Raw genomic sequence first — 112,497 nt, 5'->3', positions numbered from 1 at the left:
AACATACCGGAACCACAGATCTGATATATATTTTCTCTTCTTTAATTTAACATGGCTTGAACTCATACAGGTCATCAAGCCAGTATCCAGAAAAAAAATAATCAAAAGAAAAGAGTTCAAATTGTAATCTATGGTTAATTATTAGACAAAGACAACAATAAAAATAAACAAGTACCGAAAGACTCATAGAATTAAGAAATAAAAGAAATACTCATCGAGTTAATAAATAAAAGAAATACTCCTATCAGAAACACGAGATAACGAAAATGTTTTTAGTTTACAACAGTTTTACAACCTCTTTACGAGCTAAAGAATCTGTATGAAAGTAAATAAAATTAATGCCTTTTACATTCACTATTATACACTATATCCTCGTACATTATAAACATATATTCCCATGTATTTTGATCCCTGACGCCGTTTTTTTATCACGTGTTACATTTTACAGATGAAAAAAAAAAGGTTAGATGGGTATTTTTGTTCGTGTTTAGAGTTTAGATACACCGCATAATCCAGAAGAAGACTGGCGTCATGGTAGCCTTTGAATTACTAAAAATTGTCGTAAATTAATATTTCTCTAGGGAAAAAAGGAGTTTTGACAAAAATTATAATAGAAAATGCCATTGCGAGTCTGTTTTTTGGATTGTATGTTACATTTTTGTAGATTTAAAGGCTATGAAGTCATATAAGTAGATGGAGGTAATAAATAAAACAAATAAACTATTTATTTATAACATTTATTTAAAAAAACCTTGGATGGAATAAACGACTTTACAGCTAATGTAAAATTAGGATATGAAAATGTAAAACTCACAAAAATAATTATTATACAATTTTTTTGACCTACTTATATATAATAGAAATTTTACACATTTTAACAAAAATAAAATGTATACATAGGCGTTCAGCATCTCTAAAAATATACATACCTATGAAAATAGTAAAATAAACTATTAAAAATATAGTTTTTTGTGATATATTATACGAAAAAAATATAGATATTTGTTTAAAATCATAACTAAATTTTAAATCTAAGTCAACAAACAAAATAAAGGTAGCCTTTTTTAAAATAGATTTCCTAAAAATAAATTATCTAGATATCTAGAGAGAATAAGGATGGGTTTTAATTATTCTAGGGAAGCAGTCAGTGTTTTTTTTTCCTGTATCATAGTCAAAGAAAAGCCGCGAAAAGTCAAGAGAATACAGAAAAAAATCTGTCATATTTTTTTGAGACCTTCAACGTCAAAGTTTATTTTACTTTTTGTTTTCTCAGATTTTTGTTGGTGTTTTGGTCGACTTCAGGTAAGTCAGATTCTTCACTTTTCTTTGCTGAAAATAAAGATTTTTATATATGAAATGCCCAAACACCTTTAAAAAGGTAAAAAATACTTCTTTTATGTTAAAAAAATGTTAAAATACGTTATTAAAGGATCGACTCTTCTGAAATTATCATTGATCGTAATTTCAAAGGCCACCGTGACGCCGACTATCCTCAAAACTATATTAAAAAAAATTGTTTTAAGCACGTTACATTCTTTTTTCGTAGATAAATACCATTTTTTGAGTCACATTTAAAAAAAAACTTTCTGAAAAAAAAACAGTGTCATAGTAGCACCTTAACAATGAAAATCGATCATATCTGTCCGGTCGTACCATATATTTGATGAAATGTTATGTCAGTTCTGTTTTTAATAACACAAAAAGAGTTAGAGCCCATTTGAAATTATATTCGATAGTCATTTAAAGGCTACCGTGACGCCATTTTTTTCTCGATCGAATGCTACATTTAAAATAAAAGAGATAACCTCTAAAATATGTATAGAAAAAATTCTTTCAAGCATGTTACAGAATCTTTTTCACAGGTACAAACCATTCAAGAAATTGTAAAAAACTGTATTACTGAGAAAAAAAAAACAGCATCATAGTAGCCTTAGAAATTAAAATCGATGGTATCTGTACCCTATATTTCAGAAAATTTTAAGTCAATTTTTAGTAAATAATACATAAAGTGGCTAGCCCATCTGAAATTACCTTCGATCGTCATTTCAAAGGCTACCGTGACGCCGTTTCTTTTATATCGAATGCTATATATGTATTTAAAATTAACGGGATAACCTCTAAAATATATAAAAAGACTGTTTCAGTGTGTTACATTTTTTAATCAAAATTTTAAAAAACTATTACTGAAAAAATAGAAATAAAAAACAGCATCGTAGTAGCCTTAGAAATTATTCGATGACATCTGTACCCTGTATTTGAGAAAATTTTAAGTCAATTTTTTCATAAATAATATATAAAGTGGCCAGCTCATCTGATATTATCTTCGATCGTCATTTTTAAGGCTACCATGACGCCGATTTTTTTTCCTCGATAGTACATATATAAAAAAATGTTTTAAGCGCATTACAGAATTTTTTTTATATAGATAAAAGCCATTTTTTTACTGACCAAAGACATTTTAGACAATATCACTATAAAAAAAAAAGATATCACCTACCTTTCTTTGATTTTTCCTTCTTCTGCGCCCTGGGTTTTGGCACGGTTGTCGCACTAACGCTTTCCTTAGATCTACTGATTTCCTGACTGAACACCTTGAAGATCAGATAGGTCTGGAGCACAATGATTCCAGCCAAAACCGAGAATCTTATGAGCGGTACGTTGAACTGGCCGTTTTGGATGTCCAGGACTTGGTTCTCGCGCAATGAGAGTCCGTACCAGAGCGTCAGCACAGCAATTATGGTACTACCCAGGCAGGCTACAATTTGGACTACTGTGGAGGCCAATCTAGTCACTGAAAAGTAATATTTTTCATTATTTTAATCATTATTTTGAGATATCACTTTTGTTTACCTTTAGTAAACTTTTCTTCTTTGTCTACTGTTTGTAACAATTGAGCACCATGATATACCAACTGAGCTGTGTGATTGAGTACCAATAAAACCACCAATAAACGGTTAAAGCTATATAACAAATAATATATAAAAATTCATGAAATACTAGAACACACTTTCAAAGACTTACTTCAAAACATAGGGAATCAAAACTAAAACAAAACCAGCTAAACTCAAGGTACCCTTCTTAGTCCACTCTTCTTTCTTCACTTTTTGGAAATACAACTCAGGTAACTCATGAAGACTATACGCCAGCTGAACTATGATGTACATTTTGAACAAAAAGAACATCGGAGTTGGATATTCTGACCATATTCTACCAAAATCTGGGATCAGGTGCTCTCTGAGAGCTACAGAAAGTTTAAAAATAAATTAGCATGAAAAATAAAGTGTTTTTGTAAGGTTTTCTTACCAATATCAAGTCCCCAACCAGCTGAAAGAAGGTAGAACGCTGATAACTGTCCACTGGTAGAGAAAATTGCTAGTTTAGACTTGGATAAATGAAGTTTCTTCGATATTTTCTAAATAAATTAAGATTTACCATGAATAAATCGTTCAAATCGATAGAAATTTTAATACTTACATCTAGGACATACTCTTGAAGGATAGCGTGTACGATAATACAAATTAAACTATAAAAGAACACTGCTGCAGTGTCTTTGAAACCTGGTAAGTACAATGGTATATCACCATGGTCTCCGGTAACGTTATGGTGAAGGGTAATAAACACTGAAGCCAATGGTGTTGTCGCCTAAAAAAATTAAGCAAGAGTTAGTTCTAAACATATGTTGACTGAATTTCTGTATAAAATTATAATTTAACAGCATAGAGGAGTGAATAAACTAGTTGTAATAACGTAGGTTTCCTTGTAATATGAAAATAAATAGTTTTAAACGAAGAAAATAGTTTTTTAGAGAAAATATAAACAAATCATGTCGAGGTGTTCTAAAATTATTCTCTGGAGGATAACTAAATAAAAGTATTATTAAATTAAGTTATAGAGAGGAACTAAACAAGAGATATAATCAAAATATACTTACTTGTACCATAAGGCCTACGACAAAAACCATAGCCACACAAGAAACAATATCTGCATGATTTTGTATAACAAATTCATGACTTAAAATTGGAGGATTCTTATTCGATGATTTTCGCACTGGTTTAACCATTTTCTCTGTGTGTATCTACGATAAGAGCTTAGCGAAGATTGCTGCCTTATGTTTGGCCAAATGAAGAAATACACATCTACAAGATTTTTACGATATTTTGACAAGAAAAACCGCAAATCTTGCCACGAAGAGGACACGTCAACTCACAGTACAACGTTGTCAATGTTTAAGAAATTTAAACAATTTAGTTTTGCTGTATTGTTGCTGGAATAATTAGACAAAAAATTTAAAATTTGTTTAAAATACTGAGAGCATATCCTAATAAATAAGATACAGAATTAATAATGAATTTTGAATTAATATTTTTTTTATATTTTAATATGGCAACAATGTATAATATTATACGTCTCCATCTAGTTGAATACTATAAAATTACCTTTTTTTAAATTACAGAAATCTATGGAGAAACTAACATTTTAAGGTTCTAGTTTGTACAAAAAGTATAGATGACACTAGCAGCAAATTTTTTTTTGATTTTTTTAAATTTAAATCATGATTTACTTCAATTTAATGAAAGAGCGATTTAATAATAAAATCTGACTGTTTTTGGGTGTCTATTATTAAGGTTGGACGTAAATATTTATGAGTTGTGACTAAGAACTTTCTATTTCGCACTTATGATTAACTGGTGAATAATTTTCATTCAAAAATTGCAGTGATTCAAGGTGTCTCGAACACGATGCCAAATATTGGAAATAGAAAATTAAGTATTGAAATATTGGACTAAATATAAATTTTGTTTTATGTTTAAATGACTGATAAAAAATAAATAATTCTAGTTTTACTAGAATTATTTATATATTTTTCTAGACTTATTTGTTGGTAATAAAAAAGATTTTTTTAATTCTAGACTATGGCAGTTATAGAAAAAGCTACTCAAGACAAGATCCGCGCTTTATGTGACCAAAGCTTTCAGTCTCCCGCGTCGTTCGTACTAGTAGTACGCGTTTGTAACATTGTCTCCGCTCCTAATCAAGACCAGTACCACCAAAACACGTTTAAATTCACGTTGGAGCACCATATTTTGACTGGAAGTTATAATGAAGAATAACATTAAAAACCAGGTAAATCTCTTTCAGTTGCTGCAAAATTTCGTTGTAATTGAGTTATTTTAAGTAATAAATAGAATTAAAAGAAAATAATATCTTTTTAATTTATTTAAACGTAAATTCAAGCGTATATTTGTATATAAATGTTTAAAATTATTATGTTTTCTATAAATAAACATGAAATAAAAAAGTCTTAATTAAATTTTGCTATACTATAATAAATTTGGCACTTATAGATGTTTACAAAATTTTGTAATTAAAAAATAATTATTTTAGTTAAGCTGTTTTCCTTTGCAATGTCACTCAGGGCAACTAGGCAATGTTTATCTTCAGTATTTATTATTATATTATCTACATTTTAACATTATTAATGGTCTTGCTGATATCTCTGAATAAGGCTATTTCAATAGAGTATACAGGGTGTAAACTGCATGAAAAGATATAGTGAATATTGTTGCAGATAGATTTGTAAAATATAAAAATATCTCATTCAATTAGTTGGAAGGCTTCTTTGTCTTTATTTTTTTTTAACATATATGTAGAACGATGCAAATTAATTCTCGTTCATAACGAAATAAAATAATTATTCAAAACGCTGCAGTTTCTATGTTAATTTTGTTGTATTTTTTATTTTAGTTGGATACTGACGGTTATGTAGTCTTAGAAGACTTTTTGACACCTGCAGAGGTAGAAGCCTTGAAGAAACAGGCAGAAATCCTCACTAATGCAATGCCAGAACAGTCAGAAAGAACAATTTTCAGTACCAAAGACTCAGAAAATCAACAAGTAAGTAATACCAAAATACCAAAGAATATTTTAATACCCTAATAATATTCTTCGGTAATACCATAATACCGTATGATCGAAAAAAAAACGGCGTCGAGATGGCTCGGAAAAGACAATCAATGATAATTTTGGCGAGGTCAATATCTCTATAGGCGTCATTTACTAAAACTGACATAGAACTTAAGAAAAATTAAGATTAATTATAGCAAAATGAACCAAGTCCAATAAATAAATGACGTATAGGGCTTGACATCGTCAAAATTATCATCGATTGTCATTCCCCAGCCATTTGACGCCGTTTTTTTAATTCGTAGGGATTATTTTATATTATTTTTAGAACAAAAACAAATATTTCTTGGACAGTGCGGACAAAATCAGTTATTTTTTCGAAGCAGGAGCACTAGATTCTGATGGCAAACTCACTGTCGACCCTTTAGTGTCCTTGAACAAGATAGGGCATGCCCTTCACGAACTAGACCCCGTATTCAGGGCTGTGAGCCTCAGTGAAAAAGTGAAGGAATGTGCCTTCCAGTTGGGTTTTGAAGACCCAGCCATTCCCCAGAGCATGTATATTTTCAAAAACCCCGGTATAGGCAGCGAAGGTAAAAAAAAATAATGTTTAGTGTCTTATTTATTTATAAATTTCTGTATATTATACAGGATGTCCAAAAAATGCAATGCCAAATTTCAGGGAGCGATTTCTTATCAAAAAGTTTGGAAAAAATTTTCTATAAAAAAATTGTCGTCGATTTTTTATACTTAATTATTTAAATTTTTTAGTCGTACCCCACCAAGATGCATGGTACTTACACACGGATCCAATGACAGTAGTTGGGTTCTGGTTCGCTCTTGAGGATGCAACCATCGAAAATGGGTGCTTGTGGTTCTCTAAAGGGTCACATAAAAGCGGTGTGCATAGAAGATACATCAGAAATCCCGATAAAAACTCTGAAGAATTTTTGATTTATAATGCTCCAGCTCCATTTTACCAGAAAAGTAGTTTTACAGCAGTACCTGTTCGTAAAGGTACGTCGTTATTTAACTAAATATATATAATAACAACTTGTAAGATTTAAAGCTTCCTTTTCGAGATACAGGGTGTAAATTAAGATATTTGAAAAACTATTTAATCGATTTTGATATAACTTGACCCGTTTATAATACTTACTACGGGACTTAATTTGATGTAATTAGATTTAAGTTTAATGGCCAGGGGCGGCTGTGGGGCATCATTGTTAAATTATTTTAAAGGAAAAAATAGGCACGCCACTGGTTTTTTAGAAGTTTAATATTATTTTTGGATTTAGTAATTAAAAATATAATTTTTTTGTCTCCTGGCTTTTTTGTCTATCTTGCTTACTTCTTGCGAAAAAAATTAAATTCTAATTGGTAACTAATATTATAATTGGTATTCTAATGGTAACCTGTATCTCGAAAAGGAAGCTTTAAATCTTACAAGTTGATATGAACTTTTTGTTTTATTTTTGCAAGTTCTATCGTCTATTAAATTTTCCCCTGTATACTATAGAGATACCCTGTATACTATATAATATATACTGTTGCATTACAAAAAAAAACTACTGTGATGCGTAACTTTTACATCAGGTAGTACTACACATACATATATATTCGGTCATCATCTACAACTATATATTATATATACAGGGTGTTTCAAAACAAATGCCAAAAACTTCAGGGGCTGATTCCTTGTTCAAAATAAAGGGTAGTTTGCTTCATAAACGTTGGGTCAAAAGTCAACCATTAGGGAGATATCGCGGTACAAAGATGGCGGAAAAATAATGTTTTTATTTTTTATCTTGAAAACGAAAAGAGATAGACTAATGAAATTTTTTGGAAGCATTACTGTTATGAAAACACACTTTCTGGTAATTTTTTCACTTTTTTAAAATAAGTGGAAGGGGTTGAAATAAACTACCCTTATCATTCTTGTTAACGAAATTTAAATAAAAATCTTATCAAATACATGCAAAAAAAAAATTTGGATAGTTTAGTTTGTTTAGACACTTTTTTATCTCTTGTGTTTTTTTGGTAAAACTCACCGATTTGAAATTAAAAAATAAAATGTAAAGCATTACAATCATGTCAGGACAAAAAACATTTTTGGATAAGGAATCTAGTAGGCTGCTGTCAAACAGTTTTATTTCGTAATAGTATCGTTACATTTTCTTCTGAACGATAACCTCTTGAAAATTATTTACCAAACAATTTTTAATTCTGTTTTTTAATTCATGAAAGTACAAAATAATAAAAAAAGTACATATTAAAAAATAAAAATGTTTTTTGTCCTGACATGGGGTAATGCTTTACATTTTATTTTTTAATTTCAAATCGGTGAGTTTTATCAAAAAAACACAAGAGATAAAAAAGTTTCTAAACAAACTAAACTATCCAAATTATTTTTTTTGCATGTGTTTGATAAGATTTTTCTTTAAATTTCGTTAACAAGTATAATAGGGGTAGTTTATTTCAACCCCTTCCACTCATTTTAAAAAAGTGAGAAAATTACCAGAAAGTGTGTTTTCATAACAGTAATGCTTCCATAAAATTTCATTAGTCTATCTCTTTTCGCTTTCAAGATAAAAAATTAAAAAATTATTTTTCCGCCATCTTTGTACCGCGATATCTCCCTAATGGTTGACTTTTGACCCAACGTTTATGAAGCAAACTACCCGTTATTTTGAACAAGGAATCAGCCCCTGAAGTTTTTCGCATTTGTTTTAAAACATCCTATATATTTTAAAATGGTCCAAATAACCTACATATATATACTCCCAAAATTTCAGTTCAATACAAACTGTCGTTCTCATTTCAAATTCTGCAGCGTATGAGAGGCGCCACCCTGTATAGACTTACATTTTTATAAAAAAAAATAAAGAGTTTGGTTTATTATAAAATCTTTATTTAAAACAATCAAATTTAAACAATAATAAATAAGTTAATATTACACATTCTTTAAATATATTCCTATTCTTACAATTAGACAAATAATTTAGATCAACACACACTACGTACTGTATAATATACATTCCTATATCAACAATCACGGGATATTGAACAAAATCAATATTAGTCTTTGTTAGTATTCCCTTTGCTAATATTAGTATTGTTCGCCTATGGTAAACATATCAATCAATCATACATTTAAGTTATTGTTTTAACCATATTGTCAAACAACACATAATGGATCTATTTAATTTTTTCAAAAGAAAATCATAAATTCTGAGAAAAATTTAATTTTTCTTTCAACTAAGTCATTGTTTCCTGATAAAAATGATTATAATACATTTTTATCTCTATTTTTAGGTACTTTAGTCCTAATCCATGGACAGGTAGTACATCTCAGCGAAATAAATAAATCGAAAAAATCGAGACATGCCTATACATTTCATGTGATTGAACAGAAAAATACAAAATACTCTGAAGAAAATTGGTTACAGTATCCTGAAGGCAAATCATTCTTAAGCTTATATAGAAATTGAAGAAATTATAAAATATATGAAAAAATAATATGATTTTTCTATATTTTTTACTTTGATTTAATTGTATAATTTTTGATTTTTATTTAAAGATTTAATAAAGTATTTTTAAAGACATCCTTAAAATTTATATAGCATTATTAATTAAACAGTAAAGAAATACTGTATTTTGTATAAATAATAACTGACTATAACCCAAAAATCTGCCGCCCATGAATCCGACAACAGTGCCAAAAAATGCGTTCTTCTACCATCGTCATTCAAATCTTCAGAATAAAACCATCTGACTGGGAAATGGTTGTCAGTCATTTCATGACCTATATACAGGATGATCGCGTTCATTCCAGCAAAAAGAAGTGGTTTTCCTGTCCACCACTTCTTTACATCGATCAAAAAATAGAAAATGCTCAATAAAATGAAGGCAAAACAGCTGGTTACGAATACGAAGGATATAGACCTAAAAAAATAATGATTTTTAATAAAATCCCAGAGAATTTCACGATTTTTTAGAGCTCATCTATGTTGACTTATTTCTTTTAGGTATAAATTCACGTACCACAGATTTTTATTCACAGGAATTAATCCGTCTTCTTTAGAAAACCCACAAAGAACTCCTCCAAGAACACCCAGTACAACAGACCATACGACCCATCTCAAAATTCTCTGGTAGTGAGATTTGATCACAAGAAGCGTTACTCCAGCTTGAACGCCAAGCATCACATGAAATATGGTGGTCAGGCAACCAACGATACCCTCGGGATCGAAAGGTTTTGCTTCGTAAACGGTATAGATTGTTGGTTTTTGGTATACGTGGTTGCCTAAAATCAGGCGGTCTATATAGCCTGTTGCTCCACCGATACAGTGTATGAAAGATGCGTTTTTGTGAAGTCCTCCTGGGCCCATATATCCTCTAAATATCAATATTGGTTATGTAATAGTTAGTTTATTTGTTATACATACTTTGGGCAATTTGATTCAGATACAGTGAATATTAGAACAGTATGAACAATCAGGATTACGAGGCATATTAACCAACCTTTCCAGATTTTTAATATGTCAGCCATTTCTCTTTGAATCTATATAAAAATGAAAAAAAATGCATTTTTGTGCAAATGTGATGAAACTGTATTACGGAAACTTCAGCAGCATATATTCTGCAATTGAAAATATGTAAAAAAATTCGTATAAATGTTTGTCCTAAAATGCTTAGTTAGTAAAATGCTTGTTCAAATTCCCTATGTCAATTATTTGTAAAAAATCGAAATAGAAATGAAACTTCTACACCCTGAATCTCCGAAACTATAAGCATTTTAGGACATACATTTATACGAAGTTTTTTACTTATTTTTACCTGCAGAATATGCTGTTGAAGTTTCCGGAATGCAGTTCGGACCACCCTATATAGTTAGAGTATAAAAATTATACCTATACTTACCCATAACTTATGCTCAGTTTTTTCATTCAAATTCCTGTCCATTGTAAGAATACATATAGTCGTTACAATAAAATAACAAAGCCCAAACCTTTGCAAAACTCCAAATATTCTTATGTAGTATACATCACAGCCAGAGTTCAGGAATATACCAATCAAAAACAGTTTAACAGATCTCTAAAAATTGTTTTATCTCAATTTTACTCAACAAATAATAGTAAAAACAAAGTACCTTGGCTACATTTATGATGAGATCTTTATTAGAAATGTTCCTTTTAAAACTGGATACTAAGGATATGGGGATACATGTGCCCATGATCCACATAAACCACGGAAATACCAAGTCTGCTACGTGTAGGCCATTCCAAATAGCGTGGTGAACGAATTGGTAGCCTCCATTACCAAAATTTGCAAAGATCATTATTACAATACTTATTCTACAAGAGATCAAATAAAAATGATCTAGTTTTGAAGTCCCTTTATGGTATTAAATTAACAATATTCTTACCCTCTGAAGGCATCTATAGACATAACCCTTTCTTTTTTAGGTGCTTCTTCGTTTGATCCTCCATCAACTTGAGATTCTTTGTTTCTTTTCCATTTATTGTAAAACAAAAATAAATAATAAACGCTACCAAAAACAAGAATGTGCAACAAAAGTACAGTAATAATAGCTAAAATATTAAAAAATCAATAAAATATTCATCATTTTATGTGTATAAAACTTACGGGAATAAGCATTGACAGGTTCTTTGATAGTCTCGACACTGCAGGAACTTGTATTTTGAATTTTAATGTTATATATTCCAAATTGTTCAAAATTTGGATCTAAATCACATATGACACCTCTGGATATGTCTTTATAGGAATATTCGTTCTGTTCAGTGCTTAATCTAAGTTTTCTTCCGGTTTCCAGGATTTCTGTGGTGGATTTATCCAGAAATGTATAAGGACACTAAAATATTACAGTTAAGGGTTGGAACCTTTGGTGTTACACAGCAAAATAAAAACACTAAATCACCACAATACACCAAAACACTTTTACTTTTACACTGAACGCGCGTTTCGCTAACCATGTTAGCATCATCAGCAGATGATTATAAACTAAAGTACAATCTACAAGTTGAGCGTTTATATACTCGCCCAGTGGGCACCGAGTGGGCGTGGCAAAATCTAGCCAACCGAGTCAGAGCCTACTGAGCGTAACAGTTAGATTACCGCCACTAGAGTAGTAGGAACAACGAACTTGAAGGAATTGAACCGTTGTCTCTGTTTGTACTATCTTTACATTTATTAATTCTGATGCTTTCATATGCATCTAATTGCCTGTAATTTGAGACTTGTTTAATTAATTTTAAATTATTAAGATCAATACAATGTTCTAATTAATTAAACAAGTCTCAAATTACAGGCAATTAGATGCATATGAAAGCATCAGAATTAATAAATGTAAAGATAGTATGAATAGAGACAACGGTCCAATTCCTTCAAGTTCTTTGTTCCTACTACTCTAGTGGCGGAAATCTAACTGTTACGCTCAGTGGGCTCTGACTCGGTTGGCTAGATTTTGTCACGCCCACTCGGTGCCCACTGGGCGAGTATATAAATGCTCAACTTGTAGATTGTACTTTAGTTTATAATCATCTGCTAATGATGCTAACATGGTTAGCGAAACGCGCGTCCAGTGTAAAAGTAAAAGTGTTTTGGTGTATTGTGGTGATTTAGTGTTTTTATTTTGATACTAAAATATACATTATTATACAATTTTTTTAACAAAACGAGTCAAGATAATAAATATAAAATAATGAAGCGTAAAGAATGTTTTTCTTACCTCTACACATTCTGGATTGAGACTGTATATGTAAACTTCATTCAAATCTATTTCACTATTTTCTGTAGTGACCATAAAATAGTGTTGGTCCAGTTTCAAGTTATCCATATCGAAAATTTTGTCCTGAAATTTCACGAACCCATCCCCAGTGTAATCGTCGATGAAATCCCAAGTCATTTTTGAATATTTTTGCCTGAAAACCTATAAAAAAGAAGCTCAAATAATTATTGAGATTTAAAGGTTTTCATATAGAATTACATAGTTTAATGAAAATATACGTTTTATAAAATTCTTTTCTATAAATTTTCTAAAAATTATTATTTTTTACTAACTTATTCAAGATTAAATCATTTTGAGATATATAAAGTACAAATTATTATAGTAAATAAAGACTTACCTATATTAATCAGAAACAATACCCGAGTGAAAGTAAATTACAATAACTTTCCACCACTGAATACACAACAACACTATCAAGTACTATACTAACAAATAATAATATCACAGATATCAGATTTTGTTTTGTTGTATCTATAAAATGCGTTAAAGCAATACACAAATCGCGATTTTTTTTATCTAAACATTGTTATTATAATAATTATTAGTAGAGTATATAAAGACTGATCGTACGGTACTGACATTGGATGCACAGTAATACCGTATGTTACGCTTTAAGTGGCAAAAATAAAAGTGCTTGTTTTGAATAAAGTGGTTTATTACAATGGCAGGGACATTGATACTCGAAGAGCAAGATAAAATTTCGAAACTATATACAGTGTGTCCCAATATTCGGTGGATATAAAACTACTAATTATTTTTGTACTTTGGAAAAAACTGTTCATTAAAATGTTGTATCCTATATGTTATAGGGCTTGTTTCTCTCTACAATTTCCTGTCTCACAATGTACCGTTTGTGTCGGGGAAGGGATTATAGTTTCATAGTTGTCGATTTTTGAAAGAAATCAGTACATGTATATTGTTTCGTAAATTTTTCATTTTATTGATTTTATGGAAAGCACTGTTCATTAAAATGTTGTATCCTATGTTATAGGGCTTGTTTCTCTCTACAATTTCCTGTTGCACAATGTACCGTTTGTGTCCGGGAAGGGTTCATAGTTTCATAGTTGTCGATTTTCGAAAGAAGTCAGTACATGTATATTATTTAGTATATTTTTCATTTTATTGATTTTATGGAAAGAACTGTTCATTAAAATGTTGGATCCTATGTTATAGGGCTTGTTTCTCTCTACAATTTCCTGTCTCACAATGTACCGTTTGTGTCCAGGAAGGGTTCATAGTTTCATAGATGTCGATTTTCGAAAGAAATCAGTACATGTATATTATTTCGTAAATTTTTCATTTTATTGATTTTATGGAAAGCACTGTTCATTAAAATGTTGTATCCTATGTTATATGGCTTGTTTCTCTCTACAATTTCCTGTCTCACAATGTACCGTTTGTGTTCGGGAAGGGTTCATAGTTTCATAGTTGTCGATTTTCGAAAGAAATCAGTACATGTATATTATTTCGTATATTTTTCATTTTATTGATTTTATGGAAAGCACTGTTCATTAAAATGTATCCTATGTTATAGGGCTTGTTTCTCTCTACAATTTCCTGTCTCACAATGTACCGTTTGTGTCCAGGAAGGGTTCATAGTTTCATAGATGTCGATTTTCGAAAGAAATCAGTACATGTATATTATTTCGTATATTTTTCATTTTATTGATTTTATGGAAAGCATTATTCATTAAAATGTTGTATCCTATGTTATAGGATATATTCTCTCTACAATTTCCTGTTGCACAATGTACCGTTTGTGTCCGGGAAGGGTTCATAGTTTCATAGTTGTCGATTTTCGAAAGAAATCAGTACATATATAAATAATTACAAGTTATTACCTCGATACAAATGTTTGTCCGTTACAGGGCATCAAATTTAAGAAAATAAATATATTTTTTAAGATTTGAATAAAATTTAAAGTGCCTATGTTTTGCTAAGCGTTTTAACATGTGATTTTCACAAAAAAAAAACAGAAAGGGCTCCAGAAGGGCGAAAATTACCGCCACCCTTACATAAATTGTAATTAAAAAATGCAACTTCAAGGACAACTGATTTTTTAAATGGTTCTTTTAGTATTTACTACATTTTTGTAGAAAAAAAATGTTTTTCCAAAGCTGACCTACAAAATATATCTTATGTTACATTAAACATTAAAATCTAGTAAAAAAAATATTATGTCAGTGTTACAAAGAATTTTTGACAATAAAAATCAATTGATTTCTTATTTGCCCTCTAATGGGAAACAAGACAAGTACTTTTGTACAGGGATTAACAGTGTTGAGTTAACTTATTTTAATTCCAACAACATTGGGACACCCTGTATAAAAGTGGTTTACTGATGCATTATTCATTGTTTACCTCTATTGTTTTCTGTAGATGACTTAGAATCATTTTTACCTGTGCATGTTTTTTTTTTAATTTTATATCATTGAATACAGGAATGTCAAGTATTTTAAAAATATCTATTAATTTGATTTTTTTCGCTCTTTTACAGGTCTTATTATTTGTTGATATTTAGCCTATAAATTTGCATTATCTTTAACTATACATACAGATTATTATGCTTTGATTATGCTTATATTACATTATTTATTATATTATTTTAATAATTTTACCTATTAGTCAGAATGCCTGAAAAACCCTACTCTTAGCAGTTCAGGTATCTCTTTATAAAACAAAATTACGAAATTTTCTTTTTGATTGAACCATGAGAAATATCTATTAAATAAATGTAAATGAGATGCACAAATACTGGTTAACTTTCTTTATCGAATTCATTACATGGTCATCCAGTTAGTAATCATAATATTCTTAAATCTGGTTATATGTGTCAATAGCTATTATGATGTGTTCCATTTTAGAAAGTCAAGAAGTTTTAGTAAGCCAAAGAGATTTTTTTTTGAAACAAAAAACCAGGTTTTTTTTGAATAATCTTTTTATTTAAAATTTACCATACAACGATTTTTAAAATTTAAAGTATCCAGAAAATTATATACCTAACAAAAAAATAAGTAGAATATTAGTAAAAAAAGGTGTAGTATACTAAATTGAGCTTGTTCAATAATTTTATACATGATTAGAATATTTATAATAATTTTAATCAAAGTAAAACAATCTAAAAATATAAAAAAATAATAAGTTTATGCCTAGTTTACTTTCTCGCCTCCTTGATGCTGTTGTCTTTGTATTGCAGCTTGTTTTTCGATTTGAAAAGGTTGGCAATCGTTTTTCTAAAAATAATAAAGCAGAAAGCAATACTTTTAAACCTTCCATTTATACAGGGTGGGCCACTGAAAACTTACAATAGCTATAATTTTTAAACTAAAAAAGGTATCAAAAAAATAAAAAAAAACCGTTTCTATAACATCGAGGGGGAATACATATGACGTATTTTTTGAACCACCCCGACCTACCCCTAAGGCGGCACCACTACTCACTTGAAAATCTTAAATGGCAACACCCCACTTGTGGCGCCTTTTTGGAAAACTACCCCTTACACGAAAAATTAGGAGGACATTAATGAGAAAAGTGATTTGTTCAGCATAAGTTACAAATTGGGACCCAGCTAAATGAGGTTTTTTTCAAACTACCCCGACCCACCCCTAGGTGCCACCCCCTCACTTTTAACCTCAAGATAGCGATACCCCACTTGTGACACCTCTTTGGAAAGCGTATAAAAAATGCTGAACGACTGTCATAAAAAAGAACCCAAAAAATAGAGCCTAAAAATAAAACAAAAATGTCAAAACGTGTCAAAATCAATAGAATGAATTATTTTTGTATCCATGAACCATTGCGAGAAAAAAAAGCTGGTACAAAGAAATTTATTTGGACTCTTCTTAATGAAGACCTCATACACTTTCAGCAAGATGGAGCCCCTTCGCATTATTCTATTGTCACAAGGCGGTGGTTGGATAAATATTATCCAAGGCAATGGATTGGCAGAAGGGGTCTAATCGAGTGGCCGCCAAGGTCACCTGATCTCACTCCTTTAGACTTTTCCTTGTGGGGTTACACTAAATTCGTTGCAAGAATTGCGGTAGAGGAGAACTGAAGCATGTCGAAATATTCCGAGAGAAACTTTCCAAAAAGTGGGAGAAGAATTTGAAAATCGTTTGTATTTTTGTATGGAACAAAACGGCTGTCATTTTGAGCAATTATTAAAATAAATTATCATTTTAAATTTCTTTCAAATTGTCACACCTACATTTCTTGTCACTAACCAGTAATTAAGTTGAAATCTGTATGACCATCTTTTAGCAATTTCAATTAGCTTTCCAAAGAAGTATCACAAGTGGGGTATCGCTATCTTGAGATTAGAAGTGAGGGGGTGCCAACTAGGGGTGGGTTGGGGTGGTTTGAAAAATACTTCATTTAGCTGGGTCCCAATTTGTAACTTATGCTGAAAAAATCACCTTTTTCATTAATGTCCACCTAATTGTTCGTGTAAGGGTAGTTTTTCAATTTCACCCTAAGAACTTTATGATCATCATTTAGCATGTTTCATGAGCTTTCCAAAAAGATGCCACAAGTGGGGTGTTGCCATTTAAGATTTTCAAGTGAGTAGGGGTGCCTCCTAAGGGGTAGGTCGGGGTGGTTCAAAAAATACGTCATATGTATTCCCCCTCGATATTATAGAAACGGTATTTTTTATTTTTTTGATATTTGATAAATTATAGCCATTGTAAGTTTTCAGTGGCTCACCCTGTATTATATTCTTCATGGAATTAAAAATGATACATATTTAGTTTAAACAAAGAAGGTCATCGTAAAAGAGTTAATTTTTAGCTCTTAATGTACAAAAAAAAAGAAAAAAAAATAATAAAAAACCGAACTTTGAGTCTTGTTTTTTTTCAAGAAAAAGGTATATTAAGTAAATATTCTTACAAATTGTATATGAGCAGAACACAGTCTAGGACTTAGCCCATTGGTTGGGGGTGCCCTTGCTGGTGGCTGAGGGGGATGTGGTGGTATATCAAGGGGTGAAGGTACGTAAGTTACACCTAGAAAAAAAATTGGTAAAAAAATGAAAATTTTTTTTTAAAAAATATATATTTTTTTTAATTATTTTTAAACATTTTTTTAAATTTTTTTTTAATAATATAGCACTGTTCTACCTGAAAGACACTTAGAACACTGTCTTTTCAATGCAGGCCTTTGACGTGAACCCCTACATTTCAATGCAAAACACAATTCACCTCCCATTTCAGAACATATGGATTGATGCGGTGCCGTTGGAGATCTCTGAAAAAAAAAATAAAAATAAAAAAATATCTAAAAAAATGCATATAATTTTATTTTGTTCCACTATTGACAAGCTTATTTTCATTATTTTTTGGGCCAGGATATTCTTTACTAAACAATGTTATTTTTTTTAGTTACTAAACATTAGTTTACGTTAGTTTACTAAACATTATTATTTAATAATTTCTGTTTATATAAAATATCATATAGATAACATCATCGATTATAATTCCCAGCCGTCTTGGACGCCGTTTTTTTTCCATCTTACGGTACCTATACGACACTTATACGGGCTCTTAAATAAATGCAGGTATTCTAACTCGTAACATGTAAATAAAAATAAAAAAAATTGTTTATAAAAATATAAAATGCTGTTTTTATTTACCTTCTCAGCTATAGCAGTTTTCTTGGAGTTATAACAAAACTCCACGATGGCTATGATAACTGCAAACGCCAGACCGCACAGCAAAACAACAAAAACGCCACCTATATTGTCAACGCCCAAACTGTTAGCTTTGGATTCTTTCCCTTTGTCATTCCTGGTGCACGTTTCTCCTGTGTTTTTCCACCACTTGTCGTAGAGCATCTGGATTTCCCCTTTTTCCTGTAATTCCAGAATTGCCAGGGATATTTTGTCCCTCCATGGACTACCCATGGGTGTGGCAATGCCATAACCTTTAGAATCCAATAATCCTCCTACAAAATTAAAAATATCATAAATTCTATTACTTTAACTTAGTAAAAAGTGTCGTAACAAAGATGTAACGATTCTTCATACACTTTTCCTACCCCTATTAAAGGGAAAATCTTAAAGAGATGAATGCCCTCTAACGGGACTAACAAAGCACTTTTGTTTAGAGGTAAATTGTGCCAAATTAAATTTTTTGATTCCAGAAATACGTAGTAGTTCTATGTCTACGGAATATTGGGACACCCTGTATACATTTTTTCATAATTAATAAAAAAGAAAAATCGACATCTATGAAAATATGAACCCTTTCTGGATACAAACGGTACATTGTGAGACAGGAAATTGTAGAGAGAAACAAGCCCTATAACATAGGATACAACATTTTAATGAACAGTGCTTTCCATAAAATCAATAAAATGAAAAATATACGAAATAATATACATGTTCTGATTTCTTTCGAAAATCGACATCTATGAAAATATGAACCCTTCCTGGACACAAACGGTACATTGTGAGACAGGAAATTGTAGCGAGAAAAAAGCCCTATAACATAGGATACAACATTTTAATGAACAGTGCTTTCCATAAAATCAATAAAATGAAAAATATACGAAATAAAATAAATGTATCGATTTCTTTCGAAAATCGACATCTATGAAAATATGAACCCTTCCTGGACACAAACGGTACATTGTAAGACAGGAAATTGTAGAGAGAAACAAGCCCTATAATATAGGATACAACATTTTAATGAACAGTGCTTTCCATAAAATCAATAAAATGAAAAATGTACGAATGTCGATTTCTTTCGAAAATCGACATCTATGAAAATATGAACCCTTCCTGGACACAAACGGTACATTGTGAGACAGGAAATTGTAGAGCGAAACAAGCCCTATAACATAGGATACAACATTTTAATGAACAGTGCTTTCCATAAAATCAATAAAATGAAAACTATACGAAATAAAATAAATGTACCGATTTCTTTCGAAAATCGACATTATGAAAATATGAACCCTTCCTAGACACAAACGGTACATTGTGAGACAGGAAATTGTAGAGAGAAACAAGCCCTATAACATAGGATACAACATTTTAATGAATAGTGCTTTCCATAAAATCAATAAAATGAAAAATATACGAAATAAAATAAATGTACCGATTTCTTTCGAAAATCGATATCTATGAAAATATGAACCCTTCCTGGACACAAACGGTACATTGTAAGACAGGAAATTGTAGAGAGACACAAGCCCTATAACATAGGATACAACATTTTAATGAACAGTGCTTTCCATAAAATCAATAAAATGAAAAATATACGAAATAAAATAAATGTACCGATTTCTTTCGAAAATCGACATCGATTTATCAAGTTATAGTTCTATTATTCCTTAATTTGGTTAAGTATTATAAGTTCTTAAAAATAAGAAAATTAATCACTGATGGAAGATTATTTATCAATTATTTTTTATCTTTTTATAAAAACGTGATTAAAATATCAAATATTCGGATGTCGCTTACTAATATAGGATAATTTTAACTTTCAAGTCATGCGATAAGATGATTATTATATACAAGGTGTCTCCAAAGGACGCAAATTTAAATTAGTTCTCTAATAAAAATAATAAAACTCATCAATACAAAAAGCGTAACAAAAGTAAAGCAAAGTATTTGAGTAAATTAATAAAAATTAATAAAAAATTAACGTATATTTTTTCAGATAATATATTTTTTTTCCCTAGCATCTGTTAAAATTGCCTTATATCTATCAAAAATAGTAGATAAAATAGTACTTTAACCGCAGGGGTAGATTAAATGATACTTTGACAGCGAGGATAGGTTAAAAACTTTATTTTTTCTCGCACGTTTTTTAATTGGTTCCATTTTTGAAAATGTTTGTATTCCTTTTCATAAGTTATTCGGGATTTAAATGGAAGTAGTTTGGATATGGCGTTTGTCGCCTCAGCCTAAATATCTGTTGGTAATTTAATTATTTCGTTTTGAGCCATTTCTGGTTCCAATTCAATCAGCAATCGACACGAAAGAGAATTAAAAAATATTGACTCAAAACTGACAACTAAAGAGACAGCATAAGACAGTTTTATTTATTTGTCAAATTACATAGAAACCAACACCAACCCAGCACAATATTTTTTCTACTCGTAATAAATTCCTTGAAATAATAATTTCTGAATATTTTTTAAACCGTAACTCGTTATGGAAAAAAATATTGTTATATATACGATGATTTCATCGTTTGTGAATTAATCTTTTCTGGCTGTAAAATACCATTTTATCGTCTTCTATAAAAAATAACTATGAACTACTCATTACTCTGACACAAACCTATTTGAGTTAAATTACAATCCCTTTGAACAATATAATCCAACATGGTTGATTCCATAAGAAAGGCGTAGTTTCCTTCTAGAACTTTCTTAATTCCTTCTTCGTAAGTAGGCACAAAAACCGAGGGTTTTCTGTTTTCCATGAACCTCCACATTTTCTTATACGTCTCTATCATTGAATCCTAAAAAAAATCTTTATTACTAATTTTATAATAATGCATAATGGCATAATTCTAACCAAAATCTATCTAATATCTTGGCCACATATACAAGAAAACTCAAACTTAAACACAATTAAAATACACACACCGGAAAAATCTAGGGATATCATTTTATTAAAGTTAAAAATAAATGTTTTGAATAAACAACCACATATTTGTAGGCCGATTCTTTCTACTTCGATTGAAACGAAGTAGTCACACTAGTTATTTCTAAATTTGGGATATTTGCAGAAGTGTTTGTGCATTTTTTGTTAAATGTATAAACAGCACCTAGCATCAATTGTTCGAATTTAACCTGTACTGGCTATGTTTTTATGATAACTGGCCAGAATTCATTCAAATAACTCTGTTTAGTATTAAACGACATTATGGAGCGTAGACATCTTAACAGAGATGAAATGCTAAGGACCATGGGTATGCTCGAAGCTGGAATGCGCCAAATCGACGTAGCTAGAGCATTAAATACAACGCGAAGTGTAATATCGCGATTAAGTGCAAGCCACCGTGAAAATGGTGATGTTGCTGCAAGGCACACAGGGCAACATCGCATTACTACCCCTCAGCAAGATCATTTTTTACAATTAAATGCTCGACGCCGACCGACTTTTACAGCACCAGAGCTTAGTTTAATTCTCCAGGAAACACATAATGTAACCGTTAGTCCTGACACTGTACGCAATAAGAGAGAGGTCAACTTAAGAAGCAGACGCCCTGGAGAGCTCAATCCTTAACGAGAGGAAAGCGAGAGGTACGATATTTATGGGCTCAAGATCATGTTCAGAGGTCGAATGAACAATGGGCCAATGTTCTCTTCACGGATGAGTCACGCTTTGGAATTCATCCGGATTCGAGAAGGCTTAGGGTATGGAGAGAACCAGGAAATCTTATTCGGTTGGATCATGTTCAGGAAGTGCATCTTTATCAAGGTGAAGTCTGGGGAAGAGTCCAGTTCGGCCGAAAAACCGATCTCGTTTTTCTTGAAAGGTTTCTAACAGGAATCACATATCGTGATTTAATTCTTGAGCCTGTCGTGTTACCATATGCCAATGATTTTGGTAGAAACTTCATTCTCATGCATGACAATGCACGGCCTCATACAGCCAGAGTGGTAAGTAAGTTTATCAATGCTAATCAATTAAACATCTTACCCTGGCCGGCCCAATCTCCTGACCTCAACCCCATCGCGCACGTATGGGACGCGGTCCAAAGAAGAATTTTGAGAATGGGTATGCCTCGTGAAACTCGTAGGGATCTGGTTCGGGCCGTGAATGCAGTGTGGCAGGCTGTACCTCAAGAAGAGATCGACAACCTGATCAGGAGCATGGAGAGACGATGTAGGGCTGTAATGAACAGTAGAGGAGGCCATACCCTTTATTAAGTAAAATTGGTTTTATCTTTTTTTTTTAATTCACAGTTTAGAATAAAAAAAATGTGTGTATTTTTTTGAGTTCAATATAAATCAAGGTAAGTTTGAAAAATTCGGTAAATTTTGCATTTTTATTTCCAATACGTCCTGTAAACTATTTGTTTATTATAATTATATTATATCAGAAATGCAAATAATAAAAATTACTGACGATGGCTGGATAAAATTGTAATATCCGTAGACTTTTCCGGTGTGTGTATATATAATCACATTATAACGAATTACCCTAAAAAATGTCATGGTAGATCCACTTTCCAGTGTTCCATATGGTATTTCGGTTTGGCTGGCTAAATCTTCTGCATTCTCTATAGGAGTTATCATTCGTTCCACTGTCAGAAATGCAGCCAAGTTGGCTGTGTACGAAGAAATGATGATCAGAGTGAAGAACCACCATATTCCACCCACAATTCTTGTAGATGTAGCCTAATAAATCGTAAGAAAATATTAGTACGACTGGAATCTGTTAAACTTTTATCATATCACTATTTTAATTGACATCTTTTTTTTTTGAAATTAAGCGAAATTAAGAAATCTAAACCTTATCTAAAATAATAATAACCCAACACTGACAAAAATAATAGATTCATTCATCCTTCAAGTATTTGGTTTCAATATAGCACCTATATTTTCTTATATACAGTGTGATTTAAAAATAAATTTACTCAAAAAAAATATTCTATGAACATCGTATGTTAAAGAAAATGAATCAATATTTAAATTAAGAATATAAAGAAGAAGAAAAAGAAAAGTATAAGATTCAGAGGCTAATGAGTGTTTTTTTCACTAATGCAACTACTTTTTATGTAATTTTTTATCAAGATTTTAATTATTTTTTAACAATTATCATATATTAAATAAAAAGGTTTATTTTTAAACTCAAATTTCTTGACATTCAATAAATAAAAAAAATCTTTACTGAATATTTGTACTATTTATTCAGATTATTTTTAAGTGATAGATTTTAAAATAGACTCAATAAAATTAAACAAATTAAGGTCTTTATACTGTTTTATAGAATTTTTTATACCATATTCAAGATTCAACGTAATGCTGCGAGGAAAAAGATATAGAATAAAGTATAGGTGCTTATAGAATTATTTTTAAATCTAGATGGTCAGTGTTGGGTTATGAGAAAGGGGGGGGGGAATAATGATAGAAGAAAGAGATAAATATAAAAAATATAGGTGCTAATAATATTTTAACATAACAAGTTTTTGGCATTAATCAGAAAATACTGTAGAGATAAGTTTTCAAATTGTTGATAAAAAAATAATCCCACGTATATGGTATACTTGTATTATTTTTATGAAATCTTCGGTTATTTTTAGGTTATAAAATATACAGGGTATTAATTTGAAAAGTAACAATTGAGACTATTTTATAGGCAGCAAGATGTCTAATACATATTTTCTGTATATTTTCTCTAGATAGCGCTGATAGGTTTAGTTCCGATTATACACAAAAACTTGCTTTATTTATTTTTTTAAACCAAATACCTTCGGATTAAGATCTGAACCCTGTTGCATCAAAGTGCCGATAGTGAACCAGAACGAGTTAGCTAATGAGAACTGGTTCTTCAATTTCTCGTTCTCCACGTCACAGGGATGGGGGTTGTGCCATTCGTACGGCGAAAATCTGGCAACCACGAACATGGTGATGGACACCAAGACGTAGGCGCTGAAAACGTACATCCAGATGTCAGTGGCCAGGGGGTTCATGAAGGAGAAGAGTCTCGTTTGTGGACTGGACGGTACCTTGAAGGCAAGAGAATAGTTTAGAGTATAAGGAGAGAACAGAATTTCATAGCTCCGTATCTCTTGTAGTATAATCCAAAGAATTAGATCAGAGTTTAAGATTTTCAGGTCTATTTTGGTCCTCTTCTTGTCTCCAGTTTTACCGTTTTCACATACTCCATTATCTTGAAGCGTTTTTCATAGAGCACTATACCAATGCCCTGTTTGTAGATCCACTACACTAGTTTTGACAGTTTTCTATGATGTCTGCCTGTGTTCTGGTGAATGCTTTCCCAGTTCTAGACTCTGGACCGTTATAAATGATTCATTAACTTAAAGAATAGTATTAGTTGGCTTGTAATATTGTCAACGAGCTTGTATATTATGTTAAAATTTGAGAAATGCCAAAATTTATTTGTATTTTCTGACTTTCTATAAGTGAGATCGAAGAAGAGTTCATATAAGAGAAATTTATTTATTCCTCTGATCACTATTAAGGTAAATCGGTTCAGAACTTTATAATAAATTAATTACACGCTTAAGTTTGATTGAATCTGGATATTTGATTTATTTGAATACATATTTTTACAATGTTGGGTTACTATTCGTTCAAAAAAGACAAACTAAAGGTTCTTTTATTTTTGATTAGTATTTTTTTAGGATAATCATTTTTAGAGCTTCTGATATTTTTTTGACAACCTTAATTTTATAATTACTGTAGAACTGCTGATCAATTTGGCAATTATTCTGTCGGTATGTCAATTGATTGACACAGTCAATTAGTTTCGGTCATTTCCTGTTTCACCGAAAATTACTATAACTTTTGGTTTTTACTTATTAAAAGGTTCATTATTGGTAAATCAAACTCATGAGTATAAAGTATAATTGAAACTACTAATTTTCAGATTCTAAATGAGGCTTAAGTATTAGCATTGCCAGGCATTAATAATTAGGATTACCAGACAATGGTTCAAACGAAAAAAAGAGTTCTAAGATATTTATAATACATATACAATACAATTCTTTATTAGTTTGTCATTTTTCTTTTTAAATCAATTTTTTTAAACTCCTATTAGGTACCTGAGGAGATACGCCTGTACCCTGTCTCAGAAATGTACCCGCAACAAACCAGAAACTGTTCGACATGTTCATGTGGTTCACCAGCTTCACCTCTGCATCCCTCTTCCATGGTCGGGGGTTCACCCACTCGTACGGCGTGAACCTGGCCAGGGCGTATATGGTGAACCCGGCCATAAACGAAGCTCCCAAAGTGGACAGCCAAATTTTAAAGCCCAGCGGGTTCAGGAAGGTGAAAAAGGCGGATTCTTTATCTGTCGGCACCTGTCATTATCCATTTTTTTTTTATATTTAAGGATTTTTTTATATTGGGCGAAAGAAAATTACAAAATATTATATTAATTAGTATTACATATAAAAGTCTTTTGACCTAACCTTAATGAATTACTCTATAGATATAGATGACATATTATTAAAAAAAAACTTACCTTAAAAAGTATACTTATTCCTAGATTCATAAAGGGTTTGGTAAAATCAATAACACTCTCTCTTGCATAGTTGATGGTCATTGATCCGACAGCCAAATCTGCCTTCTGTAAATTAAACCACAAGCAAAATCTTAGTCGGTAATATTAATTATACAGGGTGAGTGTTAAATAAGTGCCACATAAGTGCAAGTAGTGTAGATCTTGTCAAAAAATGTTTACAATTTGTAGACAAAGGTAAAGTAAACATAAAAAGAGAATACAAAACAAGTAAACAAATTACATTGTCAGTCTTATTGTTTAAAATAAACATTTATAAATGTTTACAATGTCAAAGAAAAAAAAAATAAAAATAATATTCAAAAATATTTAGTAAGTTTATAGTAAATGTAGTAGTAGAAGGGTAATAGCAAATATTAGACCAGTGTTTACAAGATCAAATTCGATTATCAAAATATAAGTCATTTACGGCGTAGAAAGCCGTGTCTAGTAAATAAGATTTCAATGCTTTGCGAAATAAAGAAAATGATGTTATGGATTTGATTTCAAATGGCAGGTGATTGTGCATTTTTTTCGAGTTGTATAATATTGAACTTTTAACTAACTCTGAGCGTGGGGTAGGTAGATAAAGATCTTGCTCCGCGTTCCTGAGTGGATAAGTGTGAGATGGCCTTTCTTGAGAAGCTGATACATGCTTACGTATTAGGCAAACGCATTCAAATATAAATAAGGAAGGAAGAGTTAATATTTATAATTTATTGCAAAAGTTTAATTTTGAGATCCACTGAATCTTTTCTGGGTTTTCTTAGTTCCAATTGATAAGGATGAAATTTATATGTTTTTATATTACTCCTATATTTTTTACGCGTACCTTATCCATAAGTTGTCTTACTATGCCGTTCCACTCGCCAGTATCCAGATCTATGGCACCGTACTTTCCGTCAGGTACCAACTCAATTCGGTACTCAAAACCGATCATTTTGGCCAGTTCTTTGAGCAAGTCTATGCAGAAGCCTTCGTAGCGATTGTTACCGGACAAGTTCGAGCCAGATTTTAGCATTACATAGGGTTGTTCCTGGAAAAAAGGGTGTGGGATGTCTAGCGATATAGTGGGCAAGGCTAGTGAAGGGTTACAAAGATAGTTATGTTTAAAAGATATACTAAAATTATATGCAGGGTGTTTCAAAACAAATGCGACAAACTTCAGGGGGTGATTCCTTGTTCAAAATAAAGGGTAGCTTGCTTTATAAACGTTGGGTCAAAAGTAAACCATTTAGGGAGATATCGCGGTACAAAGATGGCGGAAAAATAATGTTTTAATTTTTTATCTTGAAAACGAAAAGAGATAGACTAATGAAATTTTATGGAAGCATTACTGTTGTGAAAACACACTTTTTGGTAATTTTTTCATTTTTTTAAAATGAGTGGAAGGGGTTGAAATAAACTACCCCTATCATTCTTGTTAATGAAATTTAAAGAACAATCTTATCAAACACATGCAAAAAAATTAATTTGGATAGTTTAGTTTGTTTAGAAACTTTTTTATCTCTTGTGTTTTTTTGATAAAGCTCACCGATTTGAAATTAAAAAATAAAATGTAAAGCATTACATGTCAGGACAAAAAACATTTTTAGATAAAGAATCTAGTGGGCAGCTGTAATTTTTTTAGGAAAAATCTAGTCGGCCGCTGTCACTTTTCATGTGTTTGATAAGATTTTTCTTTAAATTTCGTTAACAAGAATGATAGGGGTAGTTTATTTCAACCCCTTCCACTCATTTTAAAAAAGTGAAAAAATTACCAGAAAGTGTGTTTTCATAACAGTAATGCTTCCATAAAATTTCATTAGTCTATCTGTTTTCGTTTTCAAGATAAAAAATTAAAACATTATTTTTCCGCCATCTTTGTACCGCGATATCTCCCTAAATGGTTTACTTTTGACCCAACGTTTATAAAGCAAACTACCCTTTATTTTGAACAAGGAATCACCCCCTGAAGTTTTTCGCATTTGTTTTGAAACACCCTGTATATTGATTTGTTTTGAGCCAACATGTTGAGTTGGGGGTTGGAATCTTTGATGATACAACAGCAAAATAAAACACCAATTCAAACATATATAGCAAAATGTAAACAAGCTGTTCGTTTATCTATATTAGTTTGATTTGACAATTTATTTAATATTATCTTTTTCACAATTTATCTGCTGGTGCTTCTGAACGCTACTGTCTAAAATACTAATTTATGGAGTGTTATGTTTCTACTTTTACTGCATTTTTTTTTATCTATACATAAGTAATAATTAAATTCTAGTAAAATAATGAACAACTATTTGCATAAAAGCTAGACCGTTTAACATGAACATTACTACAGATTATACTCACCTAAAAAACTCTGACGGTGTTGACTTCACTATTAACTAACTTCTTCTTAGAGACCTATTTACAATGGCTGGATTGAGCCAATATGAATTTTTGTTGCCAACTTTTAACATTTTCGAATATAGTTTATTTGAAATTGTAACGACAATTTGACTCGAAATACCAAGTATATGGTACCAAATTATTCTCAAAAATTGCTTTTTCCAAATATACTAGTGAAAAAAATGTGATATGATTAAAAATACGATTTGGGCATCTTTTAACCGGCCAGGAAAAGACACTAAAAGCATTAGACGATCAAATCTATTTTTTCAAGGTTCTTTGAGTAAAAATTAGTGTTTTTAACACAGCCATGGCACTCTAGATTGAAATCCAAAATACAATTTTGTTTTATGCGAGAATGTCAGAAGTTGACATATGATATGTCAATCGATTCACAATGTCATTTTCTATCGAATGAAGTAAAAAAATACCGAGGGTGCCATTTAAAAATTAAAAATTGTAGTCATTTCCGGTGAAACAGGAAGTGGCCGAAAACAAACGAATACGTCAATCAATCCTAATTTGTGTCATTGAGATTGTCATAATTTGAAATTATTTTTATATTAGGTATAATTTTATATATTTTATTGAGAACAATTTAGTTTTTTAATTATCTTAAATTATCCATGAAAAAATGCAGCAATTATACGGTCTTTGCAAGGGTCCAGATTTAATTTCGTCTGAAATAATTCCAGCCATTAGTACCCTTCTGTTCGATTAAATGAGACAATTTAACTTGAAACGCCTTCTTTTACAGGGAATCTTACAATTGGTGGCAGCATTATGTTAACTTTGTCTAAAATCTAATAATATACTCAGATTCAAAAAAACGCAACAGAGAAATTTTTAGTCAAATTTAAAGTGTTATATTTTTGTTATTTTTCGCCACAATGTCATTTTGATGATTTTTTAGCAAGCTGTATATAATTATATTAGCGTGTACCAGCGACTCGTTCGCGTCGAATTAATCATTTGTAATGGTGATGATAAAGCAAATAACATGGTAATATTGGAGGGGTAGTTTTATCTCGTTGGAATTTGACTTTCGAAAAATCCGTTTGCCAAATATAAGCTTTTTACGTCAAGCAGTTTAAGCAGAATCGTGGTTAAGAAATTACCGAACTTTTTGGAACACCCTGTATGATTTTTTAAAAAATTTCAAAATATGTAAAAAAATCAAATAAATTATGCGTGTCCAAGCGTTTTCCCGAAAGACTAACCGTTTTTTAAATAACAAATATTGTAATATTTGAGGGGCGTTTTCGCCCCCTTGGAATTTGAGATTCGAGAAACCCCTCCTTATCGAACCTCTACACCCCACAGTCAATCCGTTTGCCAAAATCAGCTTTAAACGTCAAGCAGTTTAAACAGAATCGTGATTACTCAATGGTCATATTTTATGAAACACCCTGTATAAATTTATAAAAAATCTTAAAATATGTAAAACAACAAAATAAAATATACGCGTTTAAGAGTTTTTCCGGAAACTTGGCCGTTTTTTAAATAAAAAAGAGAGATAGTTTCACCCCCTTAGAACCTCTACACCCTAAAGTCAATCTGTTTTCCAAAAATCAGCTTTTTACGTCAAGCGATTTAAGCAGGATCGTGATTAATCAATGACCAGATTTTTAGAAACACCCTGTATACATTTTTAAAAAATCTTAAAATATGTAAAAAAACAAAATAAAATATACGTGTTTAAACGTTTTTCGGAAACTTGACCGTTTTTAAATAAAAATATTGTAATATTTGAGGGGTGGTTTCACCCTCTTGGAACTGGAATTTCGAAAAATCCCTTCGTATCGAACCTCTACACCTTAGAATCAACCTGTATGCCAAAATTGAGCTTCTTACGTTGAGTGGTTTGAGCAGGATCGTGATTAATCAGTATGTCAGTCACTTAAGGATTTTATATTAGTATAGATCAACTTTAATTCGTAAACTCAGTTTTTTTTGAGGGGTTGTTTTTTACCTTAACTTTAAAACACCCTGTGCAATAATTTCGTTTGTAAATTTTCCTATAATATAATTTTAGAGTCAGGATAGTAAATTAAATAAAGGCTCTTTGACTTACTAGCTTACATGTTTGATTCCCTCATGGACAAAATGTATTACCTACCTGTTAAAATACTTATTTGTATAATACTCTGTATAATGGTTTGGTTTTTGCTTTGAATAAGAAGACTAAGGAAGGAGCATATCAAAAATCTTAGGTACACCGCGATGGGCCTCAAATATGGCCGACTTAAATTCCGGTTTATCAGTGTCGTTCTAATTTTATTTAAAAAATGTAAAACTATGATGTAGGGTAGATGTGGGGTAGACTCAATAATTTGTTGTTTTATTTTACGTTGTGAATAAATGTTGGTAGTTATTAAAATTGTTATAAAAATACATAATTCTAATAAAAATAGATGTTATAATAAGTATTTATTAACACAAACATCCGATACGCTACTGAAGCAAGTCAAATTAACGTATCTAAATTCTTTGACATCTAATCTTTGACAAGTAATAAATAAAAGCTAAAATGCAACAAAAATATATAATTTAGTTAATTTAAGTGAATTTCATAAATGATCGGTTTACTACACGTATCTATATTATATAGACACTTACTAGCGAAAAGTTGTTCCATTATTTCACTCAATTTTTGCCGAGATCTACCGCACGCTACACAACCAACTATTTTAGAGTCTTTTCGATAAATCGCGATAGTGTCACTGTTAATTTAAGTTCTGCCACAATTTCCATCTAGATTTACTACCTTTATACAGCTATCAGTAGTAGAATAAATAATAAATAACATAAAATCAGCTCCGTAAAGACTGACAAATCCACAAAATTTCAAATCAAATTCAAATGTGTCAAATGAATCGTCAAACAGAACTGTCAAGGATCCCCACCCTAGAGAGCTTTTATGGTGCCTTTTCCGCCCACCATGCATGAATACTTGGACAGCATTATGCTCCTTCCTTAGTCTTCTTATTCAAAGGGTTTTTGTCTAGTATAAAGTAGAAAAAAAAACAAGCAAAAAAAAATCATGTACATACATGCATCATAAGCTCCCTAACCATGCCATTCCACAAGCCAGTCTCTGGATCAAAGGCTCCGTATTTTCCGTCAGGAACCAGATCCAGAAGATAGTCAAATCCGACTTTTTCTCCGATTTTTTCCAGGATGTCTACGCAGAAGCCGTAAAATCTACCGTTTCCCGTATAGTTTTTCCAAGCATGCATCATGACGTATGGCGTTTCCTAATTGCATGCAAACAACAAGTAAAAAACAGAAAAAATATCACTACAAACTTTAATACGTAGGTTGCCTTATAAGTATTTACAAAAAGTGAAACAGAAATTGAATTTTTAATTCAGTTTTTGTTTCAAATCACATTTCCTGAATATATAAATAATTATTTTTCCATAGCAACTATTAAAATTGCTTTATATCTATCAAAAATAGTAGATAAATTAGTACTTTAACCACAAGGGTAGTTTAAATGATACTTTAACAGCGAGGACAGGTTAAAAACGTTATTTCTTTTCGCACGTTTTTTAATTACTTCCATTTTTGAAAAATTTTGTATTCCTTTACATAAGTTATTCTGGATTTCAATGGAAGTAGTTTGGATATGGCGTTTGTCGCCTCAGCCTGAATATCTGTTGGTAATTTACTTATTTCGTTTTGAGCCATTTCTGGCTCCAATTCAATCAGCAATCGACTCAAAACTGACAACCATCTGACAACTAAAGAGACAGCTTTATTTATTTGTCAAATTACATAGAAACCAACGTCAACCCAGCATAATATTTTTTCTACTCGTAATAAATTTCGTGAAATAATAATTTCTGAATATTTTTTAAAACGCAACTCGCTATGGAAAAATATATTGTTTTATACACGACGATAAAATTGCATTATCGTCTTGTATAAAAAATAAATATTAAACGCTTCATATGAGTGGAAATAAAACTCTTAAACGACTGTAGATAAAATAGACTTACCAAGATTGTGGTGACCACAAGTGTGACGTTCATGTTACCGTGATCGAAGAAGGCATTCCTGTCGGTGATATTCACTCCAGTACCTGGATGCCATTCACCAACTTTCACCAAAGCGTGCTGCTTTAATTTCAGTAGGTCCAGCTTGAACCTTATACGTTTTCCCTCCTTGAATTCTATAGGGCCTGTTAGGCCCTTGAATTCAACCTGAAAGACATTAGTAAGCTCAATTAAAAAGGTAAGAATCTTGTAACCATTGCATTGCTTGAAAAGACTAAAGAAGGACTTTAATACTATTTTTTTACGACTAGCTAAGAAAATGCAGTTTGACACACGGAAAACTCGATCTGAAATTGGCATTTTGTAAACTGTTGTGTGCTAGGGATTTATCGCACGACATGTGTCATTTTGTACACGACATGTGTCAGTTTTAACATATTTAACCTCCAATGTTTAGCTGAAACGCCAAACGCAACGCAACCGTCAGAAAAGTGTCATCATTACATCGCAAATTATTTCACAAAACTGGCAAAAACTGACTAGCAGAATCTGCTGCGAATTTGTAGTCGTAGAAAAAATAGCGTAAAAACTCGTTCGAAATGGTATATGGTAACACGACAGGCTCAAGAATTAAATCACGGTATGTGATTCCTGTTAGAAACCTTTCAAGAAAAACGAGATCGGGTTTTCGGCCTAACTGGACTCCTCCCCAGACCATAACTGTTCCACCTTGATAAGGGTGCACTTCCTGAACATGATCCAACCGAATAAGATTTCCTGGTTCTCTCCATACCCTAAGCCTTCTTGAATCCGGATGAATTCCAAAGCGTGACTTATCCGTGAAGAGAACATTGGCTCATTGTTCATTCGACCACTGAACATGATCTTGTGCTCACAAATATCGTACCTCTCGATTTCCTCTCGTTAAGGGTTGAGCTCTCCAGGGGCGTCTGCTTCTTAAATTGACCTCTCTTAATCTATTGCGGACAGTATCAGGACTAACGGTTACATTATGTGTTTCCTGGAGAATTAAACTAAGCTCTGGTGCTGTAAGAGTCGGTCGGCGTCGAGCATTTAATTGTAAAAAATGATCTTGCTGAGGGGTAGTAATGTAACGATGTCGCCCTGTGTGCCTTTCAGCAACACCACCACTTTCACGGTAGCGTGCACTTAATCAAGATATTACACTTTGCGTTGTATTGAATGCTCTAGCTACGTCGATTTGGCGCATTGCAGCTTCGAGCATACCCATGGCCCTTAGCATTTCGTCTCTGTTAAGATGTCTACGCTCCATAACGTTGTTTAATACTAAACAAAATTATTTGAATGAATTCTGGCCAGTTATCATAAAAACATAGCCAGTACAGGTTAAATTCGAACAATTGATGCTATGTGCTTTCTATACATTTGACAAAAAATGCACAAACACTTCTGCAAATATCCCATATTTAGGAATAATAGGTGTGACTACTTCGTTTCAATCAAAGTAGAAAGAATCGGCCTACAAATATGTGGTTGTTTATTCAAAACATTTATTTTTAACTTTAATAAAATGATATCCCTAGATTTTTCCGGTGTGTGTATTTTAATTTGATTTGATTTTTTGCATGTTTCTTTTGTGTTACTTTGTTAATTTTAATGTTATTTCTAGATTATTTGCATGGAAAGTTTAGGTATAGTAACATAAAACATCATTTAAAAGCAAGTTTATTTGTCCTTTGGTTTTTTAAATAACATACAGGGTGTCCCAGAAATAAGTGCAAGTATTTTAAGGGATGATAGATCTCGATAAAATAAACATAGGTATTTTCTCGTTATCGTTTTTCAAAAAGTCCAAAATAACGGAGTTATTTTACTTTGAAAATTTCCAAAAAAATGTCTTTTTGCTAAAATTTTGAGAACCACTGGATCTTTTCTGGATTTTCTTTCTCGTAAATTTAATCTAATACCTATGTTCTATCTATCTATTTTGAAATTTTTTTTTCGCGATTTTCTGGGGTTGAATAAGTAGAGTTATAATAAGTTATTAAGTTAATTAGGAGTAGAATTACTTAGTTATTTGATATGAACTATAAATTGATCAAACCCCCTAGTCAATGTGAATTAAATAAAAATATAAATACCATAATTTCCAGGGAAATAAATAAAATTGGTAATATTTTAGAAATTAGCCAAGTAAACTTATTTTAGTGAATAAACTAAAAAAAGACCTTGTAGGGTATTTCTAATTTATCCTGGCATTATTTAAACAATTTGTTTATCCATTTTAAAGCTAAATACATTGACAAACTGCGGACAAACGAGTTTAATCGGTTTATTCAACCATCACTTCGGTCATAATGGCCGGCGATGTCAACAAATCGTTTATCAAAGAGGTCGACGCGTCGCATATCGTTAAAGATTTACTCACTATGCGCTAAAATTAATGGAAAATCAACACTCGATAGATCACTTTAACATAATTTATCATACGTACATCGTACAATCGTAATAGAGATAGTTTACAAGCTATTTTCTATGTAAAAATTAGGTATATAGCTAGCTTTTTACAGCTTTTATTACTTTTAATTCTATTGCGTCCCATTTCTTGAGATATAACTCATCATACATTCTCAGGGTTTTGAGAAAAACCAGCATCTGAGACGGTTTGCTACAGGGTGGTCCGAACTGTATTCCGGAAACTGCGGCAGCATATTCTGCAGATAAAAATAAGTAAAAACGCTCTTATAATATAGTTTCGGAGATACAGGGTGTAGAAGTATCATTTTTATTTCGATTTTTTCCAAATAATGTCAATATTTGTATATTTTTTTATTCAGTAGTGTTATACAGTTACGGACAAAAAGTTATTACTCTTCAAACCAGTTAAAAAATATGTAGGTGGCGCCCTCTACAAGTAGGAGTCATATTGACATCAAAATAAAATTTCTCATGTCAAAAAACTCCCAGACACCAATTTTCATCCAAATATTGACGTTACTTCATAAATTACATGGAAAAAATCGAAATAAAATGAAACTTCTTCGCCCTGTATCTCCGAAACTAAGCATTTTAGGACATACATTTATACGAACTTTTTTACTTATTTTTCTCTGAAGAATATGCTACCGAAGTATCCAGAATACAGTTCGGACCACCATGTATAGCATAAAAAGTATATCTTAACCTAAAATAATTTAATAAAATTCAGCTGTAATTTAATATAAGTTATCAAATTACAAACGTTTTTACAGACTCTGATAGGATTTCTTTTACTTCCGCTTAACTTATAATTAGTTTGAACAAATTTAACCCCCTATAACATCCCTCAAATTCAACATGAAAACCGTCAATTTAGCCCGCTGTTTTATTTTCGAAAAACTGGGTGAAACTTTTAATTAATTTATAGGAAAAGAAGAGTATAAAGAGGAAAACAAAGCATTATTAAAATCATTATTATTAACTTAAGCTTGGAAAGCGGAGAAAAAAGATAATTATACCGTTAGAGATAAGGTTACTTGCCTTGATTTTAGGGTGGGGGTAAAAGTAATTAGGAAAGGTACGGATCGTAATAGAGTACTAAATATTAAGCTTCCTGATAGAGACGTTTATATGTTTTTAAAAAATATGGTACTTAAGTATTTTTAGATTTTTAATTTTCTTTAAGGAAAAAATATCACGATGAAGTTCAAAAATGTGATCAAACCAAACAAAATTGTTTATTTCTGGCTGCTTTTGATTCAAATTACATTAAAAAACCTTTTTCAAGTTTTTAAGTATTTTGGCCACCTTGAGACTTACAAATAATATCAAAATTGCCAATTTAAAAGTAAAAACTCAAAGTTATAAGAACTTTTTTTCCATTAATTTTGATCCATTGTGATGGAATAAGCATTAGGCTTTTGTAATATAAAAGTTTATATTTTAGAGTTTTTGTAAATAAATTTACAAAATTTAATAAAAATCTAATAAAATATTTGTAAAGGTGAAAAAATCAATAAGTGTTCATCATATATTTTTAAGTTATGAAAAAACGTCCACAAATACACAATCTACTGTTAGCCATAGACAGAAAGTGGAGGCAAATAAATTTTAAAAAGCCTATTTTTTTCCATTTAAATTAAGCATTTTTTACTATTACTGGATAAAAACAAAAACTCTATAGAAATCCTTGGATTGGTTTACTCCAAATTCTTAGTAGAATGAACTAAAGTACAAAAAATCTGAACGAACGGAGGCCTAAGCAAGAAAAGGCAGATAAAAATTGTCACGAAGTCTCCGAAAAAGTCTTAATGATGTTTCCGAAATACGGACATCAGTCGAATTTTATATTAACGACTAATCTGATAACTTCGTCCTGCCAAATTACATTAATTTCGTTGACAGTTCTTTAGTTTTTCCTCCTGCTACCTCTCTATTTCTTTTATTTGTTGTTAATTTCGTCTATTTAATTATGTAGGTAATTAAGTGAAAGTGTGTAAAAAATAAACCCCAAAAAATCTAATTAATTACTTTATTTTTATTTTTCTTTAACTTTTTTATTAGTTCTTTTAATTATTGTCCGGCTATTGTATTATTTTCATTTGATTATCGAGAGTACAATTTAGTCCGACCTGAGTTTATATCAATTTGGGAAAATTATCTAAAATATAAAAAATTATACACTTGAAAATTTTATTTTTTATATTAATCATAAAATTTTCCACTTTTTCTTTGGTACAAAAATATACAGGGTGGTCCAAACTGTATTCCGGAAACTTATCGGCAGCATATTCTGCAGATAAAAATAAGTAAGAAAGTTCGTATAAATGTATGTTCTAAAATGCTTAGTTTCGGAGATACAGGGTTTAAAAGTTTCATTTTTATTTCGATTTTTTCCAAATAAATTCTGAAGTAACGTCAATATTTGGATGAAAGCTAGCGTCTGGGAGTTTTTGGATATGAGAAATTTAATTTTGATGTCAATTTGCAGGGGGCTCCACCTACATACATTTGTTTTAACTGTTTTGAAAAGTAATAACTTTATTAACATTTCGTCCATACCTGTGTGTGTGTAAAACTACGCGAGTACACGTAATTTTTTACGTAAAAATCTCTTGGTAAAAATCGCTACTAGTAACCGTTCTTAAACTTCTACACCCTATATCTCCGAAATGAAGCATTTTAAGACATACGTTTATAAAAACTTTTTTACTTATTTTTTTAACGAATAAAATTCTGACCACCCTGTGTAATTGTCTCTAATCATAATTAATAAATTCCGCTCTGTACATTTCAACTACTTACAGTATTTATGTAGTTGATGAGGCTAAGACCACCATCCCATGGTTGTTCTTTGTCGCAGGACACGTTGGATAGTTTTAAAGAATGTGATTGTTCTAGTGTTTGTAGACCTATAGCAAACACGTACACTGAATCGTACATTAGTGCTGCATCTGCCTAGAACATAAAAACAACAATCATATTAGTTTTGTTTGATATAATTTGTTTTATAAGGCTGGCATATTTTTCTTTCTGTATAATTTTAGATTTTCTTAAAAAATAAGCAAGTGGTCATCATATCTTACTTTGTTATGAAAAATCATTCAAAAATGTACATGTTTTTTTCATTTTTGATTTCAGAAAAATTCTGTGAAACAAATTTTCTCAAAACTGTCAATTCAATTTATCAAAAATCCAAAAAGAGGGAATATAAGCATCTCAGGCAGATTTATCTTTTCTTAGTTCACGAACTTTTTGAAAATCCTCAGGGTTTTCCACTAGTCTAAGACTTTTTTAAGTCGTATGTTCTAGTCTGTATTAGTTTACGTTAGGTTCTGGCAAATGTTAACATGATTGGAAGGGTAATCTCGATAAGATTTATCCCGATCGTCTGACATCAGGGTCCCTAAGGGGAGGAAAAAGTTTCGATCCCCTAGAAACTCCACGGTCAATAAATAATAAATACTGCAGAGGTCTGGAAAAAACTTGAAAATATAGTTGATATTACTAATAAACGAACCAATATATTATGCGGAGGAATAAATACTTTGATCGAAGGTTTTTTCTGTTGGTGTAGTTTTTTAAAAATAAATAATATTTCGTGAATCAAATTAATATTAATTACGCATTTTTCTTTGATGATTTTCTTTGTAGTACAGGAGTCAGGGGGAAAATTATGGTACTGCAAAAGAATACAAGCCCAAAAATAATAAGTATTAGAATTAACTACCTGTCATGCATTAAATTGTTTTCCACGATTCAAAATTATTTATCATGGTATCATGAAAATTGCTTTTTTTTTCAAATAATAGATCAAATTTTTCAAAAATAATCATAATTTTGTCAAAAAAGTTGAAAAATTTAGGAATTTACCAAGTGGATAAATTTAACCGTGAATAACTTTTGAAAGAGTAGGTTTATCGAAAAATTGTCAGAGACCTTTTTTGTAGAGCGTTCAGTTCTTTACAAGAATATGTGATTGTTATTGCTGCGCGAGAACAATATCAAGAGAAAAAAAAAAATATTTGCAAAAAGTGGCAAATTCCCATGTAATTTAAATGAGAAATGAATCGTCTTTGGTGGAAGGTATGAGGACAGTTTCTATATTATTATTTCTCTTTTATTAAAGTTCAGGACAGTATAGTTAGATTCTCTGGAATAGGGATCATGGTTTTCTCTGCCGTGCTCTTTTACATGTGAATTCCAGGCAGAGTACGGCACTCCATTCATTTCATTCAATAAAATAAATAGGGCTATTTACAAATTCAGCGTTTTATTTACATAACCTATTTTCCTTAAATTTCCCAAAATATTGCTTCTGTCGAGGCGCATCCGAGGTAATCACAATAAAAAAATTTTTAACACAACGTATGTTCCTTTCTTTCTTTTAAATTTCTTGTTATACAGTTGGCCAAAATATTACCTCTTCAACTTTGTTGACGAATTTGGGTTATTACACTACAGTAGTAACTTTATTTTCACTATATAACCGGTAAACGAATTTTCCGGAACATCTCAAATCGCAACCGGATTTCTCCAAATCCCTAAAAATTCCCAGTTTTACAGGTCCTCGTTTTGTCCGAAACTTTCTGAATCGTGATAGTCCAAAACAAATACGTGCCCGGTTGATTTAGATGCCACCCAGTTAAAAACTACCGGCCCTGAGTTGTTAGTTGGGTCCGAAAGGGAGCCGGGAGAAATAATTGGAATGGATCCAAATTAGATCAGGCAAAGTCTTATCGATGGGGCGGGAAGTAGACTTGGCACTGTGTCGTTGAGTTTCCCGCTTCGGGCAGATCGATGCCTTGTTTGTTACTCCAGTGACTAATTTTCCTTATTTTTAATAAAGATTCTTTTTTTAAACTACACTCAAAAATATGGCTAGTGACAATTTTTTCTAATTATGGTTTTGCTTTAAACTACATTAAAATAGCAAAAACTATGTCTTTGCTTTTTGGTCCCAATCAACACACCTCTGAAATAGTGTTTATTGACCAGAAAACAAGCTTGAACACAACTTTACTTATAGCACAGAATATCTAGCTACGCAACAGAAAAATACTCGAAATGAAAGAGCTAAAATTACACAAATAAAATACTAGATGGCGCGACAACATCATAAACAGAATATAATTGGAAATTTTCAATTTTCGGTTTTAGATCGACGGTTGTCGACGGCACGTCAACGGCCTTAAAGCTCGGCTAAATATGCACAGTTGCCAGATTCAAAATTATATATTATTTATTCGTTTGGCTTTTAAAATAGTTTTAAGTTTAAGTATATTATTAGAAAACATATGCTCACAAAATACATTTTTAATATATGTAATACACTACTTTATTATGTTAACTAAGAAAATAACTTTAATTATCTTTATAATTAATAATATACAGGGCGATTGATAGTGATATATATTAATGCTGAAACGTTAGTAATGAAATATACGTTTAATAATAATGGAAATAATTTATTAAAATGCAGTATAAAAAATGTTAATTGACTAAAAAAATACTATAATAATAAATTTCTTCTGTTGCCACGTTATTTATATAGACCTAGGTAGATTTTAAAAGTGACACAGGTACAATTAATAATATATTAGTTCGGCATAAAAGTTGCTGTCACGACATCGTACAATAAATTAAAATTCGTAAAATAAATTAAAATGATTAATTAAACAAATCTTTATAAAGAAACGCAAGTACATATCCCAAATTTTGGCCCAATCGAACTCCAGAAAATGATATCCTAATATTGTACTATATTATGGTACCATTCGATATGCTTCATAATATTGCAATGTCACCGAACATCCGTAGTATACCAAGTTTAAGGACAGTCGAACGTCAGGAAATGGTATCGTAATATGGTACTATAGGTAGGTACCACTTTATATGCATCATATTACATACATTTACCATCATATTACAATGTCATCAAAGATACGTAATATACCAAGTTTAAGCCCAATCGAACGCCAGGAAATGGTATCGTAATATGGTACCTCTTGATATGCTTCATGGTACCATAATATTGCAATGTCATCAAAAATACGCAAGTAAAATCAAATATGAGCCCAATCGAAAGTCAGGAAGTGGTATCATAATATGGTACTATAGAAGGTACCACTTTATATGCATTATAGTACCATCATATTACAGTGTCACCGAACATACGTATCATACAAAGTTTAAGCCCAATCGAACGCCAGGAAATGGTATCGTATAATATGGTACTACATTATGGTACCCCTTGATATGCTTCATGGTACCATAATATTGCAATGTCATAAAAAACACGCAGGTATAATCAAATATGAGCCCAATCGAACGTCAGGAAGTGGTATCATAATATGGCACTATAGAAGGTACCAGTTTATATGCATCAAAGTACCATCATATCTTATTACAATGTCACCGAACACACGTAGTATACAAAGTATAAGACCAATCGAACGCCAGGAAATGGTATAGTAATATGGTACTACTATATTATGGTACCTCTTGATGTACTTCATGGTACCATAATATTGCAATGTCGTCAAAAATACGCAAGTATAATCAAATATGAGCCCAATCGAACGTCAGAAAGTGGTATCCTAATATGGTACTATATTAAGGTACCACTTTATATGCATCATAGTACCATCATATGACAATATCACCGAAGATACTTACTATACCAAGTATATATAAGTCCAATCGAACGCCAGGAAATTCAATTACAATCAAACGTCACAAAGTGATATAATTCAGCTCGTAAGATTTAACTCCAACTAACATGGCAAGTTAAATACCTAAACGTTTGAAAAAAGAGCTCTAATCTATTTTAATATGTTTAAATGATGTAGCAAATTTGAAGGTAGGCTTGAATGGCAACGCTGCATAAAATTCTTTTAAATTTCGTTTGTAGAAAACTGTTTTCTTTTAAATTTATCGCCCTCTATTATGTAGTAGCAAAACTACTGCATCAAAATATCTGATTTGGAGACAAGCCTGTCTCCTTTTGATACCTACGATTTTATACGTGTAACGAGGCTTCTGTTGCGTAGCTAGATATTCTGTGCTTATAGGTTTGGTGCATTCTCCGCCGGTGCTGCCACCATTGGAGAATATCGTAAACAATCGGTATATACAAACACACGGGTTTAAATAGCCAGTATAACGAAAAAAAAAATTATATAATTATTCGAAGTTATATTAAGTGTTAGGAAGTATAAGTTGTGAAAATTCAAAAATAAAAAAAATAAAAAATATTTTGATATCTTCAGAAGGTCTAACTTGTATTATGATTTATTATTGAAGTTAATACTTTTTAGAAGAGTTCAACTACGGTAGCGAGCATAGTTTCACGCACAGGTTTTGCTAGTGGGGACATAACTTTTTCGGCTATAACAAAATTTTTTAAAGATATATAACTTTAATTTTAGAAGATATTTATAAAAAAATTAAGTTAAGCACTAGTTGATTAAAATAAGAGTATACCATTAATATTGCAAATTATATTTTATCCTCTCATAGTATAGGTCTATTTATTGTATAGGTCTATTTATTATACATTTTTTGATCAAATCGGTGTGTGAAGCTGCGAAGTTATAAAATGTTGATTCGGGAGAGTTGAATATCCGAGATAGTTGAGTTATTGAATGTTATTGCACCCAACAACCACATAATTACGCTCTTCTTTACGCGTTAACATATTTTTTCGGTAAGTTTATTAATATTAGAGATTGTCAAAACACAACGCCCAGTTCGAGTTCTTTTTCACTTAATTTTTACTAGCCGAAACAGCGTTATATCACGCAAACCTCGTACCTAAACGTTTTATAGTTTCAAAAACTGCATTAGCAAAAAACTAAAATACTTAAATATTATGACAAGGCCACGATTTTCTTCCACGATATTATTTCTATACGATCAACATGAACTGTAACAGGGATGGCGTAAAATACATAGCGAAAATTTCTGATTTCTGCCGTATACAGCGTGGGGACGGAATTTTTTGAAATCAACTGAAATGCACCAAGGCTATAGCAACTCACTTGACCCAGCGTATAGTGCATAAATCTTCTCTATAAACAAGAGGTTTCAGAATGATGAACAGATCGTTTTAATATGCAAAACTTCTACTTCGTCTCATTATTTCTATAGTCGTCTAATGTCATGTGCGCACACATTATCCCTGATAGATGGATCTGTTTACTCCCGTTTTCGTTGCTTGTTCCTGCTCTTTCCTCTGTTTCGCCGTTTTGGCTACGGACTCTATCGCATAGAGAAAGATAATATAACTATTTCGAATAAGGTATAAATAGTAGGAATATATAGTGGAGGGACCACTATATTTTTCTGGTGGAGTTGGAGAAAATACATCGAAAGAGATTTATTATGACGATAAAAACGGATCAGGAGACTTGATTTATGTGTTTGCGTTGGTTAAAATATTTTTTGTTTTGATTTACTGTGTTTAACAGAAAATTTAGTGCTTCTTGAACGCCGAAATTCGTAATGTTACATCAAGCATAGTATTAATTAACTATTTAACATAATTCTACTATACAAAAAATTGTGGAAACTATATACCAATTAAAATCGTCAGGAAATTCAAAGTTTCTTGTTTTTCAAATTAATATTTTTTTTTAGAAAATATGCGATAATTGTTTTGAGTAGTTTATTTTAATTAAAAGAAAATATGTAAAAGTGGGCAACGCTGTGCCGGTCAATCTTAATGACGTGATTAAAAGTTTAATTGGTATGAACATATAAGGGTTGTTTCATTAATGTCGGAATATAGTACACGTATCACCGATACTCAAAGTTCTTTAATTTTGACAGTGACTCACTCACCCATCATAAAAAAGCCCAAGTTACTTTTAGTGAGTCTCACAAACAGATAGATATAAGAGAATAATCCATTATATCGATTACAAAGTAAGTATAAACCTTTTAATAAGAAGACCAAGAAAGGAGCATATCAAAAATCTTAGGTCCACCGCGATGGGACTCAAATATGGCCGACTTAAATTCCGGTTTATCAGTGCCGTTCTAATTTTATTTAAAAAATGTAAAACTATGATGTAGGGTAGACGTGGGGTAGACTCATTAATTTTTTTTATTTTACGTTGTGAATAAATGTTGGTAGTTATTAAATTGTTATAAAAACATATTATTATAATAAAAATAGATAATATATATAAATATTTATTAACACAAACATCTGATACGCTACTGAAGCAGGTAAGTCAAATTGACGTATCTAAATTCTTTGACCTAATCTTTGACAAGTAGTAAATAAAAGCAAAAATGCAAGAAAAAATATATAGTTAGTTAATTTACGTGAATTTCATAAATGATCGGTTTACTACACGTATGTATATTATATAGTCACTTACTAGCGAAAAGTTGTTCCATTATTTCACTCGATTTTTGCCGAGATCTACCGCACGCTACACAACCAACTATTTTAGAGTCTTTTTCGATAAATCGCGATAGTGTCACTGTTAATTTAAGTTCTGCCACAATTTCCATCTAGATTTACTACCTTTATACAACTATCAGTAGTAGAATAAATAATAAATAACATAAAATAAGTTCCGTAAAGACTGACAAATCCACAAAATTTCAAATCAAATTCAAATGTGTCAAATGAATCGTCAAACAGAACTGTCAAGGATCCCCACCCTAGAGTGCTTTTTCCGCCCACCATGCATGAATACATGGATACCATTATGCTCTTTCCTTAGTCTTCTTATTCAAAGGTCTAAACAGTGCACATAAAAATACAATATTTTAATTAGATTGTGTGATATATTGCTGATCAATTTTAAAAAATAAGTTAATAATAAATAAAAAATGGTAAGACTTACTTTAATGAAACTGGTATTGATCATACTGATCTCCTGATTGGCCTGGAACTTTCCCATGTCCCTCAGAACCTCCCTGACAGCCATCTGATCGATGTCAACTATTCTAAACGCTGTCATGTTGACGAAATTGTACTTGAAGTCCTCCAAGTCGAAAGTTTCTATATCGAAGGAAGTGAATACGTAGTGGTATTTGTAATCGTTCATTTGCAATTGCAATATCTGGAAAAATGTGTCGAAAAGATCTTGAATTAATGACATTTAATATATCTTTATAAATATTGAAGTTTATAATTTTGTTATTTAATGAAGAAAAAGTTATTTTTATACCAGACGATAAAATGGTATTAATTGGTAAACAATATTTTTTCCATAGCGAGTTACGTTTTAAAAAATATTCAGAAATTATTATTTGAAGGAATTTATTAAGAGTAGAAAAAATATTGTGCTGGATTGGTGTTGGTTTCTATGTAATTTGACAAATAAATAAAGCTGTCTCTTTAGTTGTCAGTTTTGAGTCAATATTTTTTAATTCTCTCTCGTGTCGATTGCTGGTTGAACTGGAGCCAGAAATGGCTCAAAACGAAATAAGTAAATTACCAACAGATATTCAGGTTGAGGCGACAAACGCCATATCCAAACTAATTCCATTTAAATCCCGAACAACTTATGAAAAGGAATACAAAAAAACGTGCGAGAAGAAATAAAGTTTTTAACCTATCCTCGCTGTTAAAGTATCATTTAATCTACTTTTGCGGTTAAAATACTATTTTATCTACTATTTTTGATAGATATAAGGCCATTTTTACAGTTGCTATGGAAAAAATACACATATTTTTGAGAAACTAATGTTTTTGAGCGATTAGTCATGGATGATTACTTCCACGAAACACCTCCCATCACAGCATGTGTAGAATAAAAAGATTATAAGCTGAGAAAAATGGCTGTGAGACAACGGTTGCATATAAAATACACTCACCGACACGAACAACGGGCATACATAACATATATTTTGTTCCAGTGGGCCGATTTTGATGATTTTTCAAGCAATATGTAGCTAAATGATTTGACTTTTTAGTATCTCTTTCTAAATTAAAAATTAAAGTTTCTACCAATGTCAATTATACGAGGGAAAACAAAATGTTGATATTTTGGTGTAAGTTTGAAACATCCTGTGAAGTACCTATGTTAAGACAGCAAGGAATTTAAGGGGAATTTAAGGAGTTTAGCGTTATTTTTTTTTTCTGTTTTATAGATATGGGTACTTTTAAAATTATTCCATCTACGTAGTTTTCGAGATCCCAATGAAGTGATAAGAATTTAAGACACTCTGTACAGGGTGGCTCGAATTCGACGCTTATCTTTGGGATTTCGGAAACCGTAAGAGATACCGGATCGGTTAAATGGAGGCAAAGTTGCTCAATTTGATGCTCAATAAAATGCCGTATTGCATTTTGAAAAATTCCGAATATATTCGAAAAAAAACGGAATTTTCAATTTTGTTTTATATTGTTTCCTGGCTTTATTTGTATATATATATATATATATATATTATATAGTATATTATTTATAACTTAAAATAAAAAACACATTTTCATGGCTACTTTTTCTGTTCTATAACTTCTTCTTCTTCCTTTTTCATACTAGGCGAATCGCCTGTTTGGTTTCGTCGTCTCTACCGGTTAGACTGACAAGTTGTCGCTCCATCGTTTTCGTGGACGTCCTAAGCTTCTGCGACCTAGCGGTGATTTGTCGCGTGCCAACCAAACCAAACCAAACTCTTACTATCCTTCTGTTGTCCATTCTGCTGATATGCTCGTTCCATTCTTCCTTTCTGCTGAGTACCCACTCATTTACATTTTCCACCTTGCACGCTCTTCTTATGCTTTCATTTCTCTCCCTGTCCAGAAGCGTCTTTCCAGCTATTCTGCGTAGTACTTTCATTTCGGTTGTTTCTAATAGTTGTTTAGTTTTCGCTGTATCAGGTCGAGTTTCTGCAGTGTATGTCATTATTAGTCGTACCGTTGCCTTGTAAATTCTCGCTTTAGTCTCCAACTCAATGTTTTTATTTCGCCATATTGTATCATTCAGGCATCCTGCTATTCTGGTTGCCTTCGTTGTCCGTTCTCGCACCTCCGCTTCTACATCACCATATCCTGAGATTTCTATGCCTAGATACTTAAACTTCATCTCTTGCTGAATAACATTGCCCTCGACTTCCAGTTTGCATCTTAGTGGTACTTTTAATGTCGTCATGCATTTAGTTTTCTGAGTCGATATTATCATAATAAGTGATTTGGCAGTGCAATTAAATCGATGTAATAAGCGCTGTAGATCGTTCTCATTTTCAGCTACCAATACGGCGTCGTCGGCATAGTATAGAATAGTAAATTCCTGGTCGCCCATACTGTATCCCTTCAGTAAACGTACATTTCCTACTACTTCGTCCATAATGATATTGAAAAGAAGAGGGCTCAGGGAGTCACCTTGTCGGATACCACAGCCTGCATTTATTGGTTTGGTCAGGACCCCGTTAATTTTAGCTTGAATTTGGTTCGCTTCATATATGTTTTGTATGGTTTTAACGAGGTTGTGTGGGATTTGCCTATTGTAAAGAAGATGTACAACGTCTCTTAGCTGCACACGGTCGAACGCTTTTTCTAAATCAATAAAACACATATACGCTGGTTTGTTATATTCGATTGATTTTTCTGTTATCTGTCTTATGACAAAAACCGCGTCTGTGCATGATCTGCCCGATCTGAAACCTTGCTGTTCATCTGCTAAGCATGTTAAGTCGTTTATTTTGGTTGTTATCACTTTTGTCGTAAGTTTTAGTGTGGTGCTTAGAAGATTTATGCCTCTATAGTTTGAGGGCAGCTTCTTATCTCCTCTTTTAAACATCAAGATAGTGGTGCTGGTTCGCCATTCATCGGGTATCCTGTGTTGGTAAAGAATTTTTTGAATCAGGGATGTTAGCTGCTGTATGAGACTTTGGCCGCCATATTTAAGTAATTCGTTTGGGATATCATCGTGCCCTGGGCTCTTCCTATTCTTTAGCTTTCGAAGGGATGTAATTATATCTCTATAACTCTGTGTGATTAAATATTGACTTTGACGTTTTGGCTTCTGGCGACCATCATCAACTTAATTTTTTTAAATACGGACCTGATTTTTTTTCAATTTAATTAAATCCTTTCATCACTCTTAAAACGCTATATATAGTCACTTTGATATTTGCCGACATTTCGTACAGAAAATTCCATTACCAGAATATTTTATGCAAAAAACAAATTTTATGCAAAAAACAAAAAAAAACAACAAAAAATGCAATACGGCATTTTATTGAGCATCAAATTGCGCAACTTTGCCTCCATTTAACCGATCATGTATCTCTTACGGTTTCCGTAATTTCAATGATGAGCGTCGAATTTGAGCCACCCTGTACACGAACTTTCTTGCCCTTGGTTACAATATACGGCTAAGACTTGCTAAGACACTCTTTTTAAGTCTTTTTCCGATGTTCCGATAACCAAATGCCACTTTCTATGGCTTTTCACTGTGCTATCGAGTGTTCCTTTGTAAATTTGAGCCTTTTCAGCCTTTAAGTATCGGTTTTATGGCTCTAAACTTCCTCTAAATCGGTTGTAGTACGTGTTTAGTAATAAAGTCACTGCCTTTTTATTTTTCTTTGAAAAAAGATCTAATGAACCTATTTTTATTGTTATTGTGTAGATTTTGTTGGATATATGTAAATAGACATAAAAAAAAAGAAAGCAAAAATAGAAATAAAAAGAAAATATTAAAATGATTGTGAAAACATAAAATTGACTAGTATAATACTAATGGTTGGTTGGTTGAACTGGCGACTGCGACTTTGTGGAACTTTAATCAAAATTCCCATTTTGATATCACTCACTATGAAACCCCTGATTATATCATCACTATCAACCAACTATAATATGAATATTCGAAAAAAAAATTCCAAAACTTTAAAAAAATTGATAATATACAACGATTTTGAATAATTATCACTTTTTAAGTAACACATTTTGAGCCATACAAAATTACCGAACTTTGAACAAAAAATGTGATACAAAATTCAACGCGACTGTGAATTTTTTTTTCTGAAACGACCAGACCTTTAAATGTTCGAATTAAAGAACATAAAGATTATTAAAAAAGAGATTTTTGCAAAAAAAATGTCAGCATTCATGGAACACAGACTATAAAGTAGACTTGAACCAGTGCAACATCTTAATGAAAGAATCGATAGCCTCTAAACCTAAAATATAAATAAATGTTGTGCTGAAGCATCTGTAAATATTAGAAAAGTATGTCTATCACTTCTTGGATAACTTTTTCAACACCAAATAACATTCATATATCGACATTTTAAGCTTACTGGTCACTTCATTAAACAACTGTCATCAGACACTGCAATTTTGGACTTACCCCTTTAAGAAACAACTGCATATTAGACGGTCTGGTGTCTATAACAATGTTGTGAATCTCCTTGCTCTTGATTTCTTTCAAGACCACCCTGTACGTATCCGGGTCCGCCTGTCGCAGATGAATTTCCAGATCTTTGTTGTGTGGCGACCTTACCAGTTCTCTCAGCTTGATCAGTCCTGTAAAAACAATTCAGCAACGATAATAATCAGAGTTGGTTTCTTTAGGTTATTTCCTGTTAAAGTTTGGTTACCCTGTATAAATAAATACCAACCGTAGTCTTCCTCGTATATAATGGCCACTTTAGTCCAATTCAAGAAGCTCATAACGTCTTCAAAGGCGGAATTGAGTAGGTTTTGAGCAGGATACAAGTTGATAGAGAACTCTTTGACGTCTGTTTCAAGGTCGATTCTGGTTTCAAGATGAGGGATGTCCAGGGCATCGCAGATCGAGTGGATGTGTGAGCCCAGCAGGGGGTCTGAGGGGCCGAAAACTGCGTAGACTCCGTTTTGGACTTGTCGACAAGCTGTAAAAAGAAACACTAAACTCTAAAAACATGCTTAGGAGTCTATTACGCTGTACTTTAGGATCGCTCAGGGGTCGGGTAAAACGGGTGTGTGGCCGAAGGAAATATCCCAAGCAGCATTTGGACGTCGGGACAACGTTGTGTCACGCGACCAACTGCACTAGTTTGGAGAAGAATAATTTTTGGGTCGAAACGACTTTGGATACCGACGTTGGCTAGCAGCCTAATTTAGTACAAACTGCAACGTTGTTTAAAATCCTAATTCACAGAAATACAAAACTATAATAATATGGCGTCTAAGTCTAAATTGGGATAATTATAGTAAAAATATTATTTTTATGATTTGGTTAGAGACATATGCCAGATGGCAGTAAAGGAAAACAAAACAAAAGATATTGAAATTAATAACTCTATCAAATCTATCCTTGATTAAGCTAAAATGTTTTACAAGACTTCCCTGTATTACCCTAATTACCTTTAAATTACCCTAGCTTTATTAACCTTCATCGACATCAAAAACACCCGAGTAAAAAGTGACACGAGGCAAACGATATAGGATTAAAAAACGGGTTGATTAAGCGGTCCCTGATTTATCGCTACTATTTTCACATTAGCCCTGCTGATTCCTGTCGGATGAAAGTCCGAAAAAAACATGGGCAAAGGAGGTTATCAGCTAAATATGGCAAGTTATCTTTTTTAAATCGACGGAGGTTAATAAATGGATCTGGGGAATGATGTATGAATGGAGAATGACCTATTTTGATATTATTTAATGGAAAATAAAATAATAAACATAAATATGTATGTAATATTGACATTACTGACTTTTAAAAAAATTGAAAAATTAAATTATCTACATTTCATCCCTCTTCCATTTCACTTAGTTCCCTCACTCGGTTTTTCTTATTTCTCGCCTCATTTAATTAAGCAAAATATTCTTGTACTATCTTTATTAAATACTTGTCTAACATCAACAAAAATAAATAAGAAGATTAACAATAGTAATTAAAGATTTTAATACGAGTACATTCATTTTTGTCTGGTAAAAATGCTAGACTTCTTTGGCTTAAAACCTACATTCTAGCGTTTTAAAAAAGCGACGAGTTTGTGATATTTTGATATGTCAGTCTTTTCCCTTAATTCTAGCATTGTCCGTATCATGCTGTACGTAGCCCAAAGAGTAGATGGCTGTTTCTGCCTTGCCATGTCGCTAAAATATGTCATCAAGACTGTCTCCGAAGCAATATTCTTAGTATTTCTTTCGGCACACCCAGAGAGAACATTAATAACTAAAGTGCTAGAGACCGATCAACGTTAATTTTTGAAGACTAAGTTAGTGGCGCGGCCTTTGGCGTCTAACCCGAACTATGAGCGCATTATCGATATAGTAGGTTGCATTCATACCTATATACTGGCGCCAAAAATTTAAAATTTGTGTATTAGGAACCGAATCATAATCTTTCAAGTTTATAATAAGAAATCTTCGTAGATTTTTTAGATTATTTTGTTGTCAACGAAAATTTATTATTATACTTTAAAGCATTAAAACCTATAAATAAAATACTGTGTAGGAACATAATAATTTATTTAACTTAGTTTGGTTTCCAGTTTTTGCAGAATTCATTTACCAGGTGAGCATCCGCAAAAAATATTTTTTAAAATTACTCCTTTACTCAGTGTTTCTTTACCTTTTTTGCTTGCGTGAAAACTGTCATCTGCTGGCACATATTGGATGTCGTACACTAACGAAGTGCGTGGTAATAGAGTCTTGTCTCTGTTTATTTTGTACACTGCGTATCTAAAAGCTACCTCAGCTGCACTACCTTTCTGGTTTTCAGTGAAGATTGCACCTGAAAAATAGAAATGAAGACTATTTGATTTTTTTAGATTTTTATTTCATAGGATATAATAACCACAACCTATTTCCGAAATCAATTATGAAAAAGAGTGTTTTTTTACGATACTAGTATAAAATACACTTTTTATTTAGGTAGCTCTTCTGAAAAAAATGTCCAGTTGTTACATTTATTTATTTATTTCCTGACATTGTCATTCGTTTTGATACTTTAGTTGTGTATTATGGGTTTTTCGTTAAAATGAATTGTGTTGTCATACTTTAAGCTTAAATATTTTTACTAGCAGACTTTGCAGTCAAACATTGTTCTTTTTAGAACCTCTTTTAAAGTGTACAGGGTGGGTCAAATTCGACGCTTTTCAATGGAAACAACCTTTTCTGTAGGAGATGGACGAAAACTAATATCGGTGTCTGGAGCTCAATTTTTATCAAAAACATGATGGTGAAAACCGCACATCAATATCTGTTACCGTTTCGAAGTTACGGGGTGTTTTTCAAAAATGTGCATTTTAACAAATCGCTGTAACTTTTTTGCTATGGAAAATTTTGTATTTGTATGAAAACATTTCCAAAGCACGTTTTTACGTAGAATTTAATGGTTTAAGTATAATTTTTTTAAAATTAATAATTTAAGAGAAAATTTGATTTTTTATATGTGACACCCTCTATTTTTTTAATTAACTGAAAAGAATTTAAAATTACCTTTCCAAAAATATAGCACATTTGATATTTTGTTATAATCCCCTTCGAAATACAGAATTTTTAAAAGTTTGCCACTTTTAACTAGTAGGCTTTGGACCCCTTATTGATGATATGCCCTTAATGGAACTCGAAAACATATTTTTCCAGCAAGACGACGCACCGCCTCTGAACGCTGAAGTTATCAGCAAATTTTTGCAGCCAATTTCAAGAATAATTGAATAGCTAACCAAGATCCCAGCGGTTGGCCGTCGAGGCCGCCTGACTTAGTGCCCATGGATCTAATCCTATGGATATTTTGCGGAAGCATAAAGGTTCCTTATTCTTGCGTATAATCTAGACAAGAATTAGAAATACTTAGCAGTTATGTGAGGGTATCTTTCACCCCTACTGAGTTAATGAATTCCGCGAGAAATGTTCAAAAACTGCCCCGTCTGTCCATAACAGAAGACGGTCGATATGTCGAACACCTGTAGCAAAATCTCATATCTTGGTTTGCTATTTATTTTTATTGTTATTAGATATAGTTTAAATGTGTTGATGTTGGTTAAAAATATTTTAAATTGTTATAAAATTCTGCATCTCTCATAGCAAATATTATTTTCGTTTTAATTGATGCTCACAGCTAGATTTTTTATGCATTACAGCCGGTGCCGTTCAAAGCCTACTTATTTAAAGCGGGCGAATTTTTATATACTCTATATCTCGAAGAGGAATCGAGGAAAATATCAAGTGTGTTATATTTTTGGAAAGGTAATTTTAAATTCTTTTCAATAGATTAAAAATATACAGGGTGTCCCATATAAAAAATCAAATTTTCTGTTGATAATTCTTAAATTATTAATTTTAAAAAAATTATACTTTACTTTATTATACTTAAAAAAAAATTAAATTCTACGTAAAAAGGTGCTTTGGAAATGTTTTCATAAAAATACAAAATTTTCTATAGCAAAAAAGTTACAGCGATTTGTTAAAAATGCATATTTGTGAAAAACACCCCGTAACTCCGAAACGGTAACAGATATCGATATGCGGTTTTCACCATCATGTTTTTGACAAAAATTGAGCTCCAGACACCGATATTAGTTTTTGTCTATCTCCTATAGAAAAGGATGTTTCCATTTAAAAGCGTCGAATTTGACCCACCCTGTACAAGATAGCTTAATAGCCGTAAAAAACTCATCGCAACTTTATTAGAATATTTTGAACGGCAAAGCGGTAGTAATGGCCCTTAATGTCCCTTAAGTGTTGTTAAAAAGGTTTTTTTTTGATTATTATTATTTATTTTTGTTATTATTTATTTTTGTATCCTAAAATATTTTGATTAAAAGAAAATATGTAAAATAACTATATATATATATATATATGTAAAATATATCGGCATTAAATTGAGAAATAAAGTGGCTACACCCTCCTTTATAAATATGTAGAACAAGGTAGCGAAAACTTGAGGTAAACGCGCAACAGGTAGCACTAGAATAATATCAGTTTCCGACAGTTTAGGCCCTTTTAAATTATTAATTTTATGCAAATACAAATGGCTGATGCCTCCAGTGAGCGTCTCTCATAAATATTCATCACTTGAGGCGGAGATCTTTGTTTAGTTCCTAACAGCCTTGGAAATGCCATGGAAAGATTATTAAAAACCCCGAAAGGGGAGCCATGTAGGTTTACCTTCCTCCTATACAGGCCGAATGTTAAATGAGTACAAATATTTTTTATCTATGTAGGTATTTCTTGCGATTTTTTTAAAGTATTTCGAATTTTTTGAATAAACTCCGGAAATTTTTTAAATTTGAAAAAACTTTATTCAAATAAGTGGCAACCTCGCATTTTTTTACATCTCGTTTGTATATCTCAGGTACTTGTTGTCATATCTTAAAAAAACGACAAAGATTACTTATTAAACGCTGGCAAAATCTAGTTTACAAAATTAGCAGCATCGTCAAAATTTTGTCTTGCAAAGTGCCTCGAACTTTAATCGACGCCCAAGCAAGTTTTATCAAGTTTTAATCAAGTTTTAATCAGGTTGCCCGTGAGATTACGGAGTCTTCAAACTTTGTCGCTCGTGGAAAGACAAGACAGAGGCTACTGCGATGTTCAATCTTATTTGTAATTATGAGGTATAATGAGATGCTTTTCATCTATTTAAATAAATGCCTTTATTGTCAAAAATTTTTTCAATTTGTAGACAAAGGTAAACATAACAAACAAAGTAAACAACAAGGTACACAAACAAACAAAAGATAATATAAAACATTATAGAAATAATATTGTCTTATTGTTTAATATAAACATTTATAAATGTTTATAATGTCAAAGAACAAAAAAATAAAAATAATATTCAAAAATATTTAGTTAGTTTATAGTAAATATAAATATCAATGACCTCTAAATAAATTTATTTCGATGTCATCAGTAAATATAGCAATAGCAAACATTAGACCAGTGTTTACAAGATCAAATTCGATTTTCAAAATATAATTCATTTACGGCGTAGAAAGCTTTGTCTAGTAAATAAGATTTCAATGCTGTGCGAAATGAAGAAAATGATGTTATGGATTTGATTTCAAATGGCAGGTGATTGTGCATTTTTTTCGAGTTGTATAATATTGAACTTTTAACTAACTCTGAGCGTGGGGTAGGTAGATAAAGATCTTGCTCCGCGTTCCTGAGTGGATAAGTGTGAGATGGCCTTTCTTGAGAAGCTGATACATGCTTACGTGTATTAGGCAAACTGATTCAAATATAAATAAGGAAGGAAGAGTCAATATTTTTAATTTTTTAAAAAAGTCCTGGCAATGAGTTCTGCTGTTTAGTCCCAGTGAATATCGAACAGCTCTCTTCTGGAGCTTGAAAATGCGGTCAAATTGAGTCGCACAACACGTACCCCAGAATGGAAGGGCATACCTGAGGTGCGACTCAAAAACTGCATAATAAACAGTTCTAGCCACTGACAAGTTAAACTCCTTAGAAACAGATCTTAATGCAAAACAGGCAGAGCTTAATTTTTTCGACAAAGCTTCGATATGCATGTCCCATTTCAGAGAATTGTCTACAACAAGCCCTAAGAATTTTACAGATTTTACGACGTCAATGGTTGTGTTGCTAAGTACAAAAGGCTGCAGCGAGTTTTTATACGCTTTAGTTTTAGAAATGTTGAGACTCAGGAGGTTCGAATCGCACCATGATTTAATGGTGATTAAGTCATTTGATATAATCCTATGAAGTGCCGTGACGTTCTTGTTGCTCCAAGTGAAGCTAGTGTCGTCCGGAAGAAAACATACTTTGCCACTGATGTTTATGTTAGCAATGTCGTTAATAAAAAGAAGAAACAAAATAGGGCCTAGTACTGAGCCTTGTGGTACTCCACATTCTATTGGCTTGCTAGAAGACAACGTGGTATCCACTCTCACAAGCTGACTTTTGTTGCTCAGATACGACTTAAACCATTCGAGAGATGTTCCCTGAACCCCTAGTGCTGCAGTTTATTAATTAGGATCTTATGATTTACACAATCGAACGCTTTAGAAAAATCACAGAAAATTGTTGCTGTAGAATGATGGCTATTTAGGCTGGAGTAAACTTAATTAAGGAGGGAAAACATAGCGTTATTTGTGGACTTTTTGCTTATAAATCCAAATTGATATTCAGTAAGTATTTTGTACTTAAACAGAAAAGATACCAGCCTTGTTTTAACCAACCGTTCTATGATCTTAGATAGCGTTGGAAGGAGTGCAATTGGGCGATAGTTAGAAGCTTCATCTTTGTCTCCTCCTTTATGTAGAGGAATGATTATTGCCGTCTTAAGACATTTTGGAAAAATACCATTTTGGAATGACATGTTTATTAAAGTAGTTAGGTGATTCAGAGTGCTTTCTGGTAGATTCGAAAACATTTTTAAAGTTAGTCCGTCGGTCCCAGATGAGGATTTATTTTTGATGGTATTAACTGTACTGCGAAGCTCTTCTAAAACTACGGGCGAAAAAAAGAAACTGTGTAAGTTTACATTATCATTAGAGAGATATGAAAGTGGATCATGAGAAGGACATATGGTATTAGTTAAGTTTTTTGCTACATTTCCAGAGTAATCGTTAAGGTTCTCAGGTGAGGTAGAGATATTGCTATGAAATATTTTGGAGCAATGCCAGAATTTTAATGAAAGACGTCATAGATGTTAAATGAAAAATTGAAAACTATTTCTAATTCAATAGAATATAGAGAAAAGCATTTACAGATGTTAATAATTTATAGTTATTGTTACTTTTAATGTGTCTACATAAATCTAAATAACTAAACCTAAATAAATACTGGTTTGCTAGTGTGTAAATGAAATAACATCTTACCTATTCTAACCACAGATTGCAAAGAGAGAGTGACACTGGTGGAGACCCATAGAAACACTAACACTCTGAAGAATGTACTCCAGGTGTCCCAAACTGGCATTTTTCATGTCGACGGAATACCTCCTTTCATTTTTTTCATGTTCACACCTTGCTTCATAATATCTTCAAGTGACTAAAGCTGCTTCTTTGTTCAATGTAGCAAAACTTCACTCTGAAAAAAAAACAATATGCCATGGGTATATTGATAAATGAGGTCTAAATTATATAGGAAAACTGAAAGATATACCGTGCTGGCAACTGTTACTTTTGGGTCGGCATTTACATATGTGGAAGTAAATCGCATAGGGATCTTATTAAGTCGGAGTAAGAGAAATGCGACCGACTGACGCGACGCGGGACGGTGTGCTGTTGCGGCGTTGCCGATACGCCTTTCCCTATCAAATAAAGTAAAATCACGATCGCAAACCGCTTATTTTTAAAAGACTTTTTTTTCAAGAGATAACTAGATAAAATCATTAGACGTTTAGATGTTTCTGAGCATCTGAAATGGAATTATAAGGATATCGTTAGGGTGTAATTTTTTTTATAACGAGAAAACATCAGTAATCGCGATAATTTAAAAACTTTTTAACACATAACAGGCCATAACTCAAGAACCACTTTAGATATTGAAACTTTTTTTTATTTTCAAGATCGGATATTTTACAATATGTTTACATAAGAAAAAATCGATAAGGTTGTTTTTTCCATTCAAAAATTGTAAACAATCCATCCATTTACTTTTAGAGCGTAGCAATTTTCAGCAATCGTGTAATTTTTTTATTGATAAAGATTTTCACATACTGTCTACAAAGAAAATACAGCAGAAATATTAACAAAGTTCTTGAAAAAAAATACAATCTATTATTTCTAATAGATTTCGAGATATCGATTTTTGAATTCAGAGTTCTAATAGCGCGACCGCTATCGAACACCCACTCTTTCTTTCTTTTTTTTTTTTTTTGTTTCTATTATGGTTGCCCATATAGGTAGGCTATCGCCTGTTCAATCCTAACAAGTCTTCCCCGGAGGACGACGTCCAGCATTCTCTCCACCGTTTTGGCGGCCTTCCTTGCGACCTTTTTCCAATTGGGTTGTTTTGTTGCGCTTTTTTTTGCTAGTCTGTTGTCGTCCATCCACTCAATTCCACTTCGAACGACGGGTGTTGTCAAACACCCACTCAATTCCACTTATTTTTACCAAAAATACAAGTGTTTCTAGCTTGCACTTAAAAAAAATCAAGCTATAGGGAAAATTACAACGACTCGTTAATAAATAAACAAATCAAGTATCACGAGACGTAATTAAATCGTGAAGCTGAACGCATGATGTACACCTTTCCCTAGAACTTTAAGTACTGACAGAGGTATTGATTGGGTCGACCGGTCAACTGCGACAAATCTGCTAATTCCCCTTCCACGTCTCTTAGCGATGTGCACAGTTTCTCGGTTTATTTCATACGTTTGGCAACGTGTTTACTGTCCTCTCTTTGTTCAGTACATTATAAACGCATTGTACTCTTCTTACATACGGAAATCTTGACCCAAGACTAACCTTTGCCAGCCCTTAGTAGTTAAAAAATCGTATAATACAGTTTCATTCACGTGATTCCAAATATACAGGGTGTTCCATTTAAATTAAACAAGTTACTCTCGTTTAAAACTAGTAATTATTTAATATAAATTTTTAGACACTCTGTAATTTAGTATAGGTATTATTATTTTTATTATTGCAGCACAAAATTTAGGAAATAGAAAAACATGAGTACAATATTTGGTTTTAAAAACTTAAATACGCCTCGAGAAATAAAGCATTAAAATTATTACTGCATTTTCACAAAATCGTAAATAAGATTAAAGTGCGGTAAACCTTAATCAAATTTACCTTTATTTTAATCGTAGAAACTAAAAATGTAATAATATACGGGGTGTTCCATTTTTTTCCCAACAAGGGACCGTCCTCCACCGGAAACACTGCGACCTGTGAGACCTATTGTGTTTGTCCCCTTTCTATATCTGCACCCATTCTCCTATCCCTGTGCCCTGCACTAACTTATGCAGGTCCTTGATAGGATGGGAGCATAGTTCTTCCGGTTCTAGCCTAGCTTTCCCAAATAAAAAGTGTCGTTTGCGATCCAGAGCCTCGTAGTGACATATGTGCTCTGCTGTTTCGGGATCTTTATCGCAGAGTCTGCCGCAAAGACTTCCTTGATACAGGTTGAGCTTGTTCAGGTAACATTTGACAGCCATGTGGCCTGTCAAGAGGCTTGTTGTAATCAGCACTTTATTCCTGCTAATCATTAGCAGCTCTTTTGCGGTTTTAGAGCTAGGTCCTTGGATAAAAGCCTTGCTGTGCCTGTACCCCTGTCTGTTTCTCCAGTGGACATTCTGATTTTCCCTGATCCAGAGTTTTTCAGTACTGGCTCTGGACCAAGATAGGATGCCGATGATCCTTGCCTAGCTAGCTCATCGGCTTTTTCGTTGCCTTGGATGCCGTTGTGGCCCGGTACCCAGAATAATTTAATTCTGTTCCTTCGAGCCAGAGCTCCCAGTTCACCTAGACATTCCTAGACGAGTCTCGACGATACCTTTGGGCTCATAAGAGCCCCAAGTGCCGCCTGACTGTCTGAGCATATATTGATGAGCTTACCTGAATAAACTCTTCTATTGTTTTCTCTCGTACATTGTAGAATGGCGAAGATTTCTGTCTGGAATACGGTTGAGTGTTTACCCAAGGAAAAGGATAAACTTACTCTTGGTCTTTCCCCAAATACTCCAGCTCCTGGTTCCTTCAGCGGTCTTTGACCCGTCTGTATACCAGGTTAGTCCATCCTGAAGGAATGTTATATCTGTCCACATTCCTCGATCCATTTTGTTCACCTCGAATGGTTTGTGGTAGTGATAAAGAGAGGTCATTTGGTCCGATCTCATTTGGAGTAGAGGTCCCTCGATAGAATTTCCCATCTTTGAGTGTCCTGTTTCTGTCCTAGTTCCCAGAGACAAGACACTTTGTTGTCGATAGAGTCCCATTCTTGCCTGGATCCGGGGTGTTCCATTTAAAAAATACAACTTTGATATTTTTTATTTATTTGAGACACTCTTTTGAAAATAATTTTAAATTGTAGCTTTCGTAGTCCTCCAACGATCCTATCACTTACCCTTTCTAAAAGTCTAATCGTGTAGCGAATAACCCTGTATAACGTTAAAACTAGTTAGTTTTCAAAACTATATATCTCAAGCTGTCTCATTTTTTTGACAGCAAAAATGTTGGAACGCTCTAGTCATTCTTTTAAGTTGAAATTTATACTAATCCACAGTTTTAACCTTGCAGTATACGCTTGCAAAGTGATTGTTTTGTGGCCTTCGTCGTATCCTGCCCCGGAAACTACGATACTTTGCCAAAATGTGGCAATGGCCACCGTTTTTGAGAAGAAATTTACTGCTCTGACCTCATTTCTAACTGTGTCTCGCCCTAAAACGGCTAGAACCACCTTGAAAATAGAGAAAATTATCGTCTAAAAGGAAATTTTTGTGTTAAATGAAATTACTACACTGAGAAGTCCCTTGATATGGTTATATCGAATTGCAAGACTCACTAGTCCGTGTAGATGTAGATTGTTATAGTGAGTTATTACTTATCATACAGTCTCACAGCCTCAGAGCACTGCCGTTCTTTAAAAGATCAGCCTAGGGGCGGACTTTTGTTTACTTCATCAGCTGTACATACTTAGATATTGGGTTAGATTCCGTTTCATATTTTGTCGGTTGATTTTTGGTTTTAACTCTTTGATTTTTGGTATTATTTATTATTGTAGTGCAAAAAACTAATTATTTTGGTGTTTAAGTGACAAAAACTACTACCGAGTCATGGTTCTCGATATATTTGGAATCGAAACTATCAATACCTGTCATCATTGACATACATTAAACATGTTGACCTCGATGTTGACTAAATAGTTATTAGACTGAAATCATAATTTTGAAATGTTTTTGTGCCAAAAGTTCATCAGAAACTGTTTTATCATCATTTTTTTGAAGAAAAATTTATGATTAATTTAAAAAAATAAGAAGTTCCCAAATTTATCATTTCATTCAAATATCTGTTTACTCAACATGTTTATTTTTTGTCAATATAATGACATATATTGACTATTTCTTTTAAGTTAAATTAAACCGTTTATTAACTAAAATATATACAACTGTTTAAAAACTATACAATTCAATCATATTGTTAATCTTTATCTTCGTGGCAGTTGTTGGTTGCGTCCTTCTTCATCTGCAACAGTTTGAAGACTTTCAAGACTCTCCCGGGGCAGGTGGTATCAAAGGCATTGTTCTTTTTTTATAAATTGGTCTATGTCGTCTACGTTTATACGCACTTCTCAAATATCATGTTTTTATTTTTTTTTCTTAAAATTTTTATAATTTAATTGTGTTAATTCTTTTGGTTGTGGTAGTTTCTGTTGTTAGTTTTTGTGAAAGTTTTTTTTTGAGTTCTCTTGGCTGTTCTGATGTCTGATTTTCTTCTAGTTTCGTAAGTGTGTATTTGTTTGTTAGTTTTTAGAGAAATATTTGTTTTTATTAATTTATTTTTGATTTTGTGTAGAAGTAATATATTATGATATTTTATTAATTGTCTTATGTTTAATTCTTTTGTTTTTTGGTATACTTCTTCTGTTGGTGTTGGTTTATCTAGGTTAAATAATATTTTTAGTTTTTTATTTTGTTGTCTTTGCAGCATGTTTAAGTTTTTTTCTGTTGTACTCCACGTATTAATTAATTTTTTTTCTAAAATTTCCATTCTAATAAATTCTAAATATCTTGAAAACGGTTACTCGTAGCGATTTTTACCAAGAAACATTTTTTACGTAAAAAATCACAAAAATGTATATTATACAGGTACAGACGAAAAGTTATTACTCTTCCAATAGTTAAAACACATGTAGGTGGCGCCCTCTACAAATAGGAGCATATTGACATCAAAATCAAATTTCTCATGTCAAAAAACTTCCAGACACCAATTTTCATCCAAATATTGACGTTACTTCAGAAACTATTGGGAAAAAATCTCGAAATAAAAATGAAACTTCTACACCCTGTATCTCCGAAACTAAGCATTTTAGGACATACATTTATACGAACTTTTTTACTTATTTTTATCTGCAGAATATGCTATCGAAGTAGCCGGAGTACAGTTCGGACCACCCTGTATTTAATATTCATGTAATCTTTGAATTTCACTTTGTCACAAACATAGATAACTTTGTTAAATTTTAATAAATCTAGAATAAGAATAACTCCCTGAAATAACACGCTGTATAAGGACTCTTTACAGTGTCTAAAAAATTACGAAACGTATTGAAAATTCTGCTTGTTATTTTTAGTTAATTTGATATCACTTTTCTACCAAAAACCCGTTTTAAAGATAGACCTTTCTATACAGTTAATGAGTTGTATAACGAGAGGCCATCAAAACTAGCTTTGAGTCAACTTTACGTTAAGTATAGACGATTCGAGGTTGGTGAAACTTGAAAAGACTTGTAAGTGTAACTAAAGCTTTTAATTATACTTTGTCGGAAAGTCATTAGGTATACGGTAAGTTTCTAGAAAACTTCCGTAATCTTAGGACATCGAAAAACAGAGATCTACTACAGAAAATATGATATTACTTCAAATAATTTGAAAAAAATTATATAAACGTTATAAAGACGTCATTTACTAAAAATTGACATAACACTAATTATAGAAAGATTTAAAAAAACAGAACGTTTTGCAGACACACAAATACATTCACAAAAAATTATTTTTCATGCCATGTCGATTTTCGAAAGAAATCACAACATGTATATTATTTCGTATATTTTTCATTTTATTGATTTTATGGAGAGCACTGTTCATTAAAATGTTGTATCCTATGTTGTAGGGCTTGTTTCTCTCTACAATTTCCTGTCTCACAATGTACCGTTTGTGTCCGGGAAGGGTTCATAGTTTCATAGTTGTCGATGATTTGTGGCTAATTTTTAATAAGAGATAAGTAATGACGTCTAGGCCTTATCCTCGCCAAAATTATCCTCGATTGTTATTTCTCAGCCGTCTACGACGCCGTTTTTTTTCCGATCGTATGGTACATATATGATACAAAAAAGAAAATTGTCTAAATGAGATAAAATTTATTCTGCTAGAATAAAATTGCAATTGCGGTGCATTAGCAAATTGCAGAAAGTTTTATCGAGGTAGACGTAAAATTGCAATCGATTGATTCTCCATGCGAGCTCGTATTCACCAAATATGAGGTTTTCGACATTGTTAGTCGTTAAATTTTTGAAATAAAGAGGTCGACGACTGCGTATAAAGCAAGAACTTCCCGTCCTGTATAAAGTTTCAAATCCGATTTTTATGTTTCGAAAATATTGGCCTTTCGGTTAGTTACGAGCTAAGCAGTTTTATCATTGGTGTTTGCGTGTTTTGTTGGACTTCTCAAAAAACATCCTAATTTTAAAAAGTTTGGAAGTTTTACGGAGTTGGAATAAAAAAAAAGAGACTTTTTAGGGATTATGTTTGTGACGATTTTTTTATTTATTAAAAATTATATTAATTAAAAAATTGTGCAATTGTGTGCACTATTTGAAAGTGAAGCTTCTTACTAACAGCTATTAAATTAAAGGATATCCTTCAATATACATTTCTTTATGAATGCTTAATTTAAAACCGTATACTATTCTAGGTTTATAATTTTATAATGTTCTTTTTTAATTTTTATTAAAAAACGATAATTCTATTATCCGGCCGGATAGATGCGGCCACTAAACCAAAATACTACTACATCTATATATCTGACTACTACGAACTGCTACTAATCAATAATTTGTTTTGTGTAGTCTGTGGTCTGTTTTTGTTTAAATGTTTTGTTCATTATTCATGTTGGGGATTTATTTTTAAATTAATGTTAATCAGTATTTCTTTTGCATAATCAAAATTATCACTCTAAATTTTACTTAACAAAATTGTCACTCTAAATCGACGTCTTTTTTAGACAGATGTCACTTGTCTTGTCACTTGTCATTCGCAAAGCTCTAAAATCATACTTACTGGAGAGCGCCCTATATACGGTAAACGACTTTTTTGTTGATGTTTAATCATGAACAATTTTGAATTTTAAAATTTTGATCATCTCACACTCTGGTCAAAGGTCAAGTATTTAATATTTTATAACTCTAAAATTATATCTATTTATTGCGTACTGTTCTGCAATTGTCTATGTATATTCTTTTTGTTATTTTAATGACTTAAATTTTTTTGAATTGTATTATTTGTATTGCGTATTTTTTGTTGTTTGTATTTTTTTTGTCCTTTTGTTTGTTTTGTGAGTGCTTTGTCGATGAAGCCGTTTTGGCTTTTTGTACAATAAAGCGTTGTTTGTTGTTTGTTGTTGTTGTTGTCATTATTCAATTCATTATTCAAATTCTCAGAATGTTGTTAACAAAAGTTTCATCTTAAAATAACATTTTAATCAATCACAATTGTTTATCTCCATCACTTACCGGATTAATAATACAGAAATTACAGCTCAATTACAAACAATTCATTATTTACAGTGATTTACAGTAATTTTAATAAATTATACGAATATCCTCGTTGACTATTGGTTTGAAATAAATATGACAATATCCTCCAATGAAAATGCGAGTTACTAACTCTAAATTCTAATTCTGATCTGGCAAATGAGCTAGATGCATCACCTAGACCGTTATTCAGAAGCTACAAACAAATCGTTTAAAATATGTATGAAATCAAGGTTCTCAAAAATGTTGTTATATCAGTTTAAAAAATGTGACAAAGTTGTAAAAACAGTATTTTATTAATGAAACATTATTTTGCTGATACTCCCAAAATATTTTATATTAGTACTAGAATAAAAGTCGGCAAAAAGTTAACAACAGGATTTAATGGAACCAAAGATCTGAAACAAGGGTGCTGTATTTCACCAACACTGTTCAAGATATATCTCGAACAAGTTCTCAAAGGTTGGAAGCAAAAAGGTAGAAATATGGGAGTACCCATAGGGGATAACATGCTCTACACACTTTGCTTCGCGGACGATCAGGTGATCATAGCACAAGATTACGATGACATAAATTATATGACACGTAAGCTTATAGAAGAATATCAGAAATGGGAACTCGAGATCAATACTAACAAAACAGAATATATGTGTATCGGAGGAGAACAACAAGATCTAATACTAGAAGGGAAGAAAATTAAGTGCTGCACAAAATACAAATATTTGGGTATGCAAATCACAAATGATGGACTGTTGGATACAGCAATTAAAGAACGAAACCAACTTGGAAGGAATTCTATCACGGTATTGAATGGGATACTGTGGGACAGAAGCATAAACAACAAGAACAAAACTCTAATATACAATACCATCATAAAGAGTATAACCACGTACAGCTGTGAAGTCTGGCCAATTAAGGAAACAACAAAACGAATGCTGGAAGCTACAGAAATGGATTTTTGGAGAAGATCAGCAGGCAAATCAAGACTCGAGGGAATAACTAATGAACGCATAAGAGAGATTATGGAAGTTAAACATACGATAGTGGACGACATAAAGAACAGTCAACTCACATGGTACGGGCATGTCCAAAGAATGGCAGAAATAAGAATCTCAAAGCAAATTATAAACTGGAAACCTGCAGGAAGAAGAAAACCGGGTAGACCGAGAAGAAGTTGGCAGGAAGGGATTGACACGTTTATGGAGGAAAGATCTCTCGGAGACGGTGCATGGAGAGACAGACAGGCAGGGAGAGATGGCATCGGAAGACGTAGAACGTTTTAAACCGATTAATGTATATATATATATATATATATATATATATATATATATATATATATATATATATATATATATATATATATATATATATATATATATATATATACAGAATAAAATTAATTTAATATTTCAATTACATATATATTATTATGTCTAGTAGGTAATTATAATAGTCTTCTATATAGTCATAAATACTACTAATTTAATTCACGATGGCTCTATATATCGGTCTCAAACTGCATAGTATCAGATACAAAACCTAATAGAAAACCGTCGCTATTGGCCTTGTCATTTTTTAATTGGATTTGTCTGGATAATTGTATTTAATCCATACCCTGCCTGCCGATATATCGCTGGCCGACTTTTACAGAGGCATCAGGTACTCTCGAAAAGCAGTGCGTTTGATTTTTGACATGTCCAATCGTCCCAAAAATGTTATTCGAAAAATATAAAACAACAACCGTTTTTATTCATTTTATATGTGAAAAAAAACTGAATATTTTTTCAGCGGTTTGTATAGAGCGGAGTCATAAAATATAATGGAATAAATCGTTTTTAGGATTTAAATGGCCAATATTTTAAAATTTATAACAGTATTTTTTATAATACCCGGTTTCAAAAAAAATACAACTACCCAAAACGTATCAGTTAAATGAATTTTTGTAAAACTGGAAAAATAAGTTCGTTATAGTAATGATTTTATTCTACACTAGGCTTGGTGCATTTCAGTTGATTAAAAAAAATTCCGACCGCAGCGCTGCATACGGCAGAAACCAGAACTTTTTGCTATGTATTTCATGACGTCACGGTTACAGTTCATGTTGATCGCATTAAAATAAATCGTTTGTAAGTTATTTAAGCGTTATGTTTTTCTTGATTTTGACAAGAAGCCTTTGACTTTAAACGTCAAGTGATATATAAAACAATAGATCTGGACATGTCATATTGTACTTCCTGTTCAAAAAGCAGTATGCTATCGATCATCATTTCCAAGCCAACTTTGCGCTGTTTTTTTTCGATCATACGGTATATTGTTAATAATATCAACTATTAGGATATCACTAAAGAGCAAAAATACCAGATATATTTTTATAAATACACTTTTTAAACTCTGAAGGCAGCAGTATTTATCATATAGGAAATTCAAATAATTTGTTTTCGGATAGATAGAAATAAATTGTCTGACTGTTTGACACTTAATGTCAAACGAAGCTAGATAAAATCAAGAAAAATATACGTTTCAAACTAAATAATCTTAAATAACTTGAAATCGATTTATTTTAGGTTTAGGAACATCAGTTAAAAAGTAACGAATTGAAAAACCTTTTCACTAGTGAAATAAAAAAAGTGGGTTTCCATTTGAAAAAAGTGATTGATGATAATTTTTTAATCGCCCAATTCCATGATAGCTGCCGCCATTATTATATGACATTTGAACAATTTAATTTTTGTAATAAATAGCCACATGCCTTCTCCTTATGTCACAGTGTCTGTGGTAATCACTAAATTTGACGTTTAGGCTATACAAATTTTTTTTGACAGGCAGTTTTTTTCGTTTAAAAATTTTAAATATATTTTTCTCAAAAACGGTTAATGTTAGATATAGAGTGTTCAAAATTCATAAAATTTTACAGAGAATTTAAGTATGTAATCAAAAATGCATCCATTTAAAATAAGAAAGTTGCTGTCATCTTACGGTATTTCCGGAAGTGCTGCCATATTGAAAATATTTTTAATCGATAGATCTCGTTGTGAAACAATAATGTATAAAAAATCTTCGATCTAGATATTGTGGTTTTCTAGAAACTTCTAATGCACGCTCAGCCTGGGACATCCTGTATATATAAATAGAATAAAACTGTGCAGTTAAACAATACTATATTTTTTTATGCCCACCAAAAGCAAAAAAAAAAGAAAATTGAATTTAATTTATCCATGCACGATAACAATATAATTTTATTGATAAATATAATGAATGGTTAATGATATGAGTTAATCAATTATATAAATAACCGTTTCACCGATAATAATAAATTTAAACCCGTTTTAGCCCGAACGTGTATTTCAGCTCGAAAAAAATTGACACGTATTGAATAAAGCAATTTTGGAGCATTATGCTACAAATTAATAATGCAAACCCGGCCTGTAATTAGCGAAATTTGCAAATTCCTATGACTGTATGCGTTGCATAAATTATGTTTTTGCCATACATGTATCTTTTTTTCTTTTTTAAGTTCGATAAAATTCAAAACGGGTTTTTCAAACTAGGGGGTTTCTATTAATTATTTTGAGGAGTTTTTGACACCCTCCCCCCTTTCCCCACTCGTGAGATATCGTGAGATTTGTCTCGACCCCCTCTCTTATTCTCACTTCAGATCTTTCAAAATTTGTAAACTGAAAAAAAAATTATACTTAAATCATTAAATTCTATGTAAAAAGGTGCTTTGGAAATGTTTTCACAAAAATACAAAATTTTCCATAGCAAAAAAGTTACAGCAATTTGTTAAAAATGCACTTTTTTGAAAAACACCCCGTAAACTCCGAAACAGTGACAGATATCGATATGCGGTTTTCACCATCATGTTTTCGACAAAAATTGAGCTCCAGACATCGATATTAGTTTTCGTCTGTCTCCTATAGAAAAGGGTGTTTCCGTTTAAAAGCGTCGAATTTGACCCACCCTGTACAGAGGTGTTAGAGTGTTAGACTATTAAAGCACTTCATCAAATAGATAAATCTAGAGTACTAGAGCTTCGAAAATATGTCCCTAATGAAGGTTTAAGGGACTTTATGGAATAAAGCGCCAGTACGTAAAGATAACCTAATTTAACTTGGACTAAATGTCATAATTGACCCTTTGCCATCCCTAGCTGGTGTAATTAATGATACTAAGCCAGTCTCGATAGAGAGCCATTAAATTTTCCTATAATAAAATCTCTCTTAATATTAATATCTCCGTCCGTATCGATTGCAATATTAAATCCTATTTTTTGTCGTGTTTTAATTTTGATTTTCATTAAAGGGTTTGAAATTATATTAGGTCGTAATCTTAGATTATTAATTTATTATTATTTAATCTTAATTAAGGAACTTTATTAATTTTATGTGTGTTAATATTAATATTATAATACAGTCTCATGTTAATACCGTGATGTTATATCTGACTACAAACCAATAGTAATTAATTCCATGTGGTACATCGGAAAGCAGAACATAGGAAAGCCTATGTTAACTTTGAGAAGGTTAAATATTATCTCCTCAGAGTTGTATTAGACTTTTTTGTAGAGGCGTTAAAGTTGTACTTTAGTGTAGAATTTCGTTTCATTTGGAATAGTCATTTAAAAGGTATTTGCAAAAATCTACCTTCAAATTAGTAAATTTTATAATACGGTCCAGAGACAGCTATAATTAAAATACCAGCAAAAATGCGATTGTAAAAAATGCCATTGTCAAATTCGATGTCACATTAAATAAATAATAGTGCTGCAGTTTATTAATTAGCCTTAGAAAAATTAACGCCTTAGAAAAATCATCACAGGAAATTGTTGCTGTACATGTCTATTATTTCGTATATTTTTCATTTTATTGATTTTATGGAAAGCACTGTTCACTAAAATGTTGTATCCTATGTTATAGGGCTTGTTTCTCTCTACAATTTCCTGTCTCACAATGTACCGTTTGTGTCCGGCGGATCATAGTTTCATAGTTGTCGATTTTCGAAAGAAATCAGTACATGTATATTATTTCGTATATTTTTCATTTTATTGATTTTATGGAAAGCACTGTTCGTTAAAATGTTGTATCCTATGTTATAGGGCTTGTTATTCTCTACAATTTCCATCTCACAACAAAAATTGTTTGTGTCCGGGAAGGGTTCATAGTTTCATAGTTGTCGATTTTCGAAAGAAATCAGTACATGTATATTATTTCGTATATTTTTCATTTTATTGGTTTTATGGAAAGTACTGTTCATTAAAATGTTGTATCCTATGTTACAGGGCTTGTATCTGTCTACAATTTTCTGTCTCACAGTGTATCGTTTGTGTCGAGGAAGGGATCATAGTTTCATAGTTGTCGATTTTCGAAAGAAATCAGTACATGTATATTATTTCGTATATTTTTCATTTTAATGATTTTATGGAAAGTACTGTTCATTAAAATGTTGTATCCTATGTTATAGGGCTTGTATCTGTCTACAATTTTCTGTCTCACAGTGTATCGTTTGTGTCGGAGAAGGGATCATAGTTTCATAGTTGTCGATTTTCGAAAGAAATCAGTACATGTATATCATTTCCTATATTTTTCATTTTAATGATATTATGGAAAGCATTGTTCATTAAAATGTTGTATCCTATGTTATAGGGCTTGTTTCTCTCTACAATTTCCTGTCTCACAATGTACCATTTGTGTCGGGGATGGAATCATAGTTTCATAGTTGTTGATTTTCAAAAGAAATCAGTACATGTATATTATTTCGTATATTTTTCATTTTATCGACTTTAATTTTTTTTGTATTAATTTCTTTTTCTTATACGACTTTTAATTCATTTTAATGTAGACGGCTCGGTAGACGGTATGTAAGACACACAAATAGAATTGTATTTCACCTCTTTTATCTTCGGTTTGTAAGATAACAAAAACAGTTACAGTGTTCTAAAACAAATTGATTCACATTACTCCGAACCATCTATTTTTACCTGTTCCATTACCTTAAATCGTTCTCTCCCATTTAAAAGCTCTCTCTTTGTACATACTCCTCACCGTTTTTTCCTGCAACTTTTCAATTAACCATCAACCAACACTACTCTCCATTACCCCATGGCGAAATAACGCAGCACGATCCTGCTCCATCCATCAAACTCCTTTTTGCCGGCCATCGGTCAGTTTAAAGCTACTCCCCGCCCATTCTAATGGCCCGTGCTAATACGCTTCGAACGGCTCGATCGGCTTAGGCTGTGATTTATCGACGATTAATGCGTTTGACGTATCGGGAGTCTGGTCTCCATTATGGTCCGCGCTTATATTCAAGATGGAGTGAAGTGAAATTGGTCGGAGGAGAGGAAACCTGTTAAACTAGGGTGTTAGGACCACTTAAGGGTTTGGTTTTGGTGGGGAGAAGAGCAGGTGTCGAAGTTGACTGTGAGGGTCTAACAGAAATAAGTAATTATAGAAACACCATGTAAATTTTGAAAAAGTCAAATATTATCTTCCCAGATAATTTAAGAGTTATTTCGAACATCTTTTTCGATGTTTTTCGAACATCTTTCTGTTGTTAGGCTGTTAGCTCTGTTTCTTTTATCAATATTTATTAGATACAAAGAAGAAAAAAAAAAACGTTGTAGTAAAAATGGCGCTTTCTCCTGTCGACAAAAGGTCTAGGATATATGCAAATAGAAAGGATTTTATTACCCCTATATATTTTCTGTTTTTCCCTCTATGTTTTTTTTTCTCTCCCTGAAAAACACGCGCTTTGTAGTGTGGTTATATTGGCAAGCTTGGCCGACACCGGGGTGCTTGCCAAAAAAATTCCAAATCTCCTCCGTATCATACATATTCATCAAATTTTATTATCTATGTTTTTTTTTCTCTTTTTGTAGTTAAAATTCAGATGATTTGTGAAGAAAAAAAAGAATATTGTGTATCGTTAAAGTTAAAATCATATTAAGGACAATATATAATTATCATATTAAGGACAATATATAATTATAATAATATTTGAAAAATCTTTTGTAAAATATCTGAAATTGTATTTTTGATTGTTCAGGTACAATTTTGACAACTCTCGTCGTTACATTGTCAATAAATGATATTAGATATTAAAAATATTTCTAAAAAAGTAGGTAAGTTGTATTGCCGTATCCCAAATATTTTTGAGAAGTTGCGAAAAAAAATTGGAAAATTTTGAATTTTTTAAATTTTAAGTTAAAAAACATAATATGACAACATATAGTGTGACCAACGGATCTGTAGCTACGGGGTATCGGCAGGGGAATGCAGTTGTAAACAAAACACGCCCAATTTCATTCATAAAATAGGCATGGGCGTACGGTGTTATATGAAAATAATGTGTATCATAAATATAATACTCAGATTAATAATTTTTTTCAAAAAACTTTATGCTGTTTGAATCGTTATTGTTGATTTAGCAGATAAACACTAAAAGCTCCTTTTATTAAAGCTCCCTTAAATATTTTGAATCATTTTATTATTGTGTTGTTAATATAATAGAAGAAATAATTACAGCTGGGGGTTGGAACCTTTGGTGTTACACAGCAAAATAAAACACTAAATCAGTACAACACACCAAAACACTTTTAATTTTACACTGGACGCACGTTTCGCTAACCATGTCTGCCATCAGCAGATGATCAAGACTGAGTCTTGAGGTATATTTATTTATATATCTGTACTAACTATATTTTTTCTATAATACATAATTTTTTATATATAACTATTTCCAGCAAAAAAAAATCTTGAAAATAGTTAACTTTGGAAGCGCAAACAAAACATAATTTTACTCATCAGTAGATCTGATATTGCCTATTACACCAGATATGGTATCGCTCCGCCAGCAGTTTTTAAAGGTTAGGTCATTGTCTACCCATATGGTTCATTCAAATAGATAATACTTGGCTATATTTTCGAATTTCGCGTATATATTTATATCTCTCTCTGCAATATAATGGGCCGCTCCATTAATATTTACCTATCTGTTATTTTGACATTTACGCCAAAAAAATTCATTTGACTTTAATAACCCCCTAAGCGTTTCCCTGCAAAAGGAAAATTCGATTCTTCCTGCAATTTTTGCAAAAGCTTTCTAATTGCGGGGACGAGTTTGAATTCGAGATAAAATCTATTTATGAAATTCCTGACCACTTCAAAAAAGTCGTCGAGCTTTTCGACAGCAGTCAAACGTGGTCGTTTCTTTCCAGAGTTGGATATCATTTTATCGGGGTTAGTTTTCAGCCTTTTTTATCTTCCGTGTAAATTTTTTTATAGCCGATACGCTAACTCCGGTATAAAGAAATATCCGCTCAAGTTTACGTTTAAGCGGCAACTTAAGCGAACTCTCTGTAGCTTCTTCATCGCAAACCCTATTATGAACACAAGGAAATAGTAAAAAATGACACCGCCACTGGATATTTCAATAGTATTCAATATTCCTACTCTTTTCAGAAGAGACCGTGAAGTTGGGGATAAAGCAAGCGAATAGGAAAGGCGTAAAAACCATGGTAACCGCGTTGTAACAAATCCTGTGACGTACTCTCGCCAATCATGTTCGATGAATAGGCGGCCATGCGCGGCGATGCCGGATTGCAAATGATATCGTTGAAAAATCTTCAACTTTCATAATAAGCAGATTATACAGAATGAAAGAAATAAGTTATTAAATAAAACATATCGAACAATATGAACTACGTTAAAATTCCTTAGTAATATACGTCAGATTTTTTTTTTCGTGGGGAAAAAATCTGCAAACCAGAGACCGTAAATGGTACTGTCGGAGTGGTTGAGGTACCTTACCGACTAAAAAACCTCTACAAACCGCTTTGAGTATCTCCCCAAGGAACTACCTTTCGGCATTACTTCTGGGGGAGGCAGTTTTATTGTGATGTTGCAGGTAATTGAGCACTTCAGCCAAAGTTGGACACTAGCGAGTGTGGTAAGTACAAAGCAGGACTAGAGCAGTATGGTAAGTACACTCAAATTATTCTTCTCTTTTTTTTACTTTCCAAACCTTTTGGCTTAGGTAGTAGATTAATAATTTACAAGAAAAAAAAAAACAGAAACAAGACAGTGGTTCTCAAAATCTAACCAAAAAATAATTTTTTTATTAAATTTTCGAAGTAAAATAACTCAGTTCTTTTGAAGTTATTTGCAAAATGGCAATGGGAAAATATGTTTCTTTTATCGAGATCTGCCAACCCTGAAAATATTTGCACTGACAAACAACATTAAGCCCGAAGTTGCATGATATGCGTTTATAGTTTTATATAAACAACTATTACATCTTTTATATTCATTATCAACATCAATTCTCACTTATAATATCACAAGAGCTTAATTATTTTCGGAAATTTTTTTGAGGGCACGAATATTTTGAAAATTATCCCGAGTCGAAGACGAGGGATAATTTTCCTAAAATATTCGTGCCCGAAAGAAAATTTCCAGGAATAATTTAAGCTTGCGTGGTATTCGATAAGAAAATTTCACATCTAAATTTGAAAAAATATTAATCAACATGAAATTTTAAAATAATTTCAATTTGTTAATAATATTAACAAATATTATTATATTTTTAATTAGTTACATCAAATGCTAAAACTCAAATGGGTAATATTTCAATATATAGACATTGTAGTTCATTCACATTATGATTGTAGATCTTATGTTTACCTTTTCAACTGTCAAAAAATTTCCACTAAAGTTTCGTGGCGCCTCGAAAAAATTTCCGGAAATTTTTTCAGTTGCCATGGTAACTAGTCAACATTAAAGCATGTTATTGGTTGAAAAGTAGAGGTGTGAAATTTTCACTGAAACTGACTCAAACTGACATAATAGAACTCCCGATAAGGCCGCGTTCTAGCCAGCTATTGTCAATTTTACAGCACTATAACAAATTTTCCACAAATATATATTTTCGGGAAGAGAAGAAAAGTTATAAAACTATAGTTTCTCTCTAGCTAAATTATCGTTTTTTAGGGAAACAGGAAAACAGGAGGGAAACTCCAGAAAGTTGAGTTTCTTCCAATCTAGTTGTTCAAAATTTATTAGTGCCTTGATTTATGGTTCAATTAAGATAGTTTATAAGAAGAAAAATATCTTTTAGAGTAGCATATGGGTAGAATACTAGCTTGAGTGAACAAAATATGAAGATTTACGGAATAAAAGTGTGTAAATATTAATAAATCTTTTCTACAAGTAGCTAGGATTTAAATATATTTTTTGTATTAATAAATTGCGATTTTGCAATCAATTACTGGATAAATTATAACTCGAGATTGAATACTCTTAATCAATCGGCTGTAATTTCCCGTTAGATACCAATTTGTTAGCATTTAATCTGACCCATTAAGTTCTCCAATTAGAGCCTATAACTAATATTGGGCGGTTAATTTAAATTAAGCGAGGTAAAGCGCGTTTAAACGTCAGAATTTTAATAATTATATTTAAATATTTAATTTCAGTTCGGAAAATTATGTTAAAATATGGTATGAAAAAATGCTGGGAATAACCATGAGAGACCGTGAAATACAGTGGATATGACAAAAGACCCAAGAAGCCTAATTTGCCCGCATTTTCAAGCTCCAGAAGAGAGCTGTTCGATATTCACTGGGACTAAACAGCAGAACTCATTGCCAGGACTTTTTAAAAAGTTAAAAATATTAACTCTTCCTTCCTTATTTATATTTGAATCCGTTTGCCTAATACGTAAGCATGTATCAGCTTCTCAAGAAAGACCATCTAACACTTATCCACTCAGGAACGCGGAGCAAGATGTTTATCTACCTACCCTACGCTCAGAGTTAGTTAAAAGTTCAATATTATACAACTCGAAAAAAATGCACAATCACCTGCCATTTGAAATCAAATCCATAACATCATTTTCTTCATTTCGCACAGCATTGAAATCTTATTTACTAGACAAGGCTTTCTACGCCGTAAATGTTGTTTTGTATTCTCTTTTGTTTGTTTACTTTACCTTTGTCTACAAATTGTAAATTTTTTTGCCAATAAAGGCATTTATTTATTTATTTATTTATTTACAACAGATGGACCACAAAAATTACAGCATGGTACGAGCCAACAACAGCATGGTACATAACACAGCCAACGAGTAATTAAAAGACCTAAAAGAAGACCAAACCTGTGAGGGAAGCGACACTATAACTGGAAATGGTTGAAAAAGCTGAAAATGATAATGCTATATGATGATGCTATATATTTCTATTTTTCACAAAATAAAAAAATCATGTTTGATTTAAAAATTAAGATCCCTATATTCAAAAAAAAATCGTGAACAAAACGTGGTTTTTACATCGCAAAACAAACGAATATAATTAATCAAAGACCGCTAATGACTACACATTTATTCTAATTGGCTTTTACCCCTCCCTTCCCCGATTCAAACATCCCCCTCCTTCTTTCTTTGGTTATTTTACAGCGATTTTAGCGCCCTTTATCAAGGAAAACCTTTGAATTTGAAAAGAAAAACCCGCTGTTGAGAACGGTCTCGGAATGTCTCTTTGTCTTGCTTCTGGCTCATTTGTCAAAATTAATAAAACGCCTGTTACATCCTGTTTCTTTTTTAACAATGAGAATTTTGACAATTATTTTAATTAAAACAAATCTTAATATTAGAATGTTATATCATACTAGCTATTTTTGTTCACATTTTAATTCAAGTATTTTCTATACAGGGTGGTCCGAATTGTATTCCGGAAACTTCGGGAGCATATTCTGCAGATAAAAAGAAGTAAAAAACCTCTTATGAATGTATGTCCTAAAATGCTTAGTTTAAGAGATACAGGGTGTAGAAGTTTCATTTTTATTTCGATTTTTTCCAAATAATTTCTGAAGTAACGTCAATATTTGGATGAAAATTGGTGTCTGATAGTTTTTTGACATGAGAACTTTGATTTTGATGTCATTATGACTCCTATTTGTAGAGGGCGCCACCTACACGTGTTTTAACTGTTTTGAAGAGTAATAACTTTTTGTCCGTACCTGTATAGAACTGCTGAGTGAAAAAATATACATTTTCGTATTTTTTTACGTAACAAATGTCTCTTGGTAAAAATCGTTACGAGCAACCCTTATCGAGATATTTAGAATGGGAATAGTCAATACCTGTCATTATTTACAAAAAATAACATGTTGAGTAGATAGTTATTGGACTAAAAAGATGAATTTGGAAAATTTTTAGTTTTTTAAATTAATCATAAAATTGTCTTCGGAAAAATGATGATTGGTGATGATTTGGCACAAAAAATTTTCAAATTTATGATTTCCGTCTATTAACTATTTAGTCAACATGTTTATAATTTATGTCAATGATGACAGGTATTGATAATTTCGATTTCAAATATCTCGAGAACTATTACTCGTAGCGATTTTTATTAAGAGATCTTTTTTACGTTAAAAACATCGTAAATGTATATTTTTTTACTTAGTAGTTTTATACAGGTACGGACGAAAAGTTATTACTCTTCAAACTAGTTAAAAAGGTGTAGGTGGCGCCATCTACAACTAGGAGCCATATTAATATCAAAATCGAATTTCTCATATCAAAAAACTCCCAGATACCAAATTTCATCCAAATATTGATGTTATTTCAGAAATTATTTGGAAAAAATCGAAATAAAAATGAAACTTCTACACCCTGTATAAGAACTTTTTTACTTATTTTTATCTGCAGAATATGCTGCTGAAGTTTCCGGAATACAGTTCGGACCACTCAGTATATTTTAATATTTTTCTCTGAGTGAGACCAAAGATATCGTCGAGATTCGTCTGGGAATGCCTGCATGGGTGAACTGGGAGCTCTGCAACCAAAAGGCAGCGATCAACTAGCAAGGTAAGGATCATTATATAGAATCCTGTCTCGGTTCAGAGCCAGTACTGGGTATACCCAAACGTATAACCCATAGTGCAGTAAATTTCTGGATCAGGAAAAAGCAGAATGTCCACTGGAGAAACAGACGGGACAGTTGGTACATAGTACAGGGATAGAACAGTGGATGCAGACAAAAAATATTTTTCCATTGATAGAGAATCCTTGATACCTAGAGACCTATTCCTTTTTTTGTAATATTAGTAAGTTAAAAAAATAAGTTTTATGTCAAAAATGATATGGCAACATGATTTGGTCTTTTTTTCTAGAAAGATTTTTGTGACACCGTTTTTTTTTGTTCGTATGGTATTGTATTAGACCATTAAAATGTAAACAAAATTACATACTGGTCGCTCTGTTCTATCTATCTTATTTATTATTTTTTCCATCAGTGTTCTCAACGTTTTGAGGACATATTTTAATAGTCCTAAAAATTTAACTGTCAAGTTTGTAAGTTTTCGTAAAAAATGTACTTACCTAGATATATAAAACAGTGGAAAACTGTGCATTTTAAATATTTATTCAGTCAACAACTTCATTTTTTATTTAGATCAGTCAACAGAGTTGTTACAAGCTTGTACGTGTATGTTTGTCTTTATAAATATTTAACGAAAAAGCAGATATATGACTGACAACTACTAACTGACGCATGTTGAATTTATTATGAAAATAAAAGCTCATATTTTGTTTAATTTTTATTATTTGATATTGCAAGATATACTGGATATAGAATTGTTACGTATTTTTGTTTAATAAATATTTAGGAGATTTTTAATTTTAAATATTTCTAATAAATCCAAGTAACGTTTTAACAAATAAAAAAAAAATAGAAAACTTGCCCTTTAAGTTGAAAAATTGAAGAAAAACTGAAAGACTTTCATTTTCATTTCGGTGTTTTCCAAATAATTTATGAAATAACATAAATATTTGGATGAAAATTGGTGTCTGGGAGTTTTTTGACATGAGAAATTTGATTTTGATGTCAATATGACTCCTAATTGTAGAGGGCACTACATACATGTGTTATAACTGTTTTGAAGAGTAACGACTTTTCGTTCGGACCTGTATAAAACTACTGAGTGAAAAGATATACATTTCCGTAACTTTTTACGCCAAAAATGTCTCTTGGTAAAAACCGTTCTCAAGATATTTAGAATGGAATTAGTCAATACATGTCATTATTGACTAAAAATAAACATGTCCAGTAGATAGTTATTTGAATGAAATAATAAATTTGGAAAATTTTATTTTTTTTTAAACTAATCATAAATTTTTCTGCAAAAAAAATGATGACAAAACAGTTTTTGTTGAATTTTTGGCAAACATTTCAAATAATAAGTCTAATAACTACTGTATGATCGAAAAAAAAAGCGGCGCTCGCAGTTGGCTGGGTCATTTCCGTCGATGACATTTCCCATATAAATTTACATATAAAATAACAGCGATCATTCATTTCATAGCCATCGCTGACGCCGTATTTTTCACCAATTTTCATCCAAATATTAGCGTTACTTCAGAAATTATTTGGAAAAAATCGACATAAAAATAAAACTTATACTACTACACCCTGTATCTCCGAAACCAAGCATTTTAAGACATACATTTATACGAACTTATTTACTTATTTTTATCTGCAGAATATGCTGCCGAAGTTTCCGAAATACAGTTCGTACCACCCTCTATATTTCCTTAATTTTTTTCATAAGTTCGTTTTGTAAATTTAAAAAAATGTCCGACCATGAGAAAAATATTAAAAAATAAATTCCTCACTATAAATAAAATTAAACTACCATTGTTTGTTTTTTACTTTTAAACTATTTCCTAAACTTTCTAAAAAAGTAGTTATGTTACTCCTTTTTTTTAACTAAATTGACAGTATTTTAAAAATAATAAATTAGATTAAAAAAAATATATACCTCTTTGTCTTACCTTAGCTCCTTCAAAGTCTTCTCTCCTTCTCGCTCTTCTGATTTTTTCCACGTGACGTTGCGCTCCTACCGATGACAGCGGACACGAACACTTCGAAACGGGCGGCCGTTTCGGACTGAAAGTTTTTCGGCGACGCCAACCGTCTCTTTGAAATCGGCGCGGCGCCAGCACGAGCGTCGCCAGTGTTGCCAGTTTAATTCGCTTCTCCCAGAGGCCTGTTATGACAATTTGTCAACAAGTCCGTTTTGTTTTTTAATATTAAATGAACATTGTAGAGACTGTGGATTGTATGTAAGAGGGAAAGTTTATCACCGCGACCTTATAGATTTATTGTGTCCCCCTTTCTTGAGTTATAACTCATCATACAGTCTCAGGGCTTTGGCAAAAGCCAGTATCTGAGACGGTTTTACAGAGGTTAGTTCTCCATCTCCGATATCAGTTGTACTAAAGTTTATGAATATATTCGTTTCAGATAGATCTTTCGACAGTGAAGATTTCTGCCTGAAGAATGCTAGGGTAGAGTATTTAGTTTTTAACCCAAATACTCCTATCTTTGCTCCTGGGCCCGAATTCTCTAATTTAGAAAACGCTAAGCGCTTTTAGACGCTCAATAATTAATTTCGCTTAGCGCGCACTTAACTACCGGTTTGGGTATTCTCATCTGACGCGCTTAACGTCTCTACTGATTGCTCTAAGCAATTCAAAAGCGGCTACCTTAAGTATCGTTTTGCCTGTCGAACTGTCAGTAAAAATAGACAAAATTGTGATTTTGTGCGTTCTCTTGCTCTTTAGTAAAAACTACTTCTACTTCTATAAATTTCTCAATAAGTAACTGATAATTTTCGACTTGGCAGCTATAAATATTGTCCAAAACATCGACAATGATGAGAAGCATCTTCAACATTTCCCTCGTATAATAAGAATGACATATCCATACAAAAATAGACCTGCACCAGCTTGTCAGGTCTTTGATAGGATGGAAGCATATAGGTAGTTCCTCCGATTCTAGCCTTTCTTTCAAAAATAGAAAATATCGTTTGCGATCCAGAGTCCTGTAGTGACATATCATGTGCTCTGTTGTTTTAAGATCTTTATCGCAGTCTGTCTCAGTAACAATGACTTTCATGTTACAGGTTGAGCTTGTTCGGGTAGCACTTGACAACCATATATGCCGTACAAAGAGGTCTGCTGTAATCATGCTGTAATCCACACTTTATTCCTGGTTAGTAGATCCTTTGTGGTTTTAGAATTACATTCTTGGAGTCCAGGGTTTTTCTAGTCCAGATTACGATGTTTTTGGAAAACATTTTGATAAACACTCGAAAATTCTATAAAAACTAAATAAGTAAAATTACCTGAATCTAGGGAAGAAATAAGAAAATTGTCAACGTCGAAAGATAGCCACCGGTTTGGCGTCACATTTCCACAAAGCACGTGGTTTTTATTTGATCAAAGCAGTGGGGAGGGAGTATGATTTAGTTGACTTTTTCCGGGTTGAAATCGAGGAAAAGGGCAGAAAAATCTTGAACGTGTTTAGGATTTTTTGATTTTTTTCTTTTTTTTTAATGTTTTCTTCTTTAGAGAGTGTTGTTTATATCTGAGTGTTTTTATCTGAGATTTTTATAAAATTTATATGAATAAAATTGGTGTAAAATTAGACATATCATTAAAGGTAGTTTTAGAATATATATTGAAGTAATTTATATTGCTTATTCCAAACTTTTTTTTCTTTCCATACTCTATCGGGAAACACACCTTTACATAAATATTGATTTCAGTCCAGAAAATAAGGTTTTACAATAATAAGTCTGGTAATTTTTGTTACTGGACTAGGCCTATAATTTCTTTAAAACCATCCTAATGATTTTTTTGTATTAACTCTGCCCTGGCTAGATTTCTTCATAACTTCTTTCGAAATTAGTTTTTTGAGTACTTATCAACTCGATTTTCAAAAAATAACTTTCTTTTCAAACGTCACAAAATTATTAATTTTTGCGACGTGATTGACAATATAAAAAAGTCATTTGAACGCCTAGGCATAAAAGTTCGAAAAGAAATTATTAAATTGATATAACCTGTCAAATTCAACTGGTGTAACCATAGTTTCTCGATATATAATTACATACAAGGGATGACCACAGATTAGGTATCCTATAAGTATACAGATAAAAATCTTGTCCCTAATCGTGGTACGAAAATTGTTTTCTATGACGATGTGCAAACGAGTAAAATTTCCTGTGCGCAAAAATAAACTCGTGTAAAATAACAATAAACAGCGTAATAGAGAGATGTCGCTAAACCGAATAGCGTGCATGGACGTTAATAAGGCCAGGTGTTATTTCTTTTACCTGAGGTGGTATTAACTCTCTTCATTTATAGTTATCGGATCGGAATGAATTCTTTGAATGAAAACTTTGAATTTAAAACTTTGAAATTGTTTTGTTTACTAGGTATTTTAAAACTAAAGGGCTAAAGTGCTTATTTCCAGTGTTTTATTGTTTAACGACTGCCAGTGGGTTTAGGGCAACAAGCAACAAATTCTCTTAGAAGGGCTAAGTCGTCATCTGCTGTAAACCTAAGCCTCTTTATAGGTTCTTTAATATTGGAAGAAGTGGAATTCATATTTTAGGCCATATTTATTTAATTAAAACTAATTCCAACTATTTAAATATCAAATTACGTAATAAAACTAAAGTAATAATTCAAAACAATTCAAACATAACCTAAAATAAAAGATCTCGCCGGCCGGCCCCGGTTGTCAAATACCCACAGATGCCCATTTAAGCAATTTTTAAAACGTTATTCAGAAATAGCGCTTGGTGTAATTGATCCGCAAATTACGTCAGGCGGTAACGTTATTAGCGGGTGTTGCGTTAAAAATTGACTCGCCCATATCGTAACCATAATAAGGTACGCGTAAATACTGCATGACGCTATTCGGTTTTCCGACATCTCTCTAATAACTGTGCCGGTCAGGCGCTGTGCACAATTTTACAGGCCATAAGTGGGCGTGCTATGTGCGCAAACTAATAACCTAACTAGTGCCCGATTCCGAAAATTGGAACCACGAAAAACAATAAAGAAAAAACAAAGATTATAATCTGTATAATTTGTGGTAATAGGGTTCCCGTTATGAAAAACTAAAGTGTGCTTGAATAGTTCTATTGTTTTGACTTACGTTTCTATACCTGTAAAATCATTAAGAAATAAGTATTTTTGAGAAGTAAAATTTCGAATAATATTTGAAGTAACAAATTGAGTGAAATATAAAAAGTTAAAAACAAAAGTAGTACTTTACTAACAAAACCGTAACATATTCTAACACAATTCGACTTACAGCCGATTCCCAACCTACCCTAATTCCGATTCCGAAAATTGGAACCACGAAAAACAATAAAGAAAAAACAAAGTTTATAATCTGTATAATCTGTGGTATGAGACTTAAATCTTTTTTGTATTATTTGGAACGTTTGAAAAAAAAATAGCATGTACTATTCGGAATAAAAATTGCCTTTTGTGCGGCGGTTTGTGGGAGGCGTTAACGCTCATCAAACGTACAGTATCGTCCCGAAAAGTGTCCTTTTTACTCCTAATAAAACAATATACTTATTTACTTTTATTATTAATCTCCCCCTCCCATACAATCTAGTATCTACAATCTTTGTGAAATAGTGTTTTATTTTGTCCTAAAGTTCAGTTAAAGTTTTTTTTTAGTAAAATTACGACTTTTATTCAAATTCCCTTATCGATCCAGTACTCTCTGTGAACTCCCTGCTGGCTGTATCTCTCTCCATTATATATGCGAAAGTTTAAAACGGATTTTTCTTTTGGAACGGTGCGCGGTGTCGCCCTGATATATTGGCGTTTTCCTTGGGAACTTTTATTATAATATTTTACATGACTTTACTCGATTTAAGGTGGCTTTCCTTCTTGGTCGGTCTCATTACGGATTCGTGTCACACGTGTCGTCGTGGATTTGGGATGTTAGGATATAGAAAGGTTATAGAGAAGGGACAGCAAATAACAGATTGTGGCTAGTTAAACCAGTAATCTACTAAGGACTGGCAAAGGTTAGTCTTGGATCGAGATTTCCGTATGTAAGAAGAGTACAATGCGTTTATAATGTACTGAACAAAGAGAGGACAGTAAACACGTTGCCAAACGTATGAAATAAACCGAGAAACTGTGCACATCGCTAAGAGACGTGGAAGGGGAAATAGCAGATTTGTCGTAGTTGACCGGTCGACCCAATCGATACCTCTGTCAGTAGTTAAAGTTCTAGGGAAAGGTGTACGTCATGCTTTCAGCTTCACGATTTAATTACGTCTGGTGATACTTGATTTGTTTATTTATTAACGAGTCGTTGTAATTTTCCCTATAGCTTGAATTTTTTTAAGTGCAAGCTAGAAACACTTGCATTTTTGGTAAAAATAAGTGGAATTGAGTGGGTGTTCGATAGCGGTCGCGCTATTAGAACTCTGAATTCAAAAATCGATATCTCGAAATCTATTAAAAATAATAGATTGTAGTTTTTTCAAAAACTTTGTTAATATTTCTGCTGTATTTTCTTTGTAGACAGTATGTGAAAATCTTTATCAATAAAAAAATTACACGATTGCTGAAAATTGCTATGCTCTAAAAGTAAATGGATGGATTGTTTACAATTTTTGAATGGAAAAAACAACCTTATCGAATTTTTCTTATGTAAACATATTGTAAAATATCCGATCTTGAAAATAAAAAAAAAGTTTCAATATCTAAAGTGGTTCTTGAGTTATGGCCTGTTATGTGTTTGGTTTTTAAAAAAGTAGAACTGGAAAATATAACCTAGAGATCAGAGAAGAGTCACAATAGATCTGAAAATGTCACAGTGAAACATCCCTATTAACTACCACTAAAATCAAATGTAATCTTGCCCCAGTCTATTAATGACGAATACAGACATTTTTATTGCGCTTCTATACCATTATGATGCTCTAAATCTCATGTTCGTATTTTTATTTTAACTTTATATGGAAAAATGGTGCTTGGTTCCTATCCAAGACTGGACTAAAATTTATTTTACAATGAAAAACTGATATTGCGATATAATCTTATTTCTAAATAATGTCTACACCTTTGTAGCGGGTTTATTTTGGTAAAAAGATCTTCCTGTGGCGAAAAAACCATACATTTTTTCAGAAAATTATTTATATTTTGTTTCATTACCTAAAATAGTTTAATTTTCTTAAAGTTTTTTGGATTCCTCTTTTGTAATTTCTTTAAAAATTATTATATATTTTAAAAAAATCATATACCTATATCTATGTTTGTATAACTTTTGAGAATCAATGTTATTTTTATTTGGTAGTGCTTCGTATTTGTTGCTATAATTTAAACAAATAGCATCACAAATAATATAAATTATCAATTTTAAATAATAATTCATTTAGTTTTATACATAAAAAATGGTATTACCAACTTTTTCTGCATTTTATACCATTATTATTATTTTTTAATCATATAGGTATAAATTATTTGAAACAAATAAAGAAATCTTTGCAGTATTTAACAAAAAATCAATGATTTGCAGGAAAAAATTCGTCGCTTGATTTAGAGATGGCGCTGCCAGTCCAGCTTAATATTTTATTATTTTTGTTTATTTTTTTATAATTTGACTATTAATTTTGATATAAACGTGTCTTTTTTAATTTGAAAATATTTTTTAAACAATAAGTAAAACATAGAAAAATTTGTCTAGAAAATTATTGGAAAATAAAAAAAGTATGTTTTATATTAATTCTATTCTATTTTTTATTAATTTTAAACAATGGACAGGAATTTTTATGTATACATAACAGAATAACTTAAATTACAAAGGCATTGAAACTCATTTTGAATTGTTTCCACTCTTTTGTATTTTAAAACACGAATTTTTTATATAAATTTTGGTATTAAACAAAATAGAGCGCACAGAATGCCAGTGTTGAACATACTTTATTGTAAAACTACCCCTTTCATATTAACAATACATTATTTTTTCATAATATTGAAATACATTGAAGCTGATATTTTAAAATAAATTTTTCAGAGACTGTTTCAGCTGGAAGGTTTATAATTTCAGGCATCGGTTTAATTTTTGATTGATTTTTTTATATATAAACTAGCATGTACCCGCGATTTCGTTCACGTTGAATTAATCATTTGTAATGGTGATGATAAAGCAAAGCAAGAATTTCCATTAACATATAAACTGGATAAAATTTTCTCACATTTATGTCAGCATGAGAAAAAAACAATATGGCGATATATGAATTGGTAATATTTGAGGGGTAGTTTCATCTCGTTGGAATTTGACTTTCGAAAAATCCGTTTGCCAAAAATAAGCTTTTTACGTCAAGCAGTTTAAGCAGAATCGTGGTTAATCAATTACCCAACTTTTTGGAACACCCTGTATGATTTTTTTAATAATTTCAAAATATGTAAAAAACAAAATAAATTATGCGTGTCCAAGCGTTTTCCCGAAAGACTAACCGTTTTTTAAATAACAAATATTGTAATATTTGAGGGGCGTTTTCACCCTCTTGGAATTTGAGATTAGAGAAACCTGTCCTTATCGAACCCCACAGTCAATCCGTTTGCCAAAAATCAGATTTAAACGTCAAGCAGTTTAAGCTGAATCGTGATTAATCAATGGTCATATTTTATGAAAGACCCTGTATAAATTTTTAAAAAATCTTAAAATATGTAAAACAACAAAATAAAATATAGGTGTTTAAGAGTTTTTCCGAAAAACTCACCGGTTTTTAATATTTGAGGGGTGGATTCACCCCCTTAGAATTCGAGTTTCGAAAAATCCCTTCTTATCGAACCTCTAAACCCTAAAGTCAATCCGTTTTCCAAAAATCAGCTTCTTACGTCAAGCGCTTTAAGCAGGATCGTGATTAATCAATGACCAGATTTTTCGAAACACCCTGTATACATTTTTAAAAATCTTAAAATATGTAAAAAACTTTTAATATACGTGTTTAAGAGTTTTTTTCGGAAACTTGTGAAACTTGTGAAACTTGGCCGTTTTTTATATAAAAAATATTGTAATATTTGAGGGGTGGTTTCACCCCATTGGAACTGGAATTTCGAAAAATCCCTTCTTATCGAACCTCTACACCAGGCTTCGGAAAACTACATGTTAGTTTTAAAAACTACATAAACTACATTACAGGTAGTTAATGTAGTTTATGTAGAGGGTGTAGTTTATGTAACATGTGTATGTAACTTTCAAATGTCAAAGGTATGAGGTGAGGTTATAATAAGTTCATGGCTGGGAAATTTAAATGGAAATGACAGTTCATTAAAAATAGTTTTTCCTCCAAGATGCGGAGGCGCAAAATATTAAAACTGTCAATATTAACAATGCAAATGTCAGTATCTGATTAATAAAATTTGATTTTTAACTGTCATTCAGAGACGCTTTTGTTGTGATTTTACGGTTTGATTTCGTTTTGATTTGTCGAATTATTGTAAAATTAAATTCCTTCAGATTTTTTGCCAGTATTCTGTTTTAGACAATGTTTTTTAAAAATGGTGGAACAATTTGTGTTTTGTAATAACTCTTAATTATTTTTTATCATGTAGTTTAATTGTTGTACACCTGGTTTCCGAAGGATACAATGGTAAGTAAATTAAACATATCTACTTACAGTTATAGATTTTTTAAATTAGTACTGCTAATAAATGCTACTAGCAGAGCAGTTATTTAATTCTTTTTACGGTGCATGTAAGGAATTAAGGACGCGCGTTTTATGTTAGCATGATCAGCAGATGATTACATCTGATTTAATTTGTTTTTATTATTTCAGGTCCCAAACGGAAACAAACTGGCAATCTTGCCTACACCAAAATTATATACCTAGCCGTTTCCAATTTACTTAAAAGGGAGGAAAATTATGTAAAATTGCCTGCTATTTGCTGAAAACCGCCAAAGATTAAATTATAACTGTAAGAACTTAATATATACTATTTCTAGTATTTTTAATATATTTTTTAATTAATATCCGACATATAAGAACACTTTGTATGCTTTTAATTCAGTTGATTTATCGTTTATAATATGTTCGACCTAATTAAAAGCACACAAAATGTTCTTACATATACATGTAAGAAATTTAGACATACGTCTAAATTTATTTTAAATTAACTAAAACAACCCCCCTTCCCCGCACCCCTCTCTTCCATTAGTATTTCTTCCTCCGTCTACCAGAGGCGCCCTTGTATAATAAAATTGAAATGTATTATAAGTTGCCTATCTATTTAATAGTATAAGTCTTTATATTCATTTAAGTCTATGAATAAGTTAAAGCTTTAGAAAACACATAATGTATTTAAGAAAACAGAAGAAATATGGCTTTAAATATAACCATTCACAATCATATTATTTAGACTCCTCATACAAAGCAAAATTCTTCGTAATATCAATAGGTAGTTTATTAACGTAGTTTTCATGTAGTTAACGAACGGGAAAAGACGTAGTTTATGAAGGAAAACTACACGTAGTTAATTAGGTAAATTACGTCTTAATTAACTACCTCCGAACCCTGCTCTACACCCATTCTACACCCTAGAATCAACCTGTATGCCAAAACTGAGCTTCTTACGTTGAGTGGTTTGAGCAGGATCGTGATTAATCAGTACGTCAGTCACTTAAGGATTTTATATATTAGTATAGATTATTTTGAAATTTACAGCAGTCGATTGCGGAATTAAATTTTCTTTGATTATTATATAGGGTGACCTATTTTTATTAAGGTTATATAAAGCAAATGATGTTATAGGTACTGAGCTTTTTCTTCTCTATATCCCTGTAAAGCGATTCCTAATATTACCCGTTGATTTGAGCGAATGTCTGTGTGAAAAAGCCTTTCATGCAAATTGGATTCTGTGGCGACGAGGTCGCCATTACGGGTCCACGTGTGAAGTTCTTTACATTAGGTGTTAGATTTCTAGTGAGACTTAGACCATAATATAGTCTCTAGACACCCCCGACACAATCTTCGCTTCAAAACTCTTAAAAAAAAACTAGGGTCTTAGAATTCTCAAAACAATAATTATTTCCATAGTAGTTTTGAGAAGAAATTTAGATCAGATATTTGTGGCGAGTACATTTCTAAAAATGCCACTGCGTAATCAAGCAGATTTATTGCTTTTTCATATATTTTTATCGTAAATTTTTAACAGCGGCATCAAATATGTGTTTACCATCTTTAGTTTCATAAAAAAGTAGCAACTGTGAAAACCGTATCTTTGTACCGCTGCTCATAAACGAGAAACCCTGTAACACACACAAAAATGGGACAACCTGTACAAAGTACCACAAAATTTAATTTTATTTAAGTTCTTGATGTTTTTATATGTGTGTTTTTATGTCCTTGATTTTTTTATTGTTTATTATAGTTGTTTATACCGGGTGCGTCTCAAAAGTGGCTCACCCCTATAACTTTTTTATTTTCTCAGATAAAAAAACGAGATTTGGTATGTTAGTATATGATATAAATTAGGATTGATTGACGCATTCAATTGTTTTTGGTTACTTCCTGTTTCACCGGAAATAACTACAACTTTTGATTTTTAAATGACACCCTCGGTATTTTTTTACTTTATTCGATAGAAAATGACATTCTGAATAGAATGACATATCATATGTCAACTTTTGACTTTGTTTTCGCTTAATAAAAAATCGTAATTTAAAATTCAATCTAGAGTGCCATGGCTATGTTAAAAACACTAATTCTTAATCCAGGAACCTTGGAAAAATAGATTTGATCGTCTAATGTTTTTAGTGTCTTGTCCTGGCCAGTTAGAAAATGCTGAAATAGTATTTTTAATCATATCTCAATTTTTTTAAATGGAACGAGGATGGCTCATTAGCATATTTGGAAAAAGCATTTTTTTACGAATAATTTTGGTATTTCGAGTCAAATTTTCGTTACGAACCGCAAATTATAATTTCAAATAAACCATATGCGAAAATGTGAAAAGTTGACATATGATATGTCATTCTATTCAGAGTGTTATTTTCTATCGAATAAAGTAAAAATATACCGAGGGTGCCATTTAAAAATCAAAAGTTGTAGTCATTTTCCGGTGAAACAGGAAGTGACCGAAAACAATTGAATACGTCAATCAATCCTAATTTATGTCATATACTAACATAACAAATCTCGTTTTTTTAACTAAAAAAAAATAAAAAAGTTATAGGGGTGAGCCACTTTTCAGACGTACCCGGTATAATATTTTATTCTAATCTGTATCTATAATAAATTAATATAGATAATAAAAAATCGGTAATGGATAAAAATTAATATTAAAATTTAAAAAAATACCTAGGTATTTAAATTGAATTCTGGCAGTCTTGACTTGACGAAAATTCTATTGATTTAAGTCATTTTACTGACTTAACTTGTAGATAATCACGATTTAAGTAAAAAAAAGACTCAAGTAAAAAAAAGACTTAAATAACGTTATATTCATTTAAGTCTTTACAAAAAGACTTGACTTTGAGTCAAAGACTTAAAACTTAAGTCATTTGAACTTTATATTAAAATTGCCTTAAGACTAAAATCAAAATGATTTCATTTTGATTTTAGAAATGACTTAAAGCTTAAGTCTTTTTAAAACTGGGAACAAGTCTATGTAATTTAACCTCTAACTTAAAACCCGATCATGATATTTTAAAGTCGCTTATTTCTAATCTTTTCTGCGAAAATTATCCGGCTCCAATTTTCCAAATTGCCACATCGTCGTCGCTGCGAGGAAATTGTTTGGAAAACATTCCGCGGATATTGAGGAAAATAGTTTTTTCATTTTTCAATGCTTGTATAAAATAAACTGTAACATCGACACTGCGGAATAGGGTGTAAAATGACAACTAGATTAGGTTTTCATAAATTTCATTGAATAGTTAGATTATTTTTTCCATAGCAACTGTTAAAATTGCCATATCTATCAAAAATACACACACCGGAAAAGTCTAGGGATATTACAATTTTATCCAGCCATCGTCAGTAATTTTATTATTTGCATTTCTGATATAATAAAATTAAAATAAACAAATAGTTTACAGGACGTATTGGAAATAAAAATGCGAAATTTACCGAAATTTTCAAATTTACCTTGATTTTTATTGAACTCAAAAAAATTCACACATTTTTTTTATTCTAAACTGTGAACTAAAAAAAAGGTAAAACCATTTTTACTTAATAAAGGGTATGGTCTCCTCTACTGTTCATTACAGTCCTACGTCGTCTCTCCATGCTCCTGATCAGGTTGTCAATCTCTTCTTGAGGTACAGCCTGCCACGCTGCATTCACGGCCCGAACCAGATCCCTACGAGTTTCACGAGGCATACCCATTCCCAAAATTCTTCTTTGGACCGCGTCCCATACGTGCTCGATGGGGTTGAGGTCAGGAGATTATGCCGGCCAGGGTAAAATGTTTAATTGATGAGCATTCATAAACTCACTTATCACTCTGGCTGTATGAAACCGTGTATTGTCATGCATGAGAATGAAGTTTCTCCCATAATCATTGGCATATGGTAACACGACAGGCTCAAGAATTAAATCACGATATGTGATTCCTATTAGAAACCTTTTAAGAAAAACGAGATCGGTTTTTCGGCCTAACTGGACTCCTCCCCAGACCATAACTGTTCCACCTTGATAAGGGTGCACTTCCTGAACATGATCCAACCGAATAAGATTTCCCGGTTCTCTCCATACCCTAAGCCTTCTCGAATCCGGTTGAATTCCAAAGCGTGACTCATCCGTGAAGAGAACATTGGCCCATTGTTCATTCGACCACTGAACATGATCTTGAGCCCACAAATATCGTACCTCTCGATTTGCTCTCGTTAAGGGTTGAGCTCTCCAGGCGCGTCTGCTTCTTAAGTTGACCTCTCTTAATCTATTGCGAACAGTGTCAGGACTAACGATTACATTATGTGTTTCCTGGAGAATTAAACTAAGCTCTGGCGCTGTAAGAGTCGGTCGGCGTCGAGCATTTAATTGTAAAAAATGATCTTGCTGAGGGGTAGTAATGCGATGTCGCCCTGTGTGCCTTTCAGCAATATCACCACTTTCGGTAGCGTGCACTTAATCGCGATATTACACTTTGCGTTGTATTTAACGCTCTAGCTACGTCGATCTGGCGTATTCCAGCTTCGAGCATACCCATGGCCCTTAGCATTTCGTCTCTGTTAAGATGTCTACGCTCCATAATGTCGTTTAATACTAAACAGAGTTATTTGAATGAATTCTGGCCAGTTATCATAAATACATAGCCAGTACAGGTTAAATTCGAACAATTGATGCTAGGTGCTTTTTATATATTTGACAAAAAATGCACAAACACTTCTGCAAATATCCCAAATTTAGAAATAACTAGTGTGACTACTTCGTTAAGTAGAAAGAATCGGCCTACAAATATGTGGTTGTTTATTCAAAACATTTATTTTTAACTTTAATAAAATGATATTCCTAGATTTTTTTGGTGTGTGTAGTAGATAAAATAGTACTTTAACCGCAAGAGTAGATTAAATGATACTTTAACAGCGAGGATAGGTTAAGAACTTTATTTCTTCTCGCACGTTTTTTAAATGCTTCCATTTTTGAAAATTTTTGTATTCCTTTTCATAAATTATTCGGGATTTAAATGGAAGTAGTTTGGATATGGCGTTTGTCGCCTCTGCCTGAATATCTGTTGGTAATTTACTTATTTCGTTTTGAGTCATTTCTGGCTACAATTCAATCAGCAATCGACACGAAAGAGAATTAAAAAATATTGACTCAAAACTGACAACTAAAGAGACAGCTTTATTTATTTGTCAAATTACATAGAAACCAACGCCAATCCAGCACAATATTTTTTCTCTCTATCTATTCAGCCTCTTCGGTCCATCGTTGGACATAGGCCTCCCTCAATCTCTTCCACTCTTCCCTCTCTGTCGCCGTGCTCATCCATCTTGTGCCTGCATGTTTCCTCATATCGTCCGCCCATCTCATCTGAGGTCTTCCTCTATTTCTTCTATTCTCCCAGGGCCTCCAGTTCACGATGCATTTGTTCCATCGATCATCCTTTTGTCTGACATTGTGACCGGCAAACTTCCATTTCAGTTTTGCTACTTCACTTCTAACATCCCTTACTTTAGTTTTTCCTCTAATCCACTCGATCCTTTTTCTATCTGCCAGCCTTACATGTAGCAGTTGTCTTTCCATAGATCTTTGAAATTTTGTTACTTTATCCATATTTGATTTTGTCAATGTCCAGGTCTGTGATCCGTAAGTAAGTACAGGGAGTGATGATTATATACTTTGGTTTTGAGGTACTGTGGATATCTTTTGTTTCTTAATATGTAACTTAATTTTCCAAATGCTGCCCAGGCCAGTCTTACTCGTCTCATTATTTCAGCTGTTTGGTTTTCTTTTTTCAGTTTAATCATTTGTCCCAGATATATATACTCTTCAACTTGTTCTATTTTTTCTTGGTTTATTCTGGTTGTTATGTTTTCATCTGTGTTTGTTATGACTTTAGTTTTAGTGTAGTTCATATTTAGGCCTATTCTTCTAGCTGCTCTTTTCTGTTATTAAGGCGATATCATCCGCATATCTTAGGTGATTCAAGTATTGTCCACATATTTTGATACCTTTTTCTTCCCAGTCTAAATTTTTGAAAACGTCTTCTAATGCCTGATTAAAGAGTTTAGGGGATATTGTGTCACCCTGTCTGACACCTCTTCCTATGCGAATTGGCTTTGTTCCTTCGTGGATTTTAATTGTTGTTGTTGCTTCGCTATATATGTTGTGCTCAATACTATCAAAAGCCTTTTCAAAATCTACAAATGCAATATATAGTGGGATGTTGTATTTATTGGCTCGTTCTATTAGTATTTTCATAGTTAATAAGTGGTTAACCGTATTGAATCCTTTTCTGAAGCCTGCTTGTTCTTTTGCTTGGTATCCGTCAAATTTTGTTGTTAGTCTATCGGTTAATATTTTCGTGAAGAGCTTATAAATTACGTTAAGGACGATAGTTTTTTAGATCTGCCCTATCACCTTTTTTATGTAGGATGATGGTTATGGATTCCTTCCGGTCGTTTGGGATTATTTTTTCTATGAGGATTTTATTCAGGAGAATATAAAGAGTATTAACTAGAGCTTTTCCGCCGTACTTTAGCATTTCTGTTGTTATTCCGTCTTTTCCAGGTGATTTGTTGTTTTCATTTTCTTCAATGCTCTCTTTATTTTCGATTTGCTTATTTCAGGTTGTAGTTCTGAGTTTACGTTTCTTATTTTTGTTTGGAGTTTCTTTGCGGTGTCTACCGGCGGTTCCCGTTTTGTTTCGTATAGTTCTGTATAGAACATCTCTGTGATATTTTTTCTACTCGTAATAAATTTCTTGAAATAATAATTTCTGAATATTTTTTAAAACGTAACTGGCTATGGAAAAAATATTGTTTTATACACGACGATAAAATTGTTGCGATTTCGCATCATGAATATTTTTACTACTTTTCTAAAATCCTGCAAAAATAGACTTTTCTTATTCAGTGTCACGACCAGAAAAAGAACCCTTGTTCCCTTTAAAGGGTTCGATTCTTTTTCAACCCCGACGCAACAAATAGACAAATATGAGTCGAAATTGGTCTAATTTAAAAGCCTCGTCACGTTCCTCTGCTTCTTAAACACCAACAATATAAATCAACAAGCTGGATATATAAATTTTCTGTAGCGGTGTGACCGTCGCAAAGTAAACTTTGTTAAGACGGTCTCCCTCCCGGCCGCCATTGTTATGGCTTGTATAGATCGTTTGCACTGTGGGGAGAATCTGTGGTAAACCCAGAGAAATATGTACATATAGAAGTGGTTTTAATATATTTTTTATAACTACTAAGTAGTTATAAAAAATATATTAAAATAAGTACTTATAACAAGTAAAAGTATGGAAGTAAATCGTAAAAAATGCCCATTTTTGGCTATTTTTTCACATTTTCAAACATCTTCAAAGAATAGCAAACGTACATAAAATTACGAAAAATACCGTATGATAAAAAAAAACGGCGTCAGCGATGGCCATGAAATGAAGATCGCTGTCAATTTATATGTAAAATTATATGGGGAATATCATGGATGTTCATTTCTACGCCAACTGGAAGAATTTTTTTTCGATCATCGAATCGATTTTCGGAGTCAAGTCGGGTGACCGGGGAGGCTACTCAATTGCACCCCTTCGCCCTATCCACCGAACGGGAAAGTTATTGTTTAAATAATTACGCACATTTTGAGAGTAATGTGGAGGTGCACCGTCTTGTTGAAATATTAGTTCCGCTTCAACGTATCCAGAATTGTTCTCTATGATGTCAGTTAAGGCTGGGTCGATGGTATTTTCCAGTAAATCTAAGTACATGTCACCTGTTAGATTTCCAGGAAGAAAAAAAGGACTCACAATAGAATTTCTAAAAATACCAGCTCACACGTTCAATTTCTTAGGGTTTTGTGTGTACACCTCGTGAAAAACCTTGGTGTTGTCTTCAGCCCAGTACCGACAGTTGCGCCGATTAACTACACCTTTCAAAAAGAAAGTACACTCTACCTAACCCGATCGTTCATCCTTGTGGCAAGTGAAAAAATGCGTAAACATCTAGAAATAATAAGAAAAAACAGCAAATTGGTCGAAGGAATTTATCCTTATCATTTACTCTGATAAATGTTTAAATAAACTTTTCAAATTTCAATCCTTCATATTTTCTCAATGGCTCGACTGATTTTCAAAAACGAAGCGGGAAAGTATAGAGAATAGAAAGCCCTTTTCAATGCGGTACTACTTGACCCCCTTCCCATTTGAAAAAATTGGGGGATGACACCCCCGCTTAGAGGGTTGAAGATTTTGCAATCATTTTTGGGGCAAAAATTGTCCCCCTCACAAACAAAATTGACGTGTTTTTGAATTTTTTGAAAAAAAATTACCCTGGCCGTTATGCCTTGTGGAACGTTTTCGATGGGCCACCCTGTATAAGTTACATAACATTCATTTTTCATGGCTTTAGGTATGGAAGTAAATCGTAAAAAATGCCCATTTTTGGTTATTTTTTCCACATTTTCAGAGATCTTCGAAGAATAGCAAACATAGTCATAAAATTACGAAGAATACCGTATGATAAAAAAAAAACGGCGTCAGCGATGGCCCTGAAATGAAGCCGCTGTCATTTTATATGTAAAATTATATGGTGAATGTCATAGATGTTCATTTCCACGCCAACTGGGCGCCATTTATTTTCGATCATACGGTATTTTAAGTAGATTTAGAATATAATATACACTATAGTTTCTTATTCTAGGCCTTTTAGTTAGTAATTATCAGCAGTTTTAACAAAATCTACGACATGATGAAAATAACCAATTTTCATGACTATACCGGGTGGCGCTGTGTCACCCCCTATAACTTTTTTATTTTTTCAGATTAAAAAACGAGATTTGGTATATTAGTATATGACATAAATTAGGATTGATTGACGTATTCAATTGTTTTTGGTCACATCCTGTTTCACCGGAAATGACTACAACTTTTGATTTTTAAATAGCACTTTCGTCATTTTTCTACTTTATTCGATAGAAAATGACACCCCAAATAGAATGACATATCATATGTCAACTTTTGACATTTTTGCTTTAAAAAAAAACGTATTTTAAATTTCAGTCTAGAGTGCCATGGTGTGTTAAAAACACTAATTTTTAATCAAGGTGCCTTGGAAAAATAGATTTGATCATTTAATATTTATCGTGTCTTGTCCTGGCCGGTTAAAAGATGCCCAAATCGTGTTTTTAATCATATCTCAATTTTTTCAAGTGTAAACAAGGGTGGCTCATTAGCATATTTAGAAAAAGCTTTTTTTTACGAATAATTTGGTACCACACATTTGGTATTTCGAGTCAAATTGTCGTTATGAACCGCATGTTACAATTTCAAATAAACCATATGAGAAAATGTCAAAAGTTGATATATGATATGTCATTCTATTGAGAGTGTCATTTTCTATCGAATAAAGTAGAAAAATACCGAGAGTGCCATTTAAAAATCCAGAGTTGTAGTCATTTCCGGTGAAACAGGAAGTGTTCGAGAACAAATCAACACGTCAATCAATCCTAATTTATCTCATATACCGACATACAAAATCTGGTTTTTTTATCTGAAAAAATAAAAAAGTTATAGGGAGTGAGCCAATTTTGAGGTGCACCCGGTATATGTAATATAAAAAAGTCGTAAAAATGACTAAAATTTTAGATTATTTTTTACACATTTCCAAAAACATTATCAAAATAGTCATAAAATTATAGTTTTTGTAGGAAATTTTATACTTGTTGTTCATATTTTTTCTATAGTTTTTAATACTCTAAGCTTTAATTAATTATAAATCCTTCCTAGCACTTAATTAGATTGTTTACTTTACTGGCACTTTTATTTTTCCGTTGCATCGAACTTTTCAAGCTCTTTTCTCGGCTTTTGAGTTTCACTCTCCTTTGAAGTTTTCCAGAAGTCTTTCTCCGGCCGTTCATTACAGACGATTCAGGAGTTAAATTAAATTAACCATCAAATTTAATAGTTCTCTCTAATCCTTTCTTTAAAAAATCGTCTATTCGCAGTGAATTAAAGACGGTTTTACTGCGAACACTTAGAAGTGTTCCCCTTTTCCGTCTTTTGTTATACCTGGTTTATAATCCAATAAAGATTTTTCCGTTTTCCACTTCAAAGGCTTCGCAGTAATTGGATTTGATGGTAAAGTGTTTTGCAATGCGAGGAAATCTATACATTTAAAGATTTTAGATAATGATTTTTGTACATAAATACTCTGATTTATGATTTGTTATTCATTATTAATATTTTATTAGGTTTTTTTTATACCAGTGTGAGCCTTAAATAAGTAAATTCAGAATATTAAATTATAAAAAAAAATTCTTTGACCCTTATTTTTGAACTATTTTTTTAGCTATTACTGTTCTTGTAAGACTACAGTGGCGTATACAGACCGGACCACAGTAGTAGCATAGGCAGAACCGGACGAATTAGCGTATGCCCGTCCGCCGGATAAAAAGCAGGCGAAAAAATGCGATAAAATAAAAATAGGTAGATATGTGATAAGAATGTTACAGAATTTGTATTCATTCGTGTTTTAATAGCCAAAAAATTTATTTTTTAAGTAAAATAATGGATGTTTACGTAGTTCGTGAGAAAATTCAAATTGCAAATTGTAAAATGGTATTTCCAAAATAGGTCTTATCGGGATATACAAACAATTTTTCCACAAACTTTTGTAAACAGGCCAATTCCATCTTTACCTACTATATCAAGAGTTATTAATAATTTTGAAACACATGGGTGCGCGTCCCCACAAAAACACAAAAAGCCTGATGTGTTGATTAATGAAGAACAGGAGTTAAAGCAAGTGTTTGGGGTGGTTTTGTAGGGGAGCATATGATTGGTCCATTTTTTATAGAACATGGAGAATAACTGAGAGAAAAAAACATGGAGAATAACTGAGAGATACAAGAAGAGGATAGAGGCCGTAGAAATGGATGTCATTCGAAGATCAATGGGAATTTCACTGTTGCAAAGTATTTGGACTTGTTACAGCAGAAGATTGTCCCTAGAATTCGTGAGTTATTGGGAGAAAGATTCCACAATGTCTGGTTTCAACAAGATGGTTGCCCTGTCCACAATGCCCGTATTGCTCAAGAATATTTGAACAATAATTTTCCCAACCGTTTAATTAGTTGATATGGAACTATTTTGTGGCCCGCTAGATCACCAGATCTTTCTCCCAATGACTTATTTTTGTGGGGTTATGTAAAATCCAAAGTGTATGGTCATAATAGGGCTAATAATCTTGATGAGCTTCAAGTAAAAATACGAGAGGCTTTTCAAACTATTAGCCCTACTATGTTAGCCAATGTCAAACGGGGATTTTACGACCGCTTAGGCTTCTGTCTAGCACAAGAAGATGGTCTTTTTGAACACCTGTTATAACTTTTTTTTATTTAGAGTAATATTTTAGGTTTTTTTTTGGGTTTAGAGAATTTATTTATTTTTAGTTTTAGCTTGTAAACACACTCAAATAATAAATATTTAAGTATTTTCATTTTAAATGTTACCTTAAGTGCAGGTAAACACTTAAAATGAAAATAATAAATACTCGGTACTCCTCGAGTCGTATTCCTAGTCTGTCATGACCGACCCGTCCAAGCACAACTGCAACTGCGTACTGCCTGACCAGCCGACTAGCCGGCAGTGAATCTCGAGTACGAACGCAAAACGGGTAAACGTAAATTCGTCCGGCAACTTGCTATGTTACTAGTAGCCTGGTCTTCTCTGTATACTAACATACCAAATGTCATTTTTTAGGTGCGAGCAATTTTTGAGACGCACACTGTATGTATGGAAAAAACTCTACTGTGGATATTTTTTTTCACATATTCAAAGGTATTAGAAAACGTAGACATTGAATTATGAAAAAAATATCATTTGTAGGTAATTTTATGTAGATTCAGAATTTAGGTATACACCTCTAAGATTACCTCTACCTTGGTTTTGTGGGAAGATTAATTTCTTGGACCTTTGTTTTGAGCTATTTTTAACATTACTGTTCTTGTAATATCTTTTTTTCTCTTACTTTTGAAACAAAAATTAAAACCTTTTTAAAAAATAAAAACCTGACGTCATATTTTATTGGATTATGTTGGTTACAAGATTCCCCACAGAAAAAAATGACGAATCCGCCACAGAGGTATAGCCATTTTTTATTTCAGATAAGGAATTTAAAACAGTCGTTGATTTTTTTTTAAATCAAACATTGTCCTAAGGCAAAATGCAACTTAATGAAACAATATGGTATTCGATACCAGCAGGATATTGCTCATAAACCATTCGGTTTAATTTTCATTAGGCATCCTAGATTCAATATCAACCGCATATTAACGCGTGCATTATACAGGCTGTCCGAAGATTAATCCGGCCGCTCCCTAACTCGCGATGAGTTTAATTAAGTCTGGCCAGGTATAAATCGGTAACTCCTTTGAATGTAATGCCGGCAGAAGTTGGCCTTTGTCGCATAAATCGTCTGCGATATAAGACGCGGTTATACCCAAAGTTCTATCTTCGTTCTAGTTGTTTATTTGGGGGAATTACTGGAATTGTTCGATTTATTAGGTTGCCATCAGGAATATATCGGTGGTTTTAAACTTTACGTTACATTCATCGACCTAACGAAAGCTTTTGATTCTGTGAACAGAGATGCACTTTTGGGGAATTATGAAAAAGTTCGGAGTACCCAACACATTTCTTACATTGTGTAAAAGCCTCCATAACCACAACAAGTCAAGAGTGTCACGTCATGGATCACTGAGCGATCCCTTCCTAACAAATACAGCAGTTAGGCAGGGATGTGTCTTAGCGCCTCTCTTATTCAACATATTCACGACAGCGCTCTCCATTATAGTTGACAGCAAACTGCAGGAGAGAGGATTGGGCATTAGATACAGATACGACGGTGGCAACAATGTGTTCAATATAAAAAGACTCAGGGCAAAATCACGTACAAAATTCATCACAGATCTTCAATATGCTAATGACTGCACTCTAGTTGCAAAAACGTTACAGCAATTACAAGAAATGTTGAACACATATAACGGGGCATACGAGGCTTTGGACCTTAAGGTGAACATCGACAAAAAGTTTCTGCACTAAAATCATGGGCACTCCCCCGGAAGATCACAATAGTGTTATAAAAATCTGAGAAGAACTATTGAAATATGTAGCGGAATTCAATTACCTCGGCCGTTTGATTTCGGAAAAGGCCAATATCGACTCTGAAATTCAGCACAGGATTAGCAGCGCCTCAAGAGCATTCTGGAAATTAAAAGACGGGCTTTTCTACAATCATGCCTTGAGCTCAAAAACAAAACTTGCAGTGTACCGAGCAATAATTATCTCCACCATGTTATATGGAAGCGAAACCTGGGTGCTGTACTGCCTCAGAAGGTACTAAACTGGCTTCCACAAAAGAGCAAGGACAAACTGGATGTCAAGAAGGCGATGAGCTCAAGGACTGCGTGACGGATACTGGGACGAACGAAACCAATGGCGACTAGGCATCGCACACCGTCGAAGGACGTTTTAAAAGCGATTTTTATTATACAAGGTGCCCCAGAAATAAGTGCAAGTATCTTAAGGGGTGGTAGATCTCGATAAAAGAAACATATTTTCTCTTTATCGTTTTTCAAATAAGTCCAAAATAACAGAGTTATTTTACTGTGAAAATTTAAAAAAAAAATATTTTTTGCTAAAATTTTGTGAACCACTGGATCTTTTCTGGATTTTCGTTCTTGTAAATTTAATCTACTACCTATTATGACATAGAAATTATGTTTTTTAACTAAATTTTCGCAAAAAAACCCTCATAGGCGTGTTTTGTGATATTTCCGTTTCCCTTACTCCCTCCATAATAAAATTCCATAAAATTAAACACTCACGCGGTTTATCTAGATAATTCTAAAAAGACTTTCGGGCTTTATGAGGCTTCCCATTAAGCCTCCTTAGTAAGTTTTAGGAGCGGAAAATTTAAGAGAAAATCTAGGAAAATGTGACGAAAAGCTGACTTTAGAGATTAGATCTATACAAGAGCGTAATGATAAAAGTCTAAAGATTCCACGTCAAAAACTTAATGTAAGTAATTTTAAAAACAAATATACAGAAAATTAATTTTTAAATAAATTAAGCTTGAAACATATAAAATGACTTCTGCAATGGCAGCTGAAGTCACACACGCTTATAGCATATTTTGTAATAATAATTATTACAAGTTGGAGAACATCAATTATTGATACCTTCTGCAAATCAGTTTTATACTAGACACTAGCGTGTACCAGCGACGTTCGCGTCGAATTAATCATTTTTAATGGCGGTGATAAAGCAAAGCAAGAATTTCCATTAACATACAAACTGGATAAAATTTTCTCACATTTATGTCAGCATGAGAAAAAAACAATATGGCAATATTATTATATAACTTGATAATATTTGAGGGGTAGTTTCATCTCGTTGGAGTTTGACTTTCGAAAAATCCGTTTGCCAAAAATAAGCTTTTTACGTCAAGCAGTTTAAGCAGAATCGTGGTTAAGAAATTACCCAACTTTTTGGAACACCCTGTATGATTTTTTAAAAAATTTCAAAATATGTAAAAAAACCAAATAAATTATGCTTGTCTTTTTAAGCAGTTGCAGTTTAAGCAGAATCGTGATACACCCTAGAATCAACTTGTATGCCAAAATTGAGCTTCTTACGTTGAGTGGTTTGAGCAGGATCGTGATTAATCAGTATGTCAGTCACTTATGGATTTTATACAGTACGTCTGCTGGATCTGTGTCTATGAAAGGAATGCGGACAAAAAACATTTAAATAAACAGCAATATATTTTAGACGTCGATTTGACGAGTACGTCACCGCAAATCGCTCCGCCCACTCATTTTATTGGCTATTTGCAAATTTGTCGAATTTTTATTGATGGGACGCGTCGTCTCATTTTTTACGAAAAACATCGAGAGAATATCGTTTCCTCTCTCACGGATACCCCGTAGCTACAGAACGGACAGACGTACTGTATATTAGTATAGATTACAAAACAGAAATTCATCTAAACATAGTGGGAAAATAGAATATTCAAATATAGAAAGATACTGAAATATACAGAGTGTCAAAATTAGTGTATCTAATTTTGGTGGGCAATTGTAGAGATCACTGAATTTAGTAATAGACTTTAATTTACTTATTATTATTATCACTGAGAATTTATCTGTAAAATCACCCACCAATGTTAGATACACTATTTTTTTGACCCCCTGTATAGTTAACAACTGTCAAATCGATTGGTCTTAATCATTCCAGATCATTCTGTCAATCAATCATTCCTACCACAAAATTGACGAAAGGTTAGCCGAGCCAGCTAGTACCCAAATAAAAATATACACGGAAAAAGAAATGCGTATCCGATCCAAATAAATTAAAAAATACAGAGCTAAAAATAGAATATCGTTCCCGATATATCGAACGTATTCAATTTAGCGTTGACGTTCGTGTTTTTCATGGGCCGGATCAAAATAAATTTGAATGAATGCCTCGTCATATACCTACCATTTCCGTGTCGTGTACGAAATTCGTTTTTCCAGCCGCGTTTAGAGCGATTTGATGAATTCTGACGATCGGTTAAACCAAGTTACTCGATACTATACTATTTTTAAAATATTGATAGAGTTAATACTTTTTTTAAAGTATAAAATTTTAATATTAATATTCTATTTTGTGTGTAGTAATCTACGAAGAATATGTTTGTCGTGGGTGGCATTCGGTAAAATAAAGCATATACTGGTATGTTTATAAAGAAAGGTCTTTGATTAGCGTGTAAAATAAAAGTAAAATCTATTGACACACACTGCTCATTCACGCCGGTTCGAGGCCGGATGAAATCGGATATCTCGTGAGTAAGAGTTAATTTAGACACTTCCTAAGTCGGTAGGACATTGACCATGATATGGCCGAGGACCGCGGTTCGGATTCCGCGTAAACAAAGTAGGCGCCGTTCAGATTAGCCCTGGCAGCAAAAAGGAGACGTTAATTAAAATCTTTCTTTCTTTCTTTCTTTCATTTTAGAAAACTCTTTTAGTGTGAAGCGTACGAGATAGTTTAATAGCCGTAAAAAACTCATCGCAGCTTTATTAGAATATTTTCAACAGGAAAGCGGTAGTAATGGCTCTATATGTCTCTTAAGTGCTGTTAAAGAGGTGAGTTTTCTTAATGTAAATAATAACTGTATACATTTATAACTAATTTATTTTTAATTCCTAAAATATTTTGATTAAAAGAAAATACGTAAAAGTAGCCGGTCAAAATAAATTAAAAAAATATAAAAGTATCAACGGAACCATTTTAGAATAAGCAAAGTTTTACATAAAAATGCATTTTTTCAAAATGTCGGTAATAAAAAAGTTTACTGTATAATAAATAACTATTACTTGGACATTAGGGTGAGCCAAAAAATCTAACTTATGGAATTTATGTGTTAAAATGAACTTAATAACCGAGAAAAAAAATATCCCCAGAAGGCTGGATTTTTAGCTCAATTTTAACAGATATCGGTGAACATTCAAAATCTTCCATTTAAATAACACATAAAAAAAAATTTTCCTTTAAAAATACCATAACTTTGAAACGCTTTACGATAAAAATTTTACATCACGGATTCTTGTAGAGCATAAAATTTACTAAAAAATCTATCTGTGAGTATTTTTTTTCAATTCAATAATTCGTATATTTGAAAGCTTTGAAAAGTGAAAAAAATCAAAACATGCAGTTTTAGTGTTTATTGATTAAAAATTTTCATATTTGGCAAAAAACCTACTTTTAAATGAAATAGAATAATATTGTTAAAAATATTGTTTATAATGTTAAATTTTATCGTAAACCGTTTCAAAGTTATGGTACTTTTAATGGAAAAAGATTTTTTTGCGTGTTATCTAAACGGAAAACTTTAAATGTTCACCGATACTATTTTAATTTGAGCTGAAGATCCTGCCTTCCGGGGATATTGTTTTCTCAGTTATTAGGTTCACTTTAACCCATAAATGCAATAGGTTAGTTTTTTGGCTCACCCTATTGGACATTTATTAACCGAAACCGACAGGAAAAAGTGTATAATAGCCCAAACAATTATGAACAGCACATTAACACCCCAAACCTGTTGATTACAGTAAGTTTAAAAGGCGTTTAAAACACGCTTGGAACTTTTTCCAACGGGAACGTGCCAGTGACAGTGTACACGGACTAGATAAAAACGAGGATCGGGTCCTTTTGTTCGAGACCGATGGCTGTGCCTTTGTGTCTTTTATGGACGTGACAGCAAGAAAAACCGGACGCTGATGGGTAAATAAGCTGTGATGAGGTCGAATTTACAATTTGCGTAGAGGGAAAAAAGTGATAGCCTGCGTGAAAAAATATACCTATCGCTTATTTTTTTATTGATTTAACCCAAAAACTAGTAATACAAAATTAAATTGTCAAAACGAATTACAATGTCAGGAAATCAATAAATAAATGTGGCAAATTGACATTTTTTATAGCAGAGCTACCCACCTAAATCATCGGCGGGAAATTTAAATTCCATTTAGTTAGCCCGGCGTCGAATATGTCCATGGTTGGTAACAATGCGTTTCGAAAATCGCCCCCTCTGTTACGTAACTAAAAGTTTAATTGGTATGAAATATATTTATTATTGATTTTGATTAACGTCATATTTCTTGCTGCTGTTAAAGTATCCCGTTTTCCGATAACTATTATCACCCTTTCCGTAGCATTGAACTGAAGAAATGTTGTGCCTTTTTTTCATTTAAAATTAGCAAAAAATATGACGTTAATTAAAATTCCATCAATGACAATCTACCAAAGAATGAAAACGAAATTATATAACCATAGAAACGCGTTTTGATTTTTAGCACTTCTCATGATTTTTTTAATTTTCACTTATAATATCACAAGAGCTTAAATTATTTTCGGAAATTTTTTTGAGGGCACGAATATTTTGAAAATTATCCCGAGTCGAAGACGAGGGATAATTTTCCTAAAATATTGGTGCCCGAAAGAAAATTTCCAGGAATAATTTAAGCTTGCGTGGTATTCGGTAAGAAAATTTCACACCTAAATTTGAAAAAAAAAATTAATCCAACATGACATTTTAAAATAATTTCAATTTGTTAAGTTGGCCAAGGTATTGATGTTTTTGACATATTATGTGTTTTGTCATTTTTGTTTGCGATTCTGTCATTAAGCTATTACTAGTTTTAAAACGTCTGTACGTAGAGTAAGAAGTGTATAGCGAAATGTTGCGATTTGGAAAAGTAAACCAACAAGTCATTAAAGAAGAAATTGAAAATATAAAACCAGATAACACCCGAAAATCAAAATCAAGTGTATGGAAACAGTTTGTTGAATTTTGTGATGAAAAATCGTATAATATTCATGAGTGTATGAGTGTAGTACAGCTGGCTACTATACTGGAGGACTACGCATTTAATATGAAAAAGAAAAATTTTGAAGATTATAAGGAAAGTGTGGTCAAAGTGATGTGGAACTCTACTGCTAAGCAGTTGCAAGAAATTTATTACGAAAAATATAAAATAAAATTTAATCCGTTTTCTGATGTGGAATTTGTGACCGCCAGAGCTGTACGCGATGCTAAGCGCAAAATACTACAGAGAGATTCAGCAAAAAGAAAAGTGAGTGCTTCAGCCTTAACCAGTGACGAATACAAAAAAATTATTGAAATGTCATTGTAGTTCATTCACATTATGATTGTAGATCTTATGTTTACCTTTTCAACTGTCAAAAAATTTCCACTAAAGTTTCGTGGCGCCTCGAAAAAATTTCCGGAAATTTTTTCAGTTGCCATGGTCAACATTAAAGCATGTTATTGGTTGAAAAGTAGAGGTGTGAAATTTTCTCTAAAACGGTACGGAAATTTGAAATAGTATTAACGGGATTAACCATCTTAAAACAAGCAAAAATTTTTATGGAAAATGCATTTTTCTCAAAATGTCAATAATAAAAAAGGTTTTCCTCTCGTAAAGACAATCCGGAGACATACTGTATATGGAAAAATTTATTTAAGTCACTTTTTGGATTATTCGTCTAAAATTAAGAGATTTAAGTCCCAAAATAAACCTTCTTGGCAATCTTAAATTTGGGCGTTAATTCTCTTTTATAGTCTCCGTATCTAATGCCCTTTATAATGCCTGATGCTCCGATTGATGGTTTTCTTAAGTACCTGGAATGTATAAATAATAAGAAAGAAAGAGAGATATAGGAGAGGAGAGAGTTCGTGACCTAAAGCTTGAAATAAAATCCTTAAAAATTAAGATGCCGGCTGAGATTTGTTTAGAATATTCTATAAACTACTTTTAAATTTAATAGAACACTATTGTAAACTTATTAATCTGTTGTTCATCGCAGCAAGAGGTACTATTGCCCATTACAGTATATACTTTTTTATCAGATACACAGTTAATTGATACATATACTTACAAAAATGTACAAATTTTAAAAAAGTAATTTTTGAGCATCGTATCCTTTCAAATTATGCAGAGTTTCATCATATTCTTTCTAAATAATTGTTTGTAAGAAACTCTTTTCGGAGGTGCAGACTAGAAATGTATAAACTGCTGATCTCAGAACTCTGTATGGAGTTAAATAATTACACATACAAATTTTCCTTAATAGTAAGATATAAGAGTAATTCATATAAAACATAATTCTGCTAAATTTATAAAACTTACATTAATAAGACACTAACATCTAACATTTTGTTCATTGTTTACGCACAGAAGTACGAAGGCGATTCTTTAGCCATCCGGATTCGATCAGATCATATATGGATCAGATATGATCCATTTATTTTTCGACTTTGGACCCTTTTGACCCATCGATAGGTAAAGCCCTTTCAAAATTCTAAATGCGAAGAATTTTTAAAATGTTTAACAGTAAATACTGAATATTATTGTTAGTAGCTGAAAATGATGATGATGATGATAAAAATATTCATTCCCCAATTTCTTATATTATATATTGCTGTTCTTCAAGTAGAATTAAACCCCCAAAACTTCCCCTTTTTTTCTTCCTATATTTCGCCAATTGTTAACTATTTTTCCGTGCTCTCTTCCCGGCTCCGGCGCCCGTCGGCGTCGCGGCGCCCGGTCCAGCGTCGCGAGACCCGGCGGGCGCCGGCGGCAGCTTCGGGACGCTCAGTGGATTTTCGGCGGCCGTCGCGACGCCATCGAAGCAGGCCGGGTGTCGTCGGGCTGGGAGAGAGGAAGAGCGCGCGCGATCTTTGAAATTTCGTCGGTTTCGTTCCGTTTGGAAAGTTTTATGAAGGATGATTCTGTGTTTGTTTAGGGAGTTTTGGTTTGGATGAAGTGGATGGTTGGGGAGGATTGAGGGAATGCTAGTAGGTACGACATAATGTTGATTATTGTCGATGTTATATTTATAATTAGATCTTTTTTCTATTATTATACAACTTTGCTTTGTTTTTTCTTCATATTTTTGAGACTGATTAGGATTGTTATTTACTGTGTTTGTAGTATTTTGGTCATATATAAATTTTCTGGAAATTTTTCCCTGCAGTCTGAATGAGTTTGGCTTAAAGGTAACTCAGTTTATCAAAAGCCCAATATCGTGTTTTTTTATTATGTAACGTATTAAATTATTAATACAAATTTTAATCAAAAAAGTAGTATATGTAAATCATATACCAATGAATTAGGATAATTTTTTCAAACAGTAGATAGATACACCTCTTTATTTCAAGAATATGTAACATGACATAATAGAGAGGGCTGCAATAGTGTCAAAGAAAACAGAAATATACAAAATATTTTCGTACAGATAATAAATAAAATTAAGAAATACTTAAAAATCTAATTAATATTATTAATTAGAATAAATAAGTCCTATCCCAATGTATTATGACAAACTAAAAAAAATATATAAAATATTTTTATGTTGTTTATTAGACGTTTTGGTTTAGTGTAGAGAGTTAGAGGTTAATGTTTGTTGTTCTTGATATAATATTTCTATTTTCTTCACTATTAATATTCAAGTTTGCTATATTTTTTCTACATATTTTCGGACCGATTAGAACTTCGATCATATCTTCGCCTTTATCACAAAGAGACCTAACTAGCATTTTCTAAATTTTACAGAATACACTTTAATATTATATAGTTGTTTTTTAAATAAAACTAAACCCGCCAAAACACTTTTTTTATTTTCCAAAAAAATAAAATAAAGAAAGGTTTAAAGCAGCGTACTTAGTTTAGTTAAAACTAATAATTTTCGAACTACACTCACCGGTACAAAAAACACACACCTTAAAGTACTGATGTATTGTTTAATATATTTTGTTCTAGTGAGCCGATTTTAGTGATTTTTTAAGAAATTTGTAGCTGAATTATTTGACTTTTTAGTGTCTTTTTCTAAATTGAAATTAAAGTTTTCATCTGTCAATTCTACGGAGGAAAACAAAATGTTGATATTTTAGTGAAAGTTTGAAACACCCTGTGGAATATATTAACAAAGCAAGGAATTTAAAAATAACTTTATCATTTAGGTGTATCTGTTCTCGATAGTTTGTTTTTCGATTCATCGCAAAAGCTTTATTTTTATTGGAGATATTCGCTTTTAAATAAGACTAACCATTTACAGCAATTTTATCATTGATTATGGGTCCTCATCAACACACTTATAAAATAGTGTTTATTGTTTTTGTAATGTCACTGTAATTCAAATGTCATATTATTAGTGTTTATTGATGTTTACTCCAGTAGAGATACTATTAAGTTCTGAGGCATCAGCTATTGCTGCTTTAATTGATGGTAGATATAAACTAGATATAAACCATATCTGGCTAGAGTAACTGCCCCACAGGCATCAGTGACATTACATAAATCATAAACACTATTTTATAGGTCTGTTAACTAGGGCCAAAAGCAAAGACATGATTTTAATGTAGTAAATTCGAAAAAATATTAGTGTCTTCTTCAAAAGCGATTACCTCCAAAAAAAATAAATCTATTAAGATGAATTAAAAAACAAACTATCGAGAACAACATTTACTCAGTTATCGTACTCCACAGGGTATTTCAAACTTTCATCAACATATCAACGTTTTCTTTTTCCTCGTATAATTGACAGATGACAATTTTTATTTTTAATTTAGAAAGAGATATTAAAATGTCAAATAATCTAGCTACAAATTGCTTAAAAATTCATCAAAATCGGTCCACTAAAACACAATATGTAAAACTTTAAAATACATGAAAATTTTAAGGTGCCCATTTTTCTTGCCACTTTGTTAAGCCAAAGAAAACAAAATGTCATTTCATAAAACAATAAATAACTTTGGAAGTTACATTTACAGCTCCCAATGGTTTATTTGTTCATTTATACAACCGAAAAAAACTTTACATCGATGTATGCCCTGTTCTGTCAGCATTAATTAGTCCCAATTTTGAACAAATCCAAACTATCATGTTACTTGTTGTATAAACGCATCCAAAATCACAAATAGAAATAATATTATCCCGAAAATAGGGAAGCGAATTATAAATTTTCCAATTTACTACATAACGTAGAATATTCGTTTGAAATTAGGCTTATTAAATGTTGAGCAATTTTAGATATTATTCATTGGTTGATTTTGACGGTTTACCAGAACATTTCATTTACATTAGCGTTAATATTGGTGCATTTTGTAATTTAAATTGCTACAAAATAATTATGCAGTACTTTATAAACAACTTTAAAATTTGTTTATTTATTTATTTGTAAAATTTTAAAAATTAAAGCTTACATTTTAGTGATTTGTGCATATCTTCGAATATCTTTTAGTAGGTTTTAGATTTCTATTATATTACTGGTTGAATTATCTATAGAAATGTTATTTTATCCTTATTAAAAAACATAATATTGATATCATATACCAATGTATTGTGACAAAATAAAAAATATATATAAATATAAAAAGTAAATCTTGAGCTTTAATATAAGAATATTTTATGAAAAAAAATTTGTATTATTCGTCGCATAGAAATTTGAAAATCGGGTTTCTTTTTCCTCTGAATTTCTGTTTTATCGGTCTATTCTGGTACTACAATAGTCGATCTCTTAAAGGTCTTTTAAGGATTAAAGACCATCTGGCATCTATCTATTCAAAAATCCTTCTTTTAAAAGAGGATTTACAATTGTCAGCAGGTGCATTAAATGCCGTTTATAAAATTTCTTGGTTCTTTTTTTAGGTATTATTAGAAAAACGTGTTTTATTTTATTTATTATGCCTAAAATTTATGTGTATATTCTTATATTTTTATAATTAAAAAAAAATTATTTAAGATTTAATTTGAAAACGCATATTTTCCTTGATTTTATCTAACTTCGTTTGACATTAAGTGTCAAACGGTCAGACAATTTATTTCCATCTGTCAGAAAACGAATTATAAAAATTATAAAAAGTGTATTTATAAAAATATATCTCGTATTCTCGCTTTTTAGTGATATCTAAAGTTGATTTTATTAATAATATTCCGTATGATCGAAAAAAAACAGCGCAAAGTTGACTCGGAAATGATGCTGCTTTTTGAAAAAAGTGTGACAATATGACATGGCCAGATCTATTGTTTTACATCACTTGACGTTTACAGTCATAGGCTACTGGTTAAAATCAAGAAAAATATACGCTTTAAAACTAAATTTTAAATAACTTAAAAACGATTTATTTTAGGTATAGGAACATGTATAGTCAAAAAGTAACGAACTGAAAAGCCTTTTCACTAGTGAAATAAAAAAAGTGGGTTTCTATTGGAAAAAAATGATTTATGATAATTTTTTTATCGCTCAATTCTATGACAGCTGCGGCCATTATTATATAACTTTCGAACAATTTAATTTTTGAAATAGATAGCCATATGTTTTCTCTTTATGGCACAGTGGCTGTGGTAATCACTCAATTTGACGTTTAGGGTATACACATATTTTTGACAGGCAGTTTTTTTTGTTCAAAAATTTTCAATATTTTTTAATTTTTTAATTGTTTAATATCAAAATTCATAAAATTTTACAGAGAATTTAAGTGTGTAATAAAAAATGGGGGTACCCATTTAAAATAAAAAAGTAGCTGTCGACTTCCGGTATTTCCGGGATATTCCGTTTCTAAAAAAACACCAATAGAACTATATTTGCGAAAATTATTAACAGAGTATCCGAATAATGAACCACGTTTTGAACAGATTTTTTTTGAACTAGAAAAAACTTCAAACGGGCGAATTTCCCTTTTGGAAAAAGCAACAGAAAAAAATTCGTACGCCTACAACAATTTAAAAAAAAATGAAGAATAGAGCAGATTGGTTCCCACAAAATCGATCGATATGCGAACGTTCTAATTAATATGGTTATAAGCCTACTGGATATGTCCTGTGTGTCATTAAAATAATTTGTTTATACGCTGAAACGCAATAACAAATCATGCGAATTTCGATAATTAGAGAAAAACAGATATTAATACCATACTATCTCTAATTAGTTATATATGCGTCTGATAGACTTGATAGATTAGGTAAAAATTGTCATAACTGTAATTTTTGCAAACAGTTATATTTATTTTTCAATGTTCTTGTGAAGGTGTTCATTTATTTGGGTGCACCTAAACATAGCGTTTGCAATGATCAAATATCTCTACTTAACAATTAACTACTATTAATTACAGTACTTATAATTCAATATTCTCTATTCATACCGCTCTACTAACATTAATCCGTTCTAATAGAGTAAAAGAAATGCACCGTCGTCATTATACAGACTGTTCGACGCGCTCTATCCCGTCATTTCCGGCAGCTCGAACAATTTTTAATATCCGCAGTGGTACGCCGCCATCTTATAAAGAACACTTCGAGATGATTAGTTGCGGCTTCTGCTCGCCAGAATCGTTATTTTATTCATTTATTCACGAATTAATTCTTCCAAATCATTTTAAACTTAGGCAGGCACCGATATTAAACCGAACTTTGACGATAGATTGAGTTGTAGGAGCAATATTAGTTTAGAAGAACTTTAAAAGAAAGTTTTGCGAGATTAAAAAAGTCTCATGTTTTTTTCCCAAAAATTTGTTAGATCAGGATGTTCGGAGGCCTGTAGGGTTTCTGGATGTTCTTGTCAGTAGAAGTTCTTCTCTTCTGTTTCTTTTACTTATTTGAGATCTAGTCGATCTGTTACCGCGTAAGGTTGCCTCTGTAGTTCTTGGAAGATGGATCACAACAATGCTATAAAAATCGGAGAAGAAATATTGGAATATGTAGCGGAATTCAATTGAGAGAAGAGGCTGCAGCAGAATTTGTGATGTTAGACGCCATTCTTTTGGTTGTAACGAATGAGTCATTAGTTGGTCTGGTTTGGTTTGATCGGTAACACATAACACGCCATAACTCAAGAACCATTTTAGATATTGGAACTTTTTTTTATTTTCAAGATTGGATATCTTACAATATGTTTACATAAGAAAAATTTGATAAGGTTGTTTTTTCCATTCAAAAATTGTAAACAATCCATCCATTTACTTTTAGAGCATAGCAATTTTCAGCAATCGTGTAATTTTTTATTGATAAAGATTTTCACATACTGTCTACAAAGAAAATACAGCAGAAATATTAATAAAGTTCTTGAAAAAACTACAATCTATTATTTCTAATAGATTTCGAGATATCGATTTTTGAATTCAGAGTTCTAATAGCGTGACCACTGTCGAACACCTACTCAATTCCAATTATTTTTACCAAAAATGCAAGTGTTTCTAGCCTGGATTTAAAAAAATTCAAGCTATAGGGAAAATTACAACGACTCATTAATAAATAAACAAATCAAGTATCACGAGACGTAATTAGATCGTGAAGCTGAA

The 112,497-nt window shown here is 32.0% G+C and overlaps 4 protein-coding genes across 9 annotated transcripts; 1 reads left to right on the top strand and 3 right to left on the bottom strand.

Moving 5' to 3' along the window:
• Positions 1-1,060: 1,060 nt before the first annotated feature.
• Positions 1,061-4,235, bottom strand: LOC115878978 (translocating chain-associated membrane protein 1-like 1). Its single transcript, XM_030895589.1, has 7 exons — positions 3,932-4,235; positions 3,475-3,642; positions 3,304-3,412; positions 3,022-3,241; positions 2,851-2,960; positions 2,498-2,791; positions 1,061-1,329 (listed from the first exon to the last, which is right to left on the bottom strand). The coding sequence occupies exons 1-7, from the start codon at positions 4,058-4,060 to the stop codon at positions 1,250-1,252; spliced, it is 1,110 nt and encodes a 369-aa protein (XP_030751449.1). The 5' UTR covers positions 4,061-4,235; the 3' UTR covers positions 1,061-1,249.
• A 397-nt stretch (positions 4,236-4,632) lies between these two features.
• On the top strand, positions 4,633-9,432 carry LOC115878975 (phytanoyl-CoA dioxygenase domain-containing protein 1 homolog). Its single transcript, XM_030895583.1, has 6 exons — positions 4,633-4,767; positions 4,911-5,124; positions 5,746-5,895; positions 6,233-6,497; positions 6,676-6,921; positions 9,220-9,432. Exons 2-6 carry the CDS (start codon positions 5,101-5,103, stop codon positions 9,393-9,395), a joined length of 861 nt encoding a protein of 286 aa, XP_030751443.1. The 5' UTR covers positions 4,633-4,767; positions 4,911-5,100; the 3' UTR covers positions 9,396-9,432.
• Positions 9,069-13,339, bottom strand: LOC115878974 (heparan-alpha-glucosaminide N-acetyltransferase). Its single transcript, XM_030895582.1, has 9 exons — positions 13,053-13,339; positions 12,656-12,856; positions 11,554-11,779; positions 11,333-11,498; positions 11,057-11,261; positions 10,828-11,001; positions 10,353-10,468; positions 9,949-10,302; positions 9,069-9,849 (listed from the first exon to the last, which is right to left on the bottom strand). Exons 2-9 carry the CDS (start codon positions 12,830-12,832, stop codon positions 9,537-9,539), a joined length of 1,731 nt encoding a protein of 576 aa, XP_030751442.1. The 5' UTR covers positions 12,833-12,856; positions 13,053-13,339; the 3' UTR covers positions 9,069-9,536.
• A 2,347-nt stretch (positions 13,340-15,686) lies between these two features.
• Positions 15,687-79,036, bottom strand: LOC115878981 (glutamate receptor ionotropic, kainate 2-like). 6 transcript variants are annotated; one of them, XM_030895591.1, is made up of 18 exons: positions 78,930-79,036; positions 56,504-56,714; positions 51,292-51,453; positions 49,352-49,603; positions 49,081-49,256; positions 44,629-44,847; positions 37,571-37,723; positions 32,309-32,512; positions 31,358-31,561; positions 26,758-26,961; positions 25,890-25,994; positions 25,465-25,725; positions 22,877-23,074; positions 21,006-21,186; positions 18,348-18,658; positions 17,836-17,962; positions 17,606-17,721; positions 15,687-15,948 (listed from the first exon to the last, which is right to left on the bottom strand). In XM_030895591.1, the coding sequence occupies exons 2-18, from the start codon at positions 56,601-56,603 to the stop codon at positions 15,865-15,867; spliced, it is 3,057 nt and encodes a 1,018-aa protein (XP_030751451.1). In that variant the 5' UTR covers positions 56,604-56,714; positions 78,930-79,036; the 3' UTR covers positions 15,687-15,864. The 6 variants fall into 6 exon arrangements, with proteins under 6 accessions (XP_030751451.1, XP_030751452.1, XP_030751454.1 ...); XM_030895592.1 differs by lacking the exon at positions 25,465-25,725 and adding an exon at positions 24,148-24,405; XM_030895594.1 differs by lacking the exon at positions 26,758-26,961.
• Positions 79,037-112,497: the final 33,461 nt, after the last annotated feature.

The sequence above is a fragment of the Sitophilus oryzae genome, unplaced genomic scaffold (assembly GCF_002938485.1).
Source record: "Sitophilus oryzae breed Bouriz unplaced genomic scaffold, Soryzae_2.0 scaffold_154_pilon_pilon, whole genome shotgun sequence".
NCBI lineage: Eukaryota > Metazoa > Arthropoda > Insecta > Coleoptera > Curculionidae > Sitophilus > Sitophilus oryzae.
This window is presented reverse-complemented; position numbering and strand designations above follow the sequence as displayed.

Excerpts from the sequence above, each read along its gene's own strand:
- LOC115878975 (XM_030895583.1), top strand. The coding sequence starts at position 5,101 with ATGAAGAATAACATTAAAAACCAG. Across the intron at positions 5,125-5,745 it reads AGAATAACATTAAAAACCAG|TTGGATACTGACGGTTATGT; the intron begins GTAAATCTCTTT and ends TTTTTATTTTAG. Across the intron at positions 6,498-6,675 it reads CCCCGGTATAGGCAGCGAAG|TCGTACCCCACCAAGATGCA; the intron begins GTAAAAAAAAAT and ends TAAATTTTTTAG.
- LOC115878981 (XM_030895591.1), bottom strand. The coding sequence starts at position 56,603 with ATGCCAGTTTGGGACACCTGGAGTACATTCTTCAGAGTGTTAGTGTTT. Across the intron at positions 32,513-37,570 it reads TCATCAACTACATAAATACT|GTTGAATTCAAGGGCCTAAC; the intron begins GTAAGTAGTTGA and ends AATGTCTTTCAG. Across the intron at positions 18,659-21,005 it reads TTGTAATTTAACTCAAATAG|GAGGATTATTGGATTCTAAA; the intron begins GTTTGTGTCAGA and ends TTAATTTTGTAG.
- LOC115878974 (XM_030895582.1), bottom strand. The coding sequence starts at position 12,832 with ATGACTTGGGATTTCATCGACGATTACACTGGGGATGGGTTCGTGAAA. Across the intron at positions 11,499-11,553 it reads ACCTGTCAATGCTTATTCCC|CTATTATTACTGTACTTTTG; the intron begins GTAAGTTTTATA and ends TTAATATTTTAG. Across the intron at positions 11,262-11,332 it reads TCTATAGATGCCTTCAGAGG|AATAAGTATTGTAATAATGA; the intron begins GTAAGAATATTG and ends GATCTCTTGTAG.
- LOC115878978 (XM_030895589.1), bottom strand. The coding sequence starts at position 4,060 with ATGGTTAAACCAGTGCGAAAATCATCGAATAAGAATCCTCCAATTTTA. Across the intron at positions 3,413-3,474 it reads TTCAAGAGTATGTCCTAGAT|AAAATATCGAAGAAACTTCA; the intron begins GTAAGTATTAAA and ends TAATTTATTTAG. Across the intron at positions 2,961-3,021 it reads TTGATTCCCTATGTTTTGAA|CTTTAACCGTTTATTGGTGG; the intron begins GTAAGTCTTTGA and ends TTTGTTATATAG.